The 130,262-nt window shown below is 36.1% G+C and overlaps 4 protein-coding genes across 5 annotated transcripts in view; 2 read left to right on the top strand and 2 right to left on the bottom strand.

Moving 5' to 3' along the window:
- The first annotated feature begins 38,013 nt into the window (after nucleotides 1–38,013).
- On the top strand, nucleotides 38,014–90,138 carry LOC118738841 (protein phosphatase 1 regulatory subunit 16A-like). Of its 2 annotated transcripts, none has more exons than XM_036469850.1 (8): nucleotides 38,014–38,095; nucleotides 80,539–81,255; nucleotides 81,374–82,028; nucleotides 82,099–82,224; nucleotides 85,474–85,549; nucleotides 85,685–85,805; nucleotides 85,945–86,666; nucleotides 88,766–90,138. In XM_036469850.1, the coding sequence occupies exons 2-8, from the start codon at nucleotides 81,116–81,118 to the stop codon at nucleotides 89,074–89,076; spliced, it is 2,151 nt and encodes a 716-aa protein (XP_036325743.1). In that variant the 5' UTR covers nucleotides 38,014–38,095; nucleotides 80,539–81,115; the 3' UTR covers nucleotides 89,077–90,138. The 2 variants fall into 2 exon arrangements, with proteins under 2 accessions (XP_036325743.1, XP_036325742.1); XM_036469849.1 differs by having other exon boundaries at nucleotides 88,544–90,138.
- Nucleotides 90,139–101,133: 10,995 nt separating this feature from the next.
- On the top strand, nucleotides 101,134–102,297 carry LOC118738840. The gene is made up of 4 exons (XM_036469848.1): nucleotides 101,134–101,178; nucleotides 101,243–101,594; nucleotides 101,660–101,805; nucleotides 101,881–102,297. Exons 2-4 carry the CDS (start codon nucleotides 101,447–101,449, stop codon nucleotides 102,022–102,024), a joined length of 438 nt encoding a protein of 145 aa, XP_036325741.1. The 5' UTR covers nucleotides 101,134–101,178; nucleotides 101,243–101,446; the 3' UTR covers nucleotides 102,025–102,297.
- Nucleotides 102,298–103,491: 1,194 nt separating this feature from the next.
- On the bottom strand, nucleotides 103,492–109,911 carry LOC118738839 (caprin homolog). The gene is made up of 5 exons (XM_036469847.1): nucleotides 109,404–109,911; nucleotides 107,670–107,852; nucleotides 107,439–107,605; nucleotides 104,897–107,376; nucleotides 103,492–104,841 (listed from the first exon to the last, which is right to left on the bottom strand). The coding sequence occupies exons 1-5, from the start codon at nucleotides 109,719–109,721 to the stop codon at nucleotides 104,465–104,467; spliced, it is 3,525 nt and encodes a 1,174-aa protein (XP_036325740.1). The 5' UTR covers nucleotides 109,722–109,911; the 3' UTR covers nucleotides 103,492–104,464.
- A 4,347-nt stretch (nucleotides 109,912–114,258) lies between these two features.
- Nucleotides 114,259–130,262, bottom strand: part of LOC118738838 (echinoderm microtubule-associated protein-like CG42247) — a 47,693-nt gene continuing 31,689 nt past the window's right edge. Inside the window, exons 3-11 of the mRNA XM_036469846.1 lie at nucleotides 117,512–117,628; nucleotides 116,913–117,301; nucleotides 116,695–116,844; nucleotides 116,464–116,635; nucleotides 116,280–116,375; nucleotides 115,821–116,219; nucleotides 115,342–115,762; nucleotides 114,871–115,267; nucleotides 114,259–114,781 (exon numbers count right to left, since the gene is read on the bottom strand). Of these exons, the coding sequence (XP_036325739.1) occupies nucleotides 114,628–114,781; nucleotides 114,871–115,267; nucleotides 115,342–115,762; nucleotides 115,821–116,219; nucleotides 116,280–116,375; nucleotides 116,464–116,635; nucleotides 116,695–116,844; nucleotides 116,913–117,301; nucleotides 117,512–117,628 (2,295 nt within the window). The 3' untranslated portion in view covers nucleotides 114,259–114,627. The remainder of the gene's footprint in view (nucleotides 114,782–114,870; nucleotides 115,268–115,341; nucleotides 115,763–115,820; nucleotides 116,220–116,279; nucleotides 116,376–116,463; nucleotides 116,636–116,694; nucleotides 116,845–116,912; nucleotides 117,302–117,511; nucleotides 117,629–130,262) is intronic.

Genomic DNA, 130,262 nt, shown 5'->3' with positions numbered 1-130,262 from the left:
ATTGCTTTTGCTGTATTTTACTCTCACTTGTGCGCTCTCACATTTTTCCGGTTTGGCGCTCTGCTCAATCACTGCTCCACCGCTGCGCTGCTACTGCGCTGCTTGCACTCAACGTTGCGGTTGGCGATTGTGGTGCTAATGTGTTTGTGTATTTACTTGTGTGTTGGCGTTATGGGGCCACATCAGGCGTACGTATTCCTTGTGACTGACGCCCGCCGTTGTTGTATTTATGAACGTAGTAGGGGGGGGTGAGTGGAGGTGGTGGGGATTGTGCTGCTGCTTACTCGGTGCCCGCCGTCCGCTACTTACTGTTGGCTGTTGTCTGCTGCTTTTGCCACTCAGATAATTTTCGCAGTTTTGCTGTTTTTAGTCATGTGAACACATTCGAGCTGCCGCGCAGTCAGTCTGTTGTGTGAGAGCAGCGCGTGAGCGTAACGTGAAAAAGTTTGTACGCAAAAAGATTAGCAATTATTTACCTAAAGAAATGATATATTGCTGGCGGCGCGTAATATATTTTTGCAAATAAAAAAAAAGTGCAAAAAAAGTGTGCGAAAAATAAATTTAACTGCAAGCAAGAAATTTTTTTTGCGAATTATTAGGTGCATATTTTGGGAAAACAAGAGAAAAATATTTTAGTACAAAATACCAAAGTGCGGTTGAGTGGCCAGGTGGTAGACGACAAATTGTGGCAGCGAAATTGCTGAATTGTAGTAACGAAAAATGACATGAAATAATATAAAAAATTAAATTAAATATAAAAATAAATTAATTAAAATAAAGAATAATATAAATTGAAGTAAAACAAAAAGTTGCAACAAATTTAAAACAGAGCAGAAAGTTAAATAGAATAAAATTAAATTAAAATATGTAGAATAAAATAGAATAAAATATAAAAATAAAAGATAAATTAAAATAAAACAGATGAAAAAATAGAAACTTACAAACACTTAAACAGAAGGTGAAAAGTTAAATATGTAGAATAAAATAAAATAAATTACAATGGAATAATGTAAGTATAATAAAATTAAATTAAATTTAAAGTTAAAATAAAATTAGGCAAAATTAAATAAATTTAATGAAATGTATTTCACACAACAAGTACTTACCGATTTCACAGCTCAAATAAAACTTTACGAGCCCCGTTAATTTCTTCATGATCCAATGATCGGAATTAAACCAAATAAGTCGACAACAGCTTACGTGGTTTAAGCAACCTATCTACACAAAAAAAAACGATGAATTGATAGTCTTCCTCCTTTTTTTTTTGAAGACGGTTAATAAAATAAGCCAAATTTAGACAATATCAAATGAAGTACAATGAAATAAAACAAAGTAAAATAGATGGAAAGACTGCAATAAAAAAAAGAGAAAAATAAATAAATAAAAAATAAATAAGAGAAAAAAAACAAATAAGATAAACACGTAAGTAAAAAAAATAAAAATAAAATAAAAATAATATAGAAAGTACATTGTAAGTGAAAAAATTAAAGAAATGAAATAATAAGAATTAATTCGTTCAGCGGTTCGAATCGTTTTTGGACTTTTGGATTCGTTCGTCAACACGTTTTTTGTTTTTGAACCAAGGTTTCGATCTAGTTCAACGGTTCAAAAAAAAAAATACTCTGTATGTGTATTTGTGTTATCTCTTTTAGTAGCAATAAAAAAATATATAAAAGAATACATATCGTCGTTTAAAGTACAAAACCGCGTATCGTCGTTCTGCAAAACCGCGTAACTGACATTTTTTGCCAAAAATTGGATTTGCTCACACAAGCTGTTAGCTCAATCCTTATCAATTCGTCCTGAAATATACTAGCTAGAAATGCGATTGCTTTATAAAAAAGGAACCATTTCGAAATATGAATGTTTTTACTCTCTAGAAAATATTTTATGCAACCTCACATACGCGGTTTTGCATTTTGTTGATACGCAGTTTTGTACTTTGAACGACGATATGCTATTTATTTCATACGCTATATGTAACAAATATGTTATTAAAATTATTATTTAACACAAGAAAAAAAAAAGTTAAAATATTTGTATATTAAAAATTAGTGTAAACGAACATCAAACCTTTATAAGAAGTGGTCCTGTTTTCAGTTTTCATCAAACTTTTGTGGAAAATTTCGGTTTGGTTTGTGGTTTACTTAATTTGCAGAAAAAGCGGTTAAACCGGTTCAAAACCGGTTCACGTCAAAAATTATAAATATAAACAATTAAAAAAAAACAAATAAAAATAAAGACAAATAAAAAATTTTAAAAAATAAAAACAACTACAAATAAAACTTAAACAATATATAAAAAAAAAAATAAAATAAAATAAAAAAATATAACATAACAAATATAATACTATAATAATAGATTGGCGCTTACACATATGTTAGTGTTTAGCCGAGCTTCTCCTCCGATTTGCGGCGTGCGCCGACTCCGATAGGCGATTGTATTTTTATGAGAAGCTGATTTGCATGGCAGAAATACACTCGGCCATTGCCTGCTAAGGGGCGACCACTGTTAAGAAAAAACCTTTTCTATAAGTTTTTTGCGATGTTCCTTTGACCAGGGCTTGAACCCAGGCCCTGCGGAGTGGAAGCGCGCACTGCTTACCACTACACCACAGCGGCCGCGAATATAAATTAAATAAACAATAAATAAAAATAAGCTGAACTAATCTTAATTTACTTAACTTAAGTTAATTTAACGTAAAAACCTTATCAAAATTAAAAAAAAAAAAATTCATATAAAAAAATTGAAAAAAATAACAATCTTAAATCATTCATGTCAAGTACAGAAATAATTTAACAATAAAAATGCCAATTCCAGTGTTTGCCCATTTGTACAATACCAATCTAATCAGTATCCATATTCAACGTTTTTTTTTTTACCGCTGCTCTTCAAACAATGTGACATTTTCACGTGATAGTCATTAAATTGCGCGCTTGCCTACTCCTCGCACCTTTACACATCTTATCCCACACATTTGACCGCACGGTGGGCAGGAAGCGAAGATAGGTTGCATAAAAATGTCGACAAAATCTGAAAGCAGGGTTGTATTTGTTGATATCTTAAGGTTAAGAATCCGCTTAAATTGAAATCCTAGCTGCTCCTGTTTTAAAGATATCCACATTTTATATACTTTTGATAGGATATATTTGCAAAAGAGGAAGGCGTACTTCTCGATAATTAGAGCATATTTATACGAAAAGAAATCTCATACAAATCTGTTCCCCTTTTTTAACTCACTAAAACGGATCAAATCAATGTGAAACATTTTCATTTTTTCCTACCGAAAGAATAATTGATCGAGATTTATTGGGCGCTACCGGTATACAACTTAGATAAAACACCACAATTACCTTTTTCTGTAGCGTGAACTTTCTCATTACAAACACTTTAAATATCGCAATATATGTATGTATGTATACAATATTGTATGCTATATATATATACGGTAGTAATTTTTTATTAAAGGTTTGTTGCTATAAGCAAGTAGCGCAGGCAAGTCGCACTGCGCTTGTGCAAGAAATAAAAATGCTCTAACTTAGGCCAACGGTACTCCTCATAATAAGTAAATAAATTCAAAGCTTGTATGAGATTTATTTTGGTATTTATGTACTCTTCTGTCAGGAAATAATGACTATTGTAGATCCAGAACACAAATGCGATCATAAAGAAAATCGCATGAAAGTATGCGCTTTGTATGTAGGGCTGCCAGACGTCCCGGTTTTCCCGGACATGTCCCGGTTTTAGACTATTTGTCCCGGTGTCCCGGTCCAACCTTAAAATGTCCCGGGTTTCATTTAAGTGTCCCGGTTTTCGATTTGATTGCACAAATTTTGCTTAAAAATGACTACGCTGAGAGAAAAAACGCGTTGTAATATTAAGAAAAATTTTATGAATTTACTGGGGGAAATAACGCATAGTAAACATGAATATTTTTTATTTGATTATCGTTTTGAAATGTTCGTACTTAAAAACAATACTTTCATACCACGCACACGTGGTGTTGAATCAAACTGAACATTTGAATGCACATTTACATGTCTGGCTGTAGCTGAGTGCACGAAGATGCTTGCCACAATTTGCTAATTTCCTGAGCGTCAGGGTTCAAATCCCATTGGAGACAGCATGGAATTTAAATAAATTTTTTTTAACTTAATTATGAAAAAGCATCCGTTAAGTACAAAGCGCTTCATTTTAATATTGGCGTATTTCAATTGAATATTTCTATACTAAATACTAAAATTTTTATACTTAAATTATTACGAGTTGGGTTGGTGCTCTTTCAAATGCGATTTTTTTTTTTTTAATGTAGCACGTTTTGCATAAGCAATAGTTGATGATTAATATAAGTATGTACCTAAATACGTTAAAATGACATGCACAGAGTTTTACAATTATAGCAAAAGCCATAAGTTTTGAAACAAGCTCACAGCAACGAAACAAATGACTGATATTTTAATGTTACCTTGTATTTATTTTTTTTTCGTGAAACCTAGATTACTTATAAGTACCGTGCCGTACAAAATTATTGGCTCGGAAACACTTTCATCTGATCACAATTTCTAATCAGATCTTTTAGAAAAATGTTTAAAATGTAGCTTTTGAGCCAATTAGTAAAGTGCAAGTCTGAAGTTACCATAAAATTTCGTTGATTTTTTGCAATTATTTATTTTTTGCTGACAGTGTCTTCCACATACAAAAAAATGTCTAACATAGTTTGTATGGAAGAAACTCTCAGTAAAAACAATACCAAATATATTGCTTCGTTCAAAGCCATGAGCAAAATCGTGAATACATGGTTTTCCGCAAAACAAGCGGATCTTAGTAATTTTGATAAAAATCTTAACGAACTCCGCACAGCTTTGAAAAGTACTGGAATTTCTCAAACTGTCAAAATCCATTTTATCCTTAAACATTTAAAGCAATCTATTTCATTCTTGAATAACGATGGTTTAGGATTATGGTCCGAGCAGGCCGGGAAGTCAGTTCATAGGGAATTCATTAAATTCTGGGATAGATTCAAAATAAATATGATTGATAAACCAACTTTTGTGAGTCGCCTGAAGAAAACTGTAATGACATTTTCATTCCAGCATATATAAAAACTTAACTAAATAATAAAATATTTAAATACTAAAATGTGTGACTATATTATATGGTAAGCCAACAAAAAAAATAAAAGGAAACAAAAAACAAATTTAAAAAAATAAAGCAAGAAAAAAATATGAAAAAAATAAAACCAAAAAAAGAAGACCAAGAGGTGCAAAGTAAGTTGCCTCTACGTGGTGCGCCTTGGAAACGATTGAAACCGGCTAAAAACTTACATAAACTTATATTTTCACATAATATATATACACACATTTACTCACACATACATTGTTGAATATTTAATGCACAAGGATGTTTTTCTCTTTCGCAAAAGTCGGTCCTATCATAACTATGTAAAATGTTGATATCTTTAAAACAGGAGCAGCTACGATTTCAATTCAAAGGGATTCTTAACCTAAAAATATCAACAAATAGAACCCTGCTTTCAGTTTTTGTCGACATTTTTGTGCAACCTATCTTTGCTTCCTGCCCACCGTGACCGCAAGTAATTTATTTTCATGGAAATAGAAAAAAAAACACCAGAAATGAAAAATAAAGAAACACAAAAAGTGTGTGTACCCAACCAACGGTAGATAAAGCAAGCAACAACAAAAGAAAAAAGTTAAAAAACAAATCAAGTATTAAATATTCAGTTATGTACGCGCGTATGTGTAACATAAAAAGTAGTTAAAAACGGAAACCAGCAATTTGTTGTTGTTAATACGCTTATGAAGTATATATTTGCTCTTGAGTAGTGTGCGTGCGCGTATTTGTTTTGGTATTTTTTTGGAATTTTTTTATTACACATTTTTTCTGCGCTTCCCTCTGCGCACTATTCGCAACTTGTATCAATTGACAGATCTGTAAATTGATTGCGCACAGTGAAGCCACCAACCATCTCAGCCATCGTCAGTCAGTCAATCACCTGCGTTCAGCCATCAATTCTTTGTCACACAGCACAGTGCTATCCGTAGTTGGATTGTTTAATGCTGTTGATGACCTGACTCTGCAAGTGAAGCCGTCAAAGTTGTAGTATTGTGCAATTTGTAGGCCTACAGGCCGAGAAGTGTAGTGGAGTGAAAACATTAATAGGAGGGAAAAACAACAAGCAGCAAAAACTCACCAGTACAACAGAATAAAAGAATAGCGACAGCAAAACGTCAGTGCAGAAGTTGGTAAGTTACGCAAAATTTATCGATAACTTAGTACGAGTATGTACGATAGTAAAGCGCTTACTTAGGCTATCGGCACACTTGTCGTCCAATCATGGTTGCGTTATCGTCTCGCCCTGACATTTTGAGCCGAGCACATGCATTTCAGTGGAGCTGTGCACACTTGTCGTTATCGGCTAGTTATCGGCAAATCGTAGAAGATGCAGAAACAGATAAGTAACTACTACACTGTCGCTTGCTAATCGTTATGCACGCATTGTGTGTTTACATTTTATGGGGTAAAATTAGTGAAAGAGTTCATATTTGCATTAAAATTGCATACAAATTTGTATTTCTTGCATAAATTCTGTGGAAATTATTAAAAAGTGGATAATTGCAATAAAATTCATTAAATGTGAGAATTTTAACTATCAAATATGGCGAAATTGTAAAAAGCCTCTGCGTGCGTGCACAAAACACATTTCAGGAAAAGAAGTGAGATTAATGCAAAATTATGTCTAGACATGTTGCAGCACAGTTCATAATTTAAAAATTGCAGGTTTTTGTAAAAATTTCGCGAAAATATCAACAAAAAAAAACAGAAAATACCTGCTCTAAGCGAATTTTTAGCAACCAAATGAATTGAAATATCACGACCGAGTGTGCGAAAGTCAGTCTGTTCCAATAGCAGTCCGGTTTACAGTATTTAGTCAGAACTTACAAGAAGTCGTTCCTATTGACATAAAACCTGAAAGTGGAAACGCTTTTGAGAGAGTAACTGAGCAACTGTTCCTAGTCAGAAGCTGATTTGCATGTGCAAACAAAAACAGAAAGCGGTGTAAGCAAAGAACGTTATATTTGTAAAAAAATGGAAGTAAACAACGAAATATTTGAATATGTATAGATTTTAATAATTATTTCAGCGAAATCAGTTTTGTACAAATGACATGTAAACAAACCGACTGACGTTTTTACAGGAAATAGTGCTTTTCGCGTTCCCGTACACTGCTGCATCTGTTCTCCTTTTACTCTCACTTGAGAGAGTAAAATTGTAGTTTGACAGTTCCACAGGTTTTAGTCCGAAGTTCAAAGGAACAGACTAAGTGTAGTCGTCATGTAAGCGTTGCATCATGATTGTGACGATGAAGCAACTGTGATTGGACGACCAATGTGCAGAAAGCCTTAGCATGTGTAAATGCGTAAAATGCCTTTGAAGTGTAGCGCTGTTGGTGGTGGAAGTGTTAAGGAAATGACAACGTCAATGCTATAAAAAACTTTACAAAGGGTTTGGTCATACGCGGTGTTATAAATAAAAATAACTGGCTATACATATATAAAAGCAAACAAGTATATACAAGTGTAAGTATGCATGTGGCTTCATAAACATTGGTATGCATACCAATGTCATATTTACAACGCTTAGAATAAAACCGATACATATTTATACAACAAATTCATCAAATTCCTCAAACCAAACCATTTTTTAAACAATTATTTATGTTTATAATTAATAAATTCGAGACCCATGTTAATGGTCGTTTAAGGTGTAGCCACAGTAACTTAAATTTATTAGACGCATGCCGTCCGCTTTGGGCTATACACTAATCCATGCTCTTCAACACTGCAAATTCCAGTGGCATCATACCTACACATCCGCAGAATTCGTTGAAATATGAGCTCTCGAATCGTAGTGTGCAGCCGCCATACAAGAGGAAAGGATATGATAATATATTTTAATAGTCTGGCGGAAGTATGGCGTGACCTTTCTTTCGATCACGTCACAATACTACTTCGCTATCCTGCTCATTTCGCTGTCAGACCTTAGCGATAATCCAGGCACTCTTAAATATAGGTCGTCAGCTGAAAAAAGTTTATGGCCACTTGTGGTCACATGTAGTCTGCCTCTGGATTGATGGGCATTTAACCAACTCCTAAAGCCAAATAAACCACAGCTCTTGTTACTACATAGTAGTAGTCTTAACTTATCATTGCTCTATTTGAATACAAGCTGTAAAGGTACAAAAATGCAAAATTTTTCTACCCCAACCCCGTTCAGTGTTTTCCTTTTCTTTCCCAATTCACTTCCTTATCTCTGGGTTCTTCTTCTTATTTGTCGTTTTTCTTCTGAGCCAACTGACGCGAATTGAAAATGCCAAGTGAAGCCAAGTCTGTATCCTCTTGGTCTTTCCATAGCAGTGGTGGCTTCGCTCTTCCTCTGCTACCACCAGCGGGTTGCAAATTGAATACTTTGAGAGCTGGAGCATCGGTGCCCATTCAAACGACATGGTCAAGAAAGCGGAGCAGCTGAATTTTAATTCACTGCACAATGTCAATGTCGTTGTGAAGCTCATTCGGCTCATAGTTCCATCGTCTGCGGTACTCGTTGTCGCCAATGCGAAAAATTTTTCTCCCGATTACTCCAAGAGCTCGCCTGAACGGATGTTGTCATTGTCCATGCTTCTGCGCCATATACCAGCACGGGCATGATGAGTGACTTATAGAGTGTGGTTTTCGTACATCGAGAGGACTTTACTTCCGATTTGCCTACTCAGTCCAAAATAGCACTTGGTGTCAAGAGTGATTCTGCATTGGGTTTCGATGCTGAACGAAATTCTTTACGTTCTTGAAATTATAACTGTCAACAGTGGCGTGGGTGTCAAGGCGCGAATGCTATGTCTGTTTGTTTGTTGACAGGAGGTACTTCGTCTGGTCCTTTCTTGTGGTTTGGTAGTCTGCATAAGAGTTGATGCATGCACCTTATCAGCTCCTCGCCGCCGCACTTGAATAGCTCAGCATGCAGGCTGTTAGCTCTAGCAGTTTGGTTGTTTTTCAGCCGCGTAATTGCCATTCGTGCCTCGTCATAGTCAGGCGGTGGAACATCGACTCTGTGATCATCGGCTGGGGGCTCGGGTTCGTCTTTTGCACAACTTTCAGTGCTGCTACCATTCAGTAGAGTGGAAAAGTGTTCGCTTCATAATTTAAGCACGTTCTGCACATCGGTAACTAGGTCACCATGGTTGTTCTTACAGGAGTTTGCCTCGGTCTTGAAACTTTCTGTAAGCCGCCTAACTTTCTGGTAAAATTTTTTCCGAGGCTTTTTCTGTCGGCCAGCATTTCAAGCTCTTCGCGCTCACGCATTTCAGCCTATCTCTTCTTATTGCGGCAAATACATCTCACTTCCCTCTTCAGTTCTCTATAATGGTCCCACATATCTCTGGTTAACCTATTTTAAATACCCGCAAATGAAATTATCGAAGAGAAATAATAAGTGCGCGAAGTGACAAGGCTTGTTAGGCTTAAGCGCACGCTTAGAGCTGATAGTTGAGCTAATAAGTTGGGCTTATAAGCGCTGAGAGGACGAGTATTATGCGCGTACTTGAAGTCAGCCTTGTGTCTGCAAAAGTCTGAGTGGAACAGTGGTTTAACGGGAAGTGGTGTGATAATCAAGCATCGGTTTCTGTGAAGTGAGGCAGGTAGTTGAAGAAAATCCTCTCCAGGGTTTCCCCAAGGCTTTCAGGAGGCGTTTAGGGCGGCATGATTCTGATAAATAAGTTTACTTGCCGCGTTTTGGTAACACTTAGCACCAGTTTTTTTCACTTTTCACCCACGTAAGGTGTTTTACACCACTGGTATGTGAATTTAACATGAAAATACATAACAGGCACAAATAGTGATTATCTACCACCTACTAATAAAAACCATTTGTTGCTCAGAGATGGCATTTAGCTTTATGATCCCCCATATCTGTAGACGCTTGCTTAAGGTAAGAAAAGTGTAAACGTAGCGGGGTCATGCAAAACCAGCTACATGTTAATATTTATGTTTCAGTCTATTATTATTTTACTAAATTGCAAGTAAGTACTTCTAAAGAGTTTAATAAAAGTAAGCTCATTAAAAATTACCATAATCCTGTTAGTTGAGTATATGTATGTATGTGGAGCCGCATTATGCTGCATTTCATACTCATCTGCGTTTTATTTTTTGCATATTGCTGCTTTAATTGCCATTACTCAGTTTTTTATTTTTTATTTTTTATTAAGTGTTATCAACTGAAAAAAAGAGAAATGTACAACGTAATCAGCATAAGTGCCGCCACCTAGCAAATACTCAATTAAATCAGGCCGATAAGCTGTAGAGCAAAAACCACACCTACTTATGTACGAGCGTACGCACAAAGGAACAAGTTTAAAGCGATTAACCTTTTTCCTTGATTATCGATGTACAAACAACGTTTATGCATGACCATTGTGGTTGTTGTTGTAAAGAGAAAAACAATTATTTAAATATGCTGCATATAAAATTCTTTAATAAATGGGTTAAGAGAAGCACGAAATGAATTAAAGATGAAAGAAATTTCATTAAAAAGGTCAAGAAGAGGAATATGGGTTTTTTTTCGTAGTTGAACAATTTGACTGTTGTAGATCTCGAATAAAAGTCAATTTTAAGAAATTGCATGCTAAGAGGAATTCTGCGAAATCCCCAATTGAATTGCGTATTTTCTCTTACTAAGGATATGATTTATGTAATTTCTTCTTAATTCTTTTTACTTTCTTCGCACTGCACAGTGGGATTTCGGCGGGGAAAATTCAGTTTTTTGAACATTAAATTCTTTTATTTGTATTGTTTAGCCTTATAACCTTTTTACGAAATTGACAATTTTATACAAAATAAAAGTAACATAAAACTTATTGAGACTTTTGTTCAATTGAGCAATGTGATTTTCTAATAACTTTTGCTTTCATTTCTTCTGTAGTAGGTTCATATGAAATATTTACTTGTCCAACTAGAGAAAAAATCAGTGCAAACGACCAAATATTTTACTAAACAAAAGTTATACTTTGCCGACTTTGACACTTTTTATGAACAAAAACTTTGTTCCCTCGGTCTTCCTACATCTTCTAAGTGATGTATGTATATTTAGTTTATGGAGAATATTATTAGTTTTCATTTGACGTATCTCATTTTAAGATTGTTAAATTGGTTCGTAAGATATACGTGATTAAGTGGAACCACTTTTTGTTTTAAGCTGAATAACGGTAAATCGCAAATATCTCGAAAACATATTCATAGAAAAAAAAAATTAACTCGATTTTTGGAATCACCGAGCAATTCTACATAGAAATTGGATAGTGGCGTCTGGCGAACAAAAACCAAACTAAAATTTGTGATCCAGTGTAACCTTCTCCTTTTTTTGAAGTCGGTTAAAAATTGGCTCATATTTGCGACTTTCAACGAAACCCCATAAAACAATGTTGACATTTATGGCATTTTTAAAGCGTTTTTCAGGTTAAGTTTGCAGGGGAGGTATGTGTTAAAATAAGCCGATTACTCCCATTTTGTGGATGTTTAGTTATAATATTATTACTAACATATGGGCAAAATTTCGAAATGATATGTTCAATGGTCCGCTGTTTATGGCCTTTTGAAGCCGTTTTTGAGGTTAGGCTTATATGGGAGGTATGGTATGCATTGAAATAAACCGATTTCGCCGAATTTTTTGGAGTTCACATACAACATTATTACAAACATATAGACAAAATTTCGGATTCATATATTCATCGGTGCACTTTTTATGACATTTTCAAAACGTTTTTGAGGTTAGGTTTATATGGAAGGTATGCTTTAAAATAAATCGGTCACACCAATTTTTCGTCTTTTTCTTGGTTTATGTCCATAAATATTGCATACGGAAAATTGAGGTTCTACGCCGAATCCTTCTAATTTTTTCCAAAAAGTGTATGGGGCTGTACCACTGTGCGCCGGTCAGCAAATTTCAACCATCAATATGAAAAATATTTACTAGTTAAACAAAATTTGTTTACAAATCATAAATTTAAAATATGTCATTCACTTATGGAAATAGCAGCCTTGAAACTTTTTTATGTATCTATGGACGTATGATTCTTTATACATAGGTATGTGCGTGTTCAACCAACAGACAACTTTCTTAATCTGCTGCAAGTTTATATTAAATGCCACTTTATCAGCAATTCACACGTCATTCCGATGTTATTAAATTTTCATAAAATCTTGATAAATTCTTGAATTGTGTCAGCTATATCTGTGTATGTATGAATGTATGTATTTCTACTTCCACTCAAACGCGCTACTAAATATCAGCAAATCAGCAAAATTTCCCAACCAAACAATATGTCTCTTATCATCAGACACAAATACATATCTATACTAAGTATGTGCCTCTTTGCAGCAAATTGAAATGTCTGAAAATTTGGTATGCATTTGTTGAGGTTTCGTGTTTATTTGTGTGTGGCTGCTGATAATAAAATTTTCAAGTGCTATGCAAATCTTTCTCTTCTTTTGGTTTCATCAATGGAATTTTATTTGGCATGAATTTCAGAGAATTTACCATTTATTGGCGACTTAAAGTTTTTGAATTGGATTTTATGCATTCAAATTCATGTTGAATTTACATTTTTTAATACAAGTATGGTAACATCGTCGATATAAGCCACTAGCTCGATTCCATTGGCATAGTAGCGCTGAAAGCACTCTTCGCTCTTGAAATTCGGCGTGATTTACTCTACTCCTCTGTCAATGATCGGCATGACCGGAGAACTTAGGACTACACCGACTGCAGTTCGCTAATTACAAATTTAAAATAAATATGGCAGTTTTCTCATTTCTAAATAAAGTTGATGTTTGAGCTTTGGAAATAACGAGTTTCGAATAAAATTAAAAAAAAAAAAATCCTAAAAAAGAACCAATTTGTTCTGCTGAACAATTAGCAGATGGCTCAAACTATACCCCATTTAAGCTTAGTATCCAGCTTTTAAGAAAACGGCCAAGAAAAAATTTTCACTTTTTCGTGTGTGTGTCCAAGGAATTTGGACATCTGATATTGTCTCCCTCTTTCATCAGGAAATAATGGAAATATTTTTGTTGCAAAGATGGGTTACCTTGTGCTCTTTTTTCACAAAAAACATTAGAAAATCGTAGTTGAAAGCGTTGAGAATTTCTTATGAATTAAGTACGGCCTTAAGAAAATTTGATACAACAAAAATTTCTTCGCCACTTCTTGAGCGTTTTTTATATGGAGTTCTAGCTTTTTTTTTGAGACTGGATACTAAGCATAACGTATGTTCAACCGTCTGCCAAACACCCTTGTTAATTATAATTATTCTTGTTAGTTCATAATTTAATTTTAAATATGTTCTCTCTATAAAAATATATCATTTATTTTGCTAAGCAAAAATATTGTGTTACTCAACTGCAAGAAAGTCACTAAAATAGAACAATTTTTAAGATTTCCTTATTTTTAGAGAAAATGACAGTTAAATGGAAAAGTGTCAATGTGATATAAAATTCAAGATCAGTGAGTCTTAAAGCTTAAAGGGTTTAATTTTTGGCAAATTTTATTTATTATGTAGATAAGTTTACAGCTTATTTCAAGGCTATTTGACAGCTTCAACTGTCAAGGTTTTAAGTTTACATAAAATTCCTGACTAGCGTGTCTAAAAACCTAAACAGTGGCATCTGCGAAAATATTTTCGTATTTCTAGAGAAATTGACAGTTCTTTTCACTGCTGTGGTTTGTCAAACTTTTAATTTGACATAAAATTCCTGACTAGCGTGTCTAAAAACCTAATCTGTGGCATTCTCAAAAATATTTTCGTATTTATAGATAAATTGACAGTTCATTTCACTGCTGTCAACTGTCAAACTGTTAATTTGACATAAAATTCGTTGCTAGCGTGTTTAAAGACCTAATCATCATCAAGGGATTTTTGAAAGGGTTTTCCTATTTTCAGGTAAATTGACAGTCTATTTGACAGCTGTCAATGTTCAAAATTTTAATTTGACACACAATTCTTGACTAGCGTGTCTAAGGAACTAATCATTGGCATTTTAAAGAATATGTAGGCGTGTGCCTTGATGTTGTCACACAAAGAGGAGGGACCTACAGTTTTACGCCGCCTACGAATGGCGATTGTATTTTTATGAGAAGCATGAGAAGCTGTTTTTCATGGCAGAAACACACTCGGAGGTTTGCAATTGCCTGTCGATGGGCGACCGCTATTAAGAAAATACTTTATTTCTATATTTTTTTTCGATGTTACTTTGACAGGCCCTGCGGAGTGGAAGCGCGCACTGCTTACCACTAGACCACAACGGTCTTCAATATGATTCTATGGTTTTATTAAAATCGTAACAGTCCTTATTTTACGCGTAAAACATAGCCTCTCCGACCACTGTGCGGTGGAGGGTTCTTAAAGTTTCCTTAGGTAGGGTATACTGCATTAGGAAATGTTTGGGGACTATGTATCTAATGAATTTCTTTGCTTTTTATTACACCTAATGTCATACACCCAGTTTTTTTTTTTTGTATTTATACCCAAGACGCCAGTGCGGTTAGGCAGCTTTTTCCATTTTTTACCTCTTACTGGTTGAGATGACAGCTTTGAGTTAATTTTTCACCTATTCGTATTGCTATTTTTTATCTGCGAGTTTCTTGTGGGGCGGGTGTTCGTATACAATCGTCTCCTGCTAAGGTCATTTTAATAAATTTTTGTTTGCGAAATTTTAAAGAAAGTAAAAACAAAACGCTTAAAGCACCTCGCATTAATCTTCCTTAAATGTTTGCATCCCCTGAAAAGTATTCTCAAGCTGCCTACTTTCAAGTTTTCCTTCTTAATTCATTAATTATGTTTGTCTTCATTAGCCATGCATACTCCCTAGGCGCTTTTACGCAACAATCAATTATCAACAGCATTTTCAATTCTAAATCATACAACACCTTTATCAAAACCGACCTAATTTCGCGTGAAATTCCAGAGATTATCCACAACAATTCAAATTACCACGTGTCGACAAGAATAAGTGATCCCTACAATCTGTCATCACAGTCGCCCACTCAACCACTCACCCACTCTGACTACTTATACATATACATATATGTATGTACTATGCATTGCCGCGCTTATCTGAAGCAACGCCGATTATGCAGAACACAGCAACAACAAACAACCTTATACAGCTAGCTTTCGCTTGAAAAGCAAACAAATTTACATTCCCACGATGCCAACTTTAATAATCCTGTGCTGATAATATTAACGGTAATTCATGTAATTTAGCAGCTCAACGTTAATACTACACCCAGGCGTGACTTGGCTCAGGGACAACCCCGTGTGTTTGCTATTCATATGCGATTATCAATGATAATAAATGAGTGCACAGGAATCTAACATTACTCGTGGGAAATAGAGCCATACTAATGCGAGGGGAGATAGTTTTGTATATGTACATACATATGTACATATGTAGCAATGCATGTAACTGAAATGAACAGCATTTAGTGAAAATGAAAGGCAAACAAGCAACTTACTTAGCATTTTATGCTTTGTCTAACTGCAAACGATTAACAAAGGTAATTTATGTCTGACTGCGATTTACTATTTACACCTCATCGAATAAACAGTAAAGGGAATGACAAGTCCAAACAAATGGACAAACGACAGCAAAAAGATGGCTGTTATGTGTGTGTAAGTGTATGTGCGCGTGTTTGTGAGTTGCAAATTGCTTACCCACACTCCGGCAGATGCATATCTACATATACTACATAAGTATACTTACATAAATATAATGGAAAAAAATAAAACGCAATGAACGCAAATGTATGTACGTTCGTACGTCGCGTCAATAAATTCAATCAATCTGTGAGAAATTGCAAACAAATCGCTGTGGGACGGACATATGAATGAATGAATAGTGCAAAGAAGAAATTTACGGATCGTCTCAACTGCTCGTGCGCTTACAGTTGCAATGTTTAAGATATACCCAGTTGGCAAAATAGAAAAAAAATACGCCTTCTGGAAGTCCATATTTAGGACCTTTTGAAGCGATAAGCCTTATGTGCTCTGTTCTTTACTCCTTTAATGGCGCAGCACAAATTGCTTACTGCGTTTTTGTTTTTTTACTTTATTAGGCGTCCGTTGCTTGGGAATGACACCTTTTCGTCTGCCTTCGGATGGCAGAATTTGGAATTTCTTATTGAAAATGCTTTTTCTGATAATATTTATTTCGAAGCATTCCTTATTTTGCCGACTGGGTACTTACTTTTATACATACGTTTATGAACTTATTGAACAGTTGGTCGAAGTTGCAGACACCCACGCATGGTTTCACTGCAAGCATTAGGGTGTCCTTTTATATATCAACGTCATGGGTCACACCTCTATTGTTATACGTACAAAATAAAGACAAAAATTTAGAAATTAAAAAAATAGGTTCGCTACCAGGGTTTGGAAAATTTTATTTTCTTTAAATCGCAAAAAAATTACACAAAAAAGATCGAATCCGGAAGTCGGTAATACGACTAAAGGATAGAGCATCCTCAACTTGGTAGTACCCTTGTTTGCGTTTTCCAATAAAAAACGTGTGGACAGGTGGTCTACGACACCCTGTATAATAATAATGTTAAATTGGCCTTACATAATGGGCCTCAATCATAAAAAGTGAGCCAAAGCTCAGACTCAACTTTTACACTAATGGAGTGAGCTTAAGCTCAACAACTTTTACTGAACATCGAGTCGGAGCTTAGTGTTTGGCCGACCTTCTCCTTCGTATAGCGGCGTGCGCCTAAATGTTTTCAAACAAAGGGGGGGCGGACATACAGTTTGCCATTGTCTGCCGAGGGGCGACCGCTATTAGAAAAAAAATATTTTCTTCTCATTTGTTTTTTGTGTTAGTCGGAACGTGGGCTCGTCCTACCCACATGCATTAATAAAAATACATTTCCGAACTGTGATTAAGCCCGCGTTAAAAAACTGGATTTTTTGGGCTTCGTCTTGTAAAATTACTTTTCACCATCGCCAAGGCGTAAAGACCCGTAAATCTTACGCAGAATAGTTTTCTCTTAAAAACTCTAAGAGCCGCTTGATCAGACTTTTCATTGTCCATGCCTCCGCGCCATACACCAGCACAGGCATGATGAGTGACATAGAGTATGAGACGAGAGGCGAGACGACGAGAGTTGACTTTACATACTTTTCAATTGTCTACTCAGCCTAAAGTAGCATCCGTTGGCAAGAGTGATTCTCCTTTGGATTTCAAGGCTGACCTTAGATATTATTGGTGTTAATGCTTATTTATAAATAAATGAAGTCGTCTTCTTTCATTAATTTATAACTGTCAACAGTGGCGTGGGTGCCAAGACGCCTATGCTCTGACTGTTTGTCTGATGACAGGAGATATTTCTAAATCTAAATTCGTGATGGCAGATAAGGCGTAACGCTCGATTTTACCGATACTGCGATTGTGCCTGAGCGGTGCAGTTCTACGGCTATCTTCTCCAACATCAGATTAAATAAATCTCACGAAAGATATCAAATAGCTCGGAGAGGTCGTTCCCAATTCTGACGGAGCTGGTGGTATTGTTCACCGCCAGTTTGCGCACCCGTGTTATGACGTTCGTGGGGATACCAAATTCAGATATGGTGGCATAAAGGCAACTCATTTCCTTGCTGACTATAGCGGCTTTTCGAAATCGACATATATGTAGATGGCGCGTGTCGATCCTATTCACGTGTTTTTTCCCAATATTTGGCGCATGGTGAATACCTGGGCTATGGTGGATTTGCCAGGTCTAAAGCCACACTGATAAGACCTTCTAACCTATGCTTAGAAGGCTGATCTTGCGGTAGTTAGCGCGTATGGCGGGGTTGTCTTTCTTAGGGATGGAGCATAGCATACCTAAATTCCAATCGTAGGGCGTGCCTTCATCTGACCATATTCTGCATAAGAGTTGATGCATGCACCTTATCCACTCCCGCCGCCGTACTTGAATAGCTAAGCTGGCAGGCTGTCAGCTCCAGCCGCTTTGGTGTTTTTTTCAGCCACGTAAGTGCTATTCATAACTCGCCATGGAAAGGCGGCGGAACATCGACTACATCGTCATCGGCAGGGGGTTCGGGTTCATCTCCTTCTCAACTATAGTTAATAGTGTGGAAAAGTGTTCCCTTTATAATTTTAGTACTTTCTAAACATCGGTCACTAAGGCGCTGCTGTTACAGAAGTTCGCCCTGGTCTTGAAACCTCTTGTAATTCGCTTAACTTTTTAGTAAAATTTTCAGGCTATTTTCCTGTCGACTAGCATTTGAAACTCTATGCATCCCTGTATTTCGACCTCTCTCTTTTAAATACGGACAATATGTCGCGCTTCCCTCTTCAGCTCCCCATAACGGTCTCCGATTTCTCTGCAGCTTCTTGACACTCCTCATCGTACCAGTTGTTCTTTCGGGCTGGCTGAACTCCGACTACTTCTACTACGGCGGCGGTACATAATGAGCGGTAAATGTAGTTCCACTGCACGCATATGTCGGTTTGTTGAAGAGTGCTCTCTGAGCTGTTCAACGTTGATTTCTATTACTTGAACTAAATCCGTTTGAACTACTACATTTGGTCTATCACTTAAAGAGAATCCAAAAGTTTTGCAATTTTTTCTATTGCCCGTATATAGAGCAACTTTGACGTAATCCGGTTGTAGAATTGTATTTAGAAGTATAGTCATTCAAGTTAAGTGGGGATGACGGTATTAAAAATAGGCAGAAGTACTTGTGTTTGTCAAGGCACTTTCTCTATCTAAGTCATCTCTGGCACGCGCACATTAAAACTATTTAACATATGTAGGAACAGGACCCAAGCGTATGCACCGAGTTGCAAAGGCATTCTACATACACACATACGGTTTTGCACACATTCAGTGTAGAATGTATGTATATTTTTAATATATACATATATGTATTCTATGCGGCTTGTGTGCGCAAGGATACTAGGCGCAATATATTTGACTTTGACAGTTACTACATACTTACATATGTAAGCATGTATGCACATGTATGTACATACATACATAGTATATCCTTCCGGGTGTGTTCTTTGAGTGTCAGCAATAATGGATTGGAGTTCTTTGAATTCTATTTTGCCACTAAGCCACATACTTAGTATAAGTGAAGCTTTTATATTAATACTTACTTACACATGAAAATAAAATACACTCATATGTCAGAGACTTGAGCTCGCTGCTTCACATGTAATGCAGTATTATAATATGCGTAGCATTGTAGTACATACATATAGCCGCCATGTCAGATTGGTGAATTTTTCTGTAAAATATTACGTACATACCGTTCAAGTTAAATATTAAAAAAAAAGCTGTTAAATACGTGTGGCGCCCGTCACTTGCTTTGCGCTCCATTTTCAAATAATCCACCTCAAGCATTATATTACCTACATATTTTATATTGTATAATAGCCACATTGAGCTTCTCGCAACATGTAACCATATCGCATCGAATATCTGGTACGCTGTGCTCTATTTTTTACTGCCACATTGCCAGTTACTATCAGCCGTCAGCTGTCAGCCTCGTTCGATAGGTTCGTGTATTCAAAAATTTGCTATTTCTAGGGATGCAAATTATGGGTAGTGACAACGATGTATCGATATTTCGATGATTGTTTGAAAACAGGCTGGAAAGACACTAAGGATGTCCACACCGCAATTCCAAAGAACTTAGATATACTAGGCATGGAGGTATAGGATTTCCATTTCAGATAGAGAAGGAGGGGCCAGCAGGGGTCAAAAGTGGTCACTCCACTTCTACAGCGATGGCTCTAAGCCGACTGGTGTTGGAAAAATCATTTCGCTAATCTAACCCCTGCAGCGTCAATCAAGCTGAAGACGCTGCGATACAGAAGGTGGCTGAACACCTAGGTACTGGAGAAGTCATACGTAACAATATCGTCATCTACTCAGACAGCCAGACCGCACTCAAAGCGTTTGACTTGGTCACATGCAGTTCAAAAACTGTGGCGGACCGTCGCAGATCTCCAAAAGAGATGGCTGAGCAGTTTGCTCTTCATTGGTATGGGTGCTGGGGCACCGGAACATTGCAGGCAACGAAAAGGCAGATGAACGTGCAAGAAAGGGCACATCCGCTCCACTTTCGCAGATCTGGAAGGGTTTAGGCATGCCACTCGCTACCTGCAAGCTCATTCTAAGTAATTTATCTCTCAAACTAGCAACTTACAGGTGGGCTAGTCTCACCACTTGCAGTAATACTAAACTTACGTGACTAAAATGTGACGAAAAACGGTCGAAGGATATCCTCATGCTGAGCAGAGGGGACTTAGCCGCAGCCGCGCGTCTGATAACGGTAGGGTTCACAACGGCTCCACAATCTACGGGCCTAGGTGTGGCTTCAACCTATGGAATTTTCCATACTCTCACTGGTAGACAAAGTTGCTGATTATGAGTGCCCTCTTTGTGTTGGTGTCAGGAGGAGGCACATTCCCGTAACCGTGGTTCCTATTCAGAAAGAAATTGTAGGTATTTTCATGGCATTAATCTACTGAAGCGATTCCACTATCCGCTAGCTTCGATAGACTGTTGAAGAAGTGTGATCCCAAATATTTGAGACGCTTCGACTCCAGACCCCGACAACGACACAGAAGGTGGTGAAATGATTCCTCCTCATCCTCATCGCGGCAGCTTCTACGGGTAATACTCGTTACTGTGATTTATTAAGTTTCAGAAGATCTGGTGTATTTTTTCTACTAAGCCGTCGCCATAATAACCTTGAGATCTAACAGTCTTCCCCCTTGTTACACAAGTAATTAGGAACATATTCACTAAACGGTGGTAGAACAGAGTCATCCGCCTCGTTAATTTGCATCTGAGAGGCGCATTTGGCCATCTGGAGTCACAGCAGATAGTGTCTGAGTTATATGGCTCGGTGATGCCAAAGTGGCACGACATTACCATGCAATCCCCGATTTCACTATTTTTGGATGTTATTGCTTTCAAGGCTGCTTGACTACCCACGAAGATAGTAGCTGTCCTGTCTGGAACTGTGCTATTCAGTAAAAGTCTAGCCGCCTTCTCGATAGCAGAGATATTGGTTTCGCAAACACTACAGTCATTCGGCAGATGAAAGGAATGGTTGATATGTAGGTAACCCGAGTAGAGACCGGCTTCGGTGCGTTGCTCCATATTTGAACCATCAATCCAGACTAGACCGTAGACGTACCCAACTTAAGTCCGGCATGTGAAGAACAAAAACATACAACACCAACCACCTCATCGCTTGCCCACTCAACTAACGCGCCGCTGCATCGGGCCTAACTCCGTCACATTGCACGTTTCTTGGACTTAACGTTAGTTCAGCTTGATGTCAACGATGGAAGTACTATCCGATTTTTAGGCAGGGCTAATTAGCTGCAACAACAACAACAGCAGCCACAATGTATATAGCGCCACTGCGAGTCCTACATCTCATTCTTCTCTGTTCGGAAACCTAGCTGATGTCTTTGTATTGAAGTTCCAACCAGGCTTAATGTAGTCAGTGCTGGCTTGTTTGCTTTAATCAAACTAAGCCGGTTTTTTTTCTTTTTTTCAGTATTGCCGCATGCCCGAAATTGGTTGGTTTTCCCCCATTGGATTCCTTAATCCTGACGGCGCTCCTTGCGTCCATCCCATGGACAAAAATATTCCGCAGTTGCAGATGAAATATCATTTTAAGCGCGTCCTTAGTCGGGCTAATCACCACTCCCGATATGTCGAGGCGTGTGAGTTTTTTGACTTTCCCAAGACAGTTATTAAATGTCCACGGTGCAACAGGGGTCTACTCTGTTTTGCGATTAGAAAAGCAAATCATTCGGATTCGAATACTTGGCACTATGTATTTGTATTAGTTCGTGTCGCCTTTCAAATCGCAATACAGAGTTGAACCCCAGGTAATCACATACGATTAGAATAGAGCTGGGTGCTCGATATAAAGTTCAGCAAGCAACTGAAATCCACTTTAGAAAGTTCCTCTGCAGAAATTATGAAGCACGATCCGAGATGTTAAGCTTGAGCTTCACAAAAGGAGGACAGCTGTAATAAAGGTAGTGCTGAGCTGATTCCATCTCATCATCCTCCAGTCAGCTGCGGCACATTGGGCAGTGCCCAGTCGCTTAGTAAGCTGGAGAAGGTTCCTAGACCGCCCACGATTAACTACCGGCTAAAAGGACCTTACAACTTTACATGCCGAGGTTTCCGCTCAGCGTTCACTGCTTTAACCAAAACCCCTTTGTCCAGAAGCCTTTCATTGGTTATGGCTTCCAGGGTGACATGCCTAGCCAGTTCAACGAAACAGCAGTTTCGTGTATTGTCGCTGTGTCCCGAAGCAAAAGAGAGAGAGAGAGAGATATCAGCCAATTCCAGACTAATTTGTATCTTAAATTAAGCGATTCCAGGGCTGTGATCGCCGCTTGAGTGTCACGAGTAGGTATTTACCTTTTTAAACGCTATTACACAAGTGCGCAACCGATCGGCAGTTTCTTTAATTGCAGCTACCTCTACTCGTAATACGCTACAGAAATCCGGTAACCTAAGTTTAATATCTAAGAGTAGTTCCCCACAGAAGACATCTCCTCCAAATCTTCCATCAAGGTTCGACTCATCCAGAGACTACCACTCCTATGAGAAGATTGCTCTCGGAACCATCTTCGGTACACGCCGATCGGTTGCTATCGGTATGAAGTTGAATTTTCCTAAGATAGCCGATTGCTCATACTCCAGAGAGAGAGAGAGAGAGAGAAAATCCAGCATTTTTGAGCCTGTCGGCAGAGCGGGCCGCAGCACCTTGGTCTGCAATGTCTACTGGTACCATACCTGCATCACATTTAGAGCTAGCGTTGGGGTGTTGCTAGGTGCCCCATTAATTCCATCTATGACAGCGCTTTGCAGCACCCGTTCCAGACGCTTGGCTAATTTGGACCTTTCTATTGAATTCGACCAGACAATGACCACATACAGCATAATAGGTTTAATAGTGGGTAAGTTGAGTTCAAAGGAAGTCTGAGAGTTGCACTAAAGTCGATGTTTAAAACATCGTTGAAACATAAGAAATCGTAAACATCGATGCCTCGTTTACATTCCTAACCATTTCACGTAACTGCTTTTTACTGCTGACGCCATTGACTGCGCATATCCTTTTATGTAGTACGCTTCATCGGTCGAGGCGCACCCGCCGCTGCAATCGCAGTCCCAAAATTGTGTTTCGCTTTTATTCTTATTATCTCCTGGTGCTTGGCTTTTTACGCTTCGTTGAAAGTTTGCTAGCTAGCAGCACACATTGGGAGCCAGCCATTTGCCACCTCTTCCTTTTGTTTGTCTGTTTGTATTTGGTGCTCCCCATTTGCTAGCCTATCAACTATTTTTCGTACTATTACGGCCGAATTTATTTTTCGCTCTTACTTTTTTGTATTTTTTTTAGGTTGTTTTTTTTTTGTTTGCTTCAATTCAATTTTTTTTTTATTTCGTTAGAAAAATTTCCTGCTTTTTGTTTGCTGCCGTAACTTTTCCCCAATCACTGCTTCCGCTGCGCTCGTAAAAATTTACATACATATGTACATCCACATGCAGTCATACATACATACATACATACATACTTACATATGTGCTAAATTATTTCCGTTCCCTGCGGACTTGAGCTTTCGCCGTTCTGTGCTTGCGCTATGCTATGCTTTATGCCTGTCTGCGCTTGACGCTCGTTCCGCTATTACCGTTGCTGTTGCTTTCACTGTTTCTGTTGCGGAAGGTCGGCTCGCTTGCCACTCTACTCTATTTATGCTGAATGTTGCCACATTTTGTGCGCGCAATATTCATGTGATTCGCCATTAAAATGAATATTTATTTAAACATGAAATATTTTTCCGAAATACGTGCGCTTTTGGGGAAATGGAGTCTTTTCCGCATTGTAACTGTAGCCAGTTATTAAAAGAAAATTTGAAATCAGCAACTTTTATGCGCTTGCAATAAATTTAGCTGTGTCCATTGAAATTGAGTTTTCTTTAGCGTCAGGCAGCAGGGAGGAGCTCAAGGTTTTTAGCATCACGTTGTTTTTTTTTTTTTGGTGGCGCTGAAAATAGACATCCAATTAAATTAGTATTTTTTTGTGTTTTTGTTTCAGCTTTTTATGTAGTAAATAAATAAATTGAGTTACTTATTTGGCTATTATGTAAAAGGTTCAAAAAAATTTTACTTTCATTTGATGCCATAACCATTGCTGGATTTTTATTGCTTCAATTTAAGCACAAACTTTCTTAATTATTTTACTATTTATATTAGCGTCAATATTTCGAGTAAGTAAAAGCATATACTGCCTTTCATATTCATGATAATTATTTTGCATACTGGTCATTGCTTTGTGTGCCACTTTTGGGCGCGTACAAGGCAGAAATACATTTTAACCTACCACGACCAGCTTGACTTACATCCCACAAAGCTGGAGAAGAGTCAAAGTTGTCTTCATTCCCAAACTTGGCAGAAGAAATGACGATAAATCTAAAAACTACAGACCAACAAGTCTTACATCTTTCATGCAAAAGATATTCAAGAGGCTCGTTAATTTACCATTTTTTGGGAAACTCGAAACTTTTAAAAGCTCAACATGAATATATTAAGGGCAGATCAACAGAATAGAAAAATCAATCTATCACAATCCGCTACTATCGGTAGTGCCACTGAATGACATTCTACTGGACCTCAACAAAGGTAGAGTGAGGGTAGTAGCATATGCGATGGTGTAGTGGTGTTGGTAGTATGAGGTCTTTCCTCCTCAAATATTGGCGAAGTGGTCTGGAAGACAAAATTATGCCATCACTCTCCGGTCTACCTGCTTAAGCGCCACGGCACGCACAGCTCCAATTGGAGTCGGAATTGCAGTCACTCTGGTAGTCTCTTTTCTCGTTTTCATAACAGATATCCTTATGGCACATCATAGAATAAAAGCCTAAACTGACAGACAGACGACGCCACTGTTGGCAAATCCATATCAATCAGAAAGTTACGCGATATGACTTAAAATTTTTATTGATGCATATGGCAATAAATTCGGGTAGACCATGGCGTATGAGCAATTTGAAAAGTGATTAGAAGAAAATCGGATTAAAGGCTTTTTTTTGGCGAATTAATCCATATTTATTTTGTTTAAATATAAACTAAGTCCAAGGTATTCAATATCTACATACATATGTACGTACATATCAACCCCTAACCGCCAAAAAGAAGTAAGTGATATTTTTTCGATTTTTTTTTTGATGCAGAAATACTCCTAGAGCATCTAGATGAATTTCCGCATTAAGAAAAAGTTTTTTGAAAAAATGTCGTTTACCTCTTTTTGGCTAGTAGTCGATATGTATGTATAGGGTGTCCCAACAAGAGCGCCGTATTTAATTTTAAAGAAAAATACATTTATTTTTTATGATCCCTTGGCTTGAATTCTTGCTCTAATTGAACCTTGTACGCGTGCAAATGCGGCTTTTTTACCAAAATTCGTTGCATAGTGCTTCTGGAAATGTTTAATTTTTGACCACGATGCTGAATGGAAGTGCCTGGATTCTCGACGACAGATTCCTTTACTGTGGCTATATTTTCGAGTAACCGACAAGGACGACGACGAACTATGGTCTTCTGATCCATCAGCGTAAATTTGGTTTCAAATTTGGTAATTTAAAGCCTCACTGTCGATTAGTTTGGCATATTATTGCGATCGAAATTTAACGTAATTGGCGAGTTGTTTTCGCAAAACTTTCACCATTTTTGTAATGTGTTTTTACAATAATTAAACGTTGTTCGTTTGAATACTTCTCCATATTCGCATGGGCTGTACGTGAGAACTGTAAAAAAAAAATAAAAAAATCACCGTACAACTCGTATGGCAGCAAATTTAAATCCAACGCTCTTTTTGGGACACCCTATATATGGCATTGTTGTGCGAGTTTAAAATGTCATGCCATGGCGTATGCGCAACAGCCTTTTAAGAAAGAAGACGGTAGGTATATCAATGGCCCTATTTGAATGATATTTAAAAGATCACACGGTTCATTCAGCCAATAAATGGGAGAATACGCTTTCGCTCTGTGAAATAGTGACGATTATTGGCCCCTTCTATACGAGAAAACGCACAACTGTGTTTTTTAGTTTCGTTATAAATGATTTTTTTTTTTGCTTGCATGACATAAGACCAGAGGTTGACGCATTGGATCTGTCTTGTAAATGCTTGCAAATCGTCTCAAGTCTCACAAAAAGAGTCACTAATTTATAGTCTCAAATTTAGTGACTTGAGATGAGACTGACTTACCGAATGCGAGCATAAAATACTTTTTCGGTTAGGTGGAAGACAGACAGGAATACTTTTAAAAATTTCTGAAGAATCTCCATGCTCCAATATGTCAAAATCGTACAAATTTCGGGAGGTAAGCATTTATATTAATAATAATATGTAATTCCTTTTTCATATACAGTGAAACCCGCTTAAGTACCCCCCCCCCCCCCCAAACATTGTTGGGCACTGTGAATATTTTAATGTAATCTGAAGAAAATCCCTCTCTTAAGTACCTCCCCGCTTATTTACCCAACCCCCGCCTAAGTACCTAAATTTTTCGATCCCATTTACCATTTTACTTATAATTTTCCCCTTTTAAGTGCTCCCGCAACACGTTCGGCGAAAAAATCTAAAATTTCAACTTTCATTTTTAGTCAACACTACATTTCTGAGAAAAAAGTTTGTAATTTTGATGAAAATTTTATGATTTTTTTTTTAGTGTTCTTAAAAATTGTAAGCTTAGGTTTAACACAAGAAACATCACAAGAATAAAAATAAAATGACGCACAAGAAATGGAAAATAATATTTTTTTTCTATCAAGATTTCTTAAATCAGCTTGCAGCTGTTAAGAAAAAAAATGCTCGTATATTTATTTCGTCAAAAAAAATTACAGAAAAGGCAAAGTGTTTTTTCAAGCAACAGAAATAGTGAAAAAAATTTCTCATGATATTTCTTGAGAGCTGGATTCTAAGCTTTTGCTGTAAATTTTCTTGAAGAAATAAATATCCTAAAATTTTTTTCTTGAGAGCTGCACTCTTATTTAAGAAATTTTGATAGTAGAAAATTTCTTTTCCATTTATTGTGCGTTATTTTATTTTTAGTTTTTCTTGAGAGATCTTAAAAATTAATAAATGAACATAAGTGGCGAACAACATCATTTTGAATTTGGTCCGAAATGGTAGCTATGTCCAACACTGTATGTTTGTATAAATATGTATAATCAATGACTTTAATGAATTGGATTCTTGTAAAAATGACTTAACATTGCTTTATGGATTTTTTTTATAAAGTTTTTGTTTATGCGTTTAAATAATGCTACGATCTTGTTTTTAACAAATTAAATGTTCATGTTTTATTCGAGGATTTATTTATGTAAGTTAACAAGAAGATGGATGTAACTACATCAATAACTGTGTTCGCTTAAGTTCCCGCATCGAGGTACTTAAGCGGGTTCTTTTAAGTACCCAACATGCCTAAGTACCTCAAAAGGGTGACATTTTTCGGGAGGTACTTAAGCGGGTTTTACTGTACCTATTCTATTGAATTATTTCAATTCTCAATGAATTTTGCACCCAAATTAATTTTCTTTCCTTTATGCAACCACAATAACAATTTATCAGCCAGAAGTTTCCTTAAGATTGATTATATATGTATGTACATTAGGGTGGTCCAAAAATGCATGTGGAAAAAGTAAAGTCGGAACTTATATGCTCTCGCACCCCCTAGGATTGTTCTATACCGAAAAAAATACCCTTGTTTTTTTTGTTTTGAAATCAAAAAATATTTATAGGTCGCTCAAACCGCGCAAAGTTTTCCATGTATTTTATATGGGGAAAAAACAACTTTTCGTAGAAATGGTATAGAATAGTTAAAAATCAATATTTTTCGACTAGACTACTCTGCAAGAGATTCCCAATAATAATACGCAATTGTTTATATAACCATTTTTTCATTGCAACTATAATTTATAGGTCCGCCAAAGACCCACAAAAACCCCGAAAAATGTAATGGGGCGACCAATAAAAAATCGTTGGTATTAAATAATGGTTAAATAAACAATCGGATATTATTATTGAAAGTCTCCTGAAGAGAACCAGAGTTTTCCCATCGAATAATATTGATTTTTAAGAATCCTATACCATATAAAAATACATGGAAGACTTTGACTTTGAAATAAAAAATAGGGGTATACTTTTTTCAATATAGAAGAATCCTAGGGGATGAGAGCATTACAATTGACTACCCTAATGTACATATATGTATGTATGTATATATCGCTATTTATGTATGCAGATTTTAGATTGCATAAGTTCTTGGAAACAACAAAAGACATCCGAACCATGTAATCAATAAGCGCCTAGTCACAAAACCGAATGCTTCACTGAAACTAAATTCAGCGAATAGAATAATTCACCATTGAACCGATAAATTCAATATAACTACATACATACATACGTATCAACAACACAACAGCAAAAGTCTTATGCAATAACCAACCTAACCCAAAATGTGGTACTTTTATTGGCATACTCAGTTGAAATGTCAACGCCCCACGTGAATTTTCAACCGTAATACACACACACACACATACTTCACAACCGACTACTACACTTGACCTACCACAACTTTTACCCAACTCCGCAATGGAACATGAATAGCAGTAATACGCTTGCTCATTCATAAATCAATTTCGTGTCATTAAACTCGCTCATACATATGTATGGACATACTTACATACATATATGTATAATAAGGTATGCAAATGTAGTCTACTCAGTAAAATAATTTAGAAAAAAAATATCTTCTCTGGTAAAAATAGTTAGCTACTCGCTATTAAAATCAATTTGCATACATCACGTACAAAATTTTCGATTATTTAATACAATTTCACACTTCCATTCAGCTACTCGCCTAAGCAATCAGGTGCGAGTACATATGTATATGCATTCATGTATGCTCTCTGACTCCACAAGTAGTTAGGTATGCACGCGCAAACACTTGCTGGCACATGCAGGCTTAGATACTCGCATGTACAGACGTTTGCATATACATATGTAAATGCATTTAGGCAAATATTTAGAAATGGGTGTATGAACCCTAGGCTGGTCCAAAAATGCATGTGAAAAAGTAAGGTCGGAATTTTTATGCTTCTCCCCCCTAGGATTGTTTTATACCGAATAAATATACCCATATTTTTAACCGACTTCCAAAAGAGGAGGAGGTTATCAGTTCGTCGGAATACTTTTTTCTTTTTTTTTCAAAGCGCTCAAAGTTTTCCATGTATTTTGTATGAAAAAAAACAACTTTTCATAGAAATGGTATAGAATTCTTGCAAATCAATATTTTTCGCTCGAAAAACTTTGTTTCTCTTCAGGAGATTCCCAATAATAATACCCAATTGTTTATTTAACCATTTTTTCACAGTAACTATATTTTATAGGTCCGCTAAAGCCCCCAGAAAATGCAATGAGGGGATAAATACAAAATCTTTAGTATTAAAAAATTGTTAAATAAACTATTGGGTACTATTATTGAAAGTCTCCTGAAGAGAACCAGAGTTTTCCGATCGAAAAATACTGATTTTCAAGAATTCGATACCATTTCTACGAAAAATTGTTTTTTTCTCATATAAAATACATGAGTGCTTTCAGCGACCTCTAAATATTTTTTGATTTCAAAATAAACAAGTAATTTTTAGCAAAAAAAAACCGACTTCCTCTCATAAAAAAAAAATATATATATATATATCTCATGCTCCACTGATCGGATCTTAACCAGATTAGTATGGGACCACCTCTGAGACAGTACCTTTCCGATGCAATTATCGAAATCGGTTGACGTGGTCCAAAGTTATGCGGTAACATACATAAAAAAAATAAAAATAAAAATATTCCGACGAACTGATAACCTCCTCCTTTTTTGGAAGTCGGTTAAAAATAGGAGTATATTTTTTGATATATATATGTAAAACAATCCTTGGGGGTGAGAGCATTAAAATTCGGACTTTACTTGTTTTGGACCACCCTAATGAACGCACATACCACTATGCATGTCATTCGCTATCAAACGCGGCATATGAACGGAACGCGCGACCGGCATTCAACACACAGCACTCACTGGTAGGTAAAATGGCAAAGTGGCAAAGCGGCAAAAGCGCCAACAGCTAGCAGTGGCAGCGGCCAAAAATAAAAATTATGCTTTCGTATTCTGGGCGGGAATACTAAATTACTACTCGCCAAATAGAATTTGCATATTTTGGCCTGCATCAACGCATCCGTGGCACGAGCAGGCGTGCATGTACAAGCATATGTACAAACATATGTACGTATGTATAAACGTGTATTAGGGTAAATGTATCCGCTTGTGACTTTTTATTTAAGTTAACCAATTCTGCACTAATTTCAGTGATGATGTACATACTACATAGGTACTTTTTCCGAAATCGGTTTGTAAAATATATTTGTGAAGTGAAACTTCTTTATGTTCGGTTGAGGTGGTTGGACACAACAAGATTAGGATTAAGATTAAGATAAACATGAGGATTAAGATTGAGATTAAGATTAAAATTGAAATTAAGATTTGGATTAGGACTAAAATTTGGAGTAAAATTAAGATTAAGACTAAGATTAAGATTAAAATAAAGATCAAGATTAAGCTGAGGATTAAAATTAAGATTAAGTTTCAGATTAAGATTAGGATTAAGATTAGGATTAAGATTAAGATTAAGATTAAGATTAAGATTAAGACTAAGATTAAGAATTAGACTAAGGTTAAGACTGAGATTAAGACTATGTTTAAGATTAAGTTTAAGGTTAGGATTGGGATAAGGTTGAATATTAAGATTATAATTAAGATTGATTGTGGGATTAATATTAACACTAATTGTTCATTATTATGCAGAAAAATACAAACGATCACTGGCGAATATTATTTAGAAGTTTTGAATAGATTCGATATTGATTTGAAGCAAAAACTGCACGTGTCCACACGAGTGCAGCCATCATAGAAAAAATCCATTACTTCGGCTACGAACTACTACCCCATCCACCATATTAACCAGATTTAGCCTTCTTGATCTTGAAAAAGCCATTATTTGGAAGGAATTAAGAAATTGGAAAAACACTGGAGTAAGTGCATCTAGCAAAATGGAGTATTTTTGTCGAAAAATATATTTCTTATTCAAAAACTCACTGACTGCAAATCACCCTCGCATTTATAAGTTTCTTTGAGCTTAGAAAACGCTGCCTTGCAGTTATTTTAGTCAATTTCTGGCAGCTTAGTCCTACATCAAAAGTATTATTTCCACAGAACTTTTTCTCACAATAAGCCAAGATCACCCTAATGTCCACTCATAAGGTATTTATGTGCGCACATGTTTTCACTCTCTGCTCTGCCGCTTCGACAACGCACTCCGTACGCCTACACTTCCACCTTGCCTTGGCTGATTATTTTCCGTTTTTGTTTTTGTTTTTATTCCTCGTGAGTTTTTTTTTTTACTTTTTTCGACAACTGACTATGCAAAAAAGTGGGTCACACAGTTTGCCATCAACGCCGCCAACAATCGCGCCGGTTGTCATCGCAACAATCCAGTCAGTAGTACTCGTATGCGTTGAACAAGTAAGCGACCTCTGCCGCACCAGCACCCAGCGCGTAGGTGCACCACGTCGCATTGCTGCACACCAGGAGACCAGTCAGCAAAAGTTGCTAAAAGTGCTGCCGCATTGTGGGTAATCACTGCATAGGTGGGCTCTCCTATACACATAAATAGCAACAAATTGAATCGCATGCAAAGCCATGTACATATGTATGATTTTATTTTTAAATGTATGCAAATGTGTGCATATCGGTAATCGCGTGCTTATGTCGCAGCAAAGCAAATCCTTTTTGGCACGCGTTCGAAAACACTTCATCACTGCCAAAGCCTTTGTGTTGTTGCTACTAACCATTGCTAGCTGTGGTAGTGCTTTTTGTTCTCAACTTTTTACTTTTGTGCGCTTTTACTACATACATATATTATCCTTGCCATCACTGGTGAATGACTTTCACTCGCAACGCGCCCACATCAATTTGTCCCTGCATATTTGTGCAAATATTTTTGCTTGCATTCATACATACATATCTACGTATGTGATAGTGTTTACGAGTAAATGATTTTGTGTGGCACAAATACGTACCACTTATACCATTAATTTATCCTTGCCATTATTTTTTGTAGCTTTTATCCTTTAATGGCCTCACTATACACATTCATTCACTTGCCTACATCTATGTACATTAGGGTGGTTCAAAAAAAATGCATGTGAAAGAGGGTAGTCGGAATTTTTATGCTTTCACGCCTTAAGATTGTTCTATACCGAAAAAATGTATCCCTATTTTTTTATTTTGAAATCAAAAAAATATTTAGAAGTCGCTCAAAGCGCTCAAAGTATTTTATATGAAAAAAAAACAACTTTTCCTAGAAATGGTATAGAATTCTTGAAAATTAATATTTTTCGATCGGAAAACTTCGTTTCTCTTCAGCAGACTTCCAATAACAATGCCCAATTGTTTATTTAACCATTTTCTCTTTTTAACTGTTTTTATAGGACCCCTAAAAACTGCAAATGGGTGCCCCATTGCATTTTTTTTATGTTTTTAGGGGTCCTGTAAATTATAGTTAATAATAGAAAATGGTTAAATAGACAATTGGGTAGTATTATTATTGGTCTTCTGAAGAGAACCATAGTTTTCCGACCGAAAAATATCGATTTTCAAGAATTCCTTATCATTTCTACGCAACCTTGTTTTTTTGCATATAAAATTCATGGAAAGCTTTGAGCGCTTTGAACGACCCCTAAATATTTTTTGATTTCAAATTCAATAATAGGGCTATATTTTTTCGATATAGACCAATCCAACGGGGTCAGAGCATAAAAATTCCGACTTTACTTTTTCACGTACATTTTTGAAGCACCCTAATGTATGTACATACTAATACATGCTTAGTAGTTTATGTGTTGCCACAAATGCAATGCCATTTATATGCATTGGTCTATGGGTACTCGTATGTACATTAGGCAAACATATGACTTTTTTCTAAAATTAAATTTAAGTACCTAAATATGAGGGGAGAACATTTAATGCACACCCGAAAATTTTTCTAAAAATTCTGATTGAAAAGTTTGAAATTTTAGTAACGATTTTTGAAGTTTGATTAATTTTTGTGAAAATTGTAGAAGCTTTAAAACTTTTTTATGTATGTGGTTTCTATTTTTAATGAAAATGATTAAAAATAAATAAATAAACATAAGTGGCAAATAATATCATTTTGAATTTTGGTGCTAAATCTTTGACCATAAATAGCTCTAAGTATGTATGTTTTTTCCAGTGCGAATATATTTTTTCGTAATTTTTTGACAAAGACATTATTTTTGGTGGTTTTTCATCGTTCCTCATCCTCTCCTCATAGGTGTATTTTATTATAGAAAAACGTCATATGCCTAATGTACATACATACATATGTATGCATACGAATCTATGTAAATAGGTTATGCATTTAAGTTCACTTGCGTGCTACAATTTCCATATAAATATAGCTTGGCAATTATTTTTATACTTCAGTATGTGTGTGTTGTGTGTTTGTCCGTTGCGCCCACTCACTTACGCCCACTCGCTTACGCCCACTCGACAATACACTTGCAAATTAGTTACTCTACACACACACACACACACATACACATTCAAACACATACATCACCCGGCGCTTAGTTGCATCAGCATACTAATTAAGCGCCGTTCCACTCACCAATTCACTCACTTACCCACTCAGTCACTGCTCAACAACTATTCACTGACTCAACCACTGCTGCCCTACGCTCTAACCACAACTCACCCATTTGATTTACATATGTACATTTGCCCACCTCACCCGCCTCCTCCTGCTCCTTCTTTTCCTTCTCCTCCTTCACCACTCGCATTTTCATTCAATCGCTGCCAGTCTGTGGTACAAAGAACTCGTCTATACCCACTTGTAACCCTTTGTGCATAGTTGCCAGATTGTTTGCCATTGTAAATACTTGTTGCGGTTTGACTTTATTTCACTGTTTTTTTTTGTAAATAAATGCAATGGCTATAAGTAAATATTAAGCTCAACTCTCAGGTCTTAAATTTTGTAGTAATTTTGTGGTTTCGTTAGTTGTTGCTGTTTATATTTATTTTCCTGTGGTAACGGTATTAGTGTTGCGGTAATATGTGTGTTAATAAATTCGTTAGTGATTTGTAGCAAAATGCATTTTAATTAAAATGTTGGTTAGAAATGTCAGCACGATTTAGTGTTAAGCAAATGCTGCTGAGAAGATACTATGTATTTTGGTTGACTTTTGGCTAGAAAAATTAAGTAAAATATTTGAACTGTGGCGATTAGGAATTTAGAATTGAAAACAACCACCGCACAGTGGTTCAAAACTGGCATTTTTTGTTCACAATTCACTGGAGCCTTAATTTTTCCCTCAATTCGATTAATTATTTTTTCTAATAAAGGCTGATAAAATTTACAAGAGAACAGTGGAGCCCGATTTTGAAAAGGAATAGAAAAAAATTCTAAAAAAATAAATTTTTTTTTGGCATTTTATAAAAATTTTGGGTATACAGTTTTATGGATATTTAAATTTTAGTACAAGTTGCAAGTGGCTCAGAATTCGCGTTGATTTTTAATAACATAACAAACACTTTTATTTCCCAATTAGTATGCAGAGGTCTCGAAATGTTAGCTAAAAAATTATTAAAAATCAACGCGAACTCTAAGCTACTTGCAAATTGCTTTTTATTATACTAAAATTTAATGATCTATACAATTGGGATTTCTTCCCACTGTGCGACTGTTGATGACTGATTGTGGTAGTTAGAAGAGAAAATATATGTAATTTAAGACCGAGCGGAAGTACCAGGGAAAGTATGTAAATGACTGGAAGGCACACTAACGACACCTGAACTTACAGATTACATCAGGATTTCTCTCCAGAATATGTTTATTCAGTATGAGCATGGATACCTTTTGCAGGGTGTGATTTATATACATTCGTACGGTTTTGAGCTTGTTATAAGCACTCATGCAAGTGAGTTTCAAAGAATTTTTTCTCGTTTTGAATTTTTACTGTTCAAAACTGTTACAGTATATTTTATCGCCAGCTATTACTTTATCCCACATTTCCAGCAAATAAAACTGCCCGTGTTTGCGGACCAAGAAAGTATCACGCCAATTTTTGATATATCTTGAAGGTCGTTTTGCATCGACCGGAACAAATGTTAGTCTGTTAGTGTAAGGTCTGGGCTATAAGGCGGGTGGGTTAGGACTGCCCATCCGGTACCATCGAGATATGATTTGACCACTTGTCCCACATGCGGCCGAGCATTTTTATAGTAGCAGATAACTAGCCTGATGGTCTGGTTACCCATTTCGGCCGTTTTTGCGCAATCGCTCGCTTCAATCGCATCAGTTGTTGCCTGTAGAAAGCCCCGTGGAACGTTTGACCACTTTTCAGAAGCTTATAATAATTAGGATTACATTCTGGTCTCACTAAATGCAGAGCATTATCTCCCTGCCGTGGATATTTGGTAGTAACGTCGATGGTCCGGGTTCGCCGTGCTAAACACACGCCTTCTGGCCGTTCGAATTGTTGCAAGGGACAAGTTTTGCATCGCCTGTGACAATACAATGCAAAAAGATTTCGCTTTGTTCGATATCTCTTGGTTTGAGTTCGCGAGTCACCCTCCTTCCTAATTTCTTTACCAATGGCTTTCAACTGAAATGAAATGTTTTTTTGAGTCACGCCAAATATTGCCGCAAGTTCTTCTTGGGTTTGGTACGTGTCTTTGCCGAAAATTGTCTTCAATTCGGCGTCTACAAACGTTGATGGCCTTCCTTTGTCCTCCTTGTCGGTTGTGTCGAAATAACAATACGCTTTGAAACTCTACGTAAGCCTCCACAGCAGCCGATGAATTTCCGCTGATGGAAGCAAAATACCACAGAAGCTGACATAGTCGTCGCACCAAAAAAATACTACATACTGTAAAATATGGTTGAATGATTACTCTCTAACCAATACATAAAAATAAGGTTTATGATGAATTCTTGACAAAACAAACACTAACTGAACACTATTCCGAACGTTACCGAACATTTTATAACCGAGTAGTTGAAGGATTTTATTTACACAAACTGAAGCGGCAACTTTAGGGTACGTTCACACAGAAAGCGGAGCCGAGCCGAGCGAAGCCGTTCCAAGCTGAGTGAAGCTTTCAACTTGCTGTAGCCATATGAAAGTGTTCATACAGGAAGCTTTTTCAGAAGCGTTTTAGAGATGAAAGCAATTCAACTTTTGATTTTGAATTTTCTATTTAATTTTTAAGCTTCATGATGCTGCTGCAAACAAGATATCAAAACTAATATTTTGAATAAAATTTAAGAAATATTTTTTTGCCACTTTTCGATGACGTTAAGTTTTGTGGTATGTTTGCCGCCGAGTCCATGAGAAAAGCTCTGCTTCGTTTCGTTCAATATGAACACCAGCAGCTTATCTTTGTTCGGCTTCGCTTCGTTCGATGCCGTTCGGATTTTTGTATGAACGCACCCATACAGGTCTATTCTGCGCTGGTAATAAAAAGTTTGTAACCGGTAAATAAAGTTCCTGTCAATTTTTAAACCCTTTTCGCCGTCTGTGTACTCTTGTAACCGGTAAATTTTGTTACCATCTCATAAGCTGGTAACAAAGTATTGCCCCGTGAAATATGCAATGCCAGAATTTGCACAATTCTTCATAGCTGAATTGCTGAATACTTTAACTGCATTACCAATGTTCCTAGAATCGCGGTGACAAGAACTGGTAACATTTTTTGGTAATAAAAATTTCCGGTTACAAAATCTTCGGTAACGTGCAGAATAGACCTGTTAGTCACCGGTTACAAAAGTTTTGTTACCAGCGCAGAATAGGCCTGTAAATGCCATTACGGAAGAGATGATATCTGCTTGCATGACCTCTTGTTCAGGAAGCACAATCATTTATAGACGGCAGAGTCTATTCAAACACCATAAAAAAATCTTCTTTTTATTTGGCTTTTCGGTTTAGTCGAGACCAAAGTACTTCGTACTTTTCCTCTCTACTTTTGGAAGCTTCACCAGTTGTTCACACAAAGTGTCGGCAGTTCACTTCACTTGGTCGTTGCAGTATGTTCGTGGGCGCCCTTACTTTTCTTTTCCACTAATTAGTGCCGAGTCGAAGCACCTTTTCATCGTCATAGTAAAAAAGTAATTACCGATAATCAGTGCTCAGGATGACGGATCGAGAGCTCGTCCACAGGTATTATTGAAAATTTCGACAAGCTTATTCTGGTAGGGTACGCCTGTAAAGAAATCTATCTCGTAAATATTGGAATATTACTGATGGTAATTTAGAATATTTTTCACAATCTCCTTTTTTTTTGGTATCTGTATAGCGAAAACTGGAATGAATTTATGAGCCGCATTACATATTCCTGCAGGTAAAGCAATATTCATTCCGCAAACTTTTTCATAGCTAAGTGCTCATTATAAAATTTGTATTAAATATTTTACGGTGTTATTTCTTATCTCCCTAAACGCGCTCTGGTATAATTACTTACTTAAGAAACTCAATAGCTCAAAACAAGAAAACATTGAATCACCTTCGATTAAGTCATCGAATTCCATAATTTAGCTGAGTTAAAGTTGCTTTGAAGTAGTTTTAATGATAAGATAAAATTTTAGAGTTTATCAAAGTTTTAAGTATTTATGCATGTATATGTATATAACTTTTTCTAACTACTTGTATATTAGTAAAACTCATAACTGATTTAACTGATTAAATTTTTTATTTTATTTTACAGATGAACATTACTAAAGAAACTTTTTTGATATAAGCTGGTCGAATATTTATGGATAAGGGAAATCTACCTAATTATACAGAAAATAAAAAGTAAGTATGTAATGCTTTCAAATATAAAGTAAACCTTATGACCAGGGACGGATTTTATGAAAATGCCCTTTTTTTGCCTGTTTTTTGCCTTTTATAACTTTCAATTGTAAAGGGCAAGGAAAAATCCCTAATTCCTGATAATATGAAAGTTTTATACGTTCCATATTTAAATGGAAGGCCACTTGTATCAACTCACGTCAGAGCACGTTTAGTATATTTAAGGTTTTTCTTCGGTTGCTTTTTAGCCAGAGAAGGGAACAATCTTTTGCTTTTCAGCACGAACTCGATGCTTCTTATCAAATAAATTCAATAAATTTTTGCTTTTGGTTCGACTGTGACTGATGCACGGGAATGCTGACGGCTTGTGATAGCAAAAACTTCTGTTTCTTCGACTACCACTGTTGACGACTTGCAAAACCAGAGATATTGCTTTTGCTTTGACTTGTGCTACTGACCAAAATCATAACCGCAGAGCTCCAAAGGCAAACACCGATGGCCTAACAACTGTCATTTTGACGAGCAATATAAGTTTTTATCTTAAGAAAAGACTTGCTCAATAAATTACTAAAACGTAATCGTAAATAATCCACTGGTTGAAGCACCGATTCCTCGTATTTGCATCTGTAACAAAAATCGTTGGTTGCCCAGGCCAATCCAACCCAGATCAGTGCGTGCCCATCTTGCAGTGTCCGGTGTCAAATCTGGTGCCATATTTTCAAAATTCTTAATCGCAGAACCATATTGGATCTACCGTTCATAACGGAATAGTTAAAATCGAACTTACATACATGGCGTATGAATTACTCAGATGAGATCAGAATGTTACTCATACGCCATGTACGTACGTTCGAATTTAACTTTTCCGTTATAAATGGTTGATCCAATATGGATCCGCGATTATGAGTTTTGAAAATCTGACACCAGACTTGAATGCAGCAACCCTGTAATTACAGAAACAACAACGTAATTGGCGAGATCTTTCAACACTCCTATAAAATGCAGTTCAATTTAATTCGTAGCATCTTACAGAAAATCGTTCATCCTAAAAAAGTATGAAAGATGTTATTAAGGTAAAAGTCGACGTGATAAAGTGTTAAACAATGCATTTTTTGAGATGTCACGTATTGAATTGAAATGCATTTTAGAAGAGTGTTCAAAGATGTTGGTATTTACGTTGTTGTTTTTGTAACTTCTTTCATTTTGCTGTTGATTCCAAGAAATCACATTTCAAGCTTTGAGAAATTAACAAATTTTACTTCAAAAACTTTATTAATATACTTTTGTATGTATGTATGTAGGGTATCCGGCAGACGTGCATGACTTTTGCGTGTACGAATGTGAGGTGGTCTCTCCACGGCTGGATCGCATTTAACTTGGCTGAACTATAGCCGGCCCTAAATTTGGCATAGAGATGCACCGGTGTAAGATTTAAGGTTATTTGCAGGTGGGTCTGGTGGGTAGTGCTCCCGTGACGAGCACGAAATCCCGTTTCACCTTGCCTCTGGATGACGTATTGTTTAGCGTGGGCCACCATACGGTAATGCCATAGAAGGGGATCGTCCTTACCACCACTGTGTATATCCAGTGTACTATGTGTAGTTTTATTCCTCATTTTTCCTATAGCCGTCTTACAGGCACACAGATGGGTATTGGCCTTCCTGGAGCGGTCTTCGACATTTCGCTTCCAGTCAAGTTTCTTTTCCAGAATGATTCCAAATTGTTGAACCTCGGTATAATGGTTATCTTTACGAAAAGGATCCTAACAAAAAGCATCAGTCCCAGATGTAAACGGATAGACAATGTTGAAGGCTCCCTTGATAACGAGAAAATTTGCAAGCGTCCCGTCAAAATACCTGTAGCCTCAGGGAGGCCTATGAGTATGCTGTATCTTTCGCGATTGCACCCTCCTAGTAAGCTTTTGGATTGATGAAGTTCCATGGTATTATGCCAATGCAGTTTCCTTAGCCTGGTGTTTTCCTTCCTGACCGCTTCCTTTATTTTATTGGGACCTATTAAAAGAAAGGGCTCCGGAAAGGGGGCCTAATTGATAGTCTGGTTCCTGTATTGACCTTTGCCAGAGCTTTGTGGAGCCTAACAGCATCAGTGGTCCATGAGACATTCTCCTTTTGAATATGCATGCTGGTTCGTGGAGATATTGTTTTGTGTTGGTTCCGGTAACCAAAAAAAAACTGTATTTATCAAATCTTTACTTAATTAAAAAAAAAACTAAACTCATCTCGATAATAACGGCTAAGTGATAGAATGCAGTTTATCGAATTTTTTTTATTCGAATACCGGAATTCATACGAGTGTTGTCATTTTATAGTTTCAAATGAAAGCCCCGTAAAATATTACAAATTTTCAATAATAACCCTCGATATATTTGCCTTAGCCTCATATAAGTTGTTAGTATGTAAGAAAATCCGAAAGTATGAGTGATAATAGTGCCTTTTCGCTACTTTTTTCTCTAAATTTTCCTTAATAAATGCTGTAAGTTTACTTAACTTAGCAGATGCTGACAAATACGCCACAAAAACTCACTTTCCCAAAACCATTAAATAAATATCCATTTCCTATTCAACAAACTAATATCCCGAAGTGCTATTGTCTCAATTCAATTCTTCACATTTACACTTTGAGAGCACACTCATTCATACATACGAGTGCAGCACAGACAAAACCGTTTTAATTTAACCATCCAAACACTCAATTTAAGTACAGCAAATATTTCATACTCCACTTGAAAACCTGCACAACACTAGGAATGCTATAAAGATAAAAATAAACCCAGCGACATCCCAACGTAAATTCATGTCCGTCATTTATCATTTTCATTAGGGTGGCAACGCATGAGCACACATGAACGGTAAAGGGCAGCATACAAAAACGAGCGGCAGTGAATGAGTCTACGTACATATGCTTACATATGTGCAGTGTTGCCAGAACTTTTTGGATGACCCGGCTAAATTGGCAAATAAAACCGGCTAAAAATGGCTAAAATGTTTCAACTAAATTTCACATGTTTTATTTAAATAAATCACGAGTAAAAAGACTATTTCTTGGAGAGAAGTTACAAATTCGAGCTGGAAAAAATTTCGCCAGCAAGAATTTGCAATTAGGAAAAAGATATGATTGTGGCACATGGTTGGATTTTTTGTCGACGATAATTTGAATAAACCAGTTCGTTAAATGTAAAAATTTTCAAACTGGAGTGATTTTAAAATGAAAAATGTAAGTTAATACTTGTTTACTTAATTAATTTAGTTAATTCCAATGATTTGAAAGGTACTCGGGAAAAAAAAACTATTTATTACTATTACTATCTGATATTTTGAGTGATAATTCTCGCTCGATTTTCGACGAACAAACCTATTATCTTCCCTACAAGTCCTTTTCAGACTGACCGATTCTCAATACACTCAAACAGAAACCAATACACATAAAAAACGCTGTAAAAATTTCCCTTCAATTTTAAGGCAGTAAAACAACGACCTTAACTTAAGTTAACATCAACCGAGGCCATATGTTGACAAGGGATGCAAAATCACAGGCCCCTATTGCGAGTGTCGACTGGCAGTAGAATAGAAATTTTGTCGATCGAGTCGATCATCTTTTATTTTTCTATTGTGTAACTTGATCGATAAAAATTTGTACTATTGTGAATGGTTGACAGAATTGTAAACAGCTGTTTGTTTGTTTACATTTGTTTCTTGAGTGTTTTATTTACATCATTTTTAAAATAATTGCTTTTATTATAAAATTAAAAAAATGGACACAGTTGAAATATGGTTTAGTGATGAGGAAGATGATGCGGAAGCTAATAGATTAGGAGAGTTAGCTAAACCAAGGAGGGAATTGCGAGATTCGTCGGATCCCTTGGACTTTGAAGGTGTATGTACACGTGTGAGTTTTATGAATAGAAGTTGCGTTCCCGATGCTTCAGTTTTTAGGCTTTACATGATTTGCAGGAAAAGCTGTTTTCCTCATTAATAAACTTTATGGAAGTTTAAGAAATACGGTACGGTTAAGTTTTTTGTACAATGATGTTGGGTTTTTGTGTCCAAACGAGTGACCCGAGTTTAAAAACTTTAACATAACAACATAACAAGTGTATTGAAAGAATTCAACTTTAATTTAAAATAAAGATTTCAAATTTCCGAGCACTAGTCAATTAATAAATTATGCAGTTTTTTTGTATAAACTTTTGATGTTGGTTCTGCGCAAAAACACTGTGGATGGCGTAGCCGGAGTTATATGCACAAGAAATATTGTATATGTATCTTTTCCGATAGAAGCGGAGCTTCCTACCCTACTCTTTCCGGAAATTCCTTTGCCTATGTCTTCACTCTCCTGCATCAGTACGAACAACCGCGCAAGTTGCCTTTTGTTGCTTATAATTTTTGATCTGTAATTCAGACACATACATGCATACATATGTATATTTCACAATTTTTTACAACTTCCAGTTCAATTGACTTACTTTTTATCCATAATAGTACCACTTTCTTATGTAAATTTTATAAACGCAAACTCCAACGACTAAAAAACAGCAATAGAAGAATGAGCGATTAAAAAGTATTCACAGTCGCTAATTGAGCGACTAAGCGACACTCGCAATAGCATCGCTAATCGATAATCGCTTAATAGTCGTTTATCTACTGCCAGTCGACATTCGCAATAGGGGTGACAGTTACACAAAAGAACTGGTCAGATGTTTCAGAAATCCCTTCAATTCTGATGTAAAATATGATGCCAAAAAAACTGCAGATCTCCCATTTGGATGACCGGTCATATGGCCGGAAGATGTCTCGTAGGATTCCTAGCGAGTTTTGCTTTACATAAAAATTTGTGCTCTTTTATTTTCATTTTGACTCACTTCCGTGTTGGTTCCTTTAATTCAAGTTGGCATTCGGTTTTTGGAATTTGAATAAGTTCTCAGCAAAAACGTTTGTTTAAAAAAATACATATGTGTACATAGTGCTTGAAAATATAAATTTTTCCATTATCTTAAACCTTTGTCAGTGGGCAATAATTATGTTTTTTAATTTAGGCAGAATTGAATATGCGCTATCTGGGAAGACAATATCTACATGTAATATTTATTCTGTTTGTTGGCACTATATCCAAACACAAACGCATCTTAAAAGTCTTAACGGTGAAACAATTTCTTATTTTCTAAGTTGGCGAATAAAACTTCACACTTAAAATTAAGACATTTATAACAAACATTTTATGAAGAAAATCCCTTCTTCGTTTAAAATAAAAATAAGCGAAACCGGCCCAATTTCATACAATCCAGCCTGACATGAAAACTTTCTCCACGATAAGGCTAGTAACCATTTCTAACAGATTTTGGGTCGCTTAGTCAAAAATGGAAACATATACATATTTGAAATTTAAGAAAACAAGGCAAATAGCAAAATCGGCTAAAAACGGCTAATTTTTCTCTGCAAAACGGCTAAAAAATCGGCTGCCGGCTAAATCGAAATTTCTCCGGCTGTTTGCTATCGCAACCGGCTAAATCTAGCCGGAAAACGGCTCAAATGGCAACACTGCATATGTGTGTGTGCGTGTGAGAGGTATTGAGCAACCATCAGCAAACAGTATTAAGCACTCATGTCATTTCGGGCTCGTCCTAGCGCGTTATATGCGCCTAGTGTTACTATCATTTCTAGTCCACTAGTGCGCGCTGGGGTTGTTGCTTTTGCTGCGTGCCCACAGCCTCAAACGTTTAGTCAGTAGTAGTCATGGTCCTTTGTGCAAAGCTTGCATATTTGCGGTATTTGCAAAAAAAAACTAAACGGTACATGTGCTACGACGATAAAGGTACTAGCTCTTGTGTAGATTTGAACAACTTGTACACACTAGAGCGTACTATTCGTTCCGCTCTTCAATCACTATCCAAATACACTTACACAGGTTGATTTTGTCGACCGACTAACTAACTAACTAAGCTAAGCAGCTGAGTGGTGCAGTGGATTGACTTACTTACCTAAATGTCAGACAAATTTATAGGTTATGTGCTTACAAGTTCACACACAATCACATACTTTTTAATAAATATTTCCATTTTGCCCTATGCATTTATACTAAGTGCATACTCATATATGTTTGAACTTGTGCATACCTTTTGTGCTTGCGTTTCGCCTTGTGCGCAATTCACTCAACGCGTGCCACTTGAGACTGCACTGTACTTGCATTGGTTTCCTCCGTGCCCTCCCATTACTCACTCTCCATCTCTTTCTCTTTGTGCTTCTCACTGCGCTGCGTAACCCTATACCATCGTTGACAATGACAATAGTTATCACATGCGCAATCTGTGTATGTCATCTGCACGTGTGTCTTGTGCATAACGCGTCCTTCTGATGTTCTCATGTGTGCTCCTTTGGCCTTTCTTGTTGGCTGGAGTGCCTGCGAGGTGCTTGCTTGGTGTTGCACTTCATGGCATAATATGTATAATCAAGCCTTCTGGCGAAGGTGCCACTGCTGTTTCAGCTGCTGTGCTTGAAGTGTATGTGAGCGGATGTACATACATACGAGGGGGAGACTGCAAATTTTTGAACCTAAAGGTTTTGTTTATTTTTTTTTACGTGGAGGAAGCATCGAGAGCCTATACCTGTCAGTGTAGGACTTTAACCCGAACTGAACCTCCTACTGTGCAATTACTGATTCCCGCGGTACCTCCGTCAAGTATTTCGTCGGTAGGCGATGTGAGCACTAGGCTTGCACGTTCGTTCCAGTTGGTTGTACTCAGTCCTGGGCTACACCTAATAGGTTTTGCCACGTCTTGATTAAAGAGAAATACCTTTTTTAGACTATTTATGTATCCCTTAGATACAAGTGCAACTTATAATTTCGCTCCAATAAGCAGTAATAACAAATAACTTAAAATCATGGCATGCCTAATAGCTGCTTTTTGTCGCTGGTATTGCATTGAGCAGGCTTACACAAGAAACAAATTTCAAGTCCGTGTACGTATGTATACAGCCTCTGCGGTTGGAACGGGCTGGGTTCCAATCCGCGCCTACACTTCGTCTGCTCGAAGTTCGAAGCCGCACATCCTAGGTTGCTGTCCGCGCCTACGTTTCGAGGGTACCAATTTTGAGACAGCACAGGCTGCTTGAACGGCCTAGGTTCCAGCCCGCGCTTACGCTTCAGTTGGTGAATTTCAGGTTTAAGATGCGGTCTAGGAGCACAGGACTCTAAACCGCATTGCCTTGGCGGTTGGAAGGGCCTAGGTTCCAATTTGCACCGCACGTGCTAATCGGGTGGACGTGTTTTTATTTGAACAGTTATGCCTTAAAACAGCCATGTCCGCTCAAGAACTGGGTAAGGTAAAAATCTTCTTCGCCATGCGTTCTATTAATCAGGACACCAGGTTTGGTGTGCATCGATAGGTCCAAGGATTCTTAGTCGTACTATCTCACTTGATTTGCCACTCTGTAATGCTGCTTTCCCGTGCTCGGCGTCAGTCTCTTTGAAATTGAGCATACGTAGCGAATGCAAGGAGCATTGGTTCTCTCGCCAGTATATCTATCGGAATAATACTGGCAATTACGAAAGCTGCTTTTTCCAACACTGTTTTGAAGGCGCTACAAACTCGAAGCGCACACAAACGGTATGTAGAAAGTACTCCGCGGAAGTATGCTGGACCCTGTGCCACGTTTGACCAGATTGGGGCCGCAAACAGTATTTGGCTTTTGACCACACTCGCTAAGAGTAGACGCCTGCGCTGTTTCGGGCCCCGCCTGTTGAGCATTATTCGCGATAGTCCCGTGATCGTTGAAGTCGCTTTCTCTCTCACATAGCTCAAGTGGGCGCTGAAAGTAAGACACTTATCGGGCTCCTACCACTCCTAGGTATTTAATTGTAGGTTTCGTCATGATGATGTGTTCGCCAATTTTCAGCGCTTTCTCATCTTCTTACTTCTTACGATTGGAAATTAGTATTAGTTCTGTTGTTTTGCTCGGCTAGCCTGAGCTCGAAGATATTTAGGCAATTTTTAATCTCGTCTACTGATGAGGCTACCTTTTCACATATGCCATCAAGCAGTTTCGCAGACACTACCACCGCAATGTCATCTGCAAAGCCTATTATAGACGGTCCCTGGGGTAATTCGGTGCGCAGAACACCAGCATACATGATGTTCCATAGCAAGGGACCGGGTGCTGATTCTTGTGGAGCGCCAGCCCGTTGAAAGCTATTAAAATAGCTGATAGAAATGTCGGCCGCTTTTCTTCAAATTGTAGTACAAGAAATAATAGCTGGGCCAGGTCTGGATTGTATGGTGGGTGTTTCACTTCTTCCAACCCAATCTCGGCCAGGTGTATTTGCTCGCAAAAACAGGACCTTTTGGTCTCCATTTCTCGACTACCAATTGTCAACAAAGTCGCAAATAGTCTCCGTTCTTGGTAGTTATCTATGGTATTAGCAACTAGTGACAAGCAGGATAAGACATTAATGACACTTAAAGATACCCAGGCTGAAAATTTTTGGTCCCCCTCGTATGTACAGTGGTGGCCAATACAATAGCACCCCCATTTCAATTAAAATACAGTACATTCTCTAACAAAACTCATATAAACCCAAGTTTAACAATTTGTAGAAAACTACAAAAAATGCAACAAATTTTCACCCAAATTTCAAACTTTTTTCTCAGAAGCGCTAGAATTTTTTTGAGTACACAGTTTTATAGCCCATTCAATTTTAGTCTAATAATTTGCAAGTTGTAAGTGGCTAAAAATTACCGCTGATTTTTTAGAATTTGTTTCGCCGAAGCTGTTTCGGGTTTTTTCCATATACAAATAAATTGTGTTTATTCGTTACATGGAAGCGAATGCATCAAAATAAAAAAAATCTAAAAAAGCAACGGTAATTTTCAGCCACTTGAAACTATTAGACTTAAATTTAATGGGCTATAAAACTGTGTAATCAAAAAAATTCTGGCGCTTCTGAGAAAAAACTTAGAAGTTTGGGTGAAAATTTGTTGAATTTTTTTGTAGTTTTAATCTTTGGTTTATATGCGTTTTGTTAGAGAATGAACTGCATTTTAATTGAAAATTCTTAAAAATAAGTAATTAAACATAAGTGGGAAACAATATCACTTTGAAATGGGGATGCTATAGATATGTCCAGTACTGTATGTACGTATAGTATATAAATAAGTTTTTGTGCTTGCATAAGATTCTTGCTACTTTGATGCCCTGTCAACGTCCCAGTAGTACCCACTCATACATACACTAAAGCATGACGACAACGGTTGTTTTTGTCGGCAACATTGTAGCTGTGCAAGGTGACCAACTGATGCGAGCAAATTGTAGTCAGCTGTGAATATGCGGGGAAAACTCATTACTCGTTTGATTGGTATAAATAAGTATGAAATTTGATTTTGTTCAATTTGGGTGGGAGTATTATCAATTTTCGGACGTGTTAATATCATAAAAGTTAATCGAACGAAGTTGACGTATCAGCTGTGCCGTTGAGCAATTGTTTGTCGGTTAAGTTCAATCAAGAAGGAACTGCAGTGAAATTCTGGCAATCGTTGCGCTAAATTTTCATCGCCGAAATTCTCAGTATACAACATGGAAAAGCAACAGATGCAATGTGCAATCAGCCAAACCTTCCAGTATGAGGGGCATGTAGCTGGTTTTTAGGCGCACCAGCTATTTCTTTAGAGACTTTTAGCGATAGCGAAAGTTGGATCCGGCTGCTATTGATTTGCATATGTGCGGAAATAAAACGATCGCTATTTTTGAGCTAATACTGAGTAGATAACGAAAAATAATACTCGTAAGACCATTGGTCTTATCGAATATAACAGCCCTATTTCCATTTCAATTTTATCAATAAATCAATGGGATTAGAGCTGTAAAACATATCGTCGATGCCTTTGCAAAACCGTCCATCGACCAGTTGCATAACCGCATAAATCGCCAAAGTGACAAAAATAAGATTTGGTAACCCTGAACTCCAGGTACCGAGCTCAATGCATAAAAATTGTAAAATCTTCGTTCCAACCATAAATTTGTAAATTGACTGATAGATGAATTACCGCCTATCAACTCAACGGCCTTAAAGAAAAGTTTTTCGCTCTCCTGTAAAATTTGAGTGCCGTAAAATAGGCGGTTTTGTAAGGACCCAGGGTTCATTTGCAACATGCCAACGCTTATGGTAGGGCTTTACAGAAACTGAAAAGTATTTATTATAGAGGTGGATCAGACTACCTGAAGAAGAAGAAGTAGCCAACACAACAAACAGCTGATCATCGATCAAAGAAGGAAGAGCTGACGAAGTGTTCTTATATTTACCCAGCCCAGTATCCTGTACAACAAATGAAAAATTTTCGCTGAAATATTTTATGAACAAATTTTTGCCTTAAAAGAGATTAATTTCTTGTAATCTTCTTTAATGTAATATCTGTCTGTCTTAAATACCATTCATAACTAAACATTTAAATATGCTATGTAATGGTCTATTATATATTTTCAGTTCCTACATAAACAACTTTTTTATTCGGAGTTTAGGGACCCCAGTGGAAAACTAACTTATTACTTAAAAAAAATCAGTTCAGTTTATTTGGAATTTGAAAGCTCGCACCATTAGGATTGTTCTATACCGAAAAAATATACCCCTATTTTTAAACCAAAAAATATTTAGAGGTCGCTCAAAGCTCTCACCCGCTTCGCTGAGTGAATGAAATTTCTACGTGTAATTTATTTTAATTAAACTCAACATTCTTAAAATATGCGAAAATCACGAGACTTTTTTTTAAATATCTTCAAAATATTTTCAAACTAAAGCTATCTTAAGCCTCTCTTGTGATACTTTTTCATACTTATGTACATGTAGTTTAGAAATGAAGCCATTTCAAAATCATTTCGATTGATACCCTTATTTTAATAATTCATTGAATTGATTGAAAATTTAGAATAATACTTTTTAAACCGTTAATTCCTATAATTCAAGTTGAATTTGAATTTTCAAACATGTATCGGATCGATGAGGACTTTTTAGATTTCATTTATGATGGTGTTTTGAACAATCCTACCAATTTTCAACTGGGTGGGGAATTTTTGTAACCTTGAATGTCTAAATTGACCGGACTAGTATCTACACCAAGTTCCTGTACTCTATCAAAAATATTTTCTGAGATATGATATGCGTTATGAAAATCTCGTTTTATGGGAGGTGCCACGTCCTGTCGAGATGAAATCTATTCTATATTTTAAGTTGGGCTAAATGGGACCAGTGTACAAAATTTAATGGGAATCGGTTGAGTAGTTAACGCGTGAAAGCGTAACAAATAAACAAACTCACTTTCGGATTTATAATATTAGTAAGGATTTTATATGAAAAAAAATAGTTTTTCGTAGAAGTGGTAGATATATAATTCTTAAAAAACCAATATTCTTCGATCGGAAAACACTGCTTCTCTGCAGTTAACTTTTAATAATAATACTCAATTGTTTAATTGACCATTTGTTAAGATTTTTTTTTTTATAGGTCCCGCAAAACCCCCAAAAATGGATATAAAATCATAAGCACAATAATAATTATATAGTCTTCTGGAGCGAATTTTTGATTTTCAAGAATTCTATTCCATTTCTACGAAAAATTGATTTTTTTTCCATGTAAAGACATGTCAAAGATTTTTGGACCACGCTAACGTACACACATATACATGTATATATTAACACTACTAACTTTTTAACTGCAATTTTTCAATGGCACTTGCTGTTTGCTTTTGTACTTTTTCAATTTTTCAACATGTCAACAAGAGTTTTTATAACATTTTTTTTTGTTTGCCGTTGTTGTTTTTTTGGCTCCACACAATTGTTGTGCCGTACGCCATTACATTCACCACTTCCGTCGGTATATCACTGCCAGTTTGCCGCACTTCCTGTTGTCTCTTAGTGGCTGAGTATGTCCTTTTCGCACATTTCCTTTGGCTTTGTTTTCATATTTACACTTATTGTTGTAATTGCATTGCGCATCCACTTGCTGGTGATTAAATTGGTTTTCAATTACATAAAGGATTTGCAAACAAAACAATGAGAAATAAACGCGTAGAAAGCAATAATATCGAAAGTAAATAAGGTGGCTTTAGGGGAGGCCAGCAAAATACTAAATTGTTGTGAAAAATAATAATATAGAAAATAATGGCAAATATGAAAGCGCATATATGTTTTAATACGATATAACAGCGTTGCTTAAGGGTAACATAAAAATAGAGAAAAAGTAGAATAACATAAATGCTGTTAGCATTGCTTTGGCGTGGTAGCGAAGCTTACACTGCGATTGCAAACAAAGTAAATCCATAAATCCTTAACAACAACAATCAGCAAAACCGCACTCAACACTTGGTTAGTGCGCTACAACACCTACACGGCTAGCACTTTGAGTACTCATAAAACGCCTACGCGCCTAAATATTGCTATGCAACCTGCTAAGCGTGGCGCTGAAGGACTTTCAAGCTAACGCGCTTAAATACTCGTATTGTACATATTTATGTATGTTTGTTTCATGCTTGTACTTTTGTACCAGGGATGCCAACTCTGTCAAGGCCAATTCCTCAAAGTTTCTGAAAAAAAATTCCCAAAAAATCTTTTGTCATAGAATTAAAAGTCCCAGAACATTAATGCTTAGAAAAAAATCTTGATTAAAAGAAAACAAAAACGAAGGCGATTAATGCGGTATCAATCAAATTGGCGACAAGCTATTCTACAAAAGCGGTTCAAATAGTCATTGTCGTATATGTATAAATTTATAAATAAAGTAAGACATGAGCTCTCACCTCTCCTGCGGTGTTTGGCAGTGGATTCCCTATTAACTGTACTGAAAGACTTCGTTCACAACCAAGCTTGCGCAGATGATGTTTCTGCATTGTCATCAGGCAAATCTCTCAGGGAGGTCTGTGTAAAGATACAGAGAACCCCGAATAAGATTGAGGAATGGTGCACTTTGCAGGGTCATGCTCCCAGCAAGACAACCCTAGCATGTTTCCGCGGAAAAGAAAATTGGAAGGTCTCAACCTTCCAGTGCTTAGAGGCTAAACCTACATATGTAAGTCTCCGTGGATGTAACGGTAACTCTAGATACGAAGTTGACATGGAAAACTCACGTCGAGCTGAAGGTAAATCGAGCGCTGAAAGCTTTCGGAAAGTGTCGGAGAACCTTTAGTATGGCCTGGGGTCTTAGCCCGGCTATGGTATTTTGGATACACATATGGGGTATTCACAACGGTGTCGTAAGTGTCATACTGTTGTATGTCGTAAACTTTAAACGCCTAAAAATGTATTGAATGGGTTCGCAAAGTATCATCAAAGTAGTTTCAAGTTTTCTAAACATTTATTTAAGCCTTAACGGTTTACGACATACAACCCTCAATAGTTTTAGTCAGACTAATCGTCACGTACTCTAATGTACATAGTATGATGGCGCAGAACCATGGTCATGAGCACAACGTCAGGGACCGGCTCTTAATACTTTGTCGGATATTCTACCTCTGGATTTAGCGATCCAAGAGGATACATTGAAAACGATGTGTCGATTGCACTATTTTGGATTGGGATACGACGAACGAAGGTCCGGGTACAGAGAGTTGTTTAGAAAGTTGCCAGAGCAATGCGCTTTGTTTTTGGCACCTAATGACAAACTGATGCCTGGAGTCGCCTTTGGAAGAAAGTACGTCGCTAGATTTCCTACAAGGGAGCAATGGAGACATCCAGACACTCTCTTGGAAAGCTCGGTGTAAACTTTCTATACGGACGGCTCAAAGTCTGAAAATTATATTGGAACTGGGTGGCATCTGGACGGTAACCTCAGATGCCTTACTGCTCCGGGTGCAATGGCAACGGTCTTTCAATCGGAAGTTTTTGCAATACCGAATGTAGCAGACTGGATAATTGGCGAAAAGTGGCGCGGACATAAAATCAGATTTTGCAGTGACAGCCTCAAGGCCTTGGAAACCGTTCGCACCTCTTCAAAAATAGTCCAGTAATGCGAATCGAGGCTGAACTCCGTTACAGGGTGGAATGAGCTTTAACTAGTGTGGGTGCCAGGTCACTACTGTGTTCAAGGCAATGACCTGGCTGATGAATTGGTGAATTGCACAATTGCAATTGGGTACATTAAGAATCTCATAAATAAAACTCGTGACAGCCGTTGGTGTGCAACTGACACCTGCAAAACAACCAAATGTTTCCTGAAATGGCCTGACAAGGTGGTAGCAAAATTCCTTCTCAGCCAAAGAAGTAGTGATCTTCGAGCCCTGATGGGACACAAATTATATGAAACAACAAAATATGAATGTCAAAATGTGTTAAAAAATCTTTACTTTCAACGCTAAGACCATTTTTGAGGTGATGGAAAAGGGTTGCCTTCTGTTTAAATAGCTAAATTCAAAGTATTTAATAAGTTAAATTAATTAATTAAATTTGGGTATCAATCTAAGGAGGTTTCAAAAATCTTTATTTCTGAACCATATTTAGTGAGGTTGACTCATGTTTTAAAAATCAAACTCAACTTAATTTATCACTTAATTAAAATATGTATTGCAATGTTTGACAAAGGAGCCTTAACAAGAGTTTAGCTTGAAAATACTTTTCAAGAGGGCTGCGATCTGTTTGAATTTTTTTTGATAATGTATGTGAATTATATAAATACGTGAGTCAAACGAAAGAGTCTGAAAAAATATTTAGTCCGAGCATTTGGAACGTTTGCGAGGGGCTGCCACGTATTTAAAAAGTTACATTCAAATTATTCAACAAGTTCGACGAATTATTAAAGGATGGGTATAAATCGAAATTGGTTTGAAAACTCTTTATTTGTGACTTTTATTTAGGAGGGTTGCAAATGTCAGGTGAAAGAGATTTAAGAAGATTTTAGTTTGAAATAACTTTTGAAAAGTACTTCCACCTGCTTGAAACATCGAATTTAGTTGACGTATAAACAAGGTTTATGAATTATTTAGATATGGGTGTGAATCGAAAGAAATTTATGAAATCTTAAGTTTGAAAATATCTTTAATAAGGCTGGCCACCTTTTCGAAAAAAAAACATATCGATCTAAAAGTATAGGTATATGTATGTGTATTATACGGGAAGGTATTTTGTGTAATATTTAGTCATTGGATTTTTAGCGTTGTTTTGAATTCCAAAAATGAGAGGCCAAATTAAAGACCTTAACTTCTAGACGTGCGATAAAGTTTTATTTTTTTAGTTAACATCTTTTTTAAAAGGTAATTTTAAATTTGATGAAATTAAAAACCTGCACTATGCGAGACCTGTCTTCACTAAAAAACGGCTACACGGATTTAGATGAAATATGGCACTTTGATCGCTTATAACTGTAGGCGCTGAACCGCCATGCGGGTTCACTAGTACCGTTGTTATTCTGTTGCAGAAAACGTTGAATTTGTTGGACTGTGAAATTACACTTATGTACATTAATGTTCAATATAAAAAGTTTTGGTCCAAGTATAATCTATATCGAATTCCAGCAAAATTTTAAGCCATTCCCCTATTCCCCCACAAAGTTCGAACTCCATCACTATGTGGGGGGATTCTCCCCCATTTGACATCTCTAGTTTGCATACATATATATGTGGTCGAGCGGTATAATAAAATTTTCTAGTCACTCTCTTGGCTGCTGAAGTAGGAATGTTTTATTTAATTTCTCATCCTTTCTCTTATGTCTTATTCGTGTACTTAATTAGGGATGGTATAACTACGAAAATGTGGTACAAGTTTGAATATACGAAACAATAAATATAGTGTTGTGTAAAGAGAGAAATAAATTACTTATAATTTAATGTATGCATGTTGACTGTTCAAAATTTATGAGATTTTTATAAAATGTTTTGAGGGGACCACCACATAAACAAGTAAACGAGAGTTGAAAGATGAGAAGAAGAGCGGTTTAGAATATCTGCCAAAATTGCGTAAGGAGTACATACAGACGCCAGCTTCAAAGTAATACGTATCAAGTGGTTAATCGCATTCTAATCTTCAATGAGTTTTTAATTTAGCTACTATTGCATAATTTACAAACGAAAATAACTAAATCCCACAAACAGTTCTTTTATAGCTTCATGCCACAAAAAGGGTCATCATAAAAATACTCAATAATTGCTTTTTCTCATATTTTCCAACCTTAATCCACATATTTCCTTTTAAACGTCTGCTGTCTGCCACCTGCCCCCACCAACCATTGATTATAGACTTCTCAATAAAAACGACGTTTAAAAAATAAATTTAAACATCCTTCCACCTACTTGCACTAAAATTTATGGCAAATAAAATTTTTTCCGACTTTACGCTGTCACACTGTTTTATCCGCCGGCAATTTGGTATTTATTTACTTATTCTACATTTTGTTTTTTTTTTGTTGGCGTTTAATTTGATTGCCTTTGTCTCTACATAAATATTTATTGCATATTCTCACACCCACGTACTTATACCTGGGCAAACATAAACACACATACATACACACAAATACATAGCGGTCTGTGTACCTTTTTTGTGGTTGTTAAATTTTATCTTATCGCATTTAATTCTCAACTGATTCCAATTGTTCTTTTGCCCTAAATTGCATATAAAGTATCTGCAAAGAAGTTAAAAAAATATTAATAACTGTGAAAATATGCAGATAGACAGAAAGTTAGATAGGGAGTATGGAAAAGTTTTGATAACGCCGCTAGCAATGGCATGGCACAATTTTTTAATGTAAATTATGTCAAAAGAGATAAAAGAAAATTATTTTTAGATATTTCGACATTGTATATGGGGCGTTCCATACAAAAACCGATGGGGTTCACACGTCATGTGTATGATTTGTTTCAAATTTTTACTGTGAATGCATAAACATAAATAATAAATAAATATGAAATTTGAGCTTGATTAATACATTTTAAAAAACTTTACAGCACAAAAACAAATCGATTTAATAGTTTTCTAATCATCTCCATAACGGGGCGAGGAAAAAACTTGAAAAAAATCACTCAACAAAATTCTCTATTACAAACAATTTTTTTCTTTAAAAATATTTCACATGCAGATTTTTTGATAAAAAAATAGTTTTTGAAAATATGCCATCTAAAAAAACTTGAAAATAATCACAATGGTAGTTCTGAGTATTGCGCAGTATTTAAGTATAGTATTATGGGGTGCACTCTACAATAATTTGAGTTATTAATTTTTCTTTACACCGACGTTGAGTAAAATGAGTACATTACAAATTTACAAATTAATTTTAAGCTACTGCATATTTGCGTTGATTTTTAATATTTTGTATGCTGACAGCTTTTTGTACTTTTTTCTTATGGAAGAAAATGCGCTGTTTTCAAAGAAAATTGAAAAAAAATAATTAACGCCAGTTTTGCAATCGCTTAAAACTTGCATTTTATTATACTAAAATTCAATGGGCTACAAAATTGCATACTCAAAAAAATCTAAAAAAATTAAAAAAAAAAAATGTAAATTTGTAATACTCCTTTTACTCGACTGCGGTGTAAAAAAGAATTCATAATTCAAATTATTGTAGAGAGCACCCCATAATACTATACTTAAATATTGCGCAATACTTAGAGCTACCATTGTGATTTCTTCCAATTTTTTTTGAGATGACAAAAACTATTTTTTTGTATCAAAAAATTTGTATGTGAAAAATTTTTCAAGAAAAAAATAAATTTAAAAAATACTTATTTTCAGCGAGAGTTTTGATGTGTGCATGTGTGATTTTTTTTTTTAATTTTTTCCTCACCCCGTTCTCGAGATATTTGGAAAACTATTGAATCGATTTGTTTTTGTTTTTGTGCTGCAAAGTTTTAAAAATGTATTGATCAAGCTCAAATTTCATATTTATTTATTATTTATGTTTATGCCTCAACTCTAAAAATTTTAAACAAATCAAACACATGAAGTGTTTTGGTCCGTTTTGGTGTGGAACGCTCCATATACATACATACGATTATGTGCGTGTCTATTAAGAAGCAGTTGATCAAAAATTGAACGTTAGCTAGAAATTTAACTTCTGGCTTCGTTGAATATAATTTAACAATTTCATTGCCGTAGAAGAAAGTATGTATAGTAGATACTATGGGTGGAATGTAAGCATCCTAATTTTAAAGTACACATTTTTTGCTGCCAGAACTGTGTCGAGTGAAGTTGCCATAAGATATGTTATTGAATATTTTGACAGTTTCCAATCGCCCTCTTCGAATGGTATCTTGCCTATTGTACTTAAAGAAGGTGTTGAGCTTTTGTTGATAAAGCTCTGTATGCAGCTCTCAAGAAAACGGTCAAGAAAAAATTTCCATTATTTCGCGTGTGTGTCCAAGAAATTTTGACATTTTTGATACCTCACAGCCTGTTGTCTCACTCTTTCCGCAAGAAATAATGGAACGGGCATATATTTCTGTTGCAAACCTGGGTTGCCTTGTGCTCTTTTTTCACAAAAAACTTTAGAAAACCGTAGTAGAAAGCGTAGTAAATTTCTTAAGAACTGCGTACTGCCTTAAGGAAATTTGACTCAAGAAAATTTCTTAGCCATTTCTTGTACGTCATTTTATATGGAGTTTTTGCTTTTCTTGAGAGCTGCATACAGGCCTTAAGCTTGAAAAAGATTTTCCCTGCGTCGAACTATAGGCAAAACACGATTTTTTTTTCTCAAAATCGTGATCTTCCCTTAGAAAAGAGATAATGGAATGAAAATTTTACCGTGAAGATAAATTATCATATAATATAGGAAAACTATAGAGAAGTTACAACCACAATAACTTAACCCTCAAAATACCGTTCAAAATGTCACTTTTCATTTAACCCTTTAATGCAGAGTCTGTCATATATGAAACGCTTTTTAACCCTTTCAAGGCAGAGGCAAAATGGTTGTTTTCAACGTACTTTTTATTTATTTTTATTTTTAATATTTGTATTTTTATTTTTAATATTTTTATTTTTTTATTATTATGTTACTATGGAAAAATTTTCTACGATTAATATCTACGTCAGCATGAGAATAAGCAAGTTCAAAGGCATATTGAGAACTTTTTTTTTGTTGCAAAACATAACGACCATCGGATGCCAACGTCAAAAACTGCGTGAATATTTCGCTCAGCACTTACTGTGAGGCTTTGAGAGCTGCAGGTGGCGAAGCTCATGTTGACTGCAGACAACTTATGGGATTGCTGATTGGTGCATTCTTATAGTACAAAGATCTGGTTGTGATCATAAGATCGGCCGCAAATTAGAGATGTCAGATCGAAAAAAAAAACGATTGAAATCGAAGTAAAAAAAAAAGTAAATGCCAAGTGGGCCACACTGGAGAAGTGAAACTTACGTTACATATTGGTGTTTCCAGCGGAAGGTCCACCACGACAAAAAAAATAAAAGTTGTATATCTAACGTATTTACGGGCCGATTTGTCTGCTTTTTAAAATATATACTGGCTATGTAAGTAATTTCTAATAAATTGACCCTGAATTGGCGCTGAAGTCAAAATATAAAGTATATTCTACATAAAATACATGTTTTTTTTGCGTTGAAAATTCATTTAAAAGCAATATTAACGAAAATATAACGATGGAAATTTATGTCACGTGACGCCACGTCACGTCACGTTTCACACTTGGGGTTGTAAAAAGGAATTGAAACAATTTGCATTAATTCAAAAAAACTCTAAAAACAACTAGAATTGCCCCAAATCATATCAAAATAAGTTTCATGAAAATAGCCATCGCAGAGTTTTGCGATTTTGTAAGAAAAGAAAAAATCAACTTCTATTTTTTGTCACGTAACGACACTCTCTTTAAATGCTTATATTTCAGGACCAAGCAGTTCGATTGATTTCATTTTTCGGTTAATTATAGAGCTAATTATGTGCTATACAATGGCCCAAAAAAGTTAAAGAAAACAAATAGTATTCCTTTTTTGTATCACATTGAAATCGTACGACTGTCACGTGCGCCACCATGGGAATGCCCATATCTATTTTGTCTCATAACCCACATACATACATACATACATACATACACCTGCTCTTGCTTGAGGTTATATTTTTTGTCTTTTTTCTATCTAAATACCCCTGTGCCTTCTAATTACATTTATGTATGTCTGTTTTTCTTTATCTTCATTTTTATCTATCGTACAAAATCGATAGTAACATCCAACAAAATATCGATAACAAAACCAATAAAAATATCGATGGCAAAATCGATGACGAATTCGATAAAAGTTTCGATAGCAAACTCGATACTAATATGGGTAGCGAAATCGATTAAAATATCGGCATAAAAATCGATAAAAAAATCGTTTTGAAAATCCGTAAAAATATCGATAAATAATCGATTACGAATTCAATAACAAAATCGATAAATAATCGATAACAGTATTGATAACAAAATCGATAAAAATATCGACAACAAATTCGATAAAAATATCGATAATGTAATCTACAACAATATCGATAAAAAGTATCGACAACAAAATCGATAACAAAATCGATTATTATATCGATAGGTTCCGAAGATATCGATAGATATGGATATATGTATCTCGGTACCAATTTGTACCGAACTCAGTATGGTTATTGTGCTTGCCACATAAAAGCAAAACGTTGAAAATTATTGAAATCGGACTAAACTTACGGCCGCTTTTCATATAGCGGTAAATTTCAGAAAAGCTTGAAACTTAAATATTTAAGGACGCTAATTTACTCAAAATTAATACACCCCGGCTTACCATGTAGCGATAGCTTTCGGAAATGTGAAAAACATATATTTAATACTTGCGCCGGGTTTTTAATGTTCGGCTCCGACTTTCTTAATTGTTTTAATCTTTCTTCCTCTATCTTCATCTTTACTGTTATCGGTATCCTCAACCTCATCTTTTTCTTTATATTTATATTTGTTTTTACTTTTGTGTTTATACTTTTCTTCATCTACATATTCCCCTTCAGTTAAGTAAAGTGTTTAAATTTACCTTGGTCTTCATTTTTGCCTTTATCTTTACGTATCTTTGTTTTTGTTTTTATTTTTGCATTTGCCTTTATCTATGTACGAATTTCCCTTTACTTTCATTCTTGTATTGGTCTTTTTCCAAGTGTTATTCTTTAATCTTTTATTAGCAAGTTTTTGTTAAGTTCATACCAGATGCGTACACTCAAGAAGCACTTGTTTCAGCCCCAACCATTTCCGTTGCACCATTTCCGATGCATCATTTCCGTGTGCAATTTCCGTTGAATTTGCCAATTTACTCACAACCAACCAACCGCCGCTAAAGAAGTTTCACTTCAATAATCGATGCAGGAAGAAATCGTATAAAAATAAATCGATCTCCCAAAATCGGTTCACATAATTTTCCAAAAAACGCCTTTTACTTAATTTTCTTACAGAAACAAAATACGGCCTTCTGACCAACACTGAAATTACAAACATTATTGCAAGTATATTTCAAAACATGCATTGCTATGATGGTTTTAATATCTAGATTTATGCAAAATCTATCAAGTAAGTAGCTAACAATCCGTAAATACCTGAAAAACTGAGAAGCTTTTTCTATATTAAGACAACTTAGGAAAATGGTAACATATTTTTCGAATATTTATTTCTGTTATTTCAAAAGAGAACACATTTTGTTTTATTTCAAAATTATCCGCTATTTAAAAAAATTTATTATTTGTACATAAATACACTATCCTTACAACGCTTACGTATACAGATTTTTATTTATTTTTTTGTTTTCATATTCAACAATTTGTTATTAGGCCAAAAAATAGAAAAAAAACCATTTTTTTGTTTTCGCTAACTACATATTTCACTACATAAACCCTTTTTAGAAAAATGTGAGCATGCAGTTTTGTAGCGCATTTTCTTCCATACACAGTATGCTCGCCAACATTTTCATATGAATAAAATGCTCAGCACCGACAAAAACAAAAATAAAAATTGCCAAGAATTAACGATATGTTACAGCTAACTTATACACTTGCCCTCACTTGTATGCTTTGAAATGCTTTAATTTTTTCAATATCATTTTGCTCCAATTCGCGCTTTGGCTATTTTTAGATAAATAAACTAGTGCGAATACTCTAAATTACAGCTAGTTGCAATATCCAAGCCCCCTTTATCTTTTTTACTAGCGTAAAATTCAAATTTGGTTAAAATTTTCTAGATTTCCTAATGCAATGTATTATGCATCCATTGAGAACAAATCGAATTTTGATTCTCGATTTTTTTTTGGATCGATTCACGGATCGAATCGGAACTAGAAAGGAATGGCTCGATTAATCGAACGTCGATTTAATCGATTTAAAAACGGCATCTCTAGTGCAAATGTGAATTGTGGTTTTAACACGACGCGTCGTTAGTGCCAATTGCAGTAATTTAAACTCACGTAACCAAATCGTGTGACGTAACTAAACTTCTTTCTCAGTACATACTACTTTTTGAAAAATCCCTCTTAGTATTTGTATTTACATACATACATAGATAATTAACGGAACATACCTAAACTTTCAAGTACTTTCAAATCTATCGCAAAGTTAATTTTTTTACCGAACCCAGTTTTATAGCACGATAGTTTATCAAAATGAGGAGATAAGAAGCAGCCACTTGAGATAAGTTGGGCACTTAAGAATAAATATAAAAAAAAAATCCCACACTTCACTGCAACATTACCATTAACTTGGTTTAAAAATGTTTTGAAAAGGAAGCTGAAACATATCTATAAAAATGAAACAAGTTTGCATCTCTTCAGCCAACAAATTTAGCAAGTGTCCATTCGTGCCCTTATCCGGAAAAAGCCCTACCTAATTACCTCTCTTTACAGGATATTTTACTACGAAAGTTTTGTTTTACTCAGCAAACAAGACGTTAAGTAATACATATTATAAAACATAACAACAACAACAACTACAACAAAATTCCAACATTAATAACAAACAGCTGCGACAGCAACACAATGACAAGAGAAAACTTTATCGACGTTCGTGAAATTGTGGCTCATGCTGTCAGCTACCCTGTAGGGCAACGCACTACACCCGAACTGATACGATTCTATAGAATTTAGAACTTTGACTGGCAAGCGTTAATGTGCCTTTGCATAATAGCAACTGGCGAATTTAACATTGCGATTTCCTATGATATGTCAATTGCCCAACTGCTGCATCCCTTTTTCTATAGCTCCAAACCAGTTCCAAATTTGTCACCTTAGATGTGGATTTGTAATTGGGGTACTCACAACGGTGTCATAAGTGTCGTATTGCTGTATGTCGTAAACTTTAAAAGGTTAAATGAATGTTTAGGAAACTTGAAAACACAATCAACTATTTTTTAACAGTGTGAAAATTCATAATATTGCTTTTATGGTGTCTTGTGAATTTCCTAAATTAATTTTTAGCCGTTTAAAGTTTACGACATATGAATATACGACATTTATTAGTTTTGCATTCTTTTTCATATTTTCGGTGACTATTTTGTTCTAAGCAAATTTGCGAATGGAAACGGTTAGAGATAAAATACAGTCAGCGTCAAAAATATGCATACCCTGACGAATTTATTCTTATATATATTTTTTTATAAATATATAGTTAATTCAACAGCAGAAACCACTCGCTAGAAAATGCAAGATGATCCATGAAATTTTCATAGAAATTTAAAGTTTTTCAATTCAATTTCTTAGAAGAATTTTGGGTATGCAATTTTGTAGCCCATTAAATTTTAATATAATAAAGTGCAAGTTACCGTTGATTTTTGAAAGTTTTTTTTTGCCTAGGGTTTTGCGCATTTTCCTCCATATAACGCATGAACACAAAATTTTTCGAGTTACAAATTTTTTAATTTCGATAAAAATTTCTTTCATTTTCCCCTAGTTTTGTATGAAACAAAACAAAAATTAAATATAAGAAAAATTTGGTATGGAAAATTTAAATAAATAAAATCGTCACAATGTCAGGGTATGCATATTTTTGACGTTGACTGTATCTAGGTAGTTCGATCTTTTAGAAAACTATGCATTTTTCAATGTTCTCTCGTTTTGCGTCAAAATATTGTTTTTTAGACAAATCGCACTTTCACTCTAAACTGCCGATATGTAGTTTTAAAAGCTAAAATAAAATAGTTTTGTAAAAGTACCACATTTGGCTGCTTTTGGACTGGCTGGTTTTTGGCGATAGAAAAGTATCACTGAAATATAAATTTGATTCACTAGCTCGTGTTTTCCCTGCTGGGTAGCGACGACTACTCGAACATACACCCCGCGACAAAAGATAGCACATCAACATTTTTACCAGTCTTGACTACTCTATTGCTTTTTTAAGGTTCATTATTTTTATATAAAACTATTGCTCTTTATCAAACAATACCATATAAGTAAATCTAAATTTCAGATAAAAAATCGCGTTGATTTTAGATAATTTTTTTTCTAACGGTGTTATGCACTCTTTTCTCTATATAAAAAATTACTTTCTATGGAAGAAAATGCATGATACCGTCAGAAAATAAAAAATATCAAAAATCAACGGGATTTTTTAGAAACTTAAAACTTGCAATATACTAGAATTTAATAAGCTATAAAACTGCATACCAAAAATTATTCTAGAAATGAAAATTAAAATGCATTGAAGTGGGATGAAAAGTTTGTGGAATATTTATAATTTTTGTACAAAGTCTAAAATTTAGATTTATATGGTATTTGTTAGCTAAAAAGCTATACTTTGAAATATATAAAAATAATGCGCCTTAAAAAATTCAAAAGAAAAGTAGTCGAAACAGGTAAAAAAGATGTTGGCGTGTTATCTTTTGTCGCGGGGTGTACTTAAGTGTGTACTTACACAGACACATTAGTTGCCTGCATGCCAGCGGCTGCCACAATAACATTGTCATACAAAACTGTGCAAGCCATGCTATGCTTTTACCCTCTGCCACTAACTACTCGTATTTACTTTGCTAGTAGTTTTTCTTCGTCCTACATAACTTTTTAAGGGGGTTTTCGTATCTCATTTAATGTTGACTTCAAAGCTACTACAGTTAAGCTTGTTTAACATTGTTTTTGTTTCAACTAATGCTTTCAATGGAGTATTGGTATGGAGGTGGTAAACAGTTAGCAGTTATCATTGCAACAACGCAACGCAGCGCAGCTTACCAAAAAATAAACGAATTCCATGGTATTATGGCCTTCACTTAGCCCTCCTGCCCTATTTACACTTAGTGAGAATATTTATTTAGTTTGTTCGCCAACTTGACGGCAAGTGGCTTCTCTCACTATTGGACTTTTGGGTGGCCATCAGCACTACAACATGCTAAGTTACTTGTTATTTTTTCTTGCTTTACTATCATGCCATGCTTTCGTACAACTACAATTACGACTATTAACTTTTGTGACTCCCACTCACTAACATTTTTTTGCTAACACGACTATCCCTCAAATTCATTCAACTGAAATTGATGACACCTACGCAATGCTTTGCGAGTTGAATAGCGCTTCTTTCTTCCTTCTTTGAAAATGGTAAAGTGTTTCGATTGTCCAAAAAATTAGTGCAGCGTTGTGTACTAAATGCTGTGGTTGACTTACTGACTCGACTCTACTCAAGGTGATGAGGGTCATTGTGCGTTGACTTAAAATTTGCGCTCATTACTTACATTACCGAAGTTAATTCATTCGGTGACCTAATCTAATTGTTGTAGCGCGAGTGCAATGAAGAAGCGTAAAATTTGTAACTGCTTTATAATGGCAATTTAATTTAATTTACCTCTACTGACCTAAGTGAGAAATAAGTTTTGAAATAGAATGGGAGCAGAGAATTGATAGATGGGAGGTGAGTTGCTTTCTCTTTGAGGTTTTTGTTGAGTTTAAAAGCCATATTACAGAAATTATTTAGAGAATTACAAAAGGAATTGGTAAAATTAAGATAGTCACATACCACTGAACTGCTGGAATTCTTGCAAATTTTGGTTTATTTTTAACTTAAAATCATCAGTTAGCGGCCGAATATGAGTTAAATCTACATTGTGAAAACGGGCATTAAAAATTTAACTAAAGCGTAAGCAGTACATAAAGTACTTAGTGCGAATTGGATTCGCATTTTGCTTGGCCAAGTATGTTAGTTAGGTAAAGGCGGCAGTCCTAAGAGGTCTCATATATGTAGATCGATTACGTCCAAAATGTTACAAAGTATTGTCCAAGGAATTATAATTGATTCCTAAAGTTGTGTGATAGAACCAGTGCTGCAGAAAACTTCAGTATTTCTGTGAAGTTGGCATACGGAATGCCGCAAAAAGACAAAAAAAGCTTTTCAATAGTTATAGTTCTTGAAAGGAAAAAGGGTGCATATTTTGACAAAACAAGTGTTTCAAAAAACTCTATGCCAGATTCACATAGCATACTACATGTCACAAAAAGGCAAATAAAAAACTGTTCTGAGTATTTCTAGAGTTTCTGAGTAGCTTTTAAATATTTCTAGAGTTTCCGAAAAGAATAAAGTTCTAGAAAATTACACCAAAAAAAAACAAAAGGTTTTTTCAAAAAAATGTAAAAGGTTTAATGTTTGAAAAGAATCTAAAATTAAAATTCTAGCAGTGGGACAGAGAAGCCTTTACATATGTATGTATATGCTGACAGTTAGACGGACATCGTTCATGGGTTCAAAACTGGAATTTACTGTTCTTAATTAATTAGAGACTCCATTTTTCAAACAACTTGAGTAAATATTTTTAAAATTTTTGGAAAATTTTCGAGCTTTTAAATTAGATCTTTTTTAAAGTTTTTGGGTGAGCAGTTTTTTTTAATTTTAGTGCAGTATGACGCGCAGTTGTATATTGCAAACTTTTTTCTTTCTGGAATTTTTTCTATGAAGTTATATCTTTACTAACTGACTTAAAAACAAAGAAGGATGCTATCAGTTCATGAACCAAAAAGACAAGATCACGACAGCAGAAGAGTGGCCCGTTATAATCGCACTTATGAAAAAAGTAGGGCGATTTTGACATAAGCCGTTTGTTTACATTTGTTCGTTGTTTACAATTTGGTGGTGGCTTTTTACTGCAATTTTCTTAATTTTCGCTTGTGACAACGTGTGCACACATAAGGTAAAGAATAATTTAACACAACGACATGATTTATAGGAGAATTTGCATAATAAAAATGATTATTCATGCGTTCAACAATTACGCGATTTTTTTTGTTCTCTTCGTTGTTTACTTCTTACAACAAAGATGGCGTCGAGATTTCAACAGCTAGAAAATAACTTTTTTCTTTCTTTCCTTAAGGCGTGATCTTGTGTCTTTCGTTCATGCTATCAGTTCCTCAGAATATTTTTTTTTTATGTATGTTGCCACATAACTTTGGACCACGTTAACCGATTGCGATAATTCCTTGTTTATCGGAGAAATGGTATCTAAAGAGTGGTGCCGTAAAAATTTAGTTTCGTTCCGTTTATGAATCATGAAGAAATTAACGGTACGCCTGTATTTTTATATAAGCATTGAAGTCGGTAGTAGTTTTTATTCTTTTTATTTGATTTCATTTCATTTTATTTAATTTGATTTACTTTTAATTATTTTAATTTTATTTCCTTATTTTATTTTATTTTATTTTATTTTGTTTTATTTTATTTTATTTTTTTATCTTATTTTATCTTATTTTATTTTATTTTATTTTAATTTAATTTAATTTAATTTAATTTAATTTAATTTTATTTTATTTTATTTACTTTTATTTCCTTTTATTTTATATTATTATTTTTATTTGATTTTGTTTTATATTGTTTTATTTTTTCTTTGACCCAATTTCCTTCCTCAATAAATTAAATTAACTCTGATTACTTGCACTCCTGCCGATTGTCCTTCAATTCTGTCATTCACAATTCTTATCAACATATTTGCCCTTGACCCACTGTACACCTTGCTTGAAATCTCAATTTGTGTTCTTGATTCCATGCCTTACTCACCTTCTTTTACTTCAGACTGTTGTCTGCCACTAGCGTTCTTGTTGCTGTTGCCTTTCAATACTACAACTAAGGTATATAAATTTCATTTAAGGGTGTGAAAATGCTATTTTCCAGTCGTAATTTTTATTATCGTTGTTTATTTTGCCGCCGCGCGTTGATGAGGTTGTTATTTTTATTGTTGTTTTACGCATTTGTTGGTTTAAATGTTTTGTTGCTTGTGCATACGTAGTACGTACATATATATGTATGTGTATAGTATAAGTGCGTGGGCGCTATCAGCGCACTCGAAACATTAATTGTACGATAATAGCGTTAACTTTAATTAATTCTTTGCAATAAAATATCTACTTAGCTATGAGTGTATCAGGGATGTGGCGAATATTTGCATTCGCATTCGTTATGCGAATAATTCGCATCATTTTAGACATTCGCATGTGTACATGGGCAGAGGGTCCACGCTAATATTGTTGGAATGGGAATAAGTCTGTCCAACCACGGTGCGGACAATAACTGGCTTTTAGCTTCAGGTGCTAAATGGTTAAGTAGTACATATATCAAGCAACATTGATAGGCCTTCAACAAGTACTGCTTAAAGTCTTTTAAGCAACCTAGAAATAATTTTAGATTCCTCCAGCGAAAGCGAAGATTCGGGTGTAGAATCTGGAGACATTAAAAAAATGTGGAATTAAAGCTCAATTGAAGGCCTATCTTAAAGAAAAACGAGCTCATTTCGGTGAAATAAATCCTCTCGATTGGTGACAGATCTGGCCCTCAAATAATTGAGCGCTCCACCCGCCAACGTTCCAAGTGAACAATTGTTTAGTGCAGCCGGCCTTATATATGAGCCTCTAAGAAAACGCCTCAAGGGAGAAAATTCAGCGAAATTACTTTTTTTTGAAATATAATATGCCCCTTTTGAACTTTGACTAGATTAAAACACTGTATAGGTTAAGCACTCGTTCAATGTTCTAATAATTTAAAAAAAGTTTTTAGTAATAAGAACGATAACTTAAGTTGATTATAGCTTTTTTAAGTTTACTCCTAACATTCGCATTCGCATTCGCCAATGTGAAAAACATGACATTCGAAACATCCCTAGTGTGTATATGTAAGTGGATGAGCAGAATACTCGCTTGTCTATTTGTATGTATGTATTTCGTCCTTCTTTTTAGTAGCAGAAAGCTTCTTTTTGCAACGTGTTGTTATTTAGTTTTTGGCAAGTTTAGTCACCATTCGTTCTTGTTATTTTTCTTGCACACACAAAGCGTGCGTTTTTTGTTTAGTTTTTGTAGTTTCTTCTGTTTCAGCTTTCTGCACTTTTTATCCGCGTATTTCCACTTTTCTTGCTCGTTACATTATTTGTCTTGTATTTCGTTGTTTTTTTTTTTCTTCTGTTACTGGAAATTCCTTAATTCATTCCTTTGGTTATGCTCACACTGCCGCACCTCACTTCACCTCACGATGAGCAAATTTTAAGCATTATAGCGCGTGTGCTGTTTATGCAGCGCATAGGAAATGTGTACCAACAACAACTAGGTGAGAAAAAGAAAACAATGCTGAATATTAAATTCTTTGAAAAGTCATTAAAAGCCCCAAACATACTCATTATCTCAATCTCAATTTTGTAGACTCATCAACTTGCTTTTAACCAGCAACGTAATACACTGCCACGGTGCAAGGCGGCGGCCACAAAGCATTCAAGCAGTTTTACCACACCACCCTGTTTTAACCTACCTCACACACAAAAATGTTGTCGTTGGTGGCGTTTGCCCTCAGCAACAGTGTTGCCAGAACTTTTTGAGCCGACCGGCTATAATGGCCAAAAAAAAAGCGGCTAAAGACGGCTAAAATGTTTCAATTAAAATTTACATGTTTTGTTTAAAGAAATCGCATTTTGCTTAGTCGGAGAGCGATATTTTGAGAAATGAACACGTGAAGCTGTGAAAGGTCTGAAGAAAACAGGCCTACACTATTTCGAGAAAAGACAACGCCATTATTTATATCGAACAAGCCAGCCGCTTTTTAAGTTTTTAACAATTCAACTATTTAATTGTATTTTGATGTCCATATATTCGAAACCCCTGTTTTTAATGTCTTCCTCACTCTCTCACATGTCTGTCTGATAGCGTTTTCTTTCGAAAAAAAGTTCTGCCCTTTTATATGCGAACTCTTGCTTTGCGTTGCCCTGAAACCTGAGAAAATGTTGCGTTCCTTATATGAGAATGAAACAGAAAATATACTACTCCATCACAATTTATTTATAGAACTTAATAAAGCTGAATTATTCACTTGGCCTGTAAGTCTTTAACAATTTTAAAGCAAAACACTTATTTCTGATAGGGAAAATAATTGAATTTTTACAAGATTAAATTAAAAATCAACCATGCAACTCTCACCCTCACGGGCAGAAAAGGCAGCACTTTCGCCGGATCAGCGGTGCAACCTGCTGAGACAAGAACACGACGCCTTGTGAAAGGGCTGAGAAAAGAACATGAAAATGTGACACCACTAACACAAGGCAGAATAAGTGCAGCATTTTTTCGAGAAAAGAAAACGCTATGAGATATAAGCGACAATAAAGTATTATAGCACCATGATACAATTATTCACAGGTATTGTCTTCCCATAGAGTTTTGCTTCACATAGATATTCGTGCTCTTTTATTCTCATTCGTTATTTTCTAAGCGCACTTCAATTTAAGCTTCAGAACAAAAATTGTACGGGCTACGTCCTTTCATTATTTTTTTTTAAGTTTATTTAATGTTTATTATTTTTTTATGGAAATATAGATTATTACTCAACAAACACCAAAAAATTATGAAAATTCTGCAAAGTTTTACTAAAATTTTTAACTTTTTAATTGACTTCTTTACAAAATGGTATGTATGCAATTTCGTAGTCCATTAAAATTTAGTATAATATGGTGAAAATTATAAGTAGCTAGGACATACCATTGATTTTTGTAATATTTTTATAACGGTGTTACCAATCTTTTCCATACAAAGTATGTTCTAAAATGTTTTTATATGGAAAAAAACGTCAACAAAAAATTGCTAAAAATCAACGGGAAGTACCAGCTACCTTAAATTTGCACTTAACTATACTAAAATTTTTAATTAAAAAATCTCAGAATTTTCATAACTTTTGCATAAAATATGAAATTGTGATTTAAATGGTGGTTGTATGTAATCAGCTATACTTTTATAAAATAATAATATGCTAAAATGTCGCGTCCTTGTTCAGATTTAGGTCACTATATATTCACATAAATTAAAAATTATTGAAATCGGCCCAGTATTTTAAGACTTTTCGGATTAGAGAAAATTCTTTCAATTTTATATAATTAACACAGTTCGACATGAAAATCTTCTCCGAGATAGGGCTAGCAGTTTTTAATAGATTTTATAGAATTTTAATAAAATACGATTTGAATTGTAATAAAATAGGGCAAATGCGAAATCGGCTAAAAACTGCTAACTTTTTTTTTGCAAAACGGCTAACAAATCGGCTGCCGGCTAAATCGATTTTTGTCCGGCTGTTTGCTATCGCAACCGGCTAAATCTAGCCGGAAAACGGTTAACTGGAAACACTGCTCAGCAATACCGTGCATAACCCAGCAACAATTTGTTGGATACCTCCGAAAGGCTGCCTCTTACTACATAGATTACATTTTTAAAACTTAGGTATATATTGATACTTGTACAAATTAGGCATCTGCCCGAACGATCTCTGCCGATTCTGTGACTCGGACACAGATATACCTCCACACCTTCTAGTCGAGTCTAGTTGTGAATAGAAGAGAACACAATATACCCTTAGGTCACTATGTACACCTCAAATTAATATTTATCTACTAGAGATAGTATTACTTAATACAATTGAAATAGATTTTATAACTCAGATTTCTGTAACGTAAAGCTTCTTCTATATTCAATGTTAAATTTATTAGCGTGGCAAAAAAAATCCAAAAATTTACAAAAATTTTCAAGATACATAGCTTGCGGTTTTGATGAAAATTTGTTATTAAGATTCTAAATTTTTAAGTTAAGTTAAGTTCGGGGCTTGTTACAGTTAATGCATTTGAAATTTGGAACAAAAATCACTTGCTACATCAATAGCCTTTTTATACGAGTATAGGGCGGATGGTCACGCACAATAGACCACTTTATAGGTCGCGGTGCATATGGCCCATAATAATAATAATAAATAGATACAGAAAAGCACTGCTGTGGACAATGCCAGGGCGAGGCCATATATGATTGGGAAACGGTTTTTATTAAACAATCAGGCAAATAATTTGCAATTTTCGCTCACAAAACAGAGACAATAAATGCTGCTGGTCAATGGTGGACTTACTAGGGCTGAGCTAATTGGCGCAATCGGTGGTTTGTCCCTTATTGTGAATTGGATAAAGTACAATGTATGTAGGTGTTTAACGTGGGTACCTATCGACGACGGCCTAGACCCATGGTACTCAAAAGCACAGCGGATGAAATCGATGCGTTGATCAGCACCCCGAAACGCTAGCATTATCAACAACAGTCGGCAATGCGGAATAGACACACTAACCACCTTGGTAGGTTTCGAGGCCTATCTAAACCTCTGCCCTACTTTGGGTCATGCAATGCAACTCCACATCAACCACCACGATACTCCCAGAGGGGCTCGTACTCAAGAACCAGCCAGAGTAAACTCCGGGGCTCCTCTTCCCAGTGGTACCAGACCTCGTAGCCGAAACTACTACCAGTTGAGCTTCCGATCAGCTCCCGGACTGGCGGCCGTTGACTATGAACCCCGCCGTTGTCAGGCCCATCATTCCACTTCTGCAAAATGCCCTTGCGGGATGCACAAATTACATTGAAATTCCAAACTTCGGGCATGTATTCATGTGTCTGACCAGCACTTCGCCGCCGGTTTCGAACAGCCTAGACGTTACAGCGTCGGCTCCGGGAGCTTTGTTGTTCTTAAACCGCCTTATTATTATTTTGACCTCGTCTTGGCCAGAGTGCAGGAACCTGAACATCATCCCTATACAATTGATCTGTTTTCAGATTTCCATCTTCGTCTCCACAGACGCCAGCTGCGGTCTTGCAGACATTTGATTGCTATTTTATTTTCTGATAGAATGTCTACCAGCATCTGAAGCTCTGCGCTCGTCGTCCTTCTTAGGTTGGATGCGAATTGTGCCAATTTGTTCGTTGATAGAGTTTTCTACTGGGAATACACGATCCACAGGCACCATCAGCATCATCATTGGAGGCAAACATTTTAATTTTGTTCTTCCTTATAGCATTTTCCTGGACATTTTTTTTTGTGTTGGTAGTAAGCGTACTATTTACGAGCACATTGTTGCAAGGTCGTTCGGTTTTTTTTTAAATCAACGCTTTTATGTGCTATGGCACAACATGCAAACATACATACATACATACAGACGTATGGCTGCAAGCGTTCACTTTAGGTGTATGTAAACACTGTGCTTCGTTGCCCATTACTTCCTGCCTCTTTGTGCACACAAGCAAACGCAATTAAGGCGTTCATATGTGTTTTAATACATATGTATGTATTTGCCAGTATGTGCTTTTGTTGATGTTTTATGCATTTCTGTTTTTTTACCTTGATTTTTAGTCGTTGTTTATGCTGCAACTCCTTACTAATTTAATTGCCATTTTCCTGCTGGCAAATTTGTATTTTACGTACATGCAACATGACTCGAACTACGATTTCAGCTGCAACTTATGAATTATTTCTACTGCATTTTAAGTTAGTTGAACTCGCCACCCTTTCACTTAATAACTCTGAATGGGAAAATATGTCAAGCGGAAATGCATTTGGAATTTATTTGCACTCAACGTTGATTTGCCACCACGCCAGCTCCAAAACAACAGTACGCACTAATGCCTTTTTTTATTTTTAGTGTACGCTTTCAACTTTCAACCAATTGAACCAAGCACATAATGTAATTTTTCGATTTTCGCCATAAATTTTTCTCTTCCTTTATGAAATCCATTAGCTGACAAATTTTAGTGGATTTTCTTCTGCTTTCTTTTTTTGATTCTCTTTATTCTAGAAAATTTTGCAACTGCTTTGTCAACTTCTCTGCTCGTTACCCACGCAGCCTGCGCGTACGTATGTATGTGTGTTCGTCTGTGTGTCCTTGTCGCTGGTACTTTCATTCTGATATCGAAAAATTAATGCTTCAAAGTTGGCTGTATGCGTGACTTGCCTCCATCACCGTAAGCCAATTTAATGCTGCAATAATTGCAGCAGTGTAGACCGAGCGTTATTCGCAAGCAATGTCAAAATTTAATTGGAAATTAATTAAAATGTATGTATGTATGCATGGTCGTTAGTATATGTAGATGTATACACGTACATTAGACCGTACCATACCCCTCTGAGTCTTGAAAGTATTTTTCCAAGACCGAACGTAGGGGCGCCTTTTTATTTTCTTCATATCTTCGGCATTTACTGTCGGATCTTAATGTATGATGAAGTTAGCTTTTTTTTGTTGCAAACTTAATTGACCTCAATTACCCGGTTCTAGTACTTACCCACCAGATCTAATTTCCTACCACCACCACAATTTTTTCCCGAACGTAGGGATCGCCTTTTTTCGTTATATCTTCGGCAGTCGGATCTTAAAATATGATATATCGATGTTTTTGTCTCGTGGAGATCTATGCCGTCTGTTTGCAGGAAAGCGCCGACAATACTTAATCCGATTGACACTTGGTGTAATGGAAATGTACTCACTTCTACCCCAACTAAAACTAGTGTTGTGCTCATCACTAGATGGAGAAGGTCGGAGGTCCCCCTCACACTTAAAGGAGCCACAATTCAGACTTCTCCCGAACTAAAGTATCTAGAAGTAATTCTGGATGCAAAACAATCGTGGAAATCTAACGTGGAGCACAAGACCTCCAAATCATTGACGGCATTTCGGCAATGCAAACAGGTCTGTCACCAAAACGAATCCTCTGGATTTATACTTCTGTGATCAGATCCATAATCAGCTTGCTAAACTTCAAAGAACGATTGCCGTGTGCTGTATGGCTGCTTTCTCTACAATACCTGGCGCTGCTGTTGACGCATTGCTGCACTTACCGTCACTTTATTTCTTCAAACGTGGGACAGCCTTAAAGGAAAGCCTGCAGACTAAAAATAAATGGATGTTGGTATAACACTGAGTGGGGTGACTGTCTTTCAATGCCACACGATAGTACGCCGCCTTTATCTTGGTTAAAGAGAGTCTATAATGTTGAATTCCCAGAGGATTCCAGCACTGAGCCCAGACATACGCATTGTCGAATCTTCACTGATGGCTCCAAAACTGACTCTGGGTCAGGATAATGGGGATAAACTTTACCTTTTTCTTGGGGAATGTGCTTTGGTCTTCTTGGCTGACGTATTTACAACCATCAAGGCCATGGACTACGTGGTGGAAAATAGGTGGCGGGGAAGGCATTTGCCAGCTCTCTACCTACTTCCAAACTAGTTCGGCAATGCAAGTCTTGACTAAATCATGTTGATAAACATAACGAGCTTGCTTTACTCTGCGTGCCGGATCACTCGGCAGTACTTGGTAATGAGACATCTGACCATTTGAGCCACAGTTGGCTCAGACCAGGCATTCTACGGTCCGCAACCAGTTATAGAACTCCCACATTCGGCCATGGAAGCCACCATCAGAGACTGGGTAAATACTTCGATCAGCAATGACTGGGAGGCGGCATCGAAGGAATATCTAGCTTTTTGCTCTCATTGAGCAGAGGGAATTGCACACAACTTGTTGGACTGTTGGCTGCTCACTTCACGTGACACAAACACCTGACTGTGATAAGCGTACATCACAACTACATATCATGCAGTTTTAAAACAGTTAATAGGGGACATAAAAACAGTACAATGGACGGTCTGGGAATTGTTTTCTGCATGCGTTGTTTTGTGTCTGCTTCCGATAAAAAAAGAAACACCCTAATGTCAATAAATAAAAGCAATAAAAAAATCATTAGAATTTTACCAAGGAAGTATTTTGATTATTCCAGCAGAGCTACTTAATTTTAATAAAAAAAATAAAAATATTGCCGAGTTTTTTCGCAATTACCTTACAAAGATACTTTAGATTCAGGGGAGTATGGCTACGGGGACCATTCGTACCGATTTTGGCGGGACAGTACCGATTTTGAGAAAATTATCCCGCTGAATATTTTTTAAAAGTCGTAGGTATAAGTGTCCCGATTTTTCACATTTGTACCAAGTAAGTCCCGATTTTCAGTATTTTATTTATTAATTTAATAAGAGTCTCCCTGTGCTCTTGGCCCAAAAACAATTTTTCGTACAAACGTGGCAGCACTTTCGTTCTCACAAAGGAAATAGAATATGAGGGAGCCATAAACATAGCCAGCAATGGCGAAAATATAAATAAAGAAGAGACATTTTTGCATTCTTTGGCTATTCCTCTCGATTATTTAATGTTTAGTATTAATTTTTATAATTTTTTACGATAGTATAGCTCGATCGTGTAAGTCAAAATTTCAAAATTTGTACAAAAACGAGTAAAATTCGACAGAGAGTCATAAATATTTTGAGCTTTTTACTTAGATTTCTTAGAAACATTATGAGTACCGTTGATTTTTGGTAAATTTTTTGTGGAAGGTGTTGCCAAAATCAAGGGTACTGCTTCAAACTTGCCCTTTATTGTACTAAATTTTAATGGGCTACAAAAGAGAAAATCTGATTAAAATTTTGATCAACATTTGTTAAAATTCGTCGAATTCTTATAAATGTTGTACAAAGTTTTAAATTTTGACTTACATGTTTTTTTTTTTAGATAGTAAGTTATATTTGCATATAAAAAATAATAAACCTTTCCCTATTTACGTTCTCGCCACCGTATATATTGTGTGTATACCTTTTTTGCGATAATTTTTAATTTTTTTCTCTTTGTTTTGTTTTAAATAAAACTGTATTAAAAGATGTTTTGTCTTTTTATGCTAAAAACATAATTGTATGTTTAGATTCGATGCTTTAGAAAAGTCCCGATTTTTGGCCGCAGAAATCTGGCCAACGTAAGTACGTCGCACTTTCTGTTTTTGATTGTAAGGTCGTACGGTCTAATGTACGTACATACATACATAGTATATGTACATATACATACATATATTTATTTATCGTCGTTTGACATGTTGATCTAATGCACAGTATTCGCCAAAAAGGACGAAATTAATTGGCTTACTAGAGCATATTTAAAGCTGTCATATAAAATAATGTGAGTGAATGTATGTATATAGTATGCGTTTGTGCTTATATCATACTATATATTACAAAACATGCTTGCATATTAGGATGGTCCAAACGAATTTTTTTAATTTTATGCTCTCACCCCTAGGATGTTTCTAAATGGAAAAAATACCGTGTTTTTTTAATAATATTTAGAACTGCCTCAAAGCGCACGAAATGTACCATGTAATTATATGGGGAAAAACACGGTTTCGTAGAAATGTAATGGAGTTCTTGAAAATTAATTTTTTTTCGGAAAACTCTATTTCTCTTTAGGTGCTTTCCAATAACAATACCCAATTGTTTATTAAACCATTTTTTGATACTAACAATTTTTTATAGGTCCATTAAAAAACAAAAAAAAAGAAGAAATTGGGGTAGCCATAAAAATCGTTTTTATTGGAAGTCTCCTGAAGGGAAACAGAGTTTTTCTATCGAAAAATAATGATTTTCAATGTGTTTTTTTCTAAATATCGTTTTTTTTAACAAAAAAAAAACGAGTATTATTTTTCCCGTTTAGGGGGGTACGCTTAAAATTTTAAACTTTTTTGTGGACCACCCTGTTGCATATCCTTAGATACTGGTTTTTCGTTCACAATTTCATGCTTCAAATCACTTTTTTGTGATTAAAATTTAATGAATGAATTAATGCAATTACTTAGAAGTAACACGTAACATCATTTAAATGCAAAAACATAAAAGAAATAAATATTCCTTGATAGGAGCCAAAATTGTGTAGTTTATTGTGCCTCTTACTTTTTGCGCACATCATTTCAAGGCACTTAAGAGGGTTGGATATTTTACCCAAATGTCTTTAAAGAGCCTTATAGAACCTTGCATAGCCAACTTCTTAAAAATGCTTTAAAAATGGATATATGTATGTATGTGTGAGCATGTATCACTTATGGACAATGAACATAAAGGTGTTTCGATCATAAATCGCGTCCTTTGATGAGGACTGTGAGAACTCGCATTTGCTTGATGAAATACTCGATTTTTCCAAATAAATTTAATTGAAAGGTATGAAATTTCAAGTAAAATCAATTGCTTATTTTTTATGCATACCGCCCCATGTGTCGTTCTTCGCTGGTTTTCCTCCATTCGTCCAAAAATGACATACGTACCGCTAATGCTACTGTGCATAACCGTTATTACGAAGAAACAAGCGACCATTTTCTCAAAATTTCCGGCGTACAAACCGATATTGGACGATCTTTTCGATGTTCATCGGCGAACATTAACCCTTTAACGGGCATAAGGATCTGGGAAACTTAAATTAAAATTGCAATAGTTTTGCGATATTATATTTATATACATATATGTGACCTGGTCTACGGAAAGGGGGCTTAGGTGTCAAAAAATCAATTTTCATTTTTTGGTTGATTCGGATGGAAGATGAGATGCTTTTTCACGTGGTGAAAAGCAGAAAATCCTAACTTGCTTAGAAGTGTACTAAAAATGTAGAGAAAGAAGAGTAAAAATACGACAAAATATAATTTATTGGTAATGAACAAAATACATTGAATTATAAGCTATAAAGACATGATTATACACTAGAAAAACGTATTATGGGCTATTATCATTATTACAACAATCTTTTGACAGAAATTTTGTTACCAGCTCCTCCTCCTTTACATCAACAACATACAGGCCCATCTTAACAAAAGTTTGTTCGGTATCATCTTCTGCCTGAGATACACATACTTCGTCTTCATCATCATCGCTCTCTTCATAGTTTTCATCATCGTTTTCATCATCCTTTTCATGGAAATATTGTCCGTATACGGCACTGAACTCCTCATCAACACTCATGTTTCATTTCATGCGAAATGCGAAGACGATAATCAACAGACACACTAAACGTCAATTCTTCAGTGTTACTTTTTTAAATGTTCCACACTAGCAACTTACACGATGAACTATAATAATATTCCGGCCAACAACAACACTTACTGGACCAACAACAACACTTACTGGACCAACAACAACACTTACTGGACGTCCGGCGCGGAGAACAATTAACGAGATAATGAGAAACTGACGAAACGAGTTGCTTACTTTTAACAGCTTTTTCACAGAAAACTAGTTTTCGCACGTAAGCTCCCTTTTCGTAGACCACGTCACATATATAGATAACATTTTCACAAGTGATTGAAGGAAAATGTGATATACAATAGCCAGAAAAGCGACGGCCTGAACCGCACCTAACAATAGGTCCAAATAACGGGTGATTTTTTAAGAGCTTGATACCTTTTTTTTTAAAAAAAACGCATAAAATTTGCAAAATCTCATCGGTTCTTTATTTGAAACGTTAGATTGGTCCATGACATTTACTTTTTGAAGATAATTTCATTTAAATGTTGACCGCGGCTGCGTCTTAGGTGGTCCATTCGGAAAGTCCAATTTTGGGCAACTTTTTTCGAGCATTTCGGCCGGAATAGCCCGAATTTCTTCGGAAATGTTGTCTTCCAAAGCTGGAATAGTTGCTGGCTTATTTCTGTAGACTTTAGACTTGACGTAGCCCCACAAAAAATAGTCTAAAGGCGTCAAATCGCATGATCTTGGTGGCCAACTTACCGGTCCATTTCTTGAGATGAATTGTTCTCCGAAGTTTTCCCTCAAAATGGCCATAGAATCGCGAGCTGTGTGGCATGTAGCGCCATCTTGTTGAAACCACATGTCAACCAAGTTCAGTTCTTCCATTTTTGGCAACAAAAAGTTTGTTAGCATCGAACGATAGCGATCGCCATTCACCGTAACGTTGCGTCCAACAGCATCTTTGAAAAAATACGGTCCAATGATTCCACCAGCGTACAAACCACACCAAACAGTGCATTTTTCGGGATGCATGGGCAGTTCTTGAACGGCTTCTGGTTGCTCTTCACTCCAAATGCGGCAATTTTGCTTATTTACGAAGCCATTCAACCAGAAATGAGCCTCATCGCTGAACAAAATTTGTCGATAAAAAAGCGGATTTTCTGCCAACTGATTTTGGTAATAAAATTCAATGATTTGCAAGCGTTGCTCGTTAGTAAGTCTATTCATGATGAAATGTCAAAGCATACTGAGCATCTTTCTCTTTGACACCATGTCTGAAATCCCACGTGATCTGTCAAATACTAATGCATGAAAATCCTAACCTCAAAAAAATCACCCGTTATAATGAAAGAAGAACTGAGGAAGTGAAGTAGATTAATGGGAGAACAGCACTGATGGCGCTCAATACGTTTACTCCAAGCAAAGTCCTTACATGCAGGACCTCATACCTTTGCTGCCCGAGTGTTGTGTAAAAATTGCATAGGTGTATCGATTAACAATAGGTCATTTGAAAATGTGTGTTCATTTTGTACCCTGTAAAATGTAAAGCCTTTTTTCTCGAGTTTTTGATTTTTTTTTTGGATTATGTCACTTTTGCTGCAAAGGTACGATATCGATGGCTGAGTGGAAGATCGACCTATCTTGGCAGCCAGTTCGAAAACGCCCTATCTCAGAAAACTATTTAAGAACTCTCTACTTCAGAGTTTGAATGAAGAACGCCCTATTTCAGAATTTTATTGAAAAACACCCTATCTCAGAATTCGGTAAAAAACCACCCTATCTCAAATGAAAATACATTGAAAATGAGCTGAGATAGGGCGTTTTTAAATGGGCAGTTGAGATAGGGCATTTTTGAAATGAATTTTGAGTTAGGGCGTTTTGCAACTAAATTCTAAAATAGGGCATTCTTCGACCAAATTCTGAAATAGGGCGTTGTTGAAAATTTTTGCTGAGATAGGGCGTTTTCGAACTGGCTGCCGAAATAGGTCGATTTTCCACTCAGCCATCGATATGTATTTAAAGAGATTTTAATTTTTAATTAATCTGCAAAAAGCGAAATTATGAATCGTCACAAGTATTCTTACCGGAAATTGCAGGCTGAAGGATTATCTGCAGAGACCAGATATTTGGTCAAATGAGCTCTGCCGCTTTCGTGAAGCGAAGGCTATGCTTAATAGCGCAGTGCGAGCACATACACTTCCTATCCTTAAAGCCCTACTAAACTTTTTAAAGGCCTTATATTGAATTTCCACCAAGCCTTAACTACAGTTTATGCCTATTGGAAAAGCGGATTACAACTCGTAGGGAGTAATTGCACATATCGAGTACAAGCAAACGAAAGCAAAAAAAAAGATTAAGAAATAAAACTTGCCGATCACCCTATGTTAAAATTCTTGCCTGAGTTCTTAACTGCAATTAAGCTTTTGGTGGAAATGGGCTATTACGTGTAAAAGAAAAAAATCGAGATACCTAACTAAATCAGGGACCGAGAACAAAATGTATGATCGAAACTAAATGTCGTTCTCATTGTTTTGTTCCCAAGCACACTTAAAACCCGAAATCGAAATAAGAAACAAAATTTCCGGGAGTGTTTTCATAAGAACGTAAGTGATTACAAAACTGTCGAGAACGTTCTGAACGGGAATTATATAAAAACAAAACCCTGTGGAACGTTCACAAAGAGAACAAAATGCGAACAATACTTTCGGGAACATTTCCAAGAGAACAAAATGGGATCAAAAGACTCTGGAACGCTCTGGCAAAGAACAAACCGGGAAAAATACTCTAAGGAACTTTCTCTCGAAGAAAAAAACGGGGCAAAATCTTCTCTGAACTATTCGCGAAAATGTCTCATAGCGTTCTTGCAGTTTGAAATGTTTGAATATTAAAATTAATCTAAAAAGAAAGATAATTATGCAAATTAAGTTAACGAAAGACTTAAAACACGCACTTTTCTTGCACAGAAAATGAAAATTTGTTCCATAAATGGACAGTTCACCATAATGATAGACGACATGAAAGTTGAAAAGTGTCATTCATCAACAAGCATTCTTAACGTTAAGTTCTCAAAACTTTTGTTATCGTTTTGTTCTGTAGCAGTACGTTCCCAAGACCTTTTTTACCCGAACTAGAATGCGTTCTCGATCCCTCATTTATATTGCTTTTGCAGAATAGGTGCATGTAAGATCTCTGAAATTTAGGATCATATATCCCATCCGAATCGGTCTTACCTATCAAATCATAGCTCTGATGGTAATCTAGTATGCGAATTTTAAATAATCTATATTTTTTTTTATTAAGTTTTAGTTTTATTTATTACATACATGCGCATAAGTTTTCTCTACGCTATGTTTTTTTGCACTTTTTATAAGCTGCTTGGTTAATTAATCTTTTTGCTTTAATTGCAGATCATCACATGATCCTCCTGGCGCACAAAAGCGAAACGAAATGACTAAATAAGACTGAATATAAAAAAATTTAATAAATCAATTACAATACGGGTAGATAGACAAGTTGGCGATTGCGCATGCGCACCGGCGGTAGGATGTGAGTCAGCAGTCGTCTCTTAGTGGGCAGCTGAACGGCAGGCAGAGGGAAGACGCGGCCAGCAAGCGGTCAAACCAGCAAAACTTGCCACTTAAACACACAAAATCAACAAAACAAAAGCAACAAAAATAAAAAAAATAAATGTTTTAATTACTAGCGAATTCTAAGCAGAGCAAAACTACAAAGAAAAATCAACAAAAGCTCTCTCAGCAACTTAAAGTCTAACTAAGCGCTGAAAGCGAAATGATGCAATTTGCATTTGTTTTTTAACATCTACTCAGCACATTCACAGTCACACGCGCAAACACACCAGCAAACAAACTGAATTTACATATCAAGGCGTTAGCGGTCGCGCACATTTCAAAGGCGGACGTTCATCGTTGAATAAGATAACCAATAAATATACCACAGCAACACCCAATTATTTAGTCTGCAAACATGGTCAAGGGCATTTTAGTAAACCGCAAGGCGGATGAGCCGCACAAGTCACAGCTGAAAATGGAGCATGCCGACCTCGTCGCCGAGATGCAAACGGTGGAAAATCTACCGACACACGAACGCCTACAGCTGGCTCGACTGTAAGTGCAACCACAAAAGCCACCTCCTTCCTACATTCACATTTGTCATGACCTCACCTTTTGTTTTGTTTATTGTTTTACCATACATTTATGCACATATTTTTCTTTCTCCCATCAGTCGTCGGGCGCAGCAGCTAAAGGTCGCACGTCAAAAGGAAAAGGAGTGGCTGAAATTGCAACGCGCCAAGGGTAATGCGACCTCGGCGCTCGGCAGCAGTCATACCACACACCACTTTCGTTCGAACTCTAGCAGCGGCAGCCGGCACATATCCTTCGAGAGCAGCGTGGTGTTGCTCGAGGCGGCCAGTCGTAATGATATGCATGAAGTGGCGGAACTGCTGGAGCGTGGCATTACACCGGATGCGGCGAATGAAGATGGCCTCACGGCATTGCATCAATGTTGCATCGATAATAATGTGGAGATGTTGCGGCTGCTGCTGGAGTATGGTGCGAATGTGGATGCGCAGGATAGTGACAAGTGGACACCGTTGCATGCGGCCGCCACCTGCGGTCACTTGGAGTTGGTGCGTATACTCATCGATCATGGTGCGAATTTGCTGGCGGTGAATACGGACGGCAATATGCCGTATGATCTGTGCGATGATGAGAGCACATTGGACTACATTGAGGCTGAGATGTCGAAGCGCGGCGTTACGCAAGAGCTGATCGATGAGACGCGCTCGTCGACGGAGCGTCAGATGCTGAAGGATTTGATGGAAGTGGCGCGAACAGGCGGCGATTTGGAGGAGCCCGATTGCCAGGGTGCGACGCCGGTGAGTTGAGAGGAGGAAGACCAGGGGATTTATGTGAGGAGAAAACTTATTTGTTATTTTTGACTTACAGCTGCACATAGCTGCGGCGAATGGCTATGTGCGCGTGGTGGAATTCCTGCTGGAGATGCATGTCAATGTGGATGCTGTGGATAAGGATATGTGGTCACCGGTGCATGCGGCCGCGTGTTGGGGACATGTAAGAAATATTTTTGAAAAGAAATTATCAAAATAAAGCTAAACAAAAGAGTTAAATAAAACACAATAAAATGAAATACATGAAATTAAAATGAAATAAAAAATAAAAACAAAAAGTAACGGAATGATTTAAAAATTAAGCAAGAAAAAAATAACAAAAATAATAACAAAAAAACAAATATGTATTAAATAAAAATTTAAAAAATAATTATACATATATATATATATATAATAGGTATAAATAATAATAACACAAAATAAAATAAAAAATAAAAGGAAAGCTAAGTAAAAATAAAATTAAATTTAATTCAAAAAATTTATTAAAAAATTAACAATTACAATTAATTTCTTCATGATCCAAAAATCGGAACTAACCCAAACTTGTATGGGACCACCCTTGAGGTACCACCTTTCCTGTTCAGGTAGTCCAAAGTTATCCGGTAAGATAAAAAAATATATATATATATATAAAGTTAAAAGTGAAATAAAATCGAAATTAAATAATAATAAAAAAATACAAATAAAAATAAAATAACAGATAATAAAAAATTATAATAAAACAAACAATAAAATAAACAAAGCGTAAAAAATTTAATAGCAATAAAAAATAAAGTAAAAAAAAAACACAAAATGAAGATAAAATAAAAGTAATATAAAACAACAAAACCCCATAAAATATTAAAACACAAAAAAATGGTTATAAATACTAAAACAACAGAAATAGAAAATTAAAAACCAAAAACAAAAGCAATAAAAAAACAAGTAAGAGCAGCGCTGTCTTCGGCTATGCCGAAGGCTTCATACCTTTCATGAACATCTGCAAATTTTACTTTGACAGATTACTGCTTTTGAGTACATCTGCATACATCGATAGAGGAGTTACATACCTATATAAAAAATCGCATCTGAACAAACAGAGGTATGGAAGATATACCTTATATTAGCACCAATCTAAGTGATTTTCACTGCTATGTGATCGGTATATAAACCGACACAATTTATTGGGTTTAGTTTCCTACATAAAGGAGATATATCGCAAAAACTGGTATCTGAACAATCAGTGGTATAGGAGATAAAGCTTATACAGCATAGATTTTGACGATTTTCTCAGTAGACTTTGTATTATTATTTATAAAATATCTTACGAAATTTATCGGTTTTAGCTGTTCAAATAAAGGAGTTTTACAGTAAAATCCCATATCTGAACAATCAGATGTATGGAAGATATATGTTGTAGTCACCCGATCCTTGTTATTTTCACTGTAAGTATTCTGTTAATAATGAGTGAAAATGGTGCGATATTTCATGTTCCTAGCTGCATAAATGCATGAATTATAACGAAAAATCTCATATCTGAACAATCAGTTGTATGGGAGCTATAGGTTATAGTTATCCGATCTTTTTAATTTTCACTGTAAGCATTCTGTTAATAATGGGTGCAAGTGCTGCAAAATTTCATGTTCGTAGCTGCATAAATGTAGAAGTTATAACGAAAAATCTCATATCTGAACAATCAGTTGTATGGGAGCTATAGGTTATAGTGGCCCGATCTTTTTAATTTCCACTGTAAGTATTCTGTTGATAATAGGTGCAAGTGCTGCAAAATTTCATGTTCGTAGCTGCATAAATGTAGAAGTTATAACGAAAAATCTCATATCTGAACAATCAGTTGTATGGGAGCTATAGGTTATAGTGACCCGATCTTTGTAATTTCCACTGTAAGTATTCTGTTGATAATAGGTGCAAGTACTGCAAAATTTCATGTTCCTAGCTGCATAAATGGAGAAGTTATAACGAAAAATCTCATATCTGAACAATCAGTTGTATGGGAGCTATATGTTATAGTGGTCCGATTCTTCCGGTTCCGACAAATGATTAATACATTATAAAAATACACCCACTTACCAAATTTGATCCGGATATCTCGAAAACTGAGAGACTAGATTGCATACAAACAGACAGACAGACGGACAGACGGACAGACGGACAGACGGACATGGATAAATCAACTCAGCTCGACGTTCTGATCAAATAAGTATACATTTTAATGGGTCTATCTCTTTTTGTTCTGGTACTTACAAACATCGGACCAAAGTTATAATACCATTTCATGCTCATGAAAGGTATAATAAATAAGAGTTAAAAAATATAAAAAGTTAATAAAAAACAAAAGAGAAAGTCTAAGTTCGGGCGGAGCCGAACATTAAATACCCGGCGCAGGTACCGCTACATGGTAAGCCGATGCGTATCAGTTTTGAGTAAATTAGCGTCCTTAAATTTCGAAATATTGAAGTTTCAAGCATTTCTGAAATTTGCCGTTATATGAAAAGTGGTCGTAATTTGAATCTGATTCCAATAATTTTCAACGTTTTGCTTCTATGTGGCAAGCACAATAATCATACCGAGTTTGGCACAAATTGGTAGAACGGTTACCGAGATACATATAAGTGGGCGGTGCTACGCCCATTTTCCAAAATTTTGTCATAAACGTATTTCTTGGCAAAGAATTGTTGCAAGCATACATTTTGAGTAAATTAGCTTTAATATTTGTTGATTTATCGAAGAATTCGTATTTCTCCAAATTACCGTTATATGGGAGGTAGGCGTGGTTATTGTCCGATTTTGCCCATTTTCACTACCATCCGTCCTACGCACGAAAGAAATGCACATACCAAGTTTCGTTAAGATATATCAATTTTTACTTCAGTTATCGTGTGCACAGACGGACGGACGGACGGACGGACAGACAGACAGTCCCCGCTTAATCGATTTCTCTTTTCATTCTGATCATTTATGTATACATTTGTCTATATCTATCTCGATTCGTTTTGCATGTTACAAACAACCGTTATGTGGACAAAGTTATAATACCCTTGTGCACAAGTGCGCTCGGGTATAATAAAAAGAAACAAAATAAAGATGAAGTGGGATCAAATAAAATTGAATAAAAATAAATAAGATAAAATTAAAAAAATAAAACAGACGGAAACAAAATTAAATTAATAGAAACTAAATACAAAATAAAATAGAAAGCAACAATACATTTAAATTAAATCTAAAAAAATAAAACAAAGCTAAAAGTAAAAACTATAATAAAATATCAAAACAAAAGAAAACAAATTAAAAAAATCTAATTAAACTTAGTTTTCAAATAAAATTGAATAAATTGAAAAAGTTCTTAAAATTACATAAATTTAATTTGTTTACTTCATAAGCTCAATTGACAAATTTCAATTGGTTCATTAAACAGTTGGAGGTGCTCGAGATGCTTGCGCAATGCGGTGCTGATCTGAATGCCAAAAATAAAGACGATGAAACGCCTTCAGGTATCCTATACTTTTCCGAATTATTCAAGTATTTTATAAGACTGTGTCAAAAAAGAGTTCGACATGCTAATTCCGTTTTATAAAATTGAAGCAAGTGCTCTGAAATATTTTTCTTATTCCCACTTACGCCCACAGACATTTGCGAGGATCCCGAAATCCGCGAACGCATCGAACAACTGAAGACGGAACAGGAAAGCAAACGTCTAGCAGAGGCGCAAAGACGAAGAGTGCGCCGATCACAAAGCAACAACACACGGTGAGTACTTACTCGCAATATACAGCAAACATTTTTAATTAACTATTTAAAACGGTTTTAATTCACCATTTAACATATTACCGTCTTTCTTTTCTATTCCCTTTCTGTTTGACATTTTTTTCTTTTCCCCCTTCAATAGCGCCCAATCTGTGCGTCGCACTTCGTTGCGCGATAAAACGCTAACAACCAAAAAGGACGCCGTTGAAGAGGCTCGCCTTCGTCTGCAAGCGCAAGAAGTGTTCATTGCGCCTGATAGTGCAGCACTTGCCGATGTAAACGGTGTCAGCAACAACACTACCAATCATCATCATTCCACGTTGGCGCTATTAGATGGCGCCCACGACCATACAACAGCCGCCACAACAACGTCCGCCTCCGCACACGACTACAATTGGCTAACGAAAGCGCCAACTAATAATAATATCAACGCCAATAATAACAATAATAATACAATTAGTACTAATAACAACAACGATAAGAAAGTTGCAGCCTATACTGCTAGTCTTGCCACTGCATCATCGGCGACGGCCGCTGCGGCGAGCGCGACAGCGACAAATGGCATTGCCGCCAACTCCTATTTGCCACAGTCGCTGTCCGCCATCGATGTAATGGATGCTTCCACACATACATATAATTCGCGTCGACCACCAGAAGGTCGAGAGAATGATGAATTGCAACTGAATGCATATAAAGTGGGTGGTGAACATCATCATCGTTCTACATCGGCGACAGCGATGATTTTAAGCGATCGTAATATGGCAGCAGCGGCGACATCGACTGCCGGACCAGATGCGGTGCACATACAGTCCAGTAAAGAGGCGGCGAATGGCAAGATAAATGTGCAAGTGACGGTGCTAGTGGGTGAGTAGACGATGAAGTGGTAAGAAGGTGAAGAAACAGAGGGGAGGGGATGTAGGAGAGAGTATGCGTTGAAAAAAAAAAATAAATAAATAACTGCAGTTATGTTGTTGAGTGTGTTAAATTACTACGAAAAGTATGATTAATGCCACGCTTTTATTTATTCTCACCCTGTCGGAAGCATCAACTCAGACCAACAAACTTGTATTGTATTTTATTTTCATCGTGCCATCGTTCAAGCGCCTGAAAGCATGCTTTTATGTTTTCACATTTGTTATGTTTTACGTCTAGCCAATTGTTTAATTTTTTAGATGTTCTTATTAGCGCTTTTTCATTATAATATATGTACATGAAAAATTTATTAGGACTTAACCCTGAAATATATTCTGTTAAATTACTTTTACACTGCAGTAACAAAACATGAAACAAAACTGCATACCTTTTCGGAGTTGTACAGTTTTAACGATATATTTCTTTTAAATATTTTCTTTATGTAACAAATAACTATTTTCATTTAAAGTTCTGTTAAGAAGAGACATATAGAGAAACCACTGCAAACAAAGCAGTGGCTGTATCAGTTATAATTTTTATAAGAATCGTAAATTAATCGTTAAAAGTTGGTTACAAATGTTTCGATATAATATGATTTTTATTCAATCTTACTTGATCGGTAATTATTGCAATTAATTTTGGGAATACTACATATCGACGGCTGAGTGGAAGATCTACCTATCTCGGCAGCCAGTTACAAAGCGCCCTATCTCAGACAACTTTTCAAGAAAGCCCTACTTCGAAATTTGGTTGAGGAACGCCGTATCTCAGAGTTTGGCTCAAAAACATCCCATCTCAACGTTTTTGAATCGGCAGCTGAGATAGGTCGATCTCATAAATTTCATAGAGCAACAAAAACCAACAAATTTCAAAATACACGTAGAAATTAATATACTCACGAAACCATAGGCCAAATATAGTAAAACTGCGTTTTTAGTTTTTCTTTTTAAAGAACTTCGAAATTTCAAAGATATGGTTATTTAAAAAAGTTATTTAAAACCAAAATATGGGTACCAAATGAAAGAGAAAATTCTGTAGAATTAAAAATAATTAAAGTTTTTTGTTTGCTAGGACGAATAGATATTGAAAATGCTCTTTTAAATTTTTTTTTTTGTCTATGCAAACAAAGTTAGAAGGCCGAGGATGAAGATATTCCAAATTTTCAGGGATATTCAAGGATAAAAATTTAAAAGGATATTTGCAACGGTACGTGCCTGTGCACAAAAAAAAAAAATAAATTGAAATTTCAAATTTCTTTGAAAAAAACCTGGCGTCAGAGAGAAAAACTAAAAACGCAGTTTTACTATATTTGGCTCATAGTTTAGCGAATATGTTGATTTTTTATGTGGAAAATTAACTGGCAATTAAAACTGAAGATCATCATACAAACTAATATACATTCGTTAAATAAGCTAAAAAGAACTAAGCTAACAACACCTCCTAGAGTATTTGCAAACGTACATATACTGATTATCCCAATTCTACACCATACATACAAATCATATTTTTGTTGCTTGCAGTCATTAATGTATTTTTCTACATTTGTTTTTTCTTTCTTTTTATTTCTCGCCACTTAATCGAATATGTCCCGCATGTCATTGTTGTTGTTGTACCAATGTCGTAAATTTATTTGTATCCACGACTATGATTTCGTCGTATCGCATCGAATGTGTCTGATCGCCGCTTGACCTTTATCCATCATAAAAATCATCGCATTTATGTTTACATCGTACTCTATCACAAATGCCTTCCTACATGCATTTGCACGTATTCATTCACGTATGCACGCACGCACTGCCCGCCACACGCACTCACACTCCCACACACAGACACCACAAATACCCATCATCATCATCAACAACTACAACAAGGTCAGCAAATGCCAGCAACGGCTATGACAGCCACACTAATACAACCGCATACACTCTCCATGGAGAGCCTCAACTCTGCATCGGCTTCTTATGCTGCAGCCACATTGGCCAATTTGAAGAAGCAACGTTCTCTCTCGCGCACAAACAATGTATTGATTAGTGAAAATGGTTCTGTTCTAGGAGCCGCTAATAACACCAGCAATACGATCAACAATCATTTGCATACAGGCAATTCATCCAACAATAACAACTCAATTGTGTCGGCGGGTGAAATAAGCGGTGCTGGTGGCGCAGTGCATCAACAACCACTAAGCGGGGGTCTACATCCTAGTCTTCTAGATTTCAATGGTACGAGCGGCGGCAGCTTAACGAGCGGTGGTGATCAGTCTACCGGTTACTCGAATGCTTCATCGGTGAACAAATTTAGCGGCATAACGGGTGATGTGGTTAGTGATAGTACGCGTTCCAAGAAATGTTGTACGTTAATGTGAATGCAAATACAAATACGGAATCGTGGAGGACAGGTGTGTTACAGTATTTCAAGCGGCATACGAGGAACAAATGTATTTAGGAAGCCAGTTAGGCAGTTCAAGTCCAGCATGCAGTATTTTCTTCTGCAACAATGCAACAGGGTATTAAATAAATTAGTGCGTATTTAATATTAGAAGCACTGCAAACACACAAAACTATGCAGAATTTACACCTTTTTTAATGTGAACACAATGCATCACACACACACACACAGCAAGTTAATTGAATGCTACTGCGCGCTAAGTGGAGTGCTACTCACCATTAGTATTATCAGGTTTGGCTGAAGCACAGGCACATATGTACATAACCTATAGAATTTGGGAGCATCGTATAATTGCTCGATGTGTACTCCCTTGGAAGTATATGAATACTCCACATTGCTCCCTATGCTTCTGTGTATGTAACTTTGTATACTCCCTTAAACATTGTATGGCCTAGGAGGGCGAGCAAACCTTTTTACCTCCTAAACGAGCAATCGGGGAGAGAAATATCTTCCCACAAACCTCCTAAGGGAGCAATAGGGAGGTACTACCATAATAACCTCCCAAACGAGCAATAATGGAGTACTCCCATAAACGTCATCCGGATACCTCTTCAAAGAGTAATTAAAGAGCATTTCCGTGTGTCCTACTCTTACACTGGTTTTAAAAGAGTATATCCCTATAAACATTCGGACAACTTTTAGAGTCAAAAAGGTATATGAAATATCAGACGATGTCTAACCTCCATTAAGAGCCCAGAAATAGTCAGAAAAGAGTGTATTTCCTTTCTTAGTAGGGCATGCCAATAAGAGTAAAATTTAGGAGTCATATTAGTCTCTGAAGTATGCCGCTTTGATGAGTCTTTAAAACAAATATGACTCTTTATGGACTAATATATGAATCATAATTTAAAATTTTCACACTCTTAAAATTAACAGAAATAAGTACAATCTGGACTCATATTGGCCTCAGAATCCTATTATAAAATATGTTTGTATACAATACTTATATTTTCATAATTTTAAATTTTTATAAAAAAAAAGAACAAATTCATTTCATTGTTGTTAGAAACAAAAAGTTAAAAACTAAAACAACAAAAAATGTTTTTGTTGTTGTAGCGGCTACAACAACCCCGCTCAGGTCGGTTAGTCCCTCAATCGTTGTCGTCAAGCTCTACTAGCGGTAGCCCCAGGAAGCGTGCAGCCTCTATGGGGTCTAACCATAGGGATAGGGGCGTCAGTTGGGTATTGCCTTTGATCATAGGTTTGTTCGTCGAAAATCCAGCAAGAATTATCCAACACTCATAATATCAGAGAGTAAGAAAAAATTCTCTCAAATTCTCTCTCATGTTGAGAAACTTGCAAATTTCTGCACGAACGCAAATTTGCAGGAATTTGCAAGTTTCGCTGCCAGCTGGCGTCCACGGTTGCATTTCAAACATAAAAAATTTTTATAGAATTTTTAAAATTCTTTCAGATGGCCAAAAACAGGATATACATGTATATTTCTTGTTGTTCTGACTTTCTTTGACATACATTTCAATTTCTTCATAGTACTAGCTGTCGGGTTTCTTAAATCGACTCTGGTTGCAATTGCATTCCGATTGCGAATACCATTTTTTTCAGCCGAATTAAGTTCAAATCATTGGAATTAACTAAATTAATTATATCAACAATTATTTACTTCCTTTTTTCATAAAAAAATCGCTCGTGTCTATAAATTTTTAAATTTAACGAACTAATTTATTCAAATTATTGTAGACAAAAATGCAACCATGCGCCACAACCACATGTTTTTCGTGTTTGCAAATTCTTGCTGGCAAAATTTTTTCCAGCAAGAATTTGCAACTTCTCTCCAAGAGAACTGTCACTTTGCTCTCACAATTTTTGAGTGTTGGATAATTTTTTGGTCTGCACGAACGCGATTTGGGCAAAAAACGTGATAATTCGTACAAATTCGTACAAATTTTTTGCTCGACGAACAAACCTCATGTTAGTTGCTGAACAACTTCATCTGTTACCAATTGTTTCCATGTGTACCTACAAATTTAGCTGACTCCTTTATTTCTTAATTATATATTTAATTTTCCTTAAGAATTTCAAATTCGTCTATGGAGTTTGGAATTTCCTCAAGCTGCATAAAATCTTCTAATGAAGAAAACCGATCCCTAGGTAAAATTGTTTTCCTTTCTTTAGCGAAAAATTAATTTTCTGTGAAATACCGTTTATTCGGTATTCTGTCGGGTTTGAATTTTTTCTTTTTATAAGTCTGGTTGACTGACCTCATAATCATATTTATGATGAAATAAAAGACCCTTTGACTCATAAATTTAAATTAATTTAATTGAGCATTCAAAAAATTTTTTAAATGCATTTTCCATTAGGTCAAAACACGTTCGTTATTCATTTATTTATCTTTAAATAAATACTAATAAAAAATTTAACTAATTTTTTTTTCGTAAAATAAAACAAATTAAGTATCAACAGTAAAAAATTCATGTAAACAACGTGATAACAAATATTTACTTTTTCCTCTAAAATGAAGTTTTAGATTTGTTTCATTGGGCTCGTATGTCAAGTTTTCGTCATTCAAACCATCTCTAAAACAGTATATATTTATATCAAAAGAATTACAGAAATTTTTGGTATCTACCAAAAAAGAAAGCATTGAACAGCTTGAAGCTATTAATCGCCACCTTATTTTTGGTGCCATCCCAGTTAATTTTTAAAATGCATTTGTCTCCAAAAATCGTACCGGTAAATGTAGAAATCGGCTTTTTACCGAACTTGCACCTTAGCTAAGTAATCTGCAATGAGATTAAATCATTTATAAAAAAAAAACTCTAAATATAGTATGTGAGCGTATTAAAAAAAAAAATACTTACAACTTCCTGCTCGTTTTTGCTTAAAATTAAACTCTCAGCAGCTTCTAGCTCTTCAAGGGTATTCAAAGGAAAAACTCCTGAGGCTTGTTTTTGCGGTTTGAGCAGTTTTATAAGTTCTTCCCAAAAGAACGCTTTGCTTTTAGGTCAGTTGCAATAGATATCGATTTTCTTCTATTCTCTTTAAAGCTTCATTTAAAACTTCAGTCACCGAATCAGTGTTGGTGCGTGGTCCACTTACTGCATTGCTTGTTCCTGTAATTAAACCAAAGTTAAAATTTAAATAAATAGTTGACGTGTTAAAAATATATCTAACAATAATGTTTCGCTTTCTATGTATTTCTATATTCGACTTGAGCCCGTAACGATTTTTCTAAACCAAAATGGAAATATTCACACCGGGTGGCAATGGACCCGGACAAGGATTTCATTTGGCTGATAACTTTGCAGCAGTGTTTTTTTGTTGAAGGTTCAGCCAAATTTTCTTTCTTTTTTTTTTTTGAAATTAGCAAGTAGCTCGTTGCACTGTGACCTCGGGACAAATATATAAATATATTTCAAGCTATTAGCGCTTTCGCTTTCTTCGATTACACTGACATTATTATATTCATATTTATCTTCTGCTTCTGCAACTTAATTGTTATTCACAATTAAATTTTCTAGCTCCTTCTTCGTCAGGCGTCTTAGATGTCATTTTGATAAAATTTTATCGAAATCTACAAAACAATTGTAGTCAGTAATTAATATATAATAAATTTAACAAAATTTAATACATACCTATAGCCGTTAAATTAGAAGTACAAAACCGACAAATCTCTCTTATTGCTCAGGTCAAGGGTAGTAGTCTTTATTCCTCACATAGAGAGATCTCCGTTCAAGTTCTAACGGGCATGTACATACATATGTATGTACATAAATAAGAAATGAAGAAGTTAAGCAAATATTCCCGATTCTTATACTTATGTATCTACTTACAATATTGTATAAATATTTTTTGGTGCGTTCTCTCGGCATTGGCATTTAGAGCGCTTTTTGATATGCGCCTTATTTGCATTTCAATTTGTTTGTTATTTTAATAGTTTTGTTAAGTTTTTGTGATTCTTTTTTAAAGGTCAACAATTTTTTTGCTATAAAACTTGCTGAAAAAGTCACGGCCAGTTTTACTTTAATCTTTAAAATGATAAATGAAAATCATGATATAAAAATATAAGGTACTAGTTCCAAAACTTATTAAAAAGGTAGTAGCAGTAGAGCAGCTTTCATCAATGCTGCCCGAAACATTAGCCAACAGCAGGTCAATGAGCAGTCGCTGGAGCGGACACCGCACCCATGGGCCTTATTTGTTTTGCACTAGTAGAGTGAGTTCAAGCTCAAGAATTTGTACTGAATATTTTTCGTGAACTGGTAAAGTTTTTGTAAGATTTTCTATCAGAAGAATGTGTAGATTTTTTCTGTTGATCTGAAACAATAATATTCCTAGGTACATACATATGTACATATGTATATATACATATCGTCGTTTAGAGTACAAAACCGCGGATCGTGGTTCTGCCAAAAACATATTTGCTCACCGGAAGCTCCTTGCATCAAGTCCTTATTCATTCATACTAAAATATCGATACTTAGACAAAAAAAGAAGAGATAATTAGGGATGAAAGAGAGAACCGTCTTGGAATAGAACAAGTTTTACACTCTTCTATGAAATTGGGGCAAGCTCACATACGAGGTTTTGCATTTTCTTGATAGGCGGTTTACTTTAAATGACGATATGTAATATATATATATATATTTTTTTTAAGTGTAAATCTCTACGTTTAAAGCTCTAACAGCCGAAAACAGATGCCACAGCCAAGCCAAATTTATAATGCACCTTCCAGCGCGCAGTAGTTGTGTGCAACAACATTAAAACTCACATGAATGTATTTATGTAGAAGATAAATATGCCACTAAACTTACCAATGCATCACAACAGCTAGTTAATAAAAAAAATATAAAATTATAGAAAACATATTATCTAATAAAAAAAAAAATATACATTATAAATGATTTATGTATTTAAAAATAAAAATAAGTAAATTTTATTGTTTTATTGTAAGGAAAGGATACGCTACAAACAAAAGTGGGAAAAATAAATCAAAACGTCAATGAAACTGCATATATGATAAATATGTAAGCAAAATAAAAACAAAAATCAAAAGAATTCTTAGCTAAACTTTATAAATAAAAACTAAAAACGTATTTATTTATTAGTATTGTATACATAAAAAAATTATTGCTGATTAGCAAGTTTAAAAGCTTTCTTTTATTATGAAAGAAACACATGCAAATCAAGTTGCAGTTTCTAGGCCAGAAAAAATGAAACAACAAATAAAATTTAAAAAAGTAACTGCGCATTAGGCCGTACCACCTTACAAGTAAACAAAATTATGTGCGCCGTACATCCCTGAGTCTAAGTGCAAGGCAATTTCGAAAGAATACAAAAAAATGGTTTTTGGCCGAATCTAGAGATTTTTCGGTGACATCTACATTCGGCAATACAATTTTTTTTTAATAATTCTACTGGAATAATCTAAATACGTCCTTAGCAAAAGTTGTATGAGTTTTCGAGAGCTTTAATTTACTGACACTAGGGTGGTACATTTAGGGTACTAAAAAATGAGATCTTGTAAGTAAGTACTAGAACCGGATTCTTGAGACAAAAACAACGATATATCACGCTTTAAGAACCGACTATAGATGCCAAAAATATGACGAAGAACGTATAAAGGCGGCCCTTACGTTCGGCCAAAAAAACACAATAATTTAACTGTAACAGGGTGGTACGTTAGGGTCCACTTGAGATTCATGGCCTTGTTTCTAGGTGTTTAGAGCAAAAAACATTTATCCACGAGACAAGAACATCAATATGTACAGCTGCGGTCAACGCATCAACAAAATTTATTTTTAGTTGCGTTCACGTACCTGTTAATTAATGAAAGTTATCGCGTACGCATGAGCAAAGTGACATTTCATCTTGAGGGGAAGCTGTTAGTTTCTGCTGGAAAATTTTTGCCAACTGCAATTTGCCAACAGGAAAACAGCAGGTAGGATCTTACGCAAATCACAAAATTGAATTTGATGGTTTGGAAGTTAAAAATGATAAAATGCGACTAATTAAACTTGTAAGAACTAAGTAGTTATTCGTTTAATCAATAAACTGTGTTAGGATAACACTATGTGATGAGTTTTTGTAATTTTTGAATCTAACGCTTTTGAATGTAAACAAAAATTCGATCAGCTGTTCGTCTAACTCGCAAGTTTCTACAAATTTTCTGTTCGCGTACTATTCTGGATATTTTTCTCTTATGAGAGAACAGCTGACTTTTCGCCGGAATTTTGCTGTTGGATGTTTTTTACTGGAGATTTTAAACGAATGTATCTTTTATATGGAAGAAAATGCTCAACACCCTCGGCGAAAAAATTCTAAGAAATAAACGTTAATATTTAGCGACTTGAAACTTGCACTTAAATTGAATGGGCTACAAAACTGCAATACAAGATAAAAATGTTGAAATTTTTGGAAATTTGATTAATTTTGTAAGCTTTATGTAAGCTTAACTTTTATTTATTTAGTTTCTGTTATAGATCGAACTATAATTGGAATGAAAATTATAAAAAAAAAAATTGATATACATACAATATATATCTATATAAACATAAGATGCAAGCAACACCAGTCGGTATTTTTGGTGCTATTATTTCGACCGCAACTGTACATCATACTTTAAGATCCCGGTTTGAAACTAGAATTTACTTTTCATAATATTCCAGAACCGCTTTAATTTTTCAGCTCGATTCAATTCGTTATTATAAAATTTACAAGGGGCCTATTGATCAATTATCCTGTTCCAGGTAATAAATGTTACATAATAAAAACTAGTTGAAAATAATGTAATAAAAAAATTTTACCAAGATAAAATTAAATTTTTTTTGAAGAAAACTTTTAGGAATGCAATATTATAGCTCATTAAACCTAAGTGCAAGTTTCATGTGGCTAAGAAATCGCGTTGACTTTTAATATTTTTTTTTTAGCTGACAATTAGGTATTCCATATAAAAAACATTTCGAGCACACTTTATCTGGTAGAAAATGCCTAGCACCATCAGCAAAAAAATTGTTAAAAATAAAAACGAGTTCATAGCCACTTGAAACTTGCATTTTTTATTTTATAATTTAATGGGCTGTAAAACTGCCTATCTAAAATTTTTCTAAAAATTCACAATATTCTTATTTAATCTCTACTTTTTCTGCACTTTGTACTAACAAATTTAATTAACTAAATAAACATTCAAAACTTGAAAAAAAATTTTAGGAATTGCCTTGCATTCAGGTGTGTACGGCGAACTTTTTTTCTAATGCGGTCTACTGCGCATACACGCATACATAATCATATGAGCAAGCAAAGCAAATGTAAAGCAGTGTCTTTTAGTAAGTTAGGCGTTTATAGTTGTTGTTTGTTTTTTTTATTGTTTTTAATTGTTAATGCAAAGGAGCAGGTGAAACGAAAACGAAATTAGATGCTACTATTTAAAAAATGAGTGAACCAGTTACTCTTGTGCACTATGTATGTATGAAAAGTTATTATTACTTTATAAATTAATTACGAAGCTTAAAAGTTTAAATGGCAAGCATTTTAACAATAAGCCTTGCCACCAGCATATTGATTGATCTGACCAAAAGAGCACGCAGATTTGGCTAGGCATTACAGCAGAGCTGCAACTCGAACTAATTATGGCACAAATGTATTTCAAATTCAAATGGAGTTCTAAGCAAATGATTAGTGCTCATCGCAAACTGCATAACTTACACTTTGTGTTCATGCATACATATGTGTATGTATGAAAGTGTATTTCTAGCAATTCAGCAAAATTACTTTCGCCTTTCTTTGTAAAGGGTTACAATTTGATGTGAACTAAAACGACTTGAAAGCAATACTTTGCAAAATACACAAATGTGTAAAGATGCCAGGCATAAAAAAGAGTGATTATTTTCGTTTTCCTAACTTTATAAGTATAACTTTTGTGAAAAAAATTAAGATAATTAAATTTTAGGCGTAGATTCGCTAATAGATATGGTTTATAGCTGTGCGGTAGAGCAACCATTGAGCTTAACAAATTAACAAAGCAGCTATAGCTACTACTTACAAACAACTTTGTATTCCAAAAATTGACTTGTGTACGTATATATTATTTATAACTGCTTCTTTTAACTGTTAAATATTTACCACTGCTACTTCCGTCAATTGATTGCTCAGTCGCACAGCTTAATTGTTACTACTAAAAGCAATCCATCGAAGCAAACAAAAAAAGTGAATTGAAAGTTATGGCCTTATTTCTCAACTAAAGAAAAGCTTAATGTACTACACAATGTAGCAACTATTAAATTACCAATGTATCGTAAACTGTATTATATTATGTATTTTTAGTTATGTACTTATATATTTAGAGCGATATATGTACATACATATACAAATTATTTAAACCTTCTTTATAAAGAAAATACATAAGCATATGTAGGTAAGAAAACCACTTATGTAAACTATTTGAAAAATACGTATGAGTAGTAAAACAAAAATATAAACAACAGTTGATTGAAAAAGAAATAAAAACATCAATAAATATTATTATGCAAAATATTTTCAATAAAAAAAAAAAAATGATTTCTTTTTAAGTTTATAGCTTTTTTAACTCATGGTTTGGCCGCTGCGGTGTAGTCATGGGAGTAGCCAGGTAGGGGCAGGGGGTTCTAGGCAATGCCATGCAATTTTCTATACGACTCGAATCTCTAACAACGACTTGCACAAGGCACGCAAAATTTCTAAAAAATTTTGAAATCTGGATCGCGGATTGCGATACCGTCAATAAATATTGAACGTGTAGCACTTTCAAAACGCGATCCATACATTGCGTCAGCACATCTTTTACTCTCATAATGCGAACATCGAAAATGTATTCGCTCTCGGTGCTTAAAACCTTTCAAAAGAAATTGAAAATATGTTAACACAGGAAATTTTAAAATAATTGTGGAATGCATTATCTGTAAATTATACGCCCAAAATAAAAATATTTTCTTGTGTCATAATAAGCATTCAGCACAAAGATTATGCAAATACTGACGCGATAAATATTGAACATGTAGCATTCGCGCGCGATCCATCAATCCATCAATATGGATCGCGATCCAAATATCGTGATAATTACTGGCCGTGTGACAGGGCCCTTAGTATTGGATTCTATTTTCCAACACTGAGAAATGAGTGTAGCTAACTAAGGGCCGATTTCATAATAGTTGCGTTCCAGATGCTTAACGATTTGCAGGTTTATACAGGAAGTCGTTCCAGGTGACCACCTCCCATAAGGTTTATTAATGGAGAAAACAGCTGTTCCTGCAAATCGTGAATTTCGTGAATATCGTGAAGCATCTGGAACGCAACTAATGAGATTAAAGAATACTTTAAAACTTAAAGGATGCTTTATTTAGCTGATCGATTTCATCAAGCAACTTTAAAGTTAAAGGTGCGCACAAAGGCTCTTTAGTTAAATAGCCAAAATGGTAATTTAAATGACATAAAAGGTCCCTTTTGTAAGAAAAAAGTATGTAATTTTCGTAGCATAATTACATATTAGGTTCGTTCGCGTAGCTGTTAATTGTTCATGTTTAACCAAAACTTACAAGTTTTTGCGTTCGCGTACGCAAAAAACTTGCAAAGTAGGGGAAATTGAGAGAGCAAAGTGACATTTCATTTTAAGGGGAAGCTGCTGGTTGCTGCTGGAAAAATTTTTGCCAACAGCAATTCGCCAACAGGAAAACAGCTGGTTGGCATTTACGCAAATCACAAAATTGAATTTGATGGTTTGGAAGTTAAAAATTACAAATTGCGACTAATTAAACTTGTAAGAAATAAGTAGTTATTTGTTTAATCAATAAACTGTGTCAGTATAACACTTTGTGATAACTTTTCGTACGTTTTAAATTTTACACTTTTGAATGTAAACAAAAATTATATCAGCTGTTCGTCTAACTTGCAAGTTTCTGCAAATTTTCTGTTCGCGTACTATTTTGGATATTTCTCTCTTGTGAGCGAACAGATGACATTTCGCCGGAATTTGGCAGTTGGTTGGTTTCTGCTGGAGATTTTAAACGAACGCACCTATTTATGACAATCAGTAGCCCGTTTCTGTAACTTTTCTCTACCAATTATTTCTCTACTGGTAGAGAAAATACGTCACTCTCACCTACTAATTAGCAGTAGAGAACAGAGCGGCGAATTCATATCTCAATTCGCCTTGGTAGAGAATTGTTACAGAAACGAGCTACAGCAGTTGCAATTTAGCCGAGATCAGCATTGCCAACTCTGTTATTTTAATTTAAATGAATCAAGGCGAATTTATACAAGGTGGTGTTACTGGCGAATTTAGTTTACAACAACAACAATCACATGTTTTTGTATTACGGGTGTTATGTCAATTTTCAATTCGCGATATTAACGATTTGCAGGAACAGCTGTTTTCTCCATTAATAAACCTTATGGAAGGTGGTCACCTGGAACGACTTCCTGTAAAAACCTGCAAATCGTGAAGCATCTGGAACGCATCTAAAGTTTACCTGTATTTTGTTTTTGCTTTTGATGGGTATACTGTCAAATCAGTGAAAACAAAATACAGATAAGGCGAAGAAATCAGCTGATTTTAGAACACCACCTTGTATAAATTCGCCCTGAAATGAACCTTTTGTTATTATTCAATTGTCATTGTATTATAAAAACGATTCTTGTTTAAAATACATTTAAATTACACTTCCACGTGAATTTCCACCCCTGCCAATTTGAATTCAAAGCGAATTTGACTCAGAACCTGCCTGAATAATTGTTATTTTTTAATCGATATGTTTTCGATCAAAAATGAAATTAAAATGAGTTAAAATTTGACTTGGATTTTCTCGATCAATAATATAATTTCCAATTGATGTAGGTAGGTTTTTTCCTTATTTTGTGCATAGCCTTTTAAAAAATTTTTGCTGAGTAATTTAAGAAATCTACTGCTAGTATGTATGTACATATATAACATGACCCTTGTATTTTTTTAGTAACCAAGTATATGAAAAAAATAAAAAATAATTTAATTTGGAAATATGTATGTATAATATTTTGTCGCGTGCTCGTGGAAATATCACACTTCGATCTGGTTCCTAAGGGAAATACATATTATTTGGTCTGTTGAGGTGTGGAAATATGAGATTTTCGATTTTCATGTTTTATGATTTCGTTTCTTCTCAAGTTATATTAATCATAATTGACTTTAAAGAAAACTTTATTTGAGAAAATTTGTTTTTCTTTATTCCGCGAATTGGAAATTCGGACAAGCGAGTGTTTAGTTATTTAATATTTCATGACATAGATACAGAGTAAAGATTTACTAAAATTTCTTCTATAAATCGGTGGAAATACATATCATAGTTTGATCCATGTACCATGCAGTGATTTCAATCAAACAAGAAGTGGATTTCCAAACTACTTGAAAAATAGGCTAAAATAAAATAGTTCGCGGTTTACTTCAATCAAAACGGACGTTGCTGCTGTATGTAGTACATTGCATCAAAAGGTTAGCTAAGATTCTTATTAAAAGGTTTCTTAGCAAATTATTATTAAAATAAAACTGCATCGATATATTTTTAATCTTGGGACTGATTTAACGGAACTCTCTGACAAGATCTGAATGAAAAGTGCAAGAATGTCTTTTTAGCCTTCTTGTATGACAACGGGGAGTAGTCTAACGGGATAGTAATGTCTACTTTACGAAAGAAATAACTTACATGTTACCCACAACTCGCTACAAAGCGACTACTTACTTTTAATATATTTCATTTGTAACTCCCCAAATTACATACATTAACGGTCATGCCACTCTGTAGGCTTCCGTTAGCCATACAAACAAAAAGTAGTTTGTAAATAGAGGAAGTGAAATTTTCTTCAAAATAATACTTGAAATTTATATTTTCAATGTTATTTTATTTGTGCATTGATAATTTTCCTTATTTTACTTAAACATATTGGGACTATCCATACAGCAAAAAATGAATGGAACTTTTTAATTTCCTTATCCTCAATGCAACCCTGTGAATTTCCGCAGCCGAATGTAAACAAGAAACAGCTGTTTAATTAGGTAAAAGAAAATTAGTAAATACAAAGTTTATGGGCTCTGCAAATTAGATATATTTATATATTAGCATGCATAAGTATTACAGTAATGATGTGATAACAACGATAAAGTAAATGCTGGTAAATCCATTAACATTCCTGAAGAGTAGCCGACACGGAGAGAATAACTACATATGTACATACATAAAAACGTGCCACATACAAAATCCTGAATACAGAGCTTCAATTGCAACTCCCAAACATTTCAAACATCAGTTTTTATCAAAACAAAAATGTCACGATCATTACAGCAATATCGTTATTGTTTTATCGCTGGCGCCTTTGCTGCTGGCGGCAGCTTCTTTGGTCGTGCACCAAGTCAAATTTCGGAAGTACCTTTATTAGCGAAGCTGCTTTCAACGGATGCAATTTACTTTTTCGGTAGGTAAAATATTTATGTACTATACTTATTAACAAAGCTTATTTAATTTGCACTTTTTATGTAGAGTCGATTCTGCTGCGCCTACTCCCCATTGCATTGATGGTGATTTGTAATTTGTTGAATTGGCGTTACTTTCTCAAAGCGCTACAATGCACCGAACAAACATTGACCGCAACTGTGCTAACAGCTGCTGCCAATTATATGCTATCGGTAATAAAATTGTTGCAAATAAAAATACTTGTTTTATATGATATTAATTTAAATACATAATGATTGCTTTATTAGTTTATATTAGGTGCACTTGTGTATCGAGAAGTATTTACACTGCTATCAACTGTGGGTGCAGCATTGATAATTGCGGGGCTTTGGTTTCTCTGTAAGGCACAAGAACAGCAAAAAGCAAACGAAAAACGTAAGAAGCTTACGTGAAGAATAAAATTAGTTGGTAGTCTATTAAGTATTTAATTGTACAGAAAATTAATTTAATGGTTGCGTTTCTTTATACATTCCGGATAATCCGATTTCAGAGCCAGAATAAACAGAACGCGTTTGAAATATACGTTAGCATATCATCAGGAACGTTCTCAAGAATAAGTAAACAAAAAAGTTTATTCCCAACGTTCAGAATGAATAAAGAAATGCAGCCAATATAAAATATGCGGAAATATATTATATTAAACTAGAGTAATTTCATTTGCAGGAATACTTAACACCTTGTAACGTAAGTATTTAAATTTTTTTCTGGGTGTACCGCGTTTCATAAATTTCACTTGTTATCCTTGTAGAGTGAACTACGCCCCTTCAGGGTGCTGTCTGGGTCTCGCCTTCATGTTTGCCCTATGGTCACCTGCCTATCGATCATTTAAGGGCATTCATTCAGCCCAATTCTTAATACTCCCGGGGGAGTTTGTTCTCCGTGAATCTGTTTCTCCCGGAAAATAAATCCTCCAATAATTAACTACCAGGGAGTAGAATTTACTCGGAAAACTTGGGCGGGGGAAATTCGAACTTCAAAGACGCGGTTTGACACTAGTTTGAGAGCTCAACTAAGCCATTTAATATAAAAAGTCCTCAGGGAATTTTTATTCATGATAGGAAAAGAGAGAAAACTCCCAGGGAGTTTGAATTCATAATCGGCCTGATTGTATCACACGAATAGCTATTTGTTGTCAGAAATGTATTCGAAGATTTGCCGCTGACAGCCGAGGGACGACCGCTATGAAAGAAAATTGACCAAGGTATTACCTGAACCAGCCCAAGTGGTAAACTTTTAATACCGACAGTAGATAAAACTACCTTTCCACTACGAATTGACGGACGAAGTCCAGAAGTTCATGAAACAACCTCTGGACCCAACTGAATGCCGTTTTGGGCACACACCCACCCGACGTGGACGGGACAGAACTTTGTCTGCCTCGGGAGACTCGCACCACAATAGTCCAACTTCGCTCTGGATATTGCAGCAGGCTAAACTCGTACCTGAGCAGAGTGAACGAAGATGTGAAAAAGATGTGCCCAACAAGTGAATGGCATGCGGAGAGTCGACGCATGACTCACGGCACCTCTTCGCATGCCCGTGTGGAAGTCGCGCACTTCCTGGGTCTCCTCTTAGCTGAACCAGATGTCTCGAGCGGGGTTTAGTAGCCCCTACAACAACCTTTCCACCATGACCACACCCACACCACGTTGTGAAATAATAAACTTGAGATTTTTTTGTAATTTTTGTTTGTTGTTTCTTTCTCTTTTTTTAATATAAGTAATATTTTTGTATGATTTATTTGTTGTTGTTTTTTATCAATTAATTTTAATAATAATAATAGTAATAATAATTATTATAATAGGTAGGCGTATAATTACTTTCCGTTTTGCTCTTCACTTCACGTTGAAATACTAAACAAAATATGTTTTATCAGCTGAAGGCAACTACTAACGACACAGACCATTTTTTATTCATTGTTTTTCAAATTAAGCACGCTTAAAGCCGCTGTAGCTTATATTATTTTGCCATAATAGCAGATTTCTAAACATTTTTCAAACACGACTAAATATTTAAAATATCTTTGAAAAATGTTGGTACGTTTTCCTTTTTAGCCTTTTGCTTTGTACAGAAGCGCTTTCAACTCGGTTGTACGGCTACTCCCCTACTCCTACTTTTGTTGTTTGTGTTTTTATAGTTGCTGCCAACCATGCATTTATGGTGTTATCGTGTTTCATATGCTTTTTATACTGTTGTTTTTGTGTCGTTCAGTTGTTTCGGTTGCGCTTCATTTTTAGATTTCTTTTTTCTTTCTGGCTTACATGATGAAAGAGCAGTTACATACATTTATAATATTAATTAGAAAAAATGAATATAAATAAGTATTTCTGTAATTGAAATTAGCATAAAGTTTCTTTGCATTTCTTTAAATATAATATTCTTTTTTTCTTTTTCTCTTCCGCCTTTTGCTTTCATTTGTTCCCCCATTTTTTTTGTTTTACTTTAAAGTTTTCTTTATGAAATTAAATATTAACGCGCACGCGTATGTTTACATTTCATTGTTGCAGTTTCGCTTGCTTTTTTTGTGGTTGCCGCTGCTGCTGTTACTACTACTATGGTACTGCAGCTTTGACTTTCGCCACACTACTAATTAAAGGTTAATGTATTCTTTTGTTTTTCTTTTTTTCAGTTTCTATATGTAAGTGTATGTGTATATGTTTGTGTTTGCGGTTTTCTTTTTTCATATATGTATGTATATATTTACGATTCTTAAGAGGTTCATATCAATCTGCCTTCTGCTTCAAACGCTTCAATCCTGCTTTTTCATCACACATTATTTTCAGTTTGCTTCTAACCTGTATTTACGTGTTTCATTTTCTCATTCTCTGCGCTTCAGTTTTTATTATCCAAGCCCATCGGCATGCGCTGCGATGAGCGGTTCATGTATGAGCTGGATGATGTGTTTGTCTGGCCGCCACCGCTATTGCGCCCACCAAGCGTGCGTGGAGGTGGCGCATTGCCGCGTCCGTTACCGCCACCGCCACTGCCTGTGCGCGGTCCGCGGTAGCTGCCTGAATCGTAGCGCGAGCCGGAATCTTTCGTGTACACATTGCCGCCACCGCCGCCACCGTTCTGGTAGTACGAGCCACCCGACGAGTTATCGTTGTTGCGGAAGTACATCCCACCGCGTCCACCACCGTTCGGCTGCGAGTTGCCGTAGTTACCGCGACCACGTCGACGCTGGAACTGGCGACCATTGTTGTAGTGTGCTACAAATGGAATGGTTTGTAAGAAAAACGACCTATATAAAAAATCATTACTAACCTCCATCCTGCTGTTGATTCGAGTTCCAGTGATTGGAGTCATGTGTGTTGGCGTTTGACTGCGTACCGCCGCTATCACCATAACCGCCACCACCACCCACGTTGGTGCCGCCTCCACTGCCACCGCCGCCACTATTGTTGCTCGATGTCCACTCAATTTTGCGCGCAATGGGTGGGGTATTGTCGCTGTTTGCACTTGGCGTTGATGGGTTGCTAAGCGCATTCATTTCGGCGCTCCACTTCGTAGGCGGCTCCATTACGCTGACCGGCCCACCGCCACCTCCGCTGCTGCTACTGCTATTAGCAGGGGCAACGTTGACATTAACGACGCTAGTGCGTGACTTCAATGCATTTGCAAGCGCAGCAGATGCGGCGGCGTTTGTAACGACACTGCTATTGATGTTGGCTGAACGCACATCGGCATTTGCTTTCGACATGGCGTCCCATTCGTTGACCACCACTGACTCACCAGCATTGAACTTGTTATGCGCGCCAATATCTTCAGTTACTTTCTTCTCCTCAGCGGCTGCAGCTGCAGCAGCGGCGGCAGCAGCAGCACTCGCTTTTGCTACGACAGCCAATTGCTGTTGCATTTGCTGCTCGTAAGTCAAGGTCACCACATTATTATCGAAACCCAGGAAACCGGCAGCGGTAGCTGCAGACACATCCGATACCCGTACCTCGCCAGGTTGCATACCCAATGACGGCTGTGGCTGTTGTGTTTGCTGTTGTTGTTGCTGTACTTGTGGCGGTTGCTGGAGCTGTTGGTTTATATTTTGTGGAGGCATACGCGCTTGCGGCGCCGTCAAGCGTGCCATTATCATCATAGGTGGCTGGTGCTGCGGCTGTTCGTTGATCAACAACTGTTGCTGATGTGCTGCAATGGCTTCCTGAGGCGGCAAACCCGGACCGCCGATAGGTGAGAACAATTGTGGAAGTTTCTGCTGTTGTTGCTGTTGCTGCGGCTGCTGATGTTGTTGCTGCTGCTGCTGATGTTGTTGTTGCTGTTGCTGCTGTTGGAACATTGGGCTAGGTGTGCTACTCACTATTGTCGGAGTGTTGCTAATGTTAGCGCTGGTTGATACTACCACGCTTGCCGGCGGTTGCATGGGTGGGAATGACTGATTTGTAAATGTTTGCGTCGGAATCGCTTGTTGCTGTTGAGACGGTTGTGGTGGTTGATGGTGTTGTTGTTGTTGGTGCTGCTGCTGTTGCTGTAAGATCTGCTGTTGTTGATGTAAGTGGTGTTGCTGGCTCTTGTGGAGCTCTGCCGCTTGCAGCTCGCTTCCGTGACTCAATAAATTTTGTTGTTGCAACTGTTGTTGAGCCTGTGAAACATTCTCGTGTGGAATGGGTTGCTGTTGTTGCTGCTGCTGATGCGCTTGTTGTTGTGCCGACGGTTGCTGTTGTTCAAATACGACACTACCAATAGGCGCATTTCCAGCTATTTCGGGCGAATCCAGTTCGCTCTCCTGCAAAAAGTAGAAGCTGCCATTGCCGATTATCTCAGCTACTGGACGCATCTGTTGCTGTATAAATTGTTGCCGGTTATGCGGGAACAAACCCTGCTCTACAGCGCGTACCGTTGTGGGTGTGAAATGTCCTGGTGGTTGTTGTGGTGTGCCATGGATTGGAATCGCGCCTTGTGGCAATTGTACGCCGCCCGCTGGCGTAGCTGGGCTGGTCATCATTTGTCGCTGCTGCGGTGTTGGCGCTTGAGCAACGGGCACCATTTGTGGCGGCACTTGAGGCACGCCTATGATGCTGCCGGGCGGTACCTGTTGCAACTGAGGTGGAGCTGCCTGCATTTGTTGTGCTGCAAACATTGCTAAATGCACTGGTGCCGCACCGCCCGCTTGTAATGGTGCCTGAAAGCTTGGCACTGTCCCAGGAACAGGGTTTGGTGGTTGCATTACTGCTGCATTGGTTTGTTGTTGAGGTTGTGGTAAACCAGTTTGAACCTGCTGTTGTACATCAAGGTGCTCCTTGACTGTTTGCTGTGGTACCATTTGCGGTGGCAAGAGTTGCTGTTGTTGTGGCTGCTGTTGCAAGTCGTTGGCGACACTAGCATGCAGTGGTAATCCACCGGCATCTTCGCCGCCTACACTGGTTGCTGTATTCTGCTCATCTAACTCTTCATCCACATCCTCAGATGAAACGTTCAATTTGTCCATTCCCTCCTCTAAGGTTTCTTCTTCCGCAGTAACTGTCTCTTCACCTTCAACAACTTCACCAAACTCCTCCCCCTCCTCCTTGCTCTCAACTTCGGGTTCGGGAGTGACCAGATAGACTTTGTCCAAATAACCAGACTCTTGTATTTGATTGAAAATGCGTCGTAGTTGATCATACGTAATGTTATCAGCATACGTCTTCGGGCGTCCGTCAATAGTCATTGAAAAAAGTTCGGCCGCTTTTTGTGCGGCAGTAAGAAATGGTACATCTTCTGCAGATTCAGGACGAGTGGTTTGCACATCAATGCAACTGCAAATTAAAATTAATATGTAATTTTAATAAAGAAACCTTTCTTTAATTGAAAAACTAACTATTTCTCCAAGATATTCATGTCGGCAGTTTCCAATTTTATAGCGCCATTTTCGCCATTTTCGAAATCAGCTCGAATTGAGTCATCGGTGAAACAATTTAGAATATTTTGAATAACTAAAACTTCACGTATTTTGGCAGTCTCCGCAAGTGCACGGGCAATAACATCCTACACAATGAAATGAAGCAGAATACGTATTAACAATAATAATGTATGAAGCTACTACAAATACCTTGCGTGCTTGTTTCCTTTGCTCTTTTTCAGACTCCTTCACAAACTGCCACATTTGCTTGGATAGCTCCCGAGCAAATTCCAGGGTTGCAATAACAGCATCATACTTAGCTACTGCAGCCTTTTGGTCAGCGCTCAGTTCCTTGCCAGAAGCTTGGATGGTGCGATATGATTCCAACTTAGTCTGTCAAAAGAAAAAATACATGAGATTATATCTCGCAATTATTGCTTTTCTTAGAGTGCTACATGGAGTCAGTTTTCAATCCAGATTTTAACTTTTTGTATACAGAATTAAATCTAAATTGTTATTTTAGAGTAATGTCGAGATTGTAAAGAAATGGAGAACAGAGCTGTTCCTGGAAATCCTGTAAAGCCTTTTGTTGTTACCTGCTTTTTTCAGCGGCAACACTAAAACTTTAAGAGCGAAATCATGGGAACCGATCACCAGAGGGCTAGGACGGTCAAAAAACATAAAAGCAAAATTTCCTAGGGCACGCACATGCTATGGCAATTTTGTGACTTAAATGTTCTGCCATTTCAGTTACAGAAATTTCTACAGGTCCATTTTATTAAAAATGCATTCCATAAAAAAAAATTAATAACAGCTTCTATATTGTTTATTCATATTCAATATCGCCAAATTGTGTCACACTACCTATTTCGGCATTTATTGCTCACCGGCAAAAGATAAATTCTTTGTTGACGAAATTGCATTGATTTGTCGTAAACAAATAGAGCAAAAGACAACACCAAAATCAAGAAAACTTTAATTTTATGCGATCATGCGAAGGCGGTAAACCAGCCAAGATGAAAAAATTTGTATGTTGCTTATTACGAATGCTATGGAATACGAAAACCAATCTTCCTGAAAACAACAAAACAAAAATGCTGCGGAGGCGAAAAACAAAAGCGACTAAAATAAGAGGGCCAACCGAAATTGAATAAAGTAACAAAAGGGAGAAGAATTCAAATAGAAGGCGAAACGAAAAACGTGGAAAATAGCCAAGATGAAATATCGAAATTCGAACAGTAGCACATGGAGTTCCCGTATTCCCGTTCTAGTGCTGCCACATCGCATAAGCCGCCAAGAAAATGCGTCGCCGACGTTACTTGAATAAAACCAATTTCCTATTCATTATCCACCGATGCAAATTTTTGCAAAGTATGCGTCATACAGGCATTTAAAACCGTATAACATGCGTGGTTGTTTACATGTTTTTCGTGCTACCAACGTTTCGCTTCCTCGTAGAGATGGCAACCGTGTCAAGTGGTCTTGTAAATTGTTGCTGCGACATCTGCTTCTGATACAATCGCCGTAACAAAGATGGCGTCGCGTGAATAAATCAGCGAAATGCACCGAATAAAACCGAAATAGTACGAACACAAACTTTTTGTTCAAATTAAAGAAAATGGAGGTGATGCTAAAAACGCGTTTGAACTTAATGGATATATGCGACAAAATCCACCAAGATTGAATGTACTGCTAACACTGTACTGCTAACACTTTAGCAGGGGCTTAATTAATTCTATAAGTGTTTTACGCTTCTAGCCCTAGCATTTTTATCCAAAGTAAAATTTTGCGGCCGGTCTGGCGAAGTCTGCCGCATTCTCCCAGACGTATAACACTTCACTCAATGCCCATTAAAACGGCTTATTTGTAAATCTATACCCAGCTTCTATATTTGAATATAATCGACCTAGAAATCCATCCACCAAAGGCTTGTATTGCACTCACCTTGCGCTTTTCCAAATTGCGTATTTTATGATCAATTGTAGTGATAGTTTGCTTCATTGGAATATTCGTTTCCAGCACAGGATTCATAGTTGGAGCTCCCTTCGCATTGTTACTGTTTGAAGTAACGGAGCCCTCATTAGTAGTATTGTTGGTATTATTGCTAGTGGCATTATTTTCAGTAATAGCGTTGGCGTTAATCACATCTTGAGACTTTTTGGTGGCTCCGCCACCAGCACCACCACCGCTATTACATCCACTAGTACCATGCACAGAGCCTATGGAGGCTTGTTTCTCCAGTTTGTTTGAAGCAGAAGGCATACTCCACTGATTAAACCGAATGGGGAATGAAGCGCAGCGCGTTTTAAGCGATTGTATGAGGTCCTCAATTGTGTGTGTCAAAAAAATTGCACCGAATACAAATAAGAGATAGAGCCCGCAGCAAGAACTAAACCACACAACGACTAAAAAGATGACCACGGCGAATCACGAATTTCGTTCAAGCGAACTTTCCGAAAATTAAGCACAAAGAAAAACGTTGTAAAAATTGCATTCACAATATGAAATTGCTTGGGTGTGAAGGACTAGCAATAATATACTCTCCCAAATGGTTGTTCCTTTTGCACACCAGCGCAAACTTCGAAAAATCTTGCAAAGATGCCAATGTTTGGTAATAATTTTTGGAAATTCAATTGAATAGATTTTTGTTCTATTTTTGTAAAAGTTATAATTAGTTGTTTTTAAATTTGTGATTTTTTTAGAGTAAAAGTTTTTTTGTAAGACTCGGGTAACTTAATATTGTAACAGCGCCCTCTAGGTGTGAAAGAGTTGCCGTAGCAGGATGTTAGTAGCAACATGCACAAGCCTGGTTTACAAGGAGAGCAAGCTATATTTTATTTTCTTTCCTTCCCTGTTTAATATTTATTTTGCCGATTTTCCTCCTCCAATCAGGGGAGTCTCCATTATCTCATGCGCCGATGACTGTACAATAAACATTCAAAATATCCCGATTTTTATATTTAAAACTTTGCTAAATCGTTATTGTTTGCTTTTCCCGATCCAGAATATTAGTAAAATTTAAATTTCTATTTTTCATAATACGACCGAAAAATAGAAACCTTAAATAACGATAACAACTGATCGAAAAAATATTTATAAAAAAAAAAATATTCTTGATGAGAAAAATAAAAATCATAAAATAACGGTTAAATTTGATAAGAAAAATAAAAACCCAATTTGAAGGGTTACATTATAACCGATATAGTCCTTGTATAAATATGCTCTGCACATTGATAAATAGCTCCCTCAGTGCCCTTGAACAGTTCTCCAAGGAATATAACCAACAAATATCGGCCGGAAGATCCATGGCCAGCCATTTGAACGAAAGAAATGAGGAAATAAAGGAAAAATCATTTTTACCGTTTATCATCTTAATATCCTAGGTATTGTGATCGATAGTCTCGTTTCTTTTCCGACTCAAGTGACAACAATAGGCGAGAGAATTCGCATCCGGCACCGGCTAGAGAAAAGTCAAAAATATTATTCTTGCCACTGGCTAAGCTATCGGTGGCTCTGCAGCAAACCAGTATGAGCCGTGGGCGCCAAGTTCTTCAGGCGAGTCAAACCACAGCTATCGGCACAGCCACTGGGTTCCCAGTTTTGGATCACACGATGAAGCCGAGTAGTCTACAAGCCAACCACCCCAATTTTAACTTGAACTGCACAGAGTAACACCTTCTGAGTATGTAAGGAGGTAGCTCAGCCACTTGTAGAGAAAAAATTGAAGAGGTATGTACCGCGACCTAGTGTATCTATTGCGTCCTCCACTCACCACAACACATACTTACTCAAGAAAGTCCAGAAGAGCCTTTGGAGGTAAGGTGGGTATTTCTCTCTTCTGGCCACCTTGAGCCTGTGCTGTTCATTCAACGCCTCGCTAAGGCAGATGAGATCCACAGTAGCCCAACTCGAGTTCGAGTTTATGAGTCTTTTTCATGGCTAAAATACACTCGGGGGTTTGCCATTGCCTGCCGATGGTTGGCAGCTATTAGAAAAAGAAGACCTCATTATGAAATAAAAACTCAGTCTTTAATACTTCTGCGAATTTTTACATTTTATTTGTATTTCTCATTATTTTTATGTATTTATAGTAATTTTTAAAAAATGCGCCATGTAATGTGCAATTGCGGTTGTACCTATTTTAATTTAAAATATAACAAATGATGTGACCTTTGTATTTTATAAAAAACACAATTTTTTCTTGTATAAGTTATAAATTTTGTTAAATAAAGAAAATAAATACTATAGGATGCAATGAAAAAATGAAACGAAATTGAATTCAATTTGGTAAAATAAAAAAGCATCGGAAATTAAAAAAAAAACATAAAATATGTATGAACAAATATATATATATATATGTACATTTAGAACGAATGTTAAATAAAATAACAATTATTACAAATTGTTTATAGTATGTGTGTATGTATGTGTGAATGTATTCTATTGATTTCTCATGAATATTATTATGGTTTTCTTTCAACTATGAAGTTCTTATATTATTTGCTAGTATCCACCAGTGGCTTAAGTCTGTTACAGAAATAGGAAAGTGATAACATTAGGACATGTTGAGAAGGAATATAGAGTAGGAAAGGAGGCAGCTCTGCAACTAAAGATAAAATAAAAAAAAGCATAAAAAAGTTAAAAAGAAACAATTGATAAATAAAAAAAAATTAATTGACTGGAAGATTTTCGTAAACAGGAAGCGGTGTATGAAAGTTCAAAAACTTGTTCTCAAATACTTGGAAGCTTTTGTTTTATAAGTTATTATGGAAGATATCTTCACTATATAAATTCAAACAAAATAATTACAAACACGTGGGTAACAATCTCATTTTAATTTTTGTGGCGTTTTCTATGCAACCACGTAACCAAATTTATAAAAAAATGAAATAGATTTCAAATGCTTAATGCATCTGTTCGGAATTCTATGATTTAAAATCGATTTTCAGGTTTTGCAGAAATATTTAGAAATAATTAAATATCGTAAATGGACTAATGTACTGCCCATTTATTAATTTCATTACAAATATTTAAATCCAGCTTAAAATCGCAATTCAAAACTTTTTTGTTAAGAATATTTACAAAATTCCCTGAAATACGAACATGTCTCGAAAACCTCGAAATTTTCCGCTCAACTATCACAGAAAAATCGTTCGTAAGTTTAAGTTTCGGTTTTGATCAATTAATTCGTAAAATTTTAATTTTTTAACTTTTTTGCGGCTTTTTGAATCTTGCTTTTATGTGCACTTCAACTGATCAGTGATCGGACTTCTACCACAATGTGCCACTTTTTTGAGCATCACCACATCTACCACTCAAGGTCTGAAATCTACCACATATTCGCGTTTTTGAGTAGTTTTATTGTTGCTTGACATAATTGTCTTAATTTTAAGAGCAAAAATTGTCCAACACTAAACACTTATATGGTAACAAAAAATGATATAATTAATACAAGATTCCGCATTCCCGACGACGATGAAATTTCTCAAGTAAAGGAAAATAAAGCCGAATTGGAGGATAACATAAACTGTAAAATAGTAAATTTTCTCAGTAATACATTTTTCGATGGGAAACGCGGTTTTATCGTGTTAAATTTTTGTGAAAGTATTAGCAAATTTAAGTGCATCTAAGGTTTCTGAGGCGTTGCCAGCGTCCGGACTTTGCTCCGATCGGAGCAGATTTAATCCGATTTCTTTTTTAAATTTCAAATCTACTCTACTCCGCTTGACTTAAATATGCTCAGATTTTTTTACTTTTTCCAAAGAACTTATTAAAATAATATGGTAATAATTTATTCATGGAAAGTTTGGTTTGAATTCTATTTAGAGATCAAGCTGATTTACAAGCACTCCGTTTCAATACTATACTATTTAATAAAAATGTTAATCTGCTCCGAAAATTTCCTTTTTGCTCCGATTTTTCGAGTCATTTACTCCTGAATCAAGTTTCGGTAGTCCGAACGCTGGGCGTTGTTTACTTTTACTTGAGAATTTTCAAAATCGGTAAATCCCAATTAGCTGTTTCTGGAACGTGTAACATTTTTTCGCTACTTCGTGATGTGATAAAAAGAAAGGATGGCATCACTCCGCAAGGTTGCAGAAATCTCTTAAAATATGGAAGGAACTGCTTTACACTGTCAAGGAATTGCCAAAACCCAACGCAATTTTTAGCAACTTCAATCTTGCACTTTATTATACTTAAATCCATTTTTTTTAGAGTCTAATTAAAAAGTTTGCCTTATAGGTGAAACCTTGCAGAATTTTTTTTAATTTTTGTACAAAGTTTGATTCAAACCCAGAGATCCACCACCGTTTTTTGAAATCTACCACATTTTTTTCAGATTCTACAACACATATTTTTTTTAAAATCCGATCATTGCAGCTGATACGAAGTATTTGACAAAGGAACTATGCTCGAACTGTTAAACAGCCTTAAAGAAAATCCGAGGTTTACGAGCTTTCCACTTTGCGCGTTTAAAGGAATCCCCAAATTTGAAATCTATTTAATTTTATAGAAATGTAAATATTAAACACTAGGTTCCCATATTGATGCAATAAAATTTTGCTCACTTTGACAACAGCAGCTTTGCATTATTTTTTACATCACTAACGAGTTCCATATCATCAACAGTACAGCCAAGTATTTCACAAACAGATGGCGCTTTAACTTAACGGAAGCGGCAATACGTCAAATATTTCCGAGGCATTCTATGTTTCACAATCCTTTTAACCTAATTAGCAATTTTATGTGCTAGATATCTTTCATATTTCGGTAATATGTTAATTTCGTTTACAATTTTCAATAAACTTCTAACAAAAGTATTTAATTTAGTTGATATGCAAAATTTTCGTGTAAAGACGGAAGGAGCTGCGTCCACAGCAAAAAAGGCACTTCGTTCAAACACCAACACCAGGAAGGGCGAATTAATGTAAATGACAGCAACAATTGCGGCGTCAGGCGAGCATCAATCTATAATTCTCTTTGTGATGCACAGATTTGCTCAGCGAAAGCCGCCGATATCAAAAACAACAATTTACTGATATTCAATAGAGTCGCTGTCCAATATTGTCGATGACTTATTCGACGATCGCCGGCGTGTCCAATAGTCGGTGTAGCCGCGTGCTTCATCATACTGTTGGACAGTAGTACGCCACGGTGGCCATTGCAGCTATTCCTCAACCAAATCCCACACCATCAGCGAGGCATCTGTGCCGCCCACTGTCACCACAGTATGATCGCCATAGAGAAAACGCGCACATGCCAACATGCCGGAATAGACTTTCGCTTCATGAAATTCGGCGCGTGGACTGATGCAGGGATATCTGTGGAGTTATGAGAAAGGTTAAGAATTCAGTTATATAAGTGTTAAAAAATTAGTTAATTTTTTAATATGTAATGCTGGGTTACTTGCCTGAAAACACGCAAGTAGCCATCGGCGTCGCCGGATACCAGCATATCTTGGGCTGATGAACGGCTGCAGGTGGCAATAATTGTGTTATTATTGTTGTAATAACGATTACTCCACATGCCTGCAACCAGAAAGCCAACCGTGCAGTTGCTAGTCAACCATTTGACATCTTTCATGGCGATGGGGCTACGCTCGGGCGATAGTGATTTAGCATCCCAGAAGAGCAGATCAAAGTCTATGGTAACAGTTTGCACGAAATTGCCATCCATGCTCCAGTCCAGATGTGTCAGTGGCTGTGAGCCACGTATTTTGTTCACCTTTTTGTAAGAGAAACCATCGCGCGACACGCGAAACAAGTAGATGCTGCCGTTTTGAGAGCCCATGGCTATCATGTCGCCAACTAAATAGAGGCGTATATATAGATGTTTCAGTTTAAAATCTCCTTTCTACATATATATAACGGTTTACACTAACCTTGATTGTAGGCCACACAGTTCAGCGGTGAACCGCAGACACGCAACGTCAACATAACCGAACCGTTTTCACAATTGATGACAAGCAAGTGACCCTCAGTGCTGCCAGCAGCCAGGGCAGTGCCAAATGGATGAAAAGCTAATGAAACGCATTCATAACCAGTTTGTATAGTCCAAATCAACTTGTTCTTGCGCCATAGCGCTATATGTTTGTCATGACCGGCAGTGGCAAACACCTCATCTTCGGGATGAGCAGCCAAACCCCATAATTGACGACCGTGACCAAAAACAACTTGTGTGAAACGACGCTGTAGTGAACCCTCTAAAATGTTGTTACGTGTAGTGCCCACATAAATATTGCCATCATTGCGTCCGGGACGCTGTGGATAAATGGTGCGTACGCCGCCAGCGGCCTCTGGAAGCTGTACATCAAAGACATTAATAGAAAGAAATACTAAGGTAAACAACAAGTACCCTTACTTTTGTTTCAGCAATTTTCTTGTAATTTTGTAATGAATCCCAGGCAGCAATTTTACGATCCTTCTCTCCACCAGACAACAATGTACCTTCGCCTAGCATAATCAAACAACCAATGCCTTTGTTGTGCGCCTCGAATTCTGTGCGCACGAAATATGCACCATCCGAATCGACGGAATAAATAGTGATGAAGCCATCGGAATCGGCAGTGATGACATCGCCGTCTGGTTCAAATTGCACGCTGGTCACATGCGAACGAGACGGTTGCTTAACAATATCGGTGCGTTCGAAAAATCCATCTTTGCGGCGATGCCAGAAAGCCAGGTGGCCACGCCCATGAGTAATGATGAGATTATCGTCCAGCGGATGAAAAGCGGCACCGGAGAGGCCTTCTTGTAACGTCTAGAATTGATAAGTGCATTAAGTTGTGTATAGGTGCATTTAATACGCACAATTACTTACAGCAACTTTTCCAAGCAGATGACCCCATTGCCATTGCCAGACAGAAAGTATGCTTTCACGTCCGCTATCCACTGCTAAAATGTAGCTGCCACCGTTCTAGAATTGTATTGAAGAATAACACAGCGTTTAAATGAAAGAAATAAAAAGAAAAAAAAAAAAACAATAATAATAATGAATTGCTTACCAATTGTGAAAAAGCTACCGCCGTAACGCCACTATCCAGCTCACCCATGCCGAACACATAGAGCGTCTGTAGTGATTCCGTACTCCAAATGCGTACATGCGCTTGTGATTTACGATCACGTCCAGCTTTCTGCCCCGAAGCAACTAGCTCGCGTGAAGGATGCACGTCCATGCTGCCGGAAAAGTAAGAATTTTTAAGATAAATAGTACATTGTTCCTGAGTCTTACTAACCACATAATGTCTTCGGTGTGCCCTATATAGTGTCGTTGTGCATCTTCTTCACGATCCAACAGCACCGCAACAGCCGCTACATAATACAACAGCTCACCTGATGGTAAAACCCAGAGATTGCGGCGTGCATCAATGCCGCGATAGCCGTGACTGTGGGTAAAACAATTAAGGAAGACTTATAACGAGCTTTTTAATAAAGGAATGCATTAACTACTTACACCCACTGCAGTTGCAATTTTTTATCTGGAGGTGTATTATCCGCAGGTGCATGATGTAAGGGCGGATAGAAAGTACGCCGTAGTCCACGTATGGTCACTTTGGTGGGCTCCTCTTTCATAATATCCAACATGCTATATTCACCGTTCGCACGTAAAATTTCACTCTCAGGCGCATAGAGAATGCGTGGACGACTTTTACTGCGTGGACGTGCGCCACGCAAAGGAACCTTAGGCAGTTCTTCTGTGGGTAAAATTGGTGCTGCTGCAACAACTGAGGGGCGTGAACGTGAACGCCTTATAGGCGAACCGGCAATTAAGGCAGTACCAGTTGCAAGATAAAATGTGTCAACGTCCGCAAATTCATTGCGTAATTGTGAAAAACTGCGTACCTGTGAGGAATATGATGAATGACAAAATGATTTGTGTAAGCAAGAGCGCGGATAGAAGGTAAATTAAGTGCAAGTAAAAATGGAAGATATAGAAAGACAAAATTTGAGAATGCTGTCGGCGTAACATATCAACTTCTTATGGTTCGATGGGTTAAGGCCAATGGCTGCGTTCATATAATTATAAGTGCCACATTGACCTATTTAACTCACCTCTTGTCCCGTGCCTGTATACATTTTCTTAGCACCATTTATTTTCAAAACTTGACCCAAATCCTCTAGAACCTCTTCGAATGGCTGTGATGTGCGCAAATTCAACAGAACACGACACTAAAAAGAAGAAAAGTTGAGAGTAATGGTGTCAAAAATAATGGCATATACATAACAATCGAAATAATAATTTGGAGCGCGACAAAATATAATTTCGTCACAGTTTTCGCTGCCGTGAATTGTTTTGTTTCAATCTAGTAGAGTAGTCAGAAATCACGTGCTAGGTCATGAAACATTCAACGGTAATTAGGCCATGTGGAACAATAGTAGTGTTGGAGTCATAGCGAATTAGAGTCAACGCTGTTTGTTATTAAGGCATCAAAAAAGGCAAAAATATGAGTTACCGCTAGAACAGTTAATATCAAGGGCTTACTCTGCGTTACAATTACAAATTTTTACATTTCTATAAAGGGTATTCATCGCATTTGATATCCATGCAATATGTGGCATGCATGTTTTTTGGTACAATTAATAATTGAGTGCCATTTCGTGGTTCCACTTCTAGGAAATTAAATTTTTCTGCAGTAATTTTAGGCGTCTGCGGGTTCGGGTTGTGCTTTCGAGTTCCAATTAATGCCACGTATGTACATTAGATTGGATCACTCCCCGTAGAAAAAAAAAATCGGTACGGTTTTTCCATTGGAATTATAAAATCGATTATATTTTAAGACGTCCACCAAAATATTTCGGAAAAATATTAAGATTTACGTCAGCTGGACCGATTTGAAAAAACCTCCAAAAATTAAGTAATTTATGAATAATAATAATAGTTTCATAAAGATGTGCTTTGAAAAAATCCCCTCAAATGAAACGGTTTAAGCTAAAACAAGTAAGAAAGGCTAAGTTCGGGCGGAGCCGAACATTAAATACCCGGCGCAAGTATTAAATATATGTTTTTTCACCCTTCCGAAACCTTCCGCTAGATGGTAAGCCGAGTTGTAACAATTTTGAGTAAATTAGCGTCCTTCAATTTCGAAATATTGAAGTTTCAAGCATTTCTTAAATTTACCGTTATATGAGAATCGGCCGTTATATTAGTCCGATTTCAATAATTTTCAACGTTTTGCTTACACGTGGCAAGTACAATAACCATACCGAGTTTGGTACAAATTGGTAGAACGGTTACCGGTATACTTATATGTGATCATAAGTGGGCGGTGCCACTCCCATTTTCCAAAATTTTACCATAAACGTATTTCTTGGTAAAGAATTGTTGCAAGCATCAATTTTGAAAAAATTAGCTTCAATATTTAATGATTTATCGAAGATTTTGTATTTCTCTAAATTACCGTTATATGGTATGTGGGCGTGGTTATTGTCCGATTTTAAAAAGTTTCGGCGGTTTTTTATGATGTACCAAGGCCAACAACTGTGCCAAGTTTGGAAGAAATTGGTGTAGCGGTTACCAAGATATACACATGTAACCATAAGTGGGCGTGGCTACGCCCATTTTCCAAAAATTTATAATATTCTTATTTTTCGTCTAAAACTTATTATAAATATCAATTTTGAGTGAATAATCTCCAGTAGTTACTAAAATATTGCAGTTTTCGTATTTCTGAAAATTACCGTTATATGGGAAGTAGGCGTGGTTATTGAGCGATTTTAAAAATTTTCGGCCATTTGGTATGTTATGCGAAGGCCAACAACTGTGCCAAGTTTGGAAGAAATTGGTGCTGCGGTTACCAAGATATACACATGTAACCATAAGTGGGCGTGGCTACGCCCATTTTCCAAAAATTTATAATATTCTTATTTTTCGTCTAAAAATTATTGTAAATGTCAATTTTGAGTGAATTATCTTCAGTAGTTACTAAAATATCGCAGTTTTCGTATTTCTGGAAATTACCGTTATATGGGAAGTGGGCGTGGTTAAAGTCCGATTTCGCCCATTTTCAATACCAACCTACCTTGGATTAAGGGAAACCTACATACCAAATTTCGTTGAGATATCTCAATTTTTGCTCGAGTTATCGTGTACACGGACAGACGGACAGACGGACAGACGGACAGACGGACAGACGGACAGACGGACGGACAGACAGACATGGCTTAATCGATTTCTTTTTTCATCCTGATCATTTATGTATACATTTGTCTATATCTATCTCGATTCGTTTTGGCTGTTACAAACAACCGTTATGTGAACAAAATTAATATACCCTTGTGCACAAGTGCGCTCGGGTATAAAAATTTGCATAAAAATTTTTTTTTAAAATAAGATTTTTTTTTTAACGAAATCGTAATAATAAGATTTTTGATGCTGTTTTTTAACTTTTGTCAAAGATTGGTATAAGAAAAACTTGAATAACTAAACCTAAGCTCTTCCGATTTAGATTTGTGAGGTATTATTGGAAAGGTATTTTCTCACCCTTTTTATTTCTTTGCTGATAAACTCATTCAAAGGATAAAAGAGAAAGGTAGGATGAACGAACGTCATTCAAAGTCGAATAAAGATGTGTTGGTATTTGAAAAAATTGAGACACCAATGAAAGTGGGAAAATACCTTTCTACTGAGGTCCAATAAGTCTAAATCAGCACAGGTTTGGCCAAGTTATTCATGTTTTTCGTAAATAAATCTTTGAAAAAAGTAAAAAACAGCATCATAAATCACATCATTACGATTCCGTTGAAAAGATTTTTAAATATTTTTATGCAGATTTTTTAAGCTTAATCTGTTTTGTCATCTGAGGGGGCTTATTCAAAAAGTTCTTTAAGAAACTATTTTTATTAATAAAAAACTAAATTTTTAGAGGTATTTTCAAATCGATCCAGCTCACGTAAATCTTAATTTTTTCCGAAATATTTTGGTGGACGTCTTAAAATACAATAAATTTTGTAATCCCGGCGGAAAAACCGCAACTTTTCTTAGTAATGCAGTCTAATGTACATACATATGTATATGCACGTACTATGAGTATTCATTCGTTCAGAGGTCCTAGCTTCATTCACATCCGCCACCATTAGTTGCAATTATACATGTATAACACTGCTGTTGTTGTTGGTGTTTAATAATATTAAATTTTATGGTTGATAATTATGTAGTCTACGACCCAGATGGCTTTTATTGTGCGCATTTGCAATCACTTGTATGGAAAAGGCATGTGGGCACGTTAGATTTTTATGTGACCATTGAAATGCGGTCGAATGTGGCAGCGCGATCAAGTGTGAGCACTTAAAAGCACTCGAAATTTCCATATGGTAAATAAAAAGTATGCATTTAAAATTCGAGTGATTGAAAATTTCAACGCGGATCGAAAAATTACGATGGAAAATAAAAATTTTACTTTTCAGCTTCTTAGTGCGAAAAACAAGGAAACGGTTTCGGACCATCACGTCGAAACCGTAGGCGTTCACTATTGACTAAGAACCTCGCCTGAGCTGTGCAGTCTTTGGTGTTCCTGCAGGCCCTGTGTGGCTTACTAAAGGGCACAGGACCCTAAGTGTTTGCGCTGCAGGTATTTTATAGGGGCACTACCTTGGTATGAATATTGTGGAGCCGTGTCGTAGCTCTAGCTGAGTTGGAGACTGTTGGTTTCTTAGGAGAAGCGCTGAACTCATGTTTCTAAGGTATTGAGGTAGCATTTTTTTTAGTTTTCATCCGCACTTTGGTGATCGGAGACCCGACGTAAGGGCCTAGTAGCTCAGAGGTTGCGCAGCATTCGAAGCTCTCTATTCGCGAAAGGAACGACCGGTCAAAGTGGTATGATTCCTCAATTACCTTCCAAGCTATGACAGTGCACAGACTATAGACAATCTGAAATAGATTTACCAGACCCACCAGCTCCTTCTTCCGCAAATATTGGGACCGGGAATTTAATATTTCCTGGAGGTTAAGAAGATTAAACCCTTTGCTTGGCTTTGCGTTTGGTTTCCAGGCAGACGTGTTTCCTATCGCTGTAGTCGGTCACGGCACAGCTAAGGCGATCAAACCGGCAGACGACCACTATGGCTCTGGCGTACTTAACAACATAGTCACAACTGACTGAGCAGTTCATAAGTCTGTTGATATGAGTTACTTGGGATACCCTCAGCGGCACTGATTCCTATTTTTAAAGTGTTATTATAAAAACAATCAAGTTTAATAATTATTTTTTTAGTTTTATTTTTTCCTGGAAAAATTAAAGTTATCTCCTGGGTTTAATTTTTTTTGCTTAGAAATAAGAAAATAAGTTTTCGCTATTTTCTGTCATGAAAATGTACGCACACGCTCCAAATGTAAAGGTAAGGGTAATGTTAATGGTAAAGGTAATTGTACTGATGGTGGCAATGGTAATGGTAATGGAAATTGTTATGGCAATGGTAATGGGAAGGGTAATGGTAATGACAATGGTAATGTTGATGACAAAGGTATTTTGAATATTAAAGGTATTGGTAATGGTAATGAGTTTGGTAATTATAAAAGTAATGGCAATGGTAAAGGTAATGCTAATGTTAATCACTTCGAATTCCTGTTGGAGTTCGTATTTGCATTTGCATTCGTGCTCAAATTCGTCTTCGTGTTAGTGTTTGGGGTTAAATTCGAATTGGTTTCGGTTTTTCCTTCGTCTTCGTATTCTTTTTCGTTTTCATCTTCGTAATCATCTTCGTGCTCGTCTCCGTCTTCGTATGATACGTCTTCGTCACCATATTCGCTTTCATATTCGTTTTCGTAGTTACCTTCGAATCCACCTTTATCCTCGTTTCCGTATTTGTTTTCGTATTTACTTTTATTGATATTTATTTCAGGGTTTTCTTCACTTTCGACCCTTAAAGGAAACACGTAAAGCTATTTTTGCTCTCTGAGCAAAAAATTTAACTAAAAATGAATCATATATATATTTTTTTTTAAATTTAAGTGAAAACCATTACGGGACGTGGTTAGTAGTTACTTCGAATTAGATTTTGTTTGGGTCTCTGGTAGCCGCAACATTCCCGGAAATAAGATTGCTAATGAGTTAGTCAGGTAGGGTTCCACATTGGCCTCAATCGAGTACCGTAACTCAACCAAATCGGACCTACATATAGACAAACTTTTCTCCACAATTTTCGGAAATCGTTTCATAGCTGGTGCATCCCGTCAGGCTGTCGTATAGCCAACAGCGTTGCCATTTTAGCCGCTAGATTTAGCCGGTTTTGATAGCAACTAGCCGGAGAAAATTCGATCTAGCCGGCAGCCGATTTGTTAGCCGGTTTGTAAAAAAAAGTTAGCCGTTTTTAGCCGATTTTACTATTTGCCTAATTTTCAGGTGCAAAAAGTAAACAAGTTGTTCGAAAGCAATAATGCAGACCCAATGAAGATTTTTAATGAACTCAATGTTTTACTTTCGCATCTATGCTCCCTAGTGGTTATTAGCGCGGACACATTTGATCCTATATGCTCCCCGTTGGAACCATACCTTGCTCCATTTCCTCAGTTTTATCGAAGTTTTGAAGAGTATTTAAATACAAAAGTAAGCACAAACGCTTTTGACCACGAAGCCGAGAAAATAATTCGAGAAAATGGTCGCTATTTTATTATCACTTTAATAAAGGAATTACGCCAACGGCTCCCTACAAATATTGCCACACCAAAAAAAATTGACTTTTTTCGGTTGGAAATGCATTAAGAGTAATTAAACCAAAAGTATTTGTTCAACTACAGCAACAAAAACACAAATATAATGCCGACGAAATAACATCCGTAGAGATGCAATGGCAACGGTTAACGTTACATACCTGGAGTAATTTAGACTGAACTGTAAAATTTTGGGCCGAAGTTTATCAATTTCGAAATGCCCTAAGAGAAAACCCTTTTGCTGACCTTTCCAACCTAGATTTTAGTTTTCTTGTTTTGCCTATAAGTAATGCAGAAGTAGAGCGAATATTTAGTTCAATGGATATACATAATAAAAACTAAGCAAAGAAATCCAATGTGCGTTAAAACGTTAAACCATCTTTTATATATAAGATACGGTTTAAAACGTGAAGAAAAATGCTGCCATAATTTTACTGTAGATGACGATCTCTTAAAATTAATCAATTCATTCATACAATAGTGATTCATTTGATGATGGAATACACACTGATGAGGAATATACACTCGATATAAATTAATGGTGTTAACTAGTCTTTCGTTTCTTGCGATTTATTTAAATAAAGCATGTGAATTTTCACTAAAACATTTTAGCCGTTTTTAGCCGCGTTTTTTTTGCCAATCTAGCCGGTCGGCCCAAAAAGTTCTGGCAACACTGATAGCCAAACTTATATGGCAGCCAAACACAAAACTTGTTGATGTCTTCATCTAATTTTTCCTGCCACTTAGAGTTAACAAATGATCTCGTAAAAGCTCAAATCAATGCCACAATAAGTGTATGCAAATTTACTTACGACAATTTATGACACATTAAAAACGCTGTTGAAACGTTTAAATTTGCACATTAACAACGAAATAATTTTCATGACTGACGGCATCTGTTTCAATATATATATGTGTATGTACATTAGGGTGATTTAAAATATTAAGCTCTCACACCCTCTAAGATTTTTCTAATTGGAAAAAAAGAATACCTGTATTTTTTTTGTAAGAAAAATGATATTTAGAACTGCCTTAAAGCCCACAAAATGTTCCATGTATTTTATAGGGCGAAAAACACTTTTTCGTAGAAACAGTAAATAATTCTTGAAAATCGATATTTTTTAATATTAACTTTTTTTGATAGGTACCCTAAAAACCCCCAAAAAAATGCAATCGGAGAACCCATAAAAAATCGTTAGTACTAAAATATGGTAATATAAACAATTGGGTATATTTATTGCATGTTCCTAAAGAGAAACAAAGTTTTCCGATTGAAAAAGAATTCTATACCATTTCTAAGAAAAAGTGTTTTTTCCCATATAAAATACATGGAAAACTTTATGCGCGGTGCTAAATATAATTTTTTTTTTAACACAAAAAAAATATGGGTATTCTTTTTTTCTATTTATAAAAATCCTAGAGTGTGAGAACTTAACTCTTTAAACTTTTTGACCACTCTTATGTACATACATATATACATTCATATGTATGTATATGGTACATATCGCACACGATCTTCAAAAGTGACACAACTCAAAATTTTGCCTTTTTATTATGCTATAAAAATGTACACAGAGCTTTTATTTACCTTTCAGAAAAAGCTGGAGCAAATTATTGTTGTATTTTGTTGAAAAAACCTAAGGTAAAATGTTCCTTGCTCATATGAGTAGCATGTGCTAGGAAATAGTTTTTTGCATTTTCTGACGTACGTGTAATTTTGAGTTGTGTCTCTTTTGAAGACGGTTTGCGATGTGTAGCTTAGACCGTATCAGAAAAAAAAAAATTAAAACTATTTAAAAAAATATTGCGGAATGTAGGTTTGACCGAAAAATGCATGTAAAAGGGCGACCTCTAGGTTTCGACAAACAATTTTTTTTTCAAAATTGCCTTGAAAAAATTTCTAAAATTCGAAGGTGTACGGCGAATTTTATTTCGCCTGTAAGGTGGTGCGGGTAATGCACATACATACATACATAAATACGTGTGTGTAAAGACACGCACTGTTACCTCCCCAACATGCATATATGTATTAATGCACATTAAAGCCACGACACGGTTGACTGACTGAGTAGTACATTAAACTTAAATGCAAGCGTACGCGTAGTCATTAATTTCAATCCGCTTAGGGACGAATTAACATAGTGAGCTCACATAAAAGCTAAACGGCAGCGTATACTATTTGATATACTATACATACATACCTACATAACTATGTAGATATGCAATGGTACATACAAATAGTAGTTGCGCATTTTAAGCTGCTTGCATCGCTTCAATCTTCAATGGCTTTTAGCTGCACTTTTTCCACGAACTTTAAAAAGCCGCTGGCACTTTAAGCGCGTTGACGTTACATATTTAAAGGCGCCACAACGCATAAAAAGGCGATTACACCGCGTGCGATAATTGCGTGTTGAAGTGGCAAATAGTAGACAGATACATATGTATGTATGTGCATGCAAATGTAAATGAATAGTAGTGAAAGCAGTACGCTAGCGAGCAAAAGAGAGAGTATGGTGAGCGAGGAAATGACACGCAAGGCAGACAGCCTGGCAGGTAGGCAAAGTAATGCCATTAAAGCCATTTAAAATACAGTTAAGACCATTTTGCGGTAGCGCCCAGCAATACAAATATTACATGCATACATACAGACTAGGCCATTCAATTCAGAAGCATTTTAACAATCGCGTGATTTCGGGATGCAAAAATTCTAATCCTGGAATTTTGAGATTTTTCGGGATTTCGACTTTATCACAACTTTTGCATTTAAAAGTAGGTTCGCCTTTATTAAACCACACAGATTCATTGTCATCGGCTTTGGTCTTACAGGTAGCATAATGCACCTTATGGTCATTTCGTTTCTACCAAAAAATGTTGCCCTTGCACGGTGAAAAATGTGTTTGATGTTACACTCAACCCTTTGAAAATGCATGTTTTGCCTTCTTGTCCTTGTCCAGATCACAAATTTCATCATATTATCGTTTTAAGCAACCATCTGATTTTCAGGGCAACCATCTCCTCTGACAAAGCTTCAAAGGGCAGAAAAGGTGCCTTATTTGCGTTACAAGAGTGTGACATTTTAAGAAACGAACACAGAATTTTTTCACCCTTTGCCTTTAATTTAGAATCGAACAAGAAAAGAGAAAAGGGCAATCAAAAGGCGACATTTTTTGGTAGAAACGAAATCACCATTAGTGAAAGAGTCCGTAATTTAATGTCTAAATATTTGTATAGTATTCTTAAATATCTATAGATATTAATTGTAAAAACCCCTTACTAACATCTTCAGAAATTCATTTTCCACAAGACGCCAACAAAATAATATGAGGAACAACCTTTCCACACTGTAAAATCTTGTTGTGTTTTCAATTGCTACCAGATTTTTCGTTATTACACAGTTTTTGCACAAAATGTTTGAACAAGTATAGTTATTCAGGCAGGTTCTGAAATTCACTTCCAAGTGCAAATGGCTCAAGTTCACTTTGAGTCAAAATTTTGGTGTTCTGTATATCTCGTTTTTCATGTTAAATGAATTAATTTTTTCGTTTTCAACATCTCTTACTAGCTATTCCGTAAATGACTCAGTAAAACTCTCGCGATACCTGAGCTGTAATCCCGGGATTTCGGGCCATGGGAAAGTGTTCGGGATCCCGGAATCCAGAATGCCCTAATACAGGCATACAGTTTGCTAGTTTTGTGAGCTGCAGGGTAGGATTATTTCGTATTGTATATCTGTATACTAGGGATGTTTCGAATGTCATATTTTTTACATTCGCGAATGCGAATTTTCGGAATGCGAAAGTGCGAATGCGAATGTTAGGAATAACGTTAAAAAAGCTATAATCAACTTAATAATCTTTTTTATTACTTAAAATTTTAAATTATAAGAACATTGAACGAGTGCTTACCGTATACAGTGTTTTAATCTAGTAGTCAAAGTTCAAAAGAGGCATATTATATTAAAAAAAAAAAAAAAAATTTTGCTGTTTTTTCTCCCATGAGACGATTTCTGAGAGGTTCGTATATAAGGCCGGTTGCACTGAACAATTGCTCACTTGGACAGGGCTGCCAACTATCCTTAGCTATGAGCTGCCATATTGAGGATGAAAAAGTACCAAAATGTGCCAAATAGAAAAAATGAAAGTGCCATTCTTTTTAATCATTCTCATTTAGCAATAAAATAAGAACTACATTTTCAAAACAAAAGTGTAATGATAAAATAAGATAAACCAGTTGAATAGCCTTTATAAATTAGAAAATTTTAGTTGAAAAAAAGATGTACCTATACGCAAAGGATTTCACAAAAATGTGTTGAAATATTATTTTTGTTACAAAAGCGCCATTTTGGCACTTTGTGCAGAATTGAAAAATTAAGTGCCATCTGAAGTAAAATAGGAACAAAAATGGCATGGTTTGAGCGAAGGTGGCAGCCCTGCACTTGGAAAGCTGGCGGGTGGAGCGTTCAAATATTTGCGGCCCAAGTCATTCAATTGGTAGTATTTTAGTTTAGTTTTCCCTCTAATCGAGAGGACTTTCACCGAGATGAGCTCGTTTTTCTCTAAGATAGGCCTTCAATTGAGCTTTAATTTCACATTTTTTAATGTCTCCAGATTTTAGATCCGAGCCTTCGCTTTCGCTGGAGGAATCTAAAATTATTTCTAGGTGGCATATAAGACTTTTAACAGTACTTGTTGAAGGCCCATTATTGTTGCTTGATATACTATTTAACCGTATAGCGCCTGAAGCTAAAAGCCGGTTATTGTCCACACCTTGGTTAGGCAGACTTAGGCCCGGTTGTTCATTGTCTAGTTAACACAAATCGGAGGTAGAAACTCCGGTTAATTACAACGACTGCTTTATCGATCACATGTTATATGCATGATGTCGAAATCGTCGATAATGATGTTTAACTGGGAGGTAGTGATAAGCAAACTTTGCACAGCCGGCCCTTAGAGTGGACTCGCATAACGAATGCGAATGCAAATATTCGTAACATCCCTGCTGTATACGTATACTTGTATGTGCAAGCTTGCGTGTCTTTGACACTTTGGTAATAAATATATCATTATAGAGACTTATAAATGTTCATCGTACATGAAAACTTACGTACGTATGTTCATACAATTTACATTTAAGTAGTATTATTATTTGTCTGTGGCTTTTGCGTCGCTAAGTATGCAACAATAATTTATGCACTTCGCCATAATTATTGTGCCCTATTGGCACATTAAAATTTCATACAGCGCGTATGCGAGAAGCAGTGAAAATCGTTGTGGTGGCAATCAGTTGTACGTGCGAAGTGCAAAAATAACAACGATGCACATACACCTAAAGTTGTTTCAAAGCCTTTCTGCTGGTATTGGTTACATAGGACCTTACAACACATCTCCACTAGCCGTCTTTTTCCAATATCATCGACTGCACTCTGCACGCCTAAAATATGCCTTAACATGTTCCAATGCCGTCGAACATGTTATCACGATCATTTCACTGACGTCAAACAGCACAAAGCTTTGTGGAATTCTTGGCTTTGATAGCGCCAAAAGCGGTGAGGGATTACGTGAGCCCTTGTGTACAAATAGATAAGTGCATGTGAATGCATTGATTTGCATTTTCTCGACAGCCTAAATTTTGCGCTGAAATATTTGCTCGCGGCATTTGTTTTGCCGTTGTATTGCAGTAACTCGTTTTAAAAGGCGAAAAATACTGAAACTGATATATAACAAAGTGTTGAAAATAAATGCGTGATATAAAGGAATACTATAGGTACATTGAATTCTACTTCTTCATAATTTTCCTAAACACCAGATCCGAGCGAATTTCAGCGCTATAAAAACCTTGTAATCAAGGCTCTGAGAAATCTTAGAACTTTCTTTGCCAACAGCTCGATTTTTTTAGAATTTCACATCCCAATTATTAGACTCAGTTACAGGTCATTACTGGCTTAGATGCACGTTTCTTGCCATTTGCATTGCATGCAGCAGTACATAGCACGTATTTAGGCGCCTGGTGTTAGCAGACGCGCCTAAACATACCGGCCCCCCTAGACGATTTGGTCGTCTAGTGAATGTGACATAGCCGCAAATATCCGGCTCGAAGGACCATGAAGAAACCCAGTTGCGCCGCAGGGAATTCGAATGAGCGCATCCGTGGTTTTATTGATGATAAAAGAAAAGATATAAAACGCAATTGTATTAGTATTTTTTTAATATTTATTGGCGTCAAATTATTTCAACTAAGAATATTTGCTTTTCGTGACAATGAGATTACCTGTGGTGAAGAGGCCTGGTAGCTGCGATGCTTCCGCTTTGATCTTCCAAAAAGAAGGTCCATAGGTCGCTGGTTCATATCCGGCTCGAAGGACCATGAATAACTCAGTGAGAGGGGAGACCAGTATGTCTGCATGTATGTATATAAAAAAATATTTATTGGACCAAAAAGTAGTGGGTAGGCACTGTGGCCAATGGTAATCAACTATTACCACCTCCGCATGGTTGTAAGCCATGCAGAGTCCGCAGAAGACTCCGGAAGCAGTGTCCGGAGGATGCATCAGACTAGGCCGAGCATACTTTGAAGTGCCATCTAATTAGAACTTAAGAAAGTTCAATTACATGGCAGTTGAGAAGTGCATGTGCAAAAATTTCCTAAATTGCATAAAGGAAATTTTTGCGCATGCAGCAGTACATAGCACGTATTTAGGCGCCTGGTGTTAGCAGACGCGCCTAAACACAATTGAAAGACAGTAGGCAAAGTTAGTTTGAAAGATTTTGCTTATTCTGTTACGAAAGTCTTACAAACAAAGCTCAATTTTGAAAGTGAAAAGCTTGGCAGAAAGCACCTGGGATTTTTTCAGATGGAGCTATTCGAGGGGACCAAGTTTCGAATCCCTAGGAAGCGGAATATTTATTTTTTTTTTGGGGTTTTTTTTAATTAGATTTTCTTTTATTTTTAGATACCGTTGTTGTAAAAAGAAAAACAATTTTTTTTTTTATTTCATTTGATATTTAGATACTTATTTTATTTTTATCATTTGCTGTTGTTTCATTTATAATTTAATTTCGTTTTAACTTTTAGATTTTATTGTTTCAAAAAGAAATTAATATTTTTAACCGACTATATTCAACAATTTATATTGAGCTCGAGGCCGTTTTAAATGAAAAT

Source organism: Rhagoletis pomonella, unplaced genomic scaffold (genome assembly GCF_013731165.1).
Source record: "Rhagoletis pomonella isolate Grant_MI unplaced genomic scaffold, Rhpom_1.0 Rhpom_scaffold_00005, whole genome shotgun sequence".
NCBI classification, from domain to species: domain Eukaryota; kingdom Metazoa; phylum Arthropoda; class Insecta; order Diptera; family Tephritidae; genus Rhagoletis; species Rhagoletis pomonella.
This window is presented reverse-complemented; position numbering and strand designations above follow the sequence as displayed.

Coding starts and splice junctions, on each gene's coding strand:
- LOC118738840 (XM_036469848.1), top strand. CDS start 101,447: ATGTCACGATCATTACAGCAATATCGTTATTGTTTTATCGCTGGCGCC. Junction 101,595..101,659: donor GGATGCAATTTACTTTTTCG/GTAGGTAAAATA, acceptor CTTTTTATGTAG/AGTCGATTCTGCTGCGCCTA. Junction 101,806..101,880: donor CTGCCAATTATATGCTATCG/GTAATAAAATTG, acceptor TTGCTTTATTAG/TTTATATTAGGTGCACTTGT.
- LOC118738839 (XM_036469847.1), bottom strand. CDS start 109,721: ATGCCTTCTGCTTCAAACAAACTGGAGAAACAAGCCTCCATAGGCTCT. Junction 107,853..109,403: donor GCAATTTGGAAAAGCGCAAG/GTGAGTGCAATA, acceptor TTCTTTTGACAG/ACTAAGTTGGAATCATATCG. Junction 107,606..107,669: donor AAAGGAAACAAGCACGCAAG/GTATTTGTAGTA, acceptor TTCATTGTGTAG/GATGTTATTGCCCGTGCACT.
- LOC118738841 (XM_036469849.1), top strand. CDS start 81,116: ATGGTCAAGGGCATTTTAGTAAACCGCAAGGCGGATGAGCCGCACAAG. Junction 81,256..81,373: donor CGCCTACAGCTGGCTCGACT/GTAAGTGCAACC, acceptor TTCTCCCATCAG/TCGTCGGGCGCAGCAGCTAA. Junction 85,806..85,944: donor TCACAAAGCAACAACACACG/GTGAGTACTTAC, acceptor CCCCTTCAATAG/CGCCCAATCTGTGCGTCGCA.